Genomic DNA, 111,965 nt, shown 5'->3' on the forward strand with positions numbered 1-111,965 from the left:
CTCGTCCACAGCAAGTGACATCACCTTCATTCTGTCCCAAAAAACTCCATAACACGAACTTTGATTCTCCTTGCAGTTGATGTGTCTGACATTGGTGGCGGTGCTTGGCTAAAATCACTAGGGATGCCAGAAAAAGATGCCGTATTACAAACTATGGGTTGTGATAATTGCGTTGTTTGCTCTATAACCTGTTAATTCTCATGTGTCTTGAGACCGTGATACAGTATATAAGACTAAGTCCGAGACAATAAGAAAGTACTGTTGCAGAATACATTCAACCACACCTTTGTTTCATCACAAAACCGGAGAGAAACCTCTGTCCTGTGAAGTCCACGTATCACATTGCATGTAACAAACAGTTACATGATCTACAGTATGGTCAAGGAAGTTAATGTTTCCAACATTTTTGGACCACTAACCAACTATTGATTTAGAACCACAGAGAATTACCACAAGTCGCAAAGAAAACAGGAGCTGCCTCCATTATTCCAGCACCATTTAAACTTCAAAATTTAAACACCATCAAATCACCTATGCTGAGTCTATTACAGTGACAACTAAAAGTTACCAAAAACTATTTAGTCCAATCAACCTAAGCTAAATATGATATGGCTGTCCATGGTTCTGATTTGTGTGTGTAAGTAGAAAAACACGTTGACTCATACTTGTAGAGTAACGGCAATGCCATCCTCTCTCTCATGTTGACGAAACGGTCCATAACTCTGTCATACAGTACACGCTTTTATTTGTTGTTGTCCTAGGCCACCTGGCTAAAATGCTTGCTCGTTAGCCTAACTTCCTTTCGTGGGCAACATTAGCTAGTTAATATTGACTTTCTACATCTAGCTAGATATTTAACTTCCATCCTCTCAGGCCAGGGTGTCACGAATTACTAAGGTGGGTGGAATCAGGCACAGAGAGCAGGTTTAAATTATTAGACAGTTTATTCTCTGGCGCACAAAACAACGGTCAACCCAACACACAGGGTGAATAATCCAAAGCAGGACCAAAATAGTCCTGAGAATAAAACTCATGAACACCACCAAATAACAGGAATACAAAAACAATCCCGCACAAAACAAGGGCGGGACAACCTACTAAATATAAGGACGCTAATTAAACTAAAATACACACAGGTGAAACTAATAAGACAAAACCAACAGACAAACGAAAAAGGGATCGGTAGTGGCTAGTAGGACGGTGACGACGACCGCCGAGCACCGCCCGAACAGGCAGGGGAGCCAACTTCGGCAGACAGGGACACAATGTATGAATTAATGGTTGGCTCAGAATTGCTGTTATAATCATTGATCAGTTCATAGAATTAATTAAAACCACAAGTCAAATTCCCTATCTTCATCCATGGCTAATTTAGGAAGCTTCCCACCATTAGCTCTGACAAATTGAAAACCCTAGTCATTGGCGACTCCATTACCCGCAGTATTAGACTTAAAACGAATCATCCAGCGATCATACACTGTTTACCAGGGGACAGGGCTACCAACGTTAAGGCTAATCTGAAGATGGTGCTGGCTAAAGCTAAAACTGGCTAGTGTATCGAGTATAGAGATATTGTTATCCACGTCGGCACCAACGATGTTAGGATGAAACAGTCAGAGGTCACGAAGCGCAACTTAGCTTCAACGTGTAAATCAGCTAGAAAGATGTGTCGGCATCGAGTAATTGTCTCTGGCCCCCTCCCAGTTAGGGGGAGTGAGGAGCTCTACAGCAGAGTCTCACGACTCAATCGCTGGTTGAAAACTGTTTTCTGCTGTAGGTAATTGGCAATCTTTCTGGGACTCACCCACAAACAGGACCAAGCCTGGCCTGCTGTGGAGTGACGGACTCCATCCTAGCTGGAGGGGTCCTCTCATTTTATCTACCAACATAGACAGGGCTCTAACTCCTCTAGCGCCACAAAGAAATAGGGTGCAGGCCAGGCAGCAGGCTGTTAGCCAGCCTGTCAGTTTAGTGGAGTCTGCCACTAGCACAGTCAGTGTAGTCAGCTCAGCTATCCCCATTGATACCGTGTCTGTGCCTCGACCTAGGTTGGGCAAAACTAAACATGGCGGTGTTCGCCTTAGCAATCTCACTAGGATAAAGACCTCCTCCATTCCTGCCATTATTGAAAGAGATTGTGATACCTCACACCTCAAGATAGGGCTACTTAATATTAGATCCCTCACTTCAAAGGCAGCTATAGTCAATGAACTAATCACTGATCATGTGATTTGCCTGACTGAAACATGGCTTAAGCCTGATGATTTTACTGTGTTAAATGAGGCCTCACCTCCTGGTTACACTAGTAACCATATCCCCCGTGCATCCCGCAAAAGCGGAGGTGTTCCTAACATTTACGCTAGCAAATTTCAATTTACAAAAAAAAAAATGACGTTTTCGTCTTTTGAGCTTCTAGTCATGAAATCAATGCAGCCTACTCAATCACTTTTTATAGCTACTGTTTACAGGCCTCCTTGGCCATATACAGCGCTCCTCACTGAGTTCCCTGAATTCCTATCGGACCTTGTAGTCATAGCAGATAATATTATAATTTTTGGTGATTTTAATATTCACATGGAAAAGTCCACAGACCCACTCCAAAAGGCTTTCGGAGCCATCATCGACCCAGTGGGTTTTGTCCAACATGTCTCTGGACCTACTCATTGTCACAGTCATACTCTGGACCTAGTTTTGTCCCATGGAATGAATGTTGTGGATCTTAATGTTTTTCCTCATAATCCTGGACTATCGAACCACCATTTTTTTACGTTTGCAATCGCAACAAATAATCTGCTCAGACCCCAACCAAGGAGCATCAAAAGTTGTGCTATAAATTCTCAGACAACACAAAGATTCCTTGATGCCCTTCCAGACTCTCTCTGCCTACCCAAGGATGTCAGAGGACAAAAATCAGTTAACCACCTAACTGAGGAACTCAATTTAACCTTGCGCAATACCCTAGATGCAGTTGCACCCCTAAAAACTAAAAACATTTGTCATAAGATACTAGCTCCCTGGTATACAGAAAATACCTGAGCTCTGAAGCAAGCTTCCAGAAAATTGGAACGGAAATGGCGACACACCAAACTGGAAGTCTTCCGACTAGCTTGGAAAGACAGTACCGTGCAGTATCGAAGAGCCCTCACTGCTGCTCGATCATCCTATTTTTCCAACTTAATTGAGGAAAATAAGAACAATCCGAAATGTATTTTTGATACTGTCGCAAAGCTAACTAAAAAGCAGCAGTCCCCAAGTGAGGATGGCTTTCACTTCAGCAGTAATAAATTCATGAACTTCTTTGAGGAAAAGATCATGATCATTAGAAAGCATATTACGGACGGACTCCTCTTTAAATCAGCGTATTCCTCCAAAGCTCAGTTGTCCTGAGTGCACAACTCTGTCAATACCTAGGATCAAGAGAGACATTCAAGTGTTGTAATACTATATCTCTTGACACAAAATAATCATGGCCTCTAAACCTTCAAGCTGCATACTGGACCCTATTCCAACTAAACTACTGAAAGAGCTGCTTCCTGTGCTTGGCCCTCCTATGTTGAACATAATAAACAGCTCTCTATCCACCGGATGTGTACCAAACTCACTAAAAGTTGCAGTAATAAAGCCTCTCTTGAAAAAGCCAAACCTTGACCCAGAAAATATAAAAAACTATTGGACTATATTGAATCTTCCATTCCTCTCAAAGATTTTAGAAAAAGCTGTTGCGCAGCAACTCACTGCCTTCCTGAAGACAAACAATGTTTACGAAATGCTTCAGTCTGGTTTTAGACCCCATCATAGCACTGATACTGCACTTGTGAAGGTGGTAAATGACCTTTTAATGGCGTCAGAACAAGGCTCTGCATCTGTCCTCGTGCTCCTAGACCTTAGTGCTGCGTTTGATACCATCGATCACCACATTCTTTTGGAGAGATTGGAAACCCAAATTGGTCTACATGGACAAGTTCTGGCCTGGTTTAGATCTTATCTGTCGGAAAGATATTAGTTTGTCTCTGTGAATGGTTTGTCCTCTGACAAATCAACTGTACATTTTGGTGTTCCTCAAGGTTCTGTTTTAGGACCACTATTGTTTTCACTATATATTTTACATCTTGGGGATGTCATTCGAAAACATAATGTTAACTTTCACTGCTATGCGGATGACACAGAGCTGTACATTTCAATGAAACATGGTGAAGGCCCACATTGCACTCGCTAGAAGCCTGTGTTTCAGACATAAGGAAGTGGATGGCTGCAAACTTTCTACTTATAAACTCGGACAAAACAGAGATTCTTGTTCTAGGTCCCAAGAAGCAAAGATATCTTCTGTTGAATCTGACAATTAATCTTGATTGTTGTACAATCGTCTCAAATAAAACTGTGAAGGACCTCTGCGTTACTCTGGACCCTGATCTCTCTTTTGAAGAACATATCAAGACTGTTTCAAGGATAGCTTTCTTCCATCTACGTAACATTGCAAAAATCAGAAACTTTCTGTCCAAAAATGATGCAGAAAAATTAATCCATGCTTTTGTCACTTCTAGGTTAGACTACTGCAATGGTCTAAATAAACTTCAGTTAGTGCTAAATACGGCTGCTAGAATCCTGACTAGAACCAAAAAATTTGATCATATTACTCCAGTGCTAGCCTCCCTACACTGGCTTCCTTTCAAGGCAAGGGCTGATTTCAAGGTTTTACTGCTAACCTACAAAGCATTACATGGGCTTGCTCCTACCTATCTCTCTGATTTGGTCCTGCCGTACATACCTACACGTACGCTACGGTCACAAGACGCAGGCCTCCTAATTGTCCCTAGAATTTCTAAGCAAACAGCTGGAGGCAGGGCTTTCTCCTATAGAGCTCCATTTTTATGGAATGGTCTGCCTACCCATGTGAGAGACGCAAACTCGGTCTCAACCTTTAAGTCTTTACTGAAGACTCATCTCTTCAGTGGGTCATATGATTGAGTGTAGTCAGTTTGTTATATCTGGAGTACTTCTCCTGTCCTATCCGGTGTCCTGTGTGAATTTAAGTATGCTCTCTCTAATTCTCTCTCTTTATTTCTCTCTCTCGGAGGACCTGAGCCGTAGGACCATGCCTCAGGACTACCGGGTATGATGACTCCTTGCTGTCCCCAGTCCACCTGGCTGTGCTGCTGCTCCAGTTTCAACTGGTCTGCCTGTGATTATTTTTATTTGACCATGCTGGTCATTTATGAACATTTGAACATCTTGGCCATGTTCTGTTACAATCTCCACCCGGCACAGCCAGAAGAGGACTGGCCACCCCACATAGCCTGGTTCCTCTCTAGGTTTCTTCCTAGGTTTTGGCCTTTCTATGGAGTTTTTCCTAGCCACCGTGCTTCTACGCCTGCATTGCTTGCTGTTTGGGGTTTTAGGCTGGGTTTCTGTACAGCACTTTGAGATATCAGCTGATGTACGAAGGGCTATATAAATACATTTGATTTGATTTGATTTGAGAAGGACTAAGGTACGAGACCTTAAACAAATAATCTGGAATAACCATTTCTGTAACGAGGGCAATAAATCCAAGTCACAGATTCAAATAGTTTAGAAAAATGTATGCCATTTACAGTGCCTTGCGAAAGTATTCGGCCCCCTTGAACTTTGCGACCTTTTGCAACATTTCAGGCTTCAATCATAAAGATATAAAACTGTATTTTTTTGTGAAGAATCAACAACAAGTGGGACACAATCATGAAGTGGAACAACATTTATTGGATATTTCAAACTTTTTTAACAAATCAAAAACTGAAAAATTGGGCGTGCAAAATTATTCAGCCCCCTTAAGTTAATACTTTGTAGCGCCACCTTTTGCTGCGATTACAGCTGTAAGTCGCTTGGGGTATGTCTCTATCAGTTTTGCACATCGAGAGACTGACATTTTTTCCCATTCCTCCTTGCAAAACAGCTCGAGCTCAGTGAGGTTGGATGGAGAGCATTTGTGAACAGCAGTTTTCAGTTCTTTCCACAGATTCTCGATTGGATTCAGGTCTGGACTTTGACTTGGCCATTCTAACACCTGGATATGTTTATTTTTGAACCATTCCATTGTAGATTTTGCTTTATGTTTTGGATCATTGTCTTGTTGGAAGACAAATCTCCGTCCCAGTCTCAGGTCTTTTGCAGACTCCATCAGGTTTTCTTCCAGAATGGTCCTGTATTTGGCTCCATCCATCTTCCCATCAATTTTAACCATCTTCCCTGTCCCTGCTGAAGAAAAGCAGGCCCAAACCATGATGCTGCCACCACCATGTTTGACAGTGGGGATGGTGTGTTCAGCTGTGTTGCTTTTACGCCAAACATAACGTTTTGCATTGTTGCCAAAAAGTTCAATTTTGGTTTCATCTGACCAGAGCACCTTCTTCCACATGTTTGGTGTGTCTCCCAGGTGGCTTGTGGCAAACTTTAAACAACACTTTTTATGGATATCTTTAAGAAATGGCTTTCTTCTTGCCACTCTTCCAGAAAGGCCAGATTTGTGCAATATACGACTGATTGTTGTCCTATGGACAGAGTCTCCCACCTCAGCTGTAGATCTCTGCAGTTCATCCAGAGTGATCATGGGCCTCTTGGCTGCATCTCTGATCAGTCTTCTCCTTGTATGAGCTGAAAGTTTAGAGGGACGGCCAGGTCTTGGTAGATTTGCAGTGGTCTGATACTCCTTCCATTTCAATATTATCGCTTGCACAGTGCTCCTTGGGATGTTTAAAGCTTGGGAAATCTTTTTGTATCCAAATCTGGCTTTAAACTTCTTCACAACAGTATCTCGGACCTGCCTGGTGTGTTCCTTGTTCTTCATGATGCTCTCTGCGCTTTTAATGGACCTCTGAGACAGGTGCATTTATACGGAGACTTGATTACACACAGGTGGATTGTATTTATCATCATTAGTCATTTAGGTCAACATTGGATCATTCAGAGATCCTCACTGAACTTCTGGAGAGAGTTTGCTGCACTGAAAGTAAAGGGGCTGAATAATTTTGCACGCCCAATTTTTCAGTTTTTGATTTGTTAAAAAAGTTTGAAATATCCAATAAATGTCGTTCCACTTCATGATTGTGTCCCACTTGTTGTTGATTCGTCACAAAAAAATACAGTTTTATATCTTCATGTTTGAAGCCTGAAATGTGGCAAAAGGTCGCAAAGTTCAAGGGGGCCGAATACTTTCGCAAGGCACTGTATATATGCATTGCTTAAGATTAATTAATTGATTAATGTACCTGCGAAAACATAGATAGTGGAACAAACAATTCTAAAACTCAACATGTAATAGAGCATGCTGGGAAATATGATAATGATGGGCATGTTTTAGGTTGAACTTGTAACACAGGTTATTTTACACCACTGAATGTTAACTTAACTACAGTGTTAATTTAACTCTTGACTCAACACTAGAAATGTGACACTGAAAAATCAACACTAGTTAACGCTGGCCAATTTTCTGTGTGCTATGAAGGTGACACATCTGCAGGTTTTCATACATTGCAATAACATTTTAAAAATCTGAAGCACCATAGATGTCATGTCAAGAACCCCACACTTAACTCAAATGTTCTTTATCAGGAAAAGCTATCCAAGGAACCTTAAAACCTCTACAGGATCGGTGTACCCCCGCAGGATGGTTGAGCTAAAATGTGCTAACGTGACTAGCATGACGTTGTAAGTAACAAGAAAATTTCCCAGGGCATAGACAAATTTGATATGGGCAGAAAGCTGACATTCTTGTTAGTCTAACTGCACTGTCCAATTTACAGTAGCTATTACAGTGAAAGAATGCCATGCTATTGTTTGAGGAAAGTGCACAGTTATGTACTTGAAAATGTATCAATAAACCAATTAGGCATATTTGGGCAGACTTGATACAACATGTTGAACAGTAATGCAATGGTTCATTGGATCAGGATAAATCTTTACACATATACTGCTGACATATAGTGGCCAAACTCTAAATTGCATCTAAACTGGAATAATACATTGTGGCCTTGCTCTTGCATTTCAAAGCTGACAAAAAAAAAACGTTTTTTTCTTTGTGTTATCTTTAACCAGATATAATGTGTTATATTCTTCTACATTCATTTCACATTTCCACAAACGTCAAAGTGTTTCTTTTCAAATGGTATCAAGACTATGCATATCCTTGTTTCAGGTCCTGAGTTGCAGGCAGTTAGATTTGGGTAGGTCATTTTAGGCTGAAGAAGAACCATTTAACTACCTTTTTTTCAGTGCACAGAGAGCGCGTCATGTGGGCTCCGTCTGTTCCAATATAAATATTGAAGTGTTGTTGTATTGAAATAAGCTCACTGATCGGACGAACGCGGGCCAATCAGAAGCCCTCAGATCAGTACACCTTCTTTTCAGAAATCATTCATAATACCGATGCGTCAAACGTTTTTACGAGGACCCTGGTATAAATATGGCTGGAGTAGTTAGTCATTTTTTCAAAATGAAAGGATAGAGACTAAGGAACATAAACGAATCCTGGTTATGTGTCCTTTACCTAACCTTTTATAACTACTTTTATTCCTTGTTCTATATTTAGTCTACCAGACTCTCCGTTTACAATGAGTGGATTATTTCTGAAAAATGTATTGGTGGCAGCAGCGGTATGTTGCTCGGTGCTGGTCACTGCGGTACTGGGGTCTCTGTTGGGGTCCGCGGTGTTAGCTCAAGAGCCGATCCGATGCGCCCCGTGCGCGCCGGAGAAGCTGAGCGAGTGTCCAGTGGTGGCGCACGGCTGTATGGAGGTTCTGAGTGAGCCGGGTTGCGGATGCTGCCTTGTCTGCGCCCTGATGACGGGGGAACTGTGCGGAATCTACACGGCGCCATGCGGGTATGGACTGAGGTGCACCCCAATACCCGGCGACCTCCAGCCGCTGCACTCCCTTATTCGCAGCCAGGCGGTGTGTATGGCGAACCCCGAGCCCGAAAGGAGCCCAATTCCCCCAAACCCAGGTATTCAAACCCATATTGCAGAATGCTTATACATTGCATATATGTCATAAATCTGTAATAGACCTATGATAATAATAGCCAATGTGTTTTATCGTTTTAATAGTTGATTGATAATGATAGGCTAATAATAATTAGATTGCATATTATTCATAATTTACAAATGTATTTGTGCAGAAGTGCAATACTGTGATTTCTGCTTTTCCCCTTCTTGACACTCTCATTCCGTCTTTTCTCTGTCTGCCGCAGTGTCAATCGCCTGCTTCACGATCAGACATCCTGTCATCAGAAAGGCCTTCGATCCCCCGTCTGCCGCGGACGCGCAGGAGAGCATGAAAGCCAAAGTTAGCGCAATCAGGAAGGAACTGGCGGAGCAGGTGAGCGGTCATGGAACATTTATTAGCCGTTTTGCAACTATAATTCAACATGCTTAAAACTTTTGTAGTCAAAGCATGTTTGGCTGGTGGGTATTAAGCGTCATACCGCAAGGGGGCGTTCGAGTGCCTTTGAAGTTTGTGTGTGTGTGTGCACGCGCGTGCGTGCGTGCGTATGTGTGTTCTTCACCCTACCTATGACCTATCATGGAACTATTTGACTAAATAGGCTACCAGTGTTTTGCCACAACAGGCCTTGACTGTGTGGGTTGATAGGATAGAACAACAGCTCTAGATGACTAGTGAGATACTCTATCTAGTATGTCACCCATGTAGCCTGTTCAGAGTCACATTTAGAAGCGAATGAACATAGATAAAACACCTAAAATAAACAAAGTCCCCAAATATACAGAAAGTCCCCATCTCAAGTATGTGACCCTCCTTCTCTCTCCTCCCAGGCTCCCTGTCAAGTGGAGTTGCAGAGAGCTCTGGAGAAGATCGCTGAGTCACAGCAGAAGCTAGGAGACAATCTGACCAGGTTCTACCTGCCAAACTGTAACAAACACGGGCTCTACAAAGCCAAACAGGTAGATATACCTTATCTGTGTGTGTGTGTGCACTTGGCATTGGTGCGCAATTCATGATTCCTGTCAGTGTGAAATAATCTCACCTGGTTGTGTGTGTGTGTGTGTGTGTGTGTGTGTGTGTGTGTGTGTGTGTGTGTGTGTGTGTGTGTGTGTGTGTGTGTGTGTGTGTGTGTGTGTGTGTGTGTGTGTGTGTAGCCAATATTGTGCCAACTACAGCTCAGATTTGTATAGCAGTGTTTACACCTTTGAGCACATTCAGCTATATTCGCGTTGATGTCATTGCCTTGGCGCAGCGTGACTATACACGTGTGTCTCTCTGTGTGTGCTCCTGTACATTCGTGTCTTAGAGTTGGTGTGTGCTTACCTCGTACTGTAGGTTGAGGCTGCACACAGATGAGGGTCATAGCATATCTGAACAGGTGGTTAGGTGGAGGTGTGTTAAATTGTGAAAAAAATACCCAGGGATTCTAATCTCTTTCTCTCGCTCTTGCTCTCTCTCTCTTTCCTTTTCTCTCACCAGTGTGAGTCGTCTCTTGATGGACAGAGAGGCAGGTGTTGGTGTGTGTCCTCCTGGAATGGAAAGAAGATTCCAGGATCCACTGATCTGTCTGGAGATGCAGAATGTTCTGAAGAGATCAACCACTGATGCAGAACACACACACGCACGCACGCACACGCACACACACACACACACACACACACACACACACACACACACACACACACACACACACACACACACACACACACACACACACACACAGTAAACCACTGATTTTCTTTAGATACTTGTTATTTATTAATTGTCCATGGCGGTGTTTGATATTCAGGTACACACTATCACTGTGGAACTGATGTCCCCTGACCCTCAGCCCCGGACCCCTGACCCCCAATCCATGAATCCTGACCCCGTCCCTCCCCAACAAAGAGAAAATCATTTTTTTTTCGGAAAAGGAGATTTTTATATTTTAATACATTTTAACTCTACAGCCTTACTTATTTCACATTATGTACTGTATGTATTCATTTGTAATTGTATTTTAATATTTATATAATTTAGCCTTATTTTCATTATTATTTTTATCGTTATTATTATGTGTGCATTATTATCAGTGTATAAAGTGTATATATGTATCGACGCCCTGAGTTACTCCATGTTGCTCTGGGCCCGGTTTTCCAAAAGCATTTTAAGGCTAAGTTCATCTTCAAAACATTCATAGGAGCATCGTTACATTTCTGCACTGTTTCTCAAAACTATCATTACTAAAGTTGCACTTGAAAAAACACTCATTATTTACCGACTGCCTCAGACCACTCATAGAACATCGTTGGATGTGTTTTTCACTTTATACACAGAAGAGCTCTGCTAAACACAGAATCAAGATGCTTATCTGTCTCTCTGTGACCGTCGATAACTTCACAACGAAGTTGACTACAAATAGAAAGTTGCCAATGTCTTTGCCATTGTTACAAACAAGCAAGCGATTTAAAGATCCTTCAAATGAAAACCCGAGATGACTGCGTTAAAAGATAAATAGCCTTCCTACAGTATATTCTACATAGGCCTATATTTCAATGATATTGAAATCTATTGCATGTTCATTCAATTGAGTTTTGCTTTGCTATTTGGTACTTTTTTGCCTCAATATATCTCATGATATGTAGCCTAACATGTGATCTGCCAAATCTTGACAGTGCATTATTAAGGGAAAGGGGAATAGTGAGTCAGTTGTACAACTGAATGCCTTCAACTGAAATGTGTCTTCCACATTTAACCCAACCCCTCTGAATCAGAGGTGCGGGGGGGCTGCCTTAATCAACATCCACGGGAACAGTGGGTTAACTGCCTTGCTCAGGGGCAGAACCACAGATTTTTACCATGTCAGCTCGGGGATTCAATCCAGCAACCTTTCGGTTACTTTATAGGGTAAGAATTAGAATGAGCCACTAGGAGCTGATCCGTTGTCAGTATTGTGGAATAGTGATAATGACCTTGGTTGGTCATTGCAGGAAAGATGCATCCTTAAAACTCTCATAAGCCTAAATTCCATCGCTATCTGGAAACTGGGTCCAGGTCTTTTGAAGTTTGTCTGGTGGTTTACTTTTGAAACGAACCAAACATAAACAAAAGCACTGTGTGACCCAAATTCCTTTTTGAAGGATTTCTAAATATCATGTGACTTTTAATAGTTTTTTTATGTTCACTGACATGGTTTTGTTTGTTTTTATTTCTGATATGATTCATACATGATGACACTCGGCTACATCAGTGAATGCAGAAAATGACTAATTTGGACATTCTTACCTTTCAAGAAACTTAGTGTGGGTTTTGCAGAATTGCATGATGGGTAATGCTCCTGCATTGTCCCTTGTTCTGACGGGTGTCTACCTTGACCTACCTCTCTTTACTGACTGCCATCACTGTTCTTTATATAACATGAACGCATTATGAGAGAGCGAGAGAGCAATTATTCCAAAGTGACTGACTGCTCACTCATGTATATACACTTTTGTAATTGAGATGTGTAAAAAAAAAATGTATTTAATTAAAATGTTTAACCTCAAATATGTTATTTTGGTCATTGTGTTGCCAAACAAGACTACAATGAAAATAAGCCTTCTGGCTTTGTGTTTTTATCCTCAATCATTAATGTTGTCTTTGGCTGGAGCAGCCTACTATTTCTAATGATCAAAGACATTCAATCAATAAATCAATCAGTCTTTATGCTCCCTTACCAGAAGCCCTGTTTATACCTGCCGTTAACATGCGTCCTTTGTCCTGATTTTGTCCTGATCTTGACATGATCTTGTCTGTTTACACTTCTAAGATCTGATCACAATCAGATCACAATGCATCTTTTAATCATCTACTGACAAAAATGAGGACACAATCAGTGTGGACAAGATCCGTAAAAAAGGCTGCATGCTTGAACCAGGTATAAATAGGGCCAAAGAGTCATAGCTCAGCCCTGCCCGTCCGCGCTCTCTCTCTCTCCTCTCTCTCGGCCTTTTGACCCGCTCTCCGTTTGTCTTGGTTGAATGCAGGTTGAATGGTTGAATGCATTTTGTCTTGGTTGAATGCATTTCCCTCAACGTCCCCAACGTGCCCACTGCCAGCCTGCCTGGCACCACCACATTCATTTAAGTTTTTTACAAATTGACCTATCGCTTTGTCTATCGTTGTTGCCACATTCCAGGGATGAAGGAGAGAGAGAGAGAGAGAGAGAGAGAGAGAGAGAGAGAGAGAGAGAGAGAGACAGACAGAGAGAGAGAGAGAGAGAGAGAGAGAGAGAGAGAGAGAGAGAGAGAGAGAGAGAGAGAGAGAGAGAGAGGTCGAGAGAGAACGAGAGAGAGAGGGCGAGGGACAAGGATTTGATGAGAAAAACAGAACCTCTGAACCTTTTCATCAATATCAAAAAAAAATCCTCTGGTCATCTTTTTGGTTGCCAACTGTTTCCCCATCTGCTTGAACATGTGATGTACACACTTTATTTAATGTAGGCCTACATACTATAACTCTGAATTAGACCGTATTGAGTGCTGAATGTACTACTCAGCTCTCTGAGGTAATATAGCCTGACTCGTAAAAACGCCCTCAAGCCATTCAACAGTAAATACAAATTGTGTTAATTTTTTATTTAAAAAATACATTCAATATACATTATATTTGAACAAAATAATTTTCCATTCTCAAATGAAAGAATAGCTGTGTGATTTTCTAGTTTAGTAACATGAGAAGCTTCTATTCTTTAAAGAATCAAAACTCTTTAAATGATACAATTTGAATAAATAAATACATTTTTTAAAAAGTACAGTTACCCGTGAACAACAGAGATTCTTATGTGACCAGTGGACCCAGACTGAGACAGAATGGCATGGCGTGCACGTTGGCGTGCACAGAGAGAAGTAGTGGAGTTGTGACCTGAACTGACTGACAGAGGTCTACTGGATGACAGACCCATAGGAAAACACAACAGGATTGGGTTTAGCCACATTGTCAATTCAGGAAGTTAACATTTTGAAATGAACATTTTGCTCATTAAGAACTTTAGAATACTGTATTGAGTGCATTGAAACAATAATGACCCCAACTCTGTTATACACCTATTAGACAGACCAGTGACCTGAGTGACTGACTGATAGTTACCGTGGGCAACAGACCCGGAGATGTATGGAGTTTACAAAATAATGATACTGCTGAGAAACAGAAGAGATAGTGTTAATTAAAATATAAACATTAATTAGTAATTATACACTGAATCAACTTCCACTTTGTGGTAGGGGAGAGTGGGGTAAGTTGAGCCATTTTTTTTTACATTCAACATCACTTGAATGTAATCACACATTAAGTTAAATATATAGTATTATTTCTTACAAAGCTATCTACATATATTTCAGGATGAAATTCATTTGACTTGGTAAAAATCTGTTTTTTTGGACGTAACTTGCTCACCACTTTTTCCATGTGGTTTCTTCCTTCACAGACTCCATGATCACCTCTTCCTAAATATTTGTTCAAATTATTAATTTTGTGTATATTTTCCTAGAAACAAGGGTGGTTTCAACTTACCCTTTGGCTAGTCTTACCCCAATCTCCCCTACTATTCGAAAGTCACTGAATCCTTTATAAGAAAATAAAACGTAGTTTGGATCAGCATTGAATTATTTATTAGATAAATTACTTCTTTATTTACTTTATTTTATGTACAGTACATACAGTGCCTTCGGAAAGGATTCAGATCCTTTGACTGCTTTTACATTTTGTTAAGTTACAGCCTTATTCTAAAATTGATTAAATGCAACCATTTTTTCAGCAATCTACAGACAATACCCCACAATGGCAAAGCGAAAAAAGGTTTTTAGAATTTTAGCTAATTTATTTTTAATACATGTACATAAGTATTCAGACACTTTGCTATGAGACTCGAAATTGAGCTCAGATGCATCCTGTTTCCATTGATCATCCTTGAGATGTTTCTACAACTTGATTGGAGTCCACCTGTGGTTAATTACATTGATTGGACATGATTTGGAAAGGCACAAACCTATCTATGTAAGGTCCCACGGTTGACAGTGCATGTCAGAGCAAAACCCAAGCCATGAGGTCGATGGAATTGTCCGTAGCTCCGAGACAGGATTGTGTCGAGGCACAGATCTAGGGAAGGGTACCAAGAAATTTCTGCAGCATTGAAGGTCCCCAAGAACACAGTGGCCGCCATCATTCTTAAATAGAAGAAATGTGGAACCACCAAGACTCTTCCTAAAGCTGTCTGCCCGGCCAAACTGAGCAATCGAGGGATAAGGGCCTTGGTCAGGGTTGTGACCAAGAACCTGATGGTCACTCTGACAGAGGTCTAGAGTTCCTCTGTGGAGATGGGAGAACCTTCCAGAAGGACAACCAGCTCTGCAGCACTCCACCAATCAGGCCTTTCTGGTAGAGTGGCCAGACGGATGCCACTCTTCAGTAAAATGCACATGACAGCCTGCTTGGAGTTTGCCAAAAGGCACCTAAAGATTCTCAGACCATGAAGAACAACAATATTCTCTGGTCTGATGAATCCAAGATTCAACTCTTTGGCCAGAATGGCAAGCATCACATCTGGAGGAAACCTGGCACCATCCCTACGGTGAAGCACGGTGGTAGCAGCATTATGCTGTGGGGGTGATTTTCTGCGGCAACGACTGGGAGACTAGTCAAGATTGAGACAAAGATGAACGGAGCAAAGTACAGAGAGACCCTTGATGAAAACCTGCTCCAGAGCCCTCAGAACCTCAGACTAGGGTTAAGGTTCACCTTCCAACAGGACAACAACCCTAAGCACACAGCCAAGACAACGCAGGAGTGGCTTCGGGACAAGTCTCTGAATGTCCTTGAGTGGCCCAGCCTGAGCCCAAACTTGAACCCAATCGAACATCTCTGGAGACCTGAAAATAGCTGTGCAGCAACGCTCCCCAGCCAACCTGACAGAGCTTGAAAATGGAGACTGCAGAAAATGGGTGAAACTCACCAAATACAGGTGTGTCAAGCTTGTAGCGTCATACCCAAGAAGTCTCAATGCTGTAATTGCTGCCAAAGGTGCTTCAACAAAGTACAGAGTAAAGGGTCTGAATACTTATGTAAATGTGATATCTGTTTTTTTTGCAAAATGTTCTAAAAACCTGTTTTTGCTTCGTAATTATGGGGTATTGTGTGTAGATTGATGAGGGAAAAAAAGTATTTAATCAATTTTAGAATAACCTAACAAAATGTGGAAAAAGTTGAGGGGTTTGAATACTTTCTGAAGGCACTGTATGTCTATTCAGACACATAGCTTCCTCACCGTTAAATGAAGTGCTCTGACAAAATGTCATATAGTACCAGCGGGTAGGTTGGTTTGAAGTTGTTGTTGTTGTTTTTTTAACGTTACTTTGTAGCTGATTCAGTGCAACCAAGCTACTGGGCTAGCATTCTTTCTTATGCACTCTCCACTGTTAAAGTCTGCATCTGAAATGTCATCCAAATATGGTGCCATTTTGGACACAGGATATGTCAAAGCGCAATAGAGGAAGCAGGAAGCATCTCTAGGAGAACCACGCCCCTTTCCTCAGACCCCCTGTCTGCTTCTTGAGTGCATATTTGGTGCTGTGTCCATCTTGTGGAGTTGTTGGCATAAGATCATACAAGCATCTCCAAGAGCAATATAAATTAAAAGAAAACACCCTTTGAATTGAATGTAAATTCTGAGGAGTGCCGTTTGTTTATTAGGCTGAGTAAGATCACTGTCTGAAGTCCTGGTGTAGCATATATATATATTTTTTGTTGTTGTTGATTGTAGTTCTTGTTGTTTTGTTCTACAGTGCTATAAACCTTGTCAAATGTTGCCACTATGGAAAAGGTACTGCATTATTGCTATGCTATGGGAGGCAGCTAGTCTAGCGGTTAGAGCTTTGTGGTAGTTTGAAAGGCTGGTAGCTTGAATCCCCAAGCTGACAAGGTGAAAAATCTGTTGATGTAAACAAGGCACTTAACTAATTGATCCGGGGTTGCCATTGATAATGGAAGACCTGGCATTGACCTCACTCTCCGAGGGTGTCTCAGGTGGAGTAGGGATATGCAAAAAAACACATTTCTAATTTCACGTGTATAATACACACTTGTATAATAAACAGGACAAACATAAGCACCCACCTAATTATTTATAATTGGTCCAAATTGGTTGGTTGGATGCAGCTGAAGTGCTTTAAGTGATTGCGCTTGGGCTCGAAGAATGGGGACCTATTGAAGAGAGAGCAATCCAGTCTCATCGAGCATGCCCAGTCTAAAGGACCCTACAACCGGCCATACTCACCATAAACAGGAAGAGGACTGCAGATAGAGGGACCAAGTTGTTATGACAACAATGCTGGCCCTATTTCCTGACTGGAGGAGTGACGGTTTGGCAGCTAAGCTAGGCTCGGCTAGCCTACCAGCTAACTAACCAGACCAGACTCCAGGGCTGAATGGTGGTAAAACTACGTGAGCACCTATGAGGACTGCAGAAGGCAAAGGAAGGACTATGGGAAAGGGAGGGATAGGGGTTAGGGATGGGGGAGAGAGGGCGGAGAGGGTGAGGGGGGCAGTGTGGGGTTTTAAGGCACTGTTATTGGGCACTGTCTCCATTCGTTCCCCCCTAAACCTGTAAATGTGACGCAGCACATCGGGTTGGACAAGCTGGTTGCTTTGGAGACAGTGGGGAAGGCCAGTGTTGTCCAAGATGGCATGAAAGAGATCAGAGGCTGGCCAAACCATAAGCCTTCACTTCATAATGATGGACCCTGAGAAAGAGGAGGAGTTTCAGCATGACAGGATGGAAGGGGGCTGGATTTGGGTTTGGGTGTTCTAACATCTCTAAACTGATCTTAGTGAAAGACAGCATTTACACACGCATACACACACAAACACACATACACACATTTAGTTGGGTCACAGTCACTCACACTTTAAATACAGTGGAAAAGTCCCTCCATCTCTCTCTAAAAGAATAGTGGAGATGATTAGTTTCTCTCTCTCTTGTTTTCATTCAAGGTGAAGAGGTTCCCATAGCACAGAGCAGATAGCTATAGACGATGGACAGAAGGCTTGGCCTATAGGCTGTGCTCCACCAGTCTTCTCACTCCCTCCCCCCTCTGCCCCCCCCCCCCCCCCCCCCCCCCCCCCTTCCCTATCCGGCAGTCATGTGACCTGAGGTCAACAGTCTGACGCTCTTTTGACTGTGCTTTGTGAAGGGCCGGAGTGAAAACAAGTCTCTCTCCTATTCCTCTCTCCTCCTTGCTTCGTTCTTTCTCTCCATCCATCCACTCTCTCTCTGCTTCTCATTTGTTCTCCAGGTTGTTGCACTGGGATTCTCCTCTCTCCTTTCCATCGTAGCTGGGGAGAGGCTGACCGTACTTATCCACACACCAGCAGTAACCTCGCTTCCTCCCTTTGGATGGACGGCACTGCAGAGAGAGAGACAGAAATAGAGTGAGAAATAAAGAAAGATAGAGTTACATTTAATTCAATATAACAACCAACATTCTATCATATAAAACGACCTTTCAACTTTGACAGACTAGAAAGGGACTTTTTTCTGTCAGATGTGTGCAGCCTTCAGCAAGCTGTATCTCATAGGCAGGTAACACCCGTATGGGAAGGACTAACACACTAACACCATTCAACTAGCCCTGGCAGCCTAGAAACACTCCGAGGGTGAAAGAGGAGAGAGGGATAGAGAGATAGTAACCTCCTGCCAAATGTATGACCATATTAGAGACACATATTTCCCTCAGATTACACAAATCCACAAAGAATTGGAAAACAAACCCAACGTTGATAAACTCCCATATCTACTGGGTGAAATACCCCAGTGTGCCATCACAGCGGCAATATTTGTGACCTGTTGTCACAAGAAAAGGGCAACCAGTGAAGAACAAACACCATTGTAACACAACCCATATTTATGTTTATTTATTTTCCCTTTTGTACCTCAACCATTTGCACATCGCTACAACACTGTATAGACATAATATGACATTAGAAATGTCTTTATTCTTTTGGAACTTCTGTGAGTGTAATGTTTACTGTTCATTTTTATAGTTTATTTCACTTTTGTTTATTATCTATTTCACTTGCTTTGGCAATGTTAACATGTGTTTCCCATGCCAATAAATCCCTTGAATTGAGAGAGAGAGAACCTTTAGAGAGAGGGGGAGACCGGCAGACAGGGTAAAGGGTAGAAAGACACAGGGGATAGGGGGAGAGAGGGACGAAGTAAAGGGGGTGAGGACAGAGAGGGGAAAAAGGTCAGAGAGGGGTTGAAGTAAGAGGACAGAAAGGGGAAGGATGACAAAGAGGGGAAAGGACATCGATTTGAAACAGATTAGCGTTTTCACGGAAAGCACATCAATTGTTGATCCAACACAAGGTGTCAGAAAAAAAGGATGCGCCCCCCTCCTCAACGTAAAACATATTTTCACATGACCCTCATGGTAATGACTGGAGCGGAATCAGTAGAATGGTATCAAATACATCAAACACGCCGTTTCCATTCCATTTGCTCCGTTCCTGCCATTATTATGAACCGTTCTCCCCTCAGCAGCCGCCACTGACTACATGACCATGTGGACACCTGTTCGTGGAACATCTCATTACAAAATCCTGGGCATTAATATGGAGTTAATCAACACTTTGCTGCTATAACAGCCTCTGCTCTTCTGGGAAGCCTTTCCACTCGATGTTGGAACATTGCTGTGGGGACTTGCTTCCATTCAGCCACAAGAGCATTATTGTGGTTGGTCACTGATGTTGGGGGATTAGGCCCCCAACATCCCAAAGGTGTTGTTCGCAGGCCAATCAAGTTCTTCCACACCGATCTTGACAAACCATTTCTTTAATGATCTCGCTTTGTGCACGGGGGAATTGTCATGCTGAAACAGGAAAGGACCTTCCCCAAACTGTTGCCACAAGGTTGGAAGCACAGAATAGTCTACAAAGTCATTGTATGCTGTAGCATTAAGATTTCCCTTCACTGGAACTAAGGGGCCTAGGGTAAACCATGAAAAACAGCCCCAGACCATTATTCCTCCTCCACCAAATTTTGCAGTTGGCACTATGCATTCAGGCACTATGCATTTGGCCAGGTAACATTCCCCCAAACTCAGATTCGTCCGTCGGACTCCCAGATGGTGAAGCGTGATTCATCACTCTAGAGAACGCGTTTCCACCGCTCCAGAGTTAAATGGCAACAAGCTTTACACCACTCCAGCTGATGCTTGGCATTGAGCATGGTGATCTTAGGCTTCTGTGTGGCTGCTCGGCCATTGAAACCCATTTCATGAAGCTCCTGACTAACAGTTATTGTGCGGATGTTGCTTCCAGAGGCCGTTTGGACCTTGGTAGTGAGTGTTGCAACCGAGGACAGACAATCTTTACCCGCTACGCGCTTCAGCACTCGGCGGTCCTGTTCTATGAGCTTGTGTAGCCTACCACTTCACGGCTGAGCCTACTTATGAGCAGACCTACTTAATTGTCAAATGGCAGCCATGGATCGATCATCTTGTCACCAGACTAAGACCCTTGATATTTATTGAAAAGAGCATCAACCTCATGTGAAGTTCATCATAACTTAATCTGTAGCCTAATAAACTGCATGCTTTCCCATGATGTGGTGTGATACATTTTATCAGACATGTAGGCTACTTGACTCGCATGAAAAGGCTGGATGGAAACCTGGTAAATTTTTTGAGGATGCTGGAATTATATTTTGGAAGAACGTGTGCATGCCTACAGGAGACTTTTGAAGTAGCCTGATCAAAATAAAATATGTTTATGCCACACATAAAAGGTAATTTTAAAAAAAGTTTTAAAAAATGTAAAAGCTAAACATTTAGGCTATATTGTAGCGGTAGGTTCTAGGTGCATGAGAAACAGCTGCTTGGATTGTTCCGGATGACTGTGTGATAACGATATCGGTAGCCGATGTGAGCAAGATCTTTAAACAGGTCAACATTCCCAAAGCAGCGGCGCCAGACGGATTACCAAGATGTCTACTCAAAGCATACGCGGACCGACTGGCAAGTGTCTTCACTGACATTCTCAACCTCTCCCTGACCGAGTCTGTAATACCTACATGTTTCAAGCAGACCACCATAGTCCCTGTGCCCAAGGAAGCAAAGGTAACCTGCATAAATGATTACCGCCTGTAGCACTCACGTCGGTAGCCATGAAGTGCTTTGATCAACTCACATCATGGCTCACATCAACAGCATCATCCCGGATACCCTAGATCCACTCCAACAGATGACATAATCTCAATCGCTCTCCACACTGCCCTTTCCCACCTGGACAAAAGGAACACCTATGGGAGAATGCTGTTCATTGACTACAGCTCAGAGTTCAACACCATAGCGCCTACAAAGCTCATCACTAAGCTAAGGACCCTGGGACTAAACACCTCCCTCTGCAACTGGATCCTGGACTTCCAGATGGGCCAACCCCAGGTGGTAAGGGTAAGCAACAACACATCTGCCACGCTGATCCTCAACACTGTACTCCCTGTTCACCCATGACTGCGTGGCCAAGCGCGACTCCAACACGATCTGATCACCGACAACAACGAGACAGCCTATAAAGAGCAGGTCAGAGACCTGGCCATGTGGTGCCAGGACAACAACCTCTCCCTCAATGTGATCAAGACAAAGGAGATGATTGTGGACTACAGGAAAAAGAGGACCGAGCACGCCCCCATTTTCATCGACGGGGTTGCAGTTGGGCAGGTTGAGAGTTTCAAGTTCTTTGGTGTCCACATCACCAACAAAACTAACATGGTCCAAGCACACCAAGACAGTTGTGAATAGGGCACAACAAAGTTTACTCCCCCTCAGAAGACTGAAAATATTTGGCATGGGTCCTCAGATTCTCAAAAGGTTATACAGCTGCACCATCGAGAGCTGGTTGCATCACTGTCTGGTACGGCAACTGCTCAGCCTCCGACCACAAGGCACTACAGAGTGTAGTGCGAATGGCCCAGTACATCACTGGGGTCAAGCTTCCTGCCATCCAGTACCTCTATACCAGGCGGTGTCAGAGGAAGGCCCAAAAATTGTCAAAGACTCCAGCCACCCTAGTCATAGACTGTTCTCTCTGTTACCGCACGGAAAGCAGTAACGGAACGCCAAGTCTAGGTCCAAGAGGCATCTAAACAGCTTCTACCTCCAAGCCATAAGACTCCTGAACATCTAATCAAATGGCTACCTAGGGGTTAGGGTTATTTACACCGCTGCTACTCTCTGTTGTTATCATCTATGTATAGTCACTTTAATAACTCTACCTACATGTACATATTACCTCAACTGACCGGTGCCCCCGCACATTGACTCTGTACCGGTACTCCCTGTATATAGTCTCGCTATTGTTATTTTACTGCTGCAATTTAATTACTTGTGAGTTTTATTTCTTATTCTTATCCATATATTTTTTAACTGCATTGTTGGTTAGGGGCTCGCAATTTCACTGTAAGGTCTACATCTGTTGTATTCAGCGCATGCGACAAATAAAAATCTGATTTGATTTGATTATCGCATATTGAGCAACAGCTGTCCTGGTTTGGGACACCAATCCCGTAGAAGTTAACTCTGTCTTGAACTGCATTGTTTGTTAAGGGCTTGTAAGTAAGCATTTCACGGTAAGGTCGTATTCGGCCCATGTGACAAATACAGTTGATTTGATTTGATCTGAGAGCGTGTGTTAAGCTTCCTGAATAACTGGGCCCGCTGGGAGGATATGTGGCCACATTATTGTAGGACGACTTGGGAGAATGATGATTTGCAACATTCAGTATCAGAAGTTCAAATACAGCCAGACTGGCCCGCTATTGCGCCCATCTAGACCGTACGAACTGTAGAGAGTCGACCCACGGCTGATCCAAATCGACTGACACATTGAAATCAAAAAGCTTTTGCGTCGTTATTCAAATGGCACTTTCACTGCAGCCTAGAATGTTGTGCTCACATGTAAACAATAATGCAATCATGCGTTGCGTTTTGCTGTTGCAGGCTACTATAGTCCAGGTAGGAGAATTGTATAGTGCCTAAACAAGATCAATAGGGGAGATTTTTGAACTGTGTGTTTAATGTCTTCTCTGTACATTCATGCGCAAATACGCACCTGGCGTGTCCGCAGCCTATCAGCTATTCCTATTTGTTCCTGTTGATTCATATAAAAAAAAATGTAGGCAGCTTTGAATATTTGTATGTGTGGTATGACTGCTAGTTAGTCTACTGCAGATCTGGACCAACAATCCACCTACCACTATTGTCACTATGAGGGCAGGATAGACCACTGGCAGACTGTACTGACCTGTGGTACAGTAAAAGTTAGCACATTGAAAAGCGTAGTACATAAGGGAAGTACCAAACCACATTGATATAGGAGAGGAGCATGCAAGCTGATGAGGACATTTGGCTAGGATGGAAGAAATTAACCAGGGAAAAAATGCACAACCCTCCCCTGTGCCCAACGAAAAAAACACACAACCCTCCCCAAAGCAAAACAAAAAAGTTTGACAACCCTCCCTATTTTTGACCAACTCTCTCCCCCAGTAAATTGCGATCTGTCCCTAATGTAATAATAACACCTTTTCTCCACAGCCACCTGCCAGACTGTGTGTGTCCTATTGCTCCACTCCTTTCTTCCCCTGTTTGCTGACCTCAATTTATCTCTCTCCTCTCCACCCACCCTTATTTTCTCTCTCTCTCTCTTGCCTTTCTCAACTTGGATGTTATTCAGAATCGTGTGCAAGCCAGGCTTCAGCAGAACTCAAACATCACGTTCACGAACAAGAATGTGTGTGTACATGTGCGTGCGTGTGTGTCTCTATTTTTCTCTGAAAGGATCTGTGTATCAGGCTTGCAGGGTGCTACAGTAAGGGTTTTATTCAATCTGTAAAGCTGAAGAGTGGCAGATTCTGCGATACAAATGTAAAAGTAATTTTCAATTTAGCGGACATATAGAGCGAGGAGAGGATACGGCGTGAGCGACAGAGTGAAATAGTGTGATGGTAAACATGGAGTTGCTATAATATTTGTGAGAGTCAGTTGGAGGGCCGTGGGGAAAGGAGCACTGCTATTTTGGGCATCTGGCACAAGCTCAAAATCATCTGGAGCTGATTATGGCGCCCCCACACAAACACAAACACACCCACACAGGTACTTAGCCAGCCAGCCAGCCATTCAGCAAACCAGCCAGCCAGCCACCCAGTCAGTCAGTCAACTACCAGCCACCCACCATCCAATCATCCAGCCACCCACCCATTCGTCAAGCCCTCCAGTAAGCAAGCCAGCCAGTCAGACAGCGAATCAGACACCAGCCAGCCAGCCAGACAGCGAGTCAGACACCAGCCAGCCAGCCAGCCAGCTGAGCACTAGGATCAAAGACTGGAAAACAAATGAAAATACCTGCACCAACTACAGGACTCTGTCTGCTTCTGAAATTGCACCCTATGCCCTATATTGTGCACTACTTTAGACCAAGGCACTATAAAGGGAATAGTGTAACCCCATACTCTCAGTACTGTCATCTCGGCCCACAGAATGTCCTTCCTTCCCATCATTCCTTTCCCTCTTTTTCTCTTTCACCACAGCTCCTCCTCCCCTTCTTCCCTGCCTTGCTCCTCTCCTCTCCTCTGGGGCAGGTCCTATTTCTTCTCTGACCAGCGGACGAGACAGGAGAAGAGAGCTTAACATTGTGTTCCTGAGATGGTTAATGATGATGGAGTCCTGGGAATGTGTGTGTGCATGTGTGCGTGCGTGTGCATGCTTATGTGTGTGTAGTTGTGTATGTGTGTGAGTGCGTTTCTGTGTGTGCATGCATGCATGTATGTGTAGGGGGAGGATTGTGTCACCCCCTCCCCCCAAAAATATACTATAGTATACTATGATATAAATACTATAGTATTCACTTTTGTGGACTTTACTGTCTAGTCCAAAATACTACAATGAATGCTGTAGTATACTTCAGTATACTGTTTCACTTTAGTATTTACAGTTAAATATAGTATAAATACTTAATGTAGTGTTTTGGTGGATTGTAGTATACTGTAGTATTTACTGTAGTGTTTTGCAGACATTACTGTAGTATTTACCATAGTGTTTTTGTTTTATTATCTTTGACATAGAAGTGGAGGCTTTCTCCTTCAGTATAAATACTAAAAGAGTAAAATTTCGATAAACGATAAGTAGGTAGGATAGTACAAGCACTTCCGCTCTTTTTCATAACCTGTAGGGAATACAATATATGGTATATACTGTACTTGGCATGTAGATTTCTCACGTATGGGTGGCTCAAATTTCAATATGGGGAGGGGAATGGGTAGGGTACATGTAAATAATATACTGCAGTATTTACTATAGTAAAAGTGAGTGTAGTGTTTTTGCGGACTGTAGTGTTTTGCTGATATTGCTGTTGTATTTACTACAGTGTTTTTTTGTGTGGAAAATACTGTAGTATTTACTGTAGTATTTTACAGTATAGTAAAACATGATATAGCAAGTACTATACATGCTTAAGGGATAATACAGTGTGTAGTATAGTATTCTACAGTATACAACACTTTACCATAGAATTCTATGGTAAGTACTGTAGTATTCGTTCATGTGGCTCAGTATGTGGGAAAGAGAAAGAAGGAAAGAGAACGAGAGTAAGCGAGTGTGCACGTGTGCATTCCCTACTTGCTTGGCTACCTGTGAGTTTCCATTCAGTCTCTGTTTCATCTGTGAACTATTAGCAGTGTCATCTCCACTGACTAGCATGTAGACTTTCTCTCTTTCTTAGTATCTTCTACCTAAACCTCCCTAGCCCAGCTTGATCCCAAATGGAACCATATTCCCTATTAAGTGAACTACTTTTGACCAGGGCCAATAGGGATCTGATCAAAAGTAGTGTACTATATAGGGAATATGTTTCCATTAGGGACAAACTCCCTATATGAAACAGACTGAGGGCAGAGGAGGAACTTTAACAATGAAAAGGCCAAAAAAGGAATCACTTTATTTTCCCTTGGAGGAAAGATGCTGGCATGTTTCAGTTCTTCAGCCTAAAGACTAAACTTATTTATTGGCAATGTCTGTGAAAGAGCCTGCCTGACTCCCTCCTTTCCCCATAATGAGTCTGACCCTGAGTGGGGATTCATAGACACTAAACCCTAGCACCTAAGCCCTAAATGCTAAACTCTACTCCCCTGAGCCCTAGCCACTGAGACCTAGCCCCTGAGCCCTAACGGTGTACACATGGCCGATGCTAACAGAGCACACTTCATCCACCCCACACATTCATAATGCTGCATTTATAGGTGTGTGTGTGTGCATGCGTGTGTGCGTGGTCATAATGCTTCCTTTATGGGTGTGAGTGTGTTCTGTGCGTATATGAGTGTGTGCACTTATAATGCCCTTTTTGGGCTAATAGCAGCGCCACCGAGCGTCACGGACATTAAAAAGAGCCTGGCTGACCACAGGGTAAACACAGGCTCGTAAAACATGTGTGTGTGTATGTGTGGGTGTGTGTGTGTATATATATATATATATATATATATATATATATATAGATATATGTATATATATATATATATAGATAGATATATGTATATGCGTGTGTGATGTGTGTGTGCATGTGTGTGTGCATGTATGTGTGTGTGAGTAACTCCCTGGCCCGCAAATGGCTGCAGGATATTGCTTTTCTAAATAAAGCTGGGCTAATGAGAGCCTCAGTGCAGCTACTCTGAAATGAGCACAGAGCACAGGCGTACATTCACAAGTAAAGGACTCACTTGCCACAACCAAATCTGCCTTTCTCCAACACCATAAGGAATGAACAAGGAGACCCAAGAGTGCTCTTCTAAACCCCTCTCTCACAATCACCACCGACCTCTGTGACAGTTTTCTAGCCTTATTGGGGGACCAAAAAAAGCCGATACCGATTAATCAGACGATAAAAAATAAAAAATAAAGTATTTGTAATAATGACAATTACAACAATACTGAATTAACACTTATTTTAACTTAATATAATACATCAATAAAATTAATTTAGCCTCAAATAAAATTAAACGTTCAATTTGGTTTAAATAATGCAAAAACAAAGTGTTGGAGAAGAAAGTAAAAGTGCAATATGTGCCATGTAAAGAACGTTTAAGTTCCTTGCTCAGAACATGAGAACATATGAAAGCTGGTGGTTCCTTTTAGGAGTCTTCAATATTCTCAGGTAAGAAGTTTTAGGTTGTAGTTATTATAGGAATTATAAAAGGTATTTGTATTTCATATACCTTTGACTATTGGATGTTCTTATAGGCACTTTAGTATTGCCAGTGTAACAGTATAGCTTCCGTCCCTCTCCTCACCCCTACCTGGGCTCGAACCAGGAACACATCGACAACAGCCACCCTCGAAGCAGCGTTACCCATCGCTCCTCAAAAGCCACGGCCTTTGCAGAGCAAGGGGAACAACCACTCCAAGTCTCAGAGCGAGTGACGTTTGAACGCTATTAGCGTGCACCCCGCTAACTAGCTAGCCATTTCACATCGGTTACACCAGCCTAATCTCGGGAGTTGATAGGCTTGAAGTCATAAACAGCTCAATACTTGAAGCACAGCGACGAGCTGCTAGCAAAACGCACGAAAGTGCTGTTTGAATGAATGCTTACGAGCTTGCTGGTGCCTACCATCGCTCAGTCAGACTGCTCTATCAAATCATAGACTTAGTTATAACATAATAACACACAGAAATACGAGCCTTGGATCATTAATATGGTTGAATCCGGAAACTATCATCTCAAAAACAAGAAGTTTATCCTTTCAGGGAAATACGGAACCATTCCGTATTTTATCTAACGGGTGGCATCCATAAGACTAAATATTCCTGTTACATTGCACAACCTTCAATGTTATGTCATAATTACATAAAATTCTGGCAAATTAGGCGGCCCAAACTGTTGCATATACACTGACTCTGCGTGCAATGAACGCAAGAGAAGTGACACAATTTCACCTGGTTAATATTGCCTGCTAACCTGGACTTCTTTTAGCAAAATATGCAGGTTAACAAATATATACTTCTGTGTATTGATTTTAAGAAAGGCATTGATGTTTATGGTTAGGTACAGTCGTGCAACGATTGTGCTTTTTTCGCAAATGCGCTTTTGTTAAATCATCCCCCGTTTGGCAAAGTTGGCTGTCTTTGTTAGGAAGAAATAGTCTTCACAGAGTTCGCAACGAGCCAGGTTAGCAGGCAATATTAACTAAATATGCAGGTTTAAAAATACATACTTGTGTATTGATTTTAAGAAAAGCATTGATGTTTATGGTTAGGTACACATTGGAGCAAGAATACGCACCGCATCGATGATATGCAACGCAAGACACGCTAGATAAACTAGTGATATCATCAACCATGTGTAGTTAACTAGTGATTATGATTGATTGATTTTTTATAAGATACGTTTAATGCTAGCTAGCAACTTACCTTGGCTTCTTACTGCATTCGCGTAACAGGCAGTCTCCTCGTGGAGTGCAATGTAATCAGGTGGTTAGAGCGTTGGACTAGTTAACTGTAAGGTTGCAAGATTGAATCCCCGAGCTGACAAGGTAAAATTATGTCATTCTGCCTCTGAACAAGGCAGTTAACCCACCGTTCCTAGTTATGAAAACTTGGAATCGGCCCTAATTAATCGGCCATTCCGTTTAATCGGTCAACCTATACTATCTACCAACAGCTGCAACAGTCTGCCCCTTCATCTGCTCCCCCCGACAGGACTACCTGACCCACCACCTGTGAAAAGACTTAATGCATTCTCCATTGTCAATGAAACCACCGTTACTCTTTTCTAAATCCAAAACCACAACCTGCTCCCTTGACCCCATGCCCTCTGCCTTAGATAAGGCATGCCGCCCTGTTCTCTGCCCCCTGGTGGTCAAGATTGTGAATGCATCCCTCACATCTGGCATTGTTCCTACTCTGAAAACAGGCTATAACTCCCATTCTGAAAAAACAGGGCCTGGGCCCTGAGATCCTCACCAACTACCGGCACAACTCAAACCTCCCCTTTCTCGCCAAAGTGCTTTGAGAGAGTGGTAGCATCACAAATCCAACAACACATGGCCTCTCATAAACTTTTTTTTTAAATCCCTTGAGTCGGGTTTCAGGGCTATGCATGACACTGAAACTGCCTTGGTAAAGGCAGTGAACGACCTTCTCTATGCTGCTGATGCTAGGAACATCTCCATCCTCATCCTCCTGGACCTGTCTGCAGCATTTGACACCGTCATCAGATTTTAACTGACCGCATGGAGAGGCTTCTTGGAGTTTCCGGATCACCCATTTTCTGGTTCCACTCCTATCTGATAGAAATAAGTTTGTCTCCCTTGGCAACTGCAGGTCTGCCCCAGGTGTCACACACGGCTCAGTGTTAGGTCCATTACGGTTTAGTATTTACATGCTACCCCTTGGTCAGAGCCTCCATCAATTTGGACTCAAATTTCCCTGTTCTGCAGATGACACACAAATCTAGATCCACACAAAACCCAACTCCACTCTGCCATCCCCCTCTGTTGTTGACTGGCTCCGTGAAGTGAAAACTTGGATGAGCAATAACTTTTTCTTCCACCTCAAAAACATCTCACAACTCATACCCTATCTCACCTATCCCACATCACCCCTACCCGCATCAAACTCCACTGGCTCCCAGTTCAACACAGGATCATCTTCAAATTGTTCATGCTTACCTACAAAGCACTCAATGGACTGGTGTCCACATACTGTAAGTGCTGTTATTGTGAAGTGGAAATTTCTACGAGCAACAATGGCTCAGCCATGAAGTGGTAGGCCACACAAGCTCACAGAACGAGATTGCCGAGTGCTGTAGCTCGTAGCTCGTAAAAATAATCTATTTGCAACATCTGGTTGCAACACTCACTACCAAGTTCCAAACTCCCTCTGGAAGCAATGTCAGCACAAGAACTGTTTGTAGGGGGGTTGATGAAATGGGTTTCCATTGCCGAGCAACTGCACACAAACCTAAGATCACCATGCAAAATGCCAAGGATCAGCTGGAGTGGTGTAAAGCTCGCCGCCATTGGACTCTGGAGCAGTGAAAAAGCGTTCTCTAGAGTGATGAATCACACTTCACCATCTAGCAGTCCAGGAGAACGCTACCTTCCCCAATGCATAATGCCAACTGTAAAGTTTGGTGTGGGAGGAATGATGGTTTGGGGCTATTTTTCATGGTTCGGGCTAGGCCACTTAGTTCCAGTGAAAGATTTTGTGCAGAAATTCTTCAGAGTTTCAAAATCAAGTCAAACCAAATCAAATGTTATTTGTAACGAATACAACCGGTGTAGACCTTATAGTGAAATGCTTACTTACAAGCTCTTAACCAACCATGCAGTTTTGAGAAAAATAAGAGTTAAGAAAATATTTACAAAACAAACTAAAGTAAAAAAAATATAAAAAAGTAGCACAAAAAAAATAACAATAACAAGTGCCCCTTGACTTTTTCCACATTTTGGTAGGTTACAGCAGGATTCTAAAATTGATTCAATTGGATTTATTTCCTCATCAATCTACACACAATACCTCAAAAATAGTTTTTTAAAAATTAAATGTAAAAAAATATTACAAATAACAAAATTAAATATCACATTTACATAAGTATTCAGACCCTTTAATCAGTACTTTGTTGAAGCACCTTTGGCAGCGACTACAGCATTGAGTCTTCATGGGTATGAAGCTACAAGCTTGGCACACCTGTATTTGGGGAGTTTGCTTGGCCACGGAGTTGTGGGAGTACAGGATGAACAAGAGGGAACTAAGCACGTACCCCTGAAAGGCACCATGTTGAGGAACAGCTTGGCAGATTTGATGTTGCCTACCCTTACCTTCCCATCAGGAATTCCAGGATCCAGTTTCAGAGAGAGTGTGTCCTTAGCTAAGTGATGGACTTTGAGAGCACTATGGTGTTGAATGCTGAGCTGTAGTCAATGAACAGCATCTCACATACAGTGAGGGAAAAAAGTATTTGATCCCCTGCTGATTTTGTATGTTTTCCCACTGACAAAGAAATGATCAGTCTATAATTTTAATGGTAGTTTTATTTGAACAGTGAGAGACAGAATAACAACAAAATCCAGAAAAACACATGTCAAAAATGTTATAAATTGATTTGCATTTTAATGAGGGAAATAAGTATTTGACCCCCTCTCAATCAGAAAGTTTTCTGTCTCCCAGGTGTCTGTTATACAGGTAACGAGCTGAGATTAGGAGCACACTCTTAAAGGGAGTGCTCCTAAACTCTGTTTGTTACCTGCACCTCCTTCCCTCAGCCAGGGCATTGAAAATGGGTCATGGATGGGTATGCCAGCATGACAATGACCCAAAACACACGGCCAATGCAACAAAGGAGTGGCTCAAGAAGAAGCACATTAAGGTCCTGGAGTGGCCTAGCCAGTCTCCAGACCTTAATCCCATCTGTGGAGGGAGCTGAAGGTTCGAGTTGCCAAATGTCAACCTCGAAACCTTAATGACTTGGAGAAGATCTGCAAAGAGGAGTGGGACAAAATCCCTCCTGAGATGTGTGCAAACCTGGTGGCCAACTACAAGAAACGTCTGACCTCTGTGATTGCCAACAAGGGTTTTGCCACCAAGTACTAAGTCATGTTTTGCAGAGGGGTCAAATACCTATTTCCCTCATTAAAATGCAAATCAATTTCTAACATTTTTGAGATGCGTTTTTCTGGATTTTTTTGTTGTTATTCTGACACTCACTGTTCAAATAAACCTACCATTAAATGTATAGACTGATCAATTCTTTGTCAGTGGGCAAATGTACAAAATCAGCAGGGGATCAAATACTTTTTTCCCTCACTGTAGGTGTTCCTTTTGTACTGGTGGGAAAGGGCAGTGTGGAGATCAATAGCGATTGCATTATCTGTGGATCTGTTGGGGTGGAATGTACATTGAAGTGGGTCTAGAGTTTCTGGGATGAGGGTGTTGATGTTAGCCATGACCAGCCTTTCAAAGCACTTCATGGCTACATACGTAAGTGCTGTGGGACAGTAGTAATTTAGGCAGGTTACCTTGGTGTTCTTGGACACACGGACTATGTTGGTCTGCTTGAAACATGTATGTATTAAAGAAACGATCAGGGACAGGTTGAAAATGGCAGTGAAGACACTTGCCAGTTGGTCAGTGCATGTTCGGTGTACACTTCCTGGTAATCCGTCTGGCTCTGCGGCTTTGGGAATATTGACCTTTTTAAAGGTCTTATCAGCTACAGCGAGCATGATCACACAGTTGTCCTGATCACACAGTTGTCATGCATGCTTCAGTGTTGTTTGCCTCGAAGTGAGCATTGAAGTCATTTAGCTCATCTGGGCAGCTCGTGGCTGGGCTTCCCTTTGTAGTCCATAATAGTTTGCAAGCCCTGCCACATCTGACGAGTATCAGAGCCAGTGTAGTAGGATTATATTTTAGTCCACTTTGCCTGTTTGATGGTCCGTCTGAGGGCATAGCAGGATTTCTTATAAGCGTCCGGGTTAGAGTCCCGCTCCTTGAAAGCGGCAGCTCTACCCTTTAGCTCAGTGTGGATGTTGACTGCAATCCATGCCTTCTGGTTGGGGTATGTACGTACAGTCACTGTGGGGACGACGTCATCGATACACATATTGATGAAGCCGGTGAGTGATGTGGTGTACTCCTCAATGCCATCAGATAATTCCCTGAACATAATCCAGTCTGTGCTAGCAAAACAGTCCTGTAGCTTAACATCTGCAATAGCTGACCATTTATGTATTGGTACTTCTTGCTTTAGTTTTTGCTTGTAAGCAGGAATCAGGAGGATAGAATTATGGTCTGATTTGCCAAATTTGCTGGCAAGGGAGAGCTTTGTTTGCATCTCTGTGTGTGGAGTAAAGTTTTTTTCTCTGTATTTACATGTGACATGCTGGTTGAAATGAAGTAAAACTTTTGAAAGTTTTCCTATATTAATGTCCCCGGTCTTTTCATGTTTTCTTATGGCCTTATACAGCTGAGTGCAGTCTTAGTGCCAGCTGTCCGGGTGGCTGGTCTCAGACGATCCTGCAGGGGAAGAAGCCGGATGTAAAGGTCCTGGTTGTGCCTGGTTACGTGTAGTCTGCGGTTGTGAGGCCGGTTGGACATACTGCCAAATTCTCACATTTTGTTGAAGACATTTTATGGTACATAAATAAATATTAAATTTGCTGGCAACTGCTGTGGTGGACATTCTTGATATGCCACACCTGTCATTTGGATGAATTACCTTGGCAAAGGAGAAATGCTCACTAACAGGGATGTAAACAAATTTGTGCCCAAAATTTGAGAGAAATATGCTTTTTGTGTATATGGAAAACTTCAGAGATCTTTTATTTCAGGTCATGAAACATGGGACCAACATGTTACCTGTTGTGTTTATATTTTTGTTCAGTATACTTTTCAGATTCAAATGTTGTAGGGTCGTCCCAAGGATCCCGGTTAGCATGGAGCTTTACATTTTGGCTACACTGGGAGAGAATATGCGATGTGAGACGTCTCTGAAATGTCACTTCCTGGTGACCTCTAGGGTCAACAAAAATCGTCAAAAAATGAATTAAACATTTAGTTAACCTTTTTGTTCACTATTTCATGACTGACATTGTACATTTGCACATGTAAAATAACACAAATAGCTATTAAGAAGCCAGAAGAGCACTTGGCTGTCACCCAGAAGTGATGTCAGACTAACCTCTCACCCCTTCTCTGCAGTCAAAATGAAAGCAACTGGTTTCTGTCTGTTAATTTGTTGTGTTTTAAAAGGTCTCTAATGTGCCAATGTAAATACAATGTACTGTAGATCACATGGCAAACTGCACAGTTAATTACCATAAAGTACTTAGCTATAAATGCTTTCTAAATATATTAGACTTTACTTTGACTGCATACAATTCATACATAGACTCTTCATGTGTGCGTTATAGACCAGTATGACCAATTTACCCCTAATTGGTATGTGGAGGAGGGCTGTTGATGATTTCCTAAATAATTAGGATATGACCCTCAACTACACGATTTGATTTGGGGCTAGTATGCTACAGTGCATTCGGAAAGTATTCAGACCCCTTATCATTTTAAACATTTTGTTACGTTACAGCCTTATTCTAAAATGTATTACATAAAAACATTTTGTCATCAATCTACACACAATACCCCACAATGACAAAGAAAAAACTGGTTTTTAGAAAACAGAAATACCTTATTTACATAAGTATTCAGACCTTTTGCTATGAGACACGAAATTGAGCTCAGGTGCATACTGTTTCCATTGATCATCCTTGAGATGTTTCTACAACTTGATGGAGTCCACACAGGGGCGAAGGTTCACCTTCCAACAGGACAATAACCCTAAGCACACAGCCAAGACAACATAAGAGTGGCTTCGGGACAAGTTTCTGAATGTCCTTGAGTGGCCCAGGCAGAGCCCGGACTTGAATTCGATCAAACATCTCTGGAGAGACCAGACAATAGCTGTGCAGCAACGCTCCAGATCCAACATGACAAACCTTGAGAGGATCTGCAGAGAATAATGGGATAAACTGCCCAAATACAGATGTGTCAAGCTTGTAGCATCATACCCAAGAAGACTCAAGGCTTTAATTGCTGCCAAAGGTGCTTCAACAAAGTACTGAGTAAAGGGTCTGAATACTTATGTAAATTATATGATTTCTGATTTTTTTTTTTTTTATATAAATTTGCCAACATTTCTAAAAAACAGTTTTTCCTTTGTCATTATGGGGTATTGTGTGTAGATTTATGAAGAAACCCCCCCCAATTTAATACATTTTAGAATAAGGCTATAACGTAAAAACATTTACAAAATGTCAAGGGGTCTGAATACTTTTCCGAATGCACTGTATACCAGTATCATTTTGTAAACGTGTTTTGGCCTTTTGCCATATTCACTAACACTGATATGACAGAAGCAGACTTTTGAGAATAGTCATAATGATGACACCACTGTCATTGTATTGATGCATCCATTAAGATACCTAAATATGAGCACTTGTATAGCATGACATTAATGTGCTATAGATGTGCTATGGATATATTTGGTTCATCTTTAATAATGCAGTTGGGACCTGTTATAACACATTCGTGAAATTCTTACAGATGTGTAATAAATATGTTATCGATATGCTGTCAAATGAAATCGTTACCTGTTTCTCTCACATATTTTGCAATCTGTCGATGTCCTTTTGCTATGTATCTCTCTCTATCACAAGTGCTTTTTTCTCCTGGTCCTTTCCTACCCCACCTGTTGAATGATTCCCTGTGCCTCAGAATGCATGGCCAAGGGGTGGCAGCTCTCTCTCTCTCTCTCTCTCTCTCTCTCTCTCTGTTAATTGTAATAATAATAATAGATTTTATTTAAGCGCTTTTCATGTCACTTTACATACAGAAGAAAATCAGTAGGATGAAAAGCAATACAATCACACATTAAAATAAGTAACTATATAAAAATACACTAAACATAAGCACAGACTAACCAAGGAGACCACTACACATGATGACAGGCTAACCATGGAGACCACTACACATGATGACAGACTAACCATGGAGACCACAAAACACGACGACAGGCTAACCATGGAGACCACTAAACATGATGTCAGACTAACCAAGTAGACCACTACACATGATGACAGGCTAACCATGGAGACCATTAAACATGTTAACAGACTAACCATGGAAAAGAACTACACAGAGAATAAGCTAAGACAACAGTGAATCTGGGTAGGCCTGCGTGAAGAGGTGTATCTTTAGTGTGGACTTGAATATGTGTATGGATTATGAGGTTCTAACATGGAGAGGCAGGGAGATCCAGGTCAATAATGTACTGTACAGTTGACCGGGGCAGCTCTAGCAGGGCATAAATTTTACAAACTGACTTGTTGGAAAGGTGGCATCCTACAACAGGTGCCACTTTGAAAGTCATTGACATCGTCAGTAAGGACATTCTACTGACATTGTTTGTCTATGGAGATTGCATGGCTGTGTGCTCGATTTAATACACCTGTCACCAAATGGTGTGACTGAAATAGCCAAAACCACTCATTTGAAGGGGTGTCCAAATACTTTTGTATATATAGTGTATCATTCTTGTGCAATTTATATCTATAGACTACCTTGAGGTATTTTAGGCTTCCTGGCATTAGTGTGTAAGCTTAAGGGCCTAACTGTACACGCACCAAATAGCCTACACACCAATCGCCAAATGCTTTTGTGAACAGGCAGAAAACGTTAGCGTCATCCACGTAGGCAAAAAAGATAACGTCAGAGTATAATTCAAGAAGAGAAAAGCTGCGAAACGGAGAGTTGAAAATAAAGCGAAGGGAGAAAAGTAATTCCAGAAAAGTAATGTTCAGGAAAGATTTGGTGAAGTGGTAAAAGAGGATGATGGCAGTGTCGGCTGTGTTATGTGTGATGAATGTGAGGCGCTATACAAATTCGACAGTCACAAGACTTGGACTTCAAATAGGGACGTTCAAGGGAACTGTAGCCTTCTGTTCAGATGGGTTAAATGGAAACTGAAATCTGACTGTAGGTCTATAACCTCTCACATAGACTTAACATTAACTCCTACAGAATTAAGCATTTCTTGCAGTAAAATGATACGCCAAATGATAGCAAAATGTTGACTGGAGAACAGAAGTGGAAAGATATGATTTCTTTCTTTCAGCATCTTGAGAGAATGCGAACGCTCAGTTAGATACCGTCTGTAGAGGTGCAATCTTATCAGCATCATAAACGCTGATTGTATTTCAACCACTTAAAATAAGCCTCCAAGCCAAACTGCAATCTTAATCAGAAACATGTTGGGTCGTTTTCACAGCTTTCTATTTCCTTACAACTAGTGGACATTTTTCAGAGACAATCTTTGACTTTTTTTTTTATGTTATTGCATTTTCTCCCCAGCCCCAAACATCTGCTCTGCGAAAGACGATAACAGATCAACTTTACTGATGTCAACTACATTGAAACATTCATTCTATTCATCTGGTGAGCAAGGGTTTATTTAGTCTTCTAGGGCAACATATAATGACAGAAGAGAAGCGGCACATATCTAATTATAGACAAGTTGACTAACAAATAGCCTACAAAAATGTTGAAAATTAAAAGCAACAACTAAATCGGGCAAAATAAATCCTGCACCCCCTGTCAAAAAATTGTTCCGCAGTCTTTGACTGTACCCTACTGCACATTTTCTATATTAGCGGGTTTGGGTTGGGTGCGGGCCTCAGATTTTCACTTCATCACATACTGTGCATTTGGAAAGAAAGCAGACAACTAGACTTTTCCACATGTTGTTATGTTACAGCCGTATTCTAAAATTGATTAAATTGTGTTTATTTCCTCATCGATTTACACACAATACCCCATAATGACAAAGAAAAAACAGTTTTATTGCAAGTTTATTACAAAAAAAAAACTGAAATATCACATTTACATAAGTATTCAGACCCTTTATTCAGTACTTTGTTGAAGCACCTTTGGCAGCGATTACAGACTTGAGCGTTCTTGACGCTACAAGCTTGGCACACCTGTATTTGGGGAATTTCACCCATTCCTCTCAAGTGCTGTCAGGTTGGATGGGGAGCATCGCTGCACAGCTATTTTCAGGTCTCTCCAGAGATGTTAGATCAGGTTCAAGTTCGGGGTCCGGCTGTGCCACTCAAGGACATTCATAGACTTGTCCCAAAGACAGTTTTGCGTTGTCTTGGCTGTGTGCTTAGGGTCGTTTTCCTGTTGGGAGGTGAATCTTCATCTTCAGTCTGAGGTCCTGAGGTACTGGAGCAGGTTTTCATCAAGGATCTCTCTGTACATTGCGCCACATATCTTTCCCCCGATCCTGCCTAGTCTCCCAGTCCATGAAAAAGATCCCCACAGCATGACTTCATGCTTCACCGTAGGGATGGTGCCAGGTTTCCTCCAGATGTGATGCTTGGCATTCAGGCCAAAGTGTTCAATCTAAAGTTTCATTAGACCAGAGAATCTTGTTTCTCGTGGTCTGAGAGTCTTTAGGTGCCTTTTGGCAAACTCCAAGCAGGCTGTCATGTGCCTTTTACTGAGGAGTGGCATCCGTCTGGCCATTCTACCATAAAGGCCTGGTTGGTGGAGTGCTGCAGAGCTGGTTGTCCTTCTGGAAGGTTCTCCCATCTCCACAGAGGAACTCTGGAGGTCTTTCAAGAGTGACCATCAGGTTCTTTGTAACATAACCAAGGCCCTTCCTCACAATATCTCAGTTTGGTCGGGTGATCAGCTCTAGGAAGAGTCTAGGAAGAGTCTGGTTCCAAACTTCTTCCTTTTAAGAATGATGGAGGCCAATGTGTTCTTGGGGATCTTTAATGATGCAGAAATGTTTTGGTAGCCTTCCCCAGATCCCTACCTCGATACAATCTTGTCTCTGACCTCTACATACAGTTCCTTCGACCTAATGGATTTTTGCTCTGACATGCATTGTCAACTGTGAGACCTTAATACTACTTTTAAAAATCCATCTTTCCAGAAACAAGTCTCTCACTGTTGCCGCTTGCTATATGCCACCCTCTGCCCCCAGCTGTGCCCTGGACACCATATGTGAATTGATTGCCCCCCCATCTATCCTCAGAGCTCGTGCTGCTAGGTGACTGCTAGGTAAAGAGTGACATGCTTCACACCCCGGCCATCCTACAATCTAAGCTTGATGACCTCAATCTCACACAAATGATCAATGAACCCACCAGGTAAAACGCCAAATCCGTAAATACGGGCACCCTCATAGATATCATCCCGACCAACTTGCCCTCTAAATACACCTCTGCTGTTTTCAACCAAGATCTCAACGATCCCTGCCTCATTGCCTGCATCCGTAATGGGTCTGCAGTCAAACGACCACCCCTCATCACTGTCAAACGCTTCCTAAAACACTTCAACGAGCAGGCCTTTCTAATCGACCTGGCCTGGCATGCTCTTCAACCGATCGCTTCCCGCACCTGCCCGCCCGTCCAGCATCACTACTCTGGATGGTTCTGACTTAGAATATGTGGACAACTACAAATACCAAGGTGTCTGGTTAGACTGTAAACTCTCCTTCCAGTTTCACATTAAACATCTCCAATCCAAAGTAAATCTAGAATCGGCTTCCTATTTCACAACAAAGCATCCTTCACTCATGCTGCCAAACATACCTTCGTAAAACTGACCATCCTACCGATCCTCGACGATATAATTTACAAAATAGCCTCCAACACTCTACTCAACAAATTGGATGCAGTCTACCACAGTGCCATCCGTTTTGTCACCAAAGTCCCTTATACTACCCACCACTGCGACCTATACGCTCTCGTTGGCTGGCCATCGCTTCATACTCGTCGCCAAACCCACTGGCTCCAGGTCGTCTACAAGTCTCTGCTAGGTAAAGCCCCGCCTTATCTCAGCTCACTGGTCACCAGAGCACCACCCACCCATAGCACGCGGTCCGGTATATCTCACTGGTCACACCCAAAGCCAATTCTTCCTTCGGCCACCTTTCCGGTTTGAGAAACAGTCGCCTCACAAGTCCTCAACTGGCAGCTTCATTAAATATTACCCGCAAAACACCAGTCTCAACGTCAACAGTGAAGAGGCGACTCCGGGATGCTGTCCTTCTAGGCAGAGTTGCAAAGAAAAAGCCATATCTCATACTGGCCAATAAAAATAAAAGATTAAGATGGGCAAAAGAACACACATGGGACAGAGGAAGTCTGCCTAGAATGCCAGCATCCTGGAGTCGCCTCTTCACTGTTGACGTTGAGACGGATGTTTTGCGGGTACTATTTAATGAAGCTGCCAGTTGAGGACTTGTGAGGCGACTGTTTCTCAAACTAGACACTCTAATGTGCGTGTCCTCTTGCTCAGTTGTGCACCGGGGCCTCCCACTCCTCTTTCAATTCTGGTTAGAGACAGTTTGAGCTGTTCTGTGAATGGAGTAGTACACAGCGTTGCACCAGATCTTCAGTTTCTTGGCAATTTCTCACATGGAATAGCCTAAATTTCTCAGAACAAGAATAGACTGACGAGTTTCAGAAGAAAGGTCTTTGTTTCTGGACATTTTGAGCCTGCAATCGAACCCACAAATGCTGATGCTCCAGATACTCAACTAGTCTAAAGAAGGCCAGTTTTATTACTTTTTTAATCAGTACAACCGTTTTCAGCTGTGCTAACATAATTGCAAAAGGGTTTTCTAATGATCAATTAGCCTTTTAAAATGATAAACTTGGATCAGCTAATACAACGTGCCATTGGAACACAATAGTGATGGTTGCTGTTAATGGGCCTTTGTATGCCTATTTAGATATTCCATTAGAAATCAGCCGTTTCCAAAACATTTATTTAATCAATATTAAAATAAGGCTGTAACGTAACAAAATGTGGAAAAAGTCAAGGTGTCTGAATACTTTCCGAATGTACTGTATAGTCAGGTGGTTGCAGATGGGTTATTAGCAATTGCGGTCGGGTGCTGGTGAACAAACAGCTGACCCTCTCACACACACACACACACACACACACACACACACACACACACACACACACACACACACACACACACACACACACACACACACACACACACACACACACACACACTTCCATGACTCTACTCCCTCCCTCCTTCCTTCTTTCCATTCCTCTCTTCCCATTATTTCTAAACCCCCCCTCCTTTCTCCTTCTCTCAGTATTGTCACTCCAGTCTAGACTGTTCACACGGTCTCCTCTTCACTGTATTTTCCGGTCTTAAATGTCTGGAACACACCATGACCGCACATTCCCCTCGATTGGTATACCACAACACCCCTGCCGGCTCGCCCGTGCCTCTAGCACTACCCCCTAATCCCTACTCCCCTCTATCTATCCACACTGAGGGGGGCAGGAGCTGGAGCTTGACTTAACATTTACAGATTCATATAAACTCCCACCCAGTCATCTGAGGGACACATGTTTCTAAGAGAACATCTTAGTAGGACAAAGGTTAACAGACAGAGAGGCCAGGCTATAGAAGCTACAGAGAGACCATGGGAGACAGAGAGAGGCCAGGCCACATAGTACTCTTAGCAGGGCTCTACAGTAAGACTATTTTACACGCTTATGCACCTAAAATAGACCTGTTTGAACTGAGAAAGTAAAGTTTGAGCACATGTGCGAGTTGTGATTTATAGCAAAAACAATTGCTATTAGATATTTTCAAAGTATTTCTGCCATTTTGCTTCATAGGTGTTAGCTAATCACACAAAGAACTACGATTCCAATATAGCTATCCCACCTCGAGCAGCAACAGTTCCTGGGGGGCTTTGAGTGAAGTACTGAAAGATTTATTTTTAGAAGCGCACAGGCATGGAAGTTGGTCAAATTTACACGAAAGTCTACTCAAGTGTGAATTTGTCCTCTTGACTATGTACATTGTTTTGTTAACACGCCAGGTGGTTTTTCAATGTTAGTTTGAGCTTGCTCAACTGCTAACGGAGAGAGACATTGGAGAATCTCATCTCTCACAGTCAGTAGTGATGTGAAGTTCGCGAACGATTTGATCTTTTCAATTACTATTTTTACTGACTAGAGTGTCATGATTCGTTTTTCTAAGTGACTCGTTTATTTTAGTTGTACCGCAGGATTGATACATGCTCCTCTGGCTCAGCAGCTCCAGAGACGTGCTCCGACTGTCTGTCATATATGCCCGCAGGAAAACAGATCACGCTGCAGGCAGCATAGAGAAGAAAAATACATGTTTAGAACTGATAATTGATCTCATGGTGCAAGAATGAATGCAATTCATTGATTATTGAATGTTAAGATGGACACAGTTTTGTACAACCAAAACATAAACAGCCTCTGCTCAATAAACTCGAACTTAAGAATGAATCATTTGGGGGGTTGAAGTTAGTGAACTATATTTTGCTTATCACCCTCATGGCAGTCAAGCAATGCATTCCTCCAACAGTCGTTCACAATATAGTCCAGTTGCGGCCACAACTAGACCTCCTTTCAAATATATCAAGAAATAATTGTATTTGTATGCCTAGCAATCAACAAATGTGGCCTACATTGTTTAAAACACACTTTTACACTTGTCTCAGTCACAAATGACAGCTCTAATAAGCTCCTTATAATGAACAACGTGAACGAGAGGCTTGTAGAATCATGACTCTATAGAGTTTTCAGATCATCATTCGCTGATAGGGGGGTCCTGCGTGCTCTGGGCATTACTAACTCAAATGAACGAAATGAGTCGAAAGGTTTGTTCTATTGACTAAACGAGTCGAAAACTGAACGAGTTAGTAAAAAGAGTCAAACTTCACATCACTAACAGACAGACATGCGAGTCCCACCGTTACCATGGTAATGGCCCGCCCATTAAAGGGGCAGCTAAACATTTTTGTCTTACGTAAGTGACTCAAATATTTAGTATATTGAGCAGTCTTCCTCAAATACTTTCAATGTGCTCCTAAATTTCTGTATGTGCTCCTTACTTTTTCAATTTAGGAACGCAAGCTCCTTGTAAAAAAAATCATCAAGGAGCCCTGACTAGTAGGTTACTGCCATAGTGGCTACAGCCCCAATCTAACCACACTCTCTCCAACCAAACCAGATATATACTGAGCATCAAAATCAATTCACATTACCAACTGTTATACATGTCACTGCATGTACAGTGTGTGTGTGTGTGTGTGTGTGTGTGTGTGTGTGTGTGTGTGTGTGTGTGTGTGTGTGTGTGTGTGTGTGTGTGTGTGTGTGTGTGTGTGTGTGTGTGTGTGTGTGTGTGTGTATGCCCTTGTACATGTATATATGTGCGCGCATGTGTACAGTCGTAGCCAAAAGTTTTGAGAATGACATTTTAATTTTCACAGTCTGCTGCCTCAGTTTGTATGATGGCAATTTGCATATACTCCAGAATCTTATGAAGAGTGATCAGATGAATTGCAATTAATTGCAAAGTCCCTCTTTGCCAAGCAAATGAACTGAATCCCCCAAAAACATTTCCACTGCATTTCAGCCCTGCCACAAAAGGACCAGCTGACATCATGTCAGTGATTCTCTCGTAAACACAGGTGTGAGTATTGACGAGGACAAGGCTGGAGATCACTCTGTCATGCTGATTGAGTTCGAATAACAGACTGTAAGCTTTAAAAGGAGGGTGGTGCTTGGAATCATTGTTCTTCCTCTATCAACCATGGTTACCTGCAAGGAAACACGTGCCGTCATCATTGCTTTGCACAAAAAAGGCTTCACAGGCAAGGATATTGCTGCCAGTAAGATTGCACCTAAATCAACCATTCATTGGACCATCAAGAACTTCAATGGGAGGGGTTCAATTGTTGTGAAGAAGGCTTCAGGGCTCCCAAGAAAGTCCAGCAAGCGCCAGGACATCTCCTAAAGTTGATTCAGCTGCGGGATCAGGGCACCACCAGAACAGAGCTTGCTCAGGAATGGCAGCAGGCAGGTGTGAGTGCATCTGCACGCACAGTGAGGCAAAAACTTTTGGAGGATGGCCTGGTGTCAAGAAGGGTGGCAAAGAAGCCACTTCTCTCCAGGAAAAACATCAGGGACAGACTGATATTCTGCAAAAGGTACAGGGATTGCTGAGGACTGGGGTAAAGTCATTTTCTCTGATGAATCCCCTTTCCGATTGTTTGGGGCATCCGGAAAAAAGCTTGTCCGGAGAAGACAAGGTGAGCGCTACCATCAGTCCAGTGTCATGCCAACAGTAAAGCATCCTGAGACCATTCATGTGTGGGGTTGCTTCTCAGCCAAGGGAGTGGGCTCACTCATAATTTTGCCTAAGAACACAGCCAAGAATAAAGAATGGTACCAACACATCCTCTGAGAGCAACTTCTCCCAACCATCCAGGAACAGTTTGGTGACGAACAATGCCTTTTCCAGCATGATGGAGCACCTTGCCATAAGGCAAAAGTGATAACTAAGTGGCTCGAGGAACAAAACATTGATATTTTGGGTCTATGGCCAGGAAACCCCCCAGACCTTAATCCCATTAAAAACCAGCAAATTCTGACAAACTCCAAGCATTCATTATGCAAGAATGGGCTGCCATCAGTCAGGATGTGGCCCAGAAGTTAATTGACAGCATGTCAGGGCGGATTGCAGAGGTCTTGAAAAAGAAGGGTCAACACTACAAATATTGACTCTTTGCATCAACTTCATGTAATTGTCAATAAAAGCCTTTGACACTCATGAAATGCTTGCAATTATACTTCATAATTCCATAGTAACATCTGACAAAAATATCTAAAGACACTGAGGCAGCAGACTTTGTGAAAATTATATTTGTGTCATTCTCAAAACTTTTGGCCACAACTGTATGTGTGTGTGTGGTGCGTTCCAATGGTCTCTGAGCCACGGTGATGTTAAAGGGGGTTATAATATGACTCATTCCATTTCTCAGAATCGTCAGAGACCATTTGTCAGACCTTCTGCCCCTGGGAAGTGGGATGATAGGGGTATTTACTGGGTTGGATGGTGTGTGTGTGTGTGTGTGTGTGTGTGTGTGTGTGGATCACCCCCCTCCCTCCGTCCAGTAGGCTGTTGCATCCTATCCTCTCCGTATGGATAATACATTATGTAATAATATGTATTGTCATTAAATGTAATGTATTTACAATTGATATGAAGCATATTGTATGCCCAACACAGACCCAGCATTCTGCAAATATCGGATGTATTTCTACTCCCTCTATTCTCCGTCGGTGTATAGACCATGGGTGGCCGACGTCTGTCCCGCCACAGACATTAAGAACAACACCAGTGGTAGTCTCTGTGTTTTCTCTAGTGAGACCTCCCATCGCCCTCACCAAAATACTTGCTTTCTTTGCTCTCCACCAGATGCATGCCAGCCACACTCCTACTCCACCACATCTAGTGTCACACACAGGCTCAGACCACACTCACATCCTCTCTCTCAAACACACACTCACTTAAAGGGACATTTCTAGAATATTCTACCTAATATTCATCATCTCAGCACCACCCCAACATCAACATACTGTATGTGAGAAATGGTTTCTATGTTTTGTAGTAAAAAAAGATGGAGGAAAATAAGTGTTCCCAATGACATCATCAAACAATTGGTAGACAATTAGTAGGCAACGCCTACTCATAATGAATTAAAATCACGATGCATACCAATGATGTCATTGGAAACACATCTTCTTGTATCTTTTTACTACAAAACATAGAATAGTGCCATTTTCACATATTATGTTGATGTTGATGTTGGGGTGGTGCTGAAAACGATAGATATCAAGTTGACATTTTTGAAAATGTTCTTTAACAAATTAATTTGCTGTTCCTACACTCTAAAAAATGCTGGGTTGTTTGGTTGACCCAACTGCTGGGTTGCAGGCGTTGGGTCATTAGCTGCTGGTGTAACGATTCTCTTGTTGTGAAGTTGAGGCGGACCAAAGCGCAGCGTGGTGGTTGTTCATTGTATTTTATTCACGACACTATACATGAACAAACTAACGAAAAAACAAGAAACGTGAGAACTCAAAACCTAATACAGCCTATCTGGTGAATACTACACAAAGACAGGAACAATCACCCACAAACACACAGTGAAACCCAGGCTACCTAAGTATGATTCTCAATCAGAGACAACTAATGACACCTGCCTCTGATTGAGAACCATACTAGGCCGAAAACATAGAACTGCCCCAAAACATAGAAAAACAAACATAGACTGCCCACCCAACTCACGCCCTGACCATACTAAATAAATACAAAAACAAAGGAAATAGAGGTCAGAACGTGACAGTACCCCCCCCCAAAGGTGCGGACTCCGGCCGCAAAACCTTGACCTATAGGGGAGGGTCTGGGTGGGCGTCTGTCCGCGGTGGCGGCTCTGGCGCGGGACGCGGACCCCACTTCGCCATTGTCTCAGTCCGCCTTATTGTCCGCCTCCGTGGCTTACTCACCATGCCCACCCCTCTCAATGACCCCACTGGACAGAGGGGCTGCTTGGGACAGAGGGGCAGCTTCTCGGGACAGAGGGACAGCTGCTCGGGACAGAGGGACAGCTGCTCGGGACAGAGGGACAGCTGCTCGGGACAGAGGGACAGCTGCTCGGGACAGAGGGACAGCTGCTCCGGGCGGAGGGGCTCTAGCGGCCCCTGGCTGACTGGCGGCACTGGCGGCCCCTGGCTGACTGGCGGCCCCTGGCTGACTGGCGGCACTGGCGGCCCCTGGTTGACTGGTGGCGCTGGCGCTGGGCTGACTGGCGGCACTGGTGGCCCCTGGTTGACTGGCGGCACTGGCGGCCCCTGGCTGACTGGCGGCACTGGCGGCCCCTGGCTGACTGGCGGCACTGGCGGCCCCTGGCTGACGGGCGGCACTGGCGGCTCCTGGCTGACGGGCGGCATTGGCGGCTCCTGGCAGACGGGCGGCACTGGCGGCGCTGGGCAGACGGGCGGCACTGGCGGCGCTGGGCAGACGGGCGGCACTGGCGGCGCTGGGCAGACGGGCGGCGCTGGCGGCGTTGGGCAGACGGGAAGCTCCGGCAGAGGCGCCGGACAGGCGGGAGGCTCCGGCAGAGGCGCCGGACAGGCGGGAGGCTCCGGCAGAGGCGCCGGACAGGCGGGAGGCTCCGGCAGAGGCGCCGGACAGGCGGGAGGCTCCGGCAGAGGCGCCGGACAGGCGGGAGGCTCCGGCAGAGGCGCCGGACAGGCGGGAGGCTCCGGCAGAGGCGCCGGACAGGCGGGAGACTCCGGCAGCGCTGGAGAGGAGGAAGGCTCTGGTAGCGCCGGAGAGGCGGGAGACTCCTGCAGCGCTGGAGAGGAGGAAGGCTCTGGACGGATGGGCCGGAGAGACAGCCTGGTACGGGGAGCTGCCACCGGAGGGCTGGGGTGTGGAGGTGGTGACGGATAGACCGGGCCGTGCAGGCGCACTGGAGCTCTTGAGCACCGAGCCTGCCCAACCTTACCCGGTTGAATGGTCCCGGTCGCCCTGCCAGTGCGGCGAGGTGGAATAGCCCGCACTGGGCTATGCAGGCGAACCGGGGACACCGTGCGCAAGGCTGGTGCCATGTAAGCCGGCCCAAGGAGACGCACTGGAGACCAGATGCGTAGAGCCGGCTTCATGGCACTTGGCTCGATGCCCACTCTAGCCCGGCCGATACGCGGAGCTGGAATGTACCGCACCGGGCTGTGCACCCGCACTGGGGACACCGTGCGCTCCACAGCATAACACGGTGCCTGCCCGGTCTCTCTAGCCCCCCGGTAACCACAGGAAGTTGGCTCAGGTCTCCTACCTGGCGTAGCCATACTCCCTGTTAGCCCCCCCCCAAGAAATTTTTGGGGCTGACTCCCGGGCTTCCATCCACGACGCCGCGCTGCCTCCTCATACCAGCGCCTCTCCGCTTTCGCCGCCTCCAGTTCTTCTTTGGGACGCCGATATTCTCCTGGCTGAGCCCAGGGTCCTCTTCCGTCTAATTCGTCCTCCCATGTCCATACCTCCTCGCGCTGCTCCTGCTGCTGCTTTTTCCTTTGCCCATTACCACACCGCTTGGTCCTGTTGTGGTGGGTGATTCTGTAACGATTCTCTTGTTGTGAAGTTGAGGCGGACCAAAGCGCAGCGTGGTGGTTGTTCATTGTATTTTATTCACGACACTATACATGAACAAACTAACGAAAAAACAAGAAACGTGAGAACTCAAAACCTAATACAGCCTATCTGGTGAATACTACACAAAGACAGGAACAATCACCCACAAACACACAGTGAAACCCAGGCTACCTAAGTATGATTCTCAATCAGAGACAACTAATGACACCTGCCTCTGATTGAGAACCATACTAGGCCGAAAACATAGAACTGCCCCAAAACATAGAAAAACAAACATAGACTGCCCACCCAACTCACGCCCTGACCATACTAAATAAATACAAAAACAAAGGAAATAGAGGTCAGAACGTGACAGCTGGGTTGTTTTCTTGAAAAACTTTTGGGTTATTGATGCTGGGTTATTGAGATATGATCCAATGGGTCAGATCAAAAGACTGGAGGCGTAGTTTAGTTGGGGCGTGGCCTTTAGATAGCCACCCATGAGCGTAAATGTCATTCCTGTTAAGCTGTTCTGCTGTATAGTCATCACATATTAAGATCAAATGTGTATAACCCCGCTGCTAAGGCAACCCAACATAACAGTACAAAAAACAAAAAAACAACAACTGATGGTTGAATCACCCATGTTTGGGTAATCACAATTTGTTGGGTTATTCACTCAACCCAACTGGCTGGGTCAAAATAACTAAGCGTGTGTTCTGGCCAATATATACTCAGTCCTAGGTTAACCAAATAATAAGATGTTTTTAAACCCAGAATTGGTAAGAGTGTAGTGAGTCAGCAGTGTGCAGGTGTCGCTGTAATACCTGGTTATTATTTATGTTGATAATGCTATTGATGTTTCTGTTTCTGTCAAGGTACTGTCAAAGAGGTTTCTTTTTGAAGCCTGTATAGCGAATGTGTGTGTGTGTGTGTGTGTGTGTGTGTGTGTGTGTGTGTGTGTGTGTGTGTGTGTGTGTGTGTGTGTGTGTGTGTGTGTGTGTGTGTGTGTATATAATACTTAAAGCAGAGCGAGACTCACTTGTTTTTTCTTGTAGAAACCTTTTTTGTCACAGTTGGGGATGCGGACGCCTCTGGGGATGAGCACATTGGAGATTTTAAGACTGTTCAGAATGCTCTCCATCTCTCTCCTGCATGGGCCCTGCATACACAGCACACAACACCTCAATAGAACTGTACTAACACCATACTAACACTGTACTAACACTGTAGCAACACAGTACTAGCACAGCACTAACCCAGTACTAACACAGTACTAAAATGAGTGTGTGTCAGTAAAGTATGGGTGTGTGTCAGTAAACAGATGAGGGGAGGGGGTGGGTCTGTGTGTGTCAGTAAACAGGTGGGTCTCTGTATGGTATGTGAGAAATAGGGGTGGTAGGTATTAGTTAAATATCTATATCCATGCTGCTAGATGGAGTCATTACTTACATATTCGGTCTCCCTCTTGTCCTCCAGAGAAAACCTGGGAATGTTGGCTTTGACTCCCCCAGATCCTGACTCCATCTTGTAGCTCTGGCTCTTCTTATTCTGCTCCTTCTTGATCACATCCAGCTTGGGTTGCAGCGGCGGTTTGGCCTCTATCGCCACTCGGTGTTTGCCGCCTCCGCCTCCGCCTTCAACAACAACCACACCCACCGCCATGGTAGTCATCACGGTGACATTGGTACGCCACTCTTCCCCCGCCACCACCTGCTCCCTGCCTGTGTTCTCTGTCAAAACAACAGGAAATGATGTCATAGTTTTGAAATGAAGTCCAAAAAGCTTGATGGATAATTTGTGTTGTTAGATTGTCATAGAATATGACCGTTGTACTGGTAAGGAGATGGAACACCATTATATTAGCCTTGAGGAAAAGTTTTACTGAGATTATGGTGCTTTCGGATGCTATCAGAGTTTTCACATATACAATTGAAGTTGGAAGTTTCCATACACTTTCATTAAAACTAGTTTTTCAACCACTCCACACATTTCTTGTTAATTAACAAAGTATAGTTTTAGAATGTCGGTTATTTCATTAATTTTGATTTATTTAACTTTTATTTAACCAGGTAGGCTAGTTGAGAACAGGTTCTGATTTGCAACTGCGACCTGGCCAAGATAAAGCAAAGCAGTTCGACACATACAACAACACAGAGTTGAACTAACATACAATCAATAATACAGTAGAAAAATATATATACAGCATGTACAAATAAGGTAGGATATGAGAGGTAAGGCAATAAATAGGCCATGGTGGTGAAGTAATTACAATATAGCTGTCACGCCCTGACCTTAGAGAGCCTATTTATTTCTCTATTTGGTTAGGTCAGGGTGTGATTTGGGTGGGCATTCTAGTTTGTCTATTTCTTTGTTGGCCGGGTATGGTTCCCAATGGTTCCCAGAGGCACCTGTCATTCGTTGTCTCTGATTGGGGATCATACTTAGGCATCCCTTTTTCCCACCTAAAGTTGTGGAATCTTGTTTGTGTGTCGTTGCGTTCTGCACTGCATATAGCTTTACGTTCGTTTTCTTATTTAGTTATTTTTCGGTGTCATTTTAAATAAATAAAAAATGTAAGCTTACCACGCTGCACCTTGGTCTCATTCTAATGACGGACGTAACAATAGCAAATAACTTGTTATGGCTGGGGGCAGTATTGAGTAGAGTGGATGAATAAGGTGCCCAGAGTAAACTGCCTGCTACTCAGGCCCAGTTGCTAATATATGCATATTATTAGTAGATTTGGATAGAAAACACACTGAAGTTTCTAAAACTGTTTGAATGATGTCTGTGAGTATAACAGAACTCATATGGCAGGCAAAAACCTGAGAATAAATCCAACCAGGAAGTGGGAAATCTGAGGTTTGTAGTTTTTCAACTATTTGCCTATCGAATATACAGTGTCTATGGGGTCAATTGCACTTCCTAAGGCTTCCACTAGATGTCAACAGTCTTTAGAACCTTGTTTGATGCTTCTACTGTGAAGGAGGGGGGAATGGGAGCTGGATGAGTCAGTGGTCTAGCAGAGTGCCACGTGCTGGTCACGCACATTCACGTGAGAGTTAGCTTGAGTTCCATTGTATTTCTGAAGACAAAGGAATTCTCCGGTTGGAACATTATTGAAGATTTATGATAAAATCATCATAAAGATTGATTCTATACATTGTTTGACATGTTTCTATGAACTGTAATATAACTTTTTTGACTTTTCGTCTGAACTAAGCGATCGCGCATTGAGCATTTGGATTACTGGGCCAAACGAGCAAACAAAAAGGAGGTATTTGGACATAAATGATGGACTTTATCGAACAAATCAAACATTTATTGTAGAACTGGGATTCCTGGGAGTGCATTCTGATGAAGATGATCAAAGGTAAGTGTTTCTAATGTTATTTCTGACTTCTGTTGACTCCACAACATGGCGGATATCTGTACGGCTTGATTTATTGTCTGAGCGCTGTACTCAGATTATTGCATGGTGTGCTTTTTCGGTAAAGCTTTTTTGAAATCTGACACAGCGGTTGCATTAAGGAGAAGTGTATCTATAATTCCATGCATAATAGTTGAATCTTTTATCAATGTTTATTATGAGTATTTCTGTAAATTGATGTGGCTCTCTGCAAAATCACCGGATGTTTTGGATCTACTAAACATAATGCGCCAATGTAAACTCAGATTTTTGTATATAAATATGAACTTTATCGAACAAAACATACATGTATTGTGTAACATGAAGTCTTATGAGTGTCATCTGAGCAAGATCATCAAAGGTTAGTGATTCATTTTATCTCTATTTCTGCTTTTTGTGACTACTCTCTTTGGCTGGAAAAATGGCTGTGGTTTTCTGTGACTAGGTGCAGACCTAACATAATCGTTTGGTGTGCTTTCGACGTAAATACTTTTTGAAATCGGACACTGTGGTAGGATTAACAACAAGTTTATCTTTAAAATAGTGTAAAACACTTCTACGTTTGAGGAATTTTAATTAGGAGATTTATGTTGTTTTGAATTTGGCGCCCTGCACTTTCACTGGCTGTTGTCATATCGATCCCGTTAGCGGGATTCAAGCCATAAGACACTGGAATGGTAGGGTGTGCAGAAGATGAATGCGCAAGTAGAGATACTGGGGTGCAAAGGAGCAAGATAAATAAATAAATACAGTATGGGGATGAGGTAGATTGGATGGGCTATTTACAGATGAGCTGTGTACAGGTGCAGTGATCTGGTTAGGACATCTACTTTGTGCATGACACAAATACTTTTTCCAACTATTGCTTACAGACAGATTATTTCACTTATAATTCACTGTATCACAATTACAGTGGGTCAGAAGATTACATACACTAAGTTGACTGTGCCTTTAAACAGCTTGGGAAATTCCAGAAAATTATGTCATGGCTTTAGAAGCTTCTGATAGGCTAATTGACATTATTTGAGTGCCTCTTTGCTGACATCATGGGAAAATCAAAATAAATCAGCCAATACCTCCAATTGTAGACCTCCACAAGTCTGGTTCACCCTTGGGAGCAATTTCCAATATCCTGAAGGTACCACGTTCATCTGCACAAACAATAGTACGCAAGTATAAACACCATGGGACCACACAGCCGGGGTGGCAGGTAGCCTAGTGGTTAGAGCATTGGACTAGTAACCGAAAGGTTGCAAGATCAAATCCCTGAGCTGGCAAGGTAAAAATCTGTTGTTCTACTCCTAAAAAAAAGCAGTTAACCCACTGTTCCTAGGCCATCACTGAAAATAAGAATTTGTTCTTAACTGACTTGCCTAGTTAAATTAAGGTAAAAATAAAATATTGCTCAGGAGCTAGACATGTTCTGTCTCTTAGAGATTAATGTACTTCGGTGCGAAAAGCGCAAATCAATCCCAGTAACAACAGCAAAGACCTTGTGAAGATGCTGGAGGAAATAGGTACAGAAGTATCTAAATCCACAGTAAAATGAGCCCTATATTGACATAACCTGAAAGGCCGCTCAGCAAGGAAGAAGCCACTGCTCCAAAACCGCCAAAATGGGGAGGCCAAAGAACACCATCCCAACCGTGAAGGACGGGGTTGGCAGCATCATGTTGTTGGGGTGCTTTGGTGTAGGAAGGACTGGTGCACTTCACAAAATAGATGGCATCACGAGGAGGAAAATTATGTGGATATATTGAAGCAACATCTCAAGACATCAGTCAGTGAGTTAAAGCCTGGTCGCAAATGGGTCTTCAAAATGGACAATGACCCCAAGCATACTTCCAAAGTTGTGGCAAAATGGCCTAAGGACAAAAAAGTTACGTTTTGGAGTGGCCATCAAAAAGCCCTGACCTCAATCCTATAGAAAATTTGTGGGCAGAACTGAAAAAGTATGTGCGAGCAAGGAGGCCTAAAAACCTGACTCAGACCAGCTCTGTCAGGAGGAATGGGCCAAAGTTCACTCAACTTATTCTGGAAAGCTTGTGGAAGGCTACCCGAAACGTTCGACCAAAGTTAAGCAATTTAAAGGCAATGCTACCAAATACTATTTGAGTGTTTGCAAACTTCTGACCCACTGGGAATGTGATGAAAGAAATAAAAGCTGAAATAAATCATTTTCTCTACTATTATTCTGGCATTTCACATTCTTAAAATAAAGTGGTGATCCTAACTGACCTAAGACAGGGAGTTTTTACTAGGATTAGGAATTGTGAAAAACTGAGTTTAAATGTATTTGGCTAAGGTGTATGTTCTCTTCCGACTTCAACTGTACATCTACAATCATCTATAGAACATAGCAGAATCACAGCAAGAGAGAAATAGAGAGACACAGAGAGAGAGAGAGAGAGAGAGAGAGAGAGAGAGAGAGAGAGAGAGAAACTGAAACAGAAAGTGAGAGAGAGTTAGGGAGAGGTAGAGTGACGTCAAGGGGCAGAGAGAGTGAGAGAGCAAGACAGAAGGGGAAGCAGAGTGAGAGGTAGAGGTTGAGCGAGAGGAAGAGAGGAACTCAGTCGCTTATATTTATAGACCATGTCTCTGGCAAAGATTCCTGACAAATCGTTAAAGACAGAGCAGAGGAGAGCCCAGACCACCTGTCTTGACCAGAAGGGGAGAGAGTAGGGGTAGAGGAGGTGGGAGGGGGGTATAAACACCGGTCTCTAATCCACCACATGACCAGGGTCAGCCATCAACCACAGGACTTCACAGTCGCAGGACCTCACTAATCAACCGTTGAGTTCTATATTTCTCACTAAATTTCTGCGTATGCCATTTCTTAATCTGCGTATGTACAAAAAAATTGAGATTTATAAACTTGGATCACGCCATACATGTGCATGTTTCCAGTTATAAATCAGACTGTCACGTTCTGACCTGTATTTCCTTTGTTTTGTATTTATTTAGTATGGTCAGGGCGTGAGTTGGGTGGGCAGTCTATGTTTGTTTTTCTATGTTTTGGGTTATTTCTATGTTTCGGCCTAGTATGGTTCTCAATCAGAGGCAGGTGTCATTAGTTGTCTCTGATTGAGAATCATACTTAGGTAGCCTGGGTTTCACTGTGTGTTTGTGGGTGATTGTTCCTGTCTCTGTGTTTGCACCAGATAGGGCTGTTTAGGTTTTCGCAAATTTATTTTTTTGTTAGTTATTTCATGTATAGTGTCTTTATAAATTAAAGAACATGAATAACCACCACGCTGCATTTTGGTCCGCTTCTCCTTCACAACAGGAAAACTGTTACACAGACCTGTTGTAAAACTGTGCACGTGTGAACCAGAATTAAAACTTTGGAAAACACCCTCCATTCACCTTTTATGGTGACAATAATGGCCTTTATTTGATGTATAGGGCTAATTTGGAACTATTGGGTTTCTATGTCCTGCCTTGATATAGGTTCTGAGATTTAATAATCAATGATGACACGCTCCTATCGCAGAGCAATACTGTGTCTACCCATACTATCAAATATTTAACATAATATTTGACATATTTTGTTATCATTTATTCCTCTTAAGGGGGTATTTTACTGTCTTAATGTTTGAATCTTTAGCAGTAAATTATGCTGGATCTGAAATGGGGACTGTCAGTTTCTGAAAGAGAAAACAAATTGTTGTGGACTTGTCAGCAGAACATTTTAAATTCAACAATGTTTTGCGTCGACTTTTCCCTCAACCTAAATATGATGGACTGCAAATTCTGAAATATCTTATAGGGCAGGCTACATTTTTTTTATTACTGTCACGCCCTGACCTTAGTTATCTTTTTTTTCTTTATTATTTGGTTAGGTCAGGATGTGACAAGGGTGGTTTGTTTAGTTTTGTGTTGTCTAGGGGTTTTTGTATGTCTAGGGGTTTTCTAGTCTGGGTGTATATGTCTATGGTTGCCTAGATTGGTTCTCAATCAGAGGCAGCTGTTTATCATTGTCTCTGATTGGGAACCATATTTAGGTAGCCATATTCCTTGGTTATTTTGTGGGTTGTTATTCTATGTTTAGTTGCCTGTCTGCACTAGCCATATTGCTTCACGGTTCGGTTTTGTTTAGTTCTGTTCAGTGTTCTCTCTTTAATTAAAGAGTTATGTTCGCTTACCACGCTGCGCCTTGGTCTCCTCTTTATGACGACTGTTACAGAACAACCCACCAAAAAAGGACCAAGCAGTGTGCTAAAGAGGAGTGGACATCTTGGACCTGGGAGAGAGAGGAGTGGGGGACATCATGGACCTGGGTGGAGGTAATGGCAGGGGACAAGACCCTGCCACGGAAGCAGGTGGAGATAGCACAGGAGGATCGGCGACGATATGAGGGTACACGGCTAGCACGGAAGCCCGAGAGGCAGCCCCAAGATTTTTGGGGACAGACGAGGAGATTGCATGAGTCAGGTCGGAGACCTGAGCCAACTCCTCGTGCTTACTGTGGGGAGCGTGTTACTGGTCAGGCACCATGTTATGCGGTGGAGTGCACGCTGTTTCCAGTGCGCTATTCTAGCCCGGTGCACTCTATTCCAGCTCCTCACATTGGCCGGGCTAGAATGGGCATCCAGCCAGGAAGGAGGGTTCCGGCTCAGCGCTCCTGGTCTCCAGTGTACCTCCTTGGACCAGGATATCCTGCGCCGGCTTTGCGTACTGTGTCGCCGGTGAGTCTGCACAGCCCAGTGTGTCCTGTGCCAGCGCCCTGCATTTACAGGGCGAAAATAAACATCCAGCCAGGACGGGTTGTGTCAGCTCTACACTCCAGACCTCCAGTATGCCTCTACATTTACAGGGCGGCGGCGTCCAGAACCAGAGCCGCCACCAAGGTTAGATGCCCACCCAGACCCTCCCATATAGGTTTAGGTTTACGGTCGGGAGTCCGCAACTTTGTGGGGGGGGGGAGGGGTACTGTCACGCCCTGACCTTAGTTATCTTTGTTGTGCTTCACGGTTTGTTTTGTTTAGTTCTGTTCAGTGTTCTCTCCTTAATTAGAGTTATGTTCGCTTACCACGCTGTGCCTTGGTCTCCTCTTTATGACGATCGTGACAATTACAGTACTTACAGTAGCATACATATGCCAACTTCAACATGAAAGTTGTCGACATTTCAGCTGTTCGACTGTATAACAGTTTTCAATTATATGGCAAAACTTTAAATGCATAAATATAGCCTATTTACTACCCTACTAGGCCCAATTAAATGAGAGATGGACATGGAAATGTGTTGTCTGGCCCCTTTGGAAATGTGAACCTATCACGGACAGAAAAGGTGAGAAATTTATTCTGCAACGGTTATTAAAATAAATAAGAAAATATTCCTATGTCTAATTATTTTTAGATTAAACAAATAAAAGGCAGAGATTTTCCCCATCTGTACAAACAACTTAGGTCTACTTGCCAGCTTGCAGTACAATATTTCAACCACTAGCAGATGTGCTTGCGAATGGTCTAAAGTTTGCGGGGAGGTTAGCGCATTCTCATGTGAAGTACATTTTATATAAACGCCAATTTTCGTTTGAAAACTGGCACACACACATTTTGGGGTAGATTTTGTACGTATTCAGTTTATAAATGAGGCACGGGACCTGGCGACACATACTGTATACACGCGAGCACACACACAAACTCTCCCTCTGCACATCTAGTCTAGAGCCCCTTGCCTGTGCAGTAATCAACACAACAGAAAATAATCACGTGACAAAATTGGATAAATTAATACATTTACATAAATGTATGTTATGCATTAAAATAGATTTTAAAATGCATAAAAAAATAAATTTTATACATCTCAAACGATTCTCTATTGCCTAGGGCATTACTTTTGAGCAGAGCCCTATGAGCCTGTTTGCTAGGCTGGACAGTATGGTTCCGTCCAAAATGGCATCCTATTCCCTATATAGTGCACTACTCTTTACCAGGGCCCATAGGGCATAGGGTGCCATTAGCACACAGGCCCTGTGCAGATAACCATCTGATGGCACAGAGGGAAATAATGACAACATTGGATCTGAACCTGGCATCCAAGGTCAACCCTGAAGCTAGCAGTGGACTGAACACATTCAACTGGTTTTGGCAAAGATATATACATACACACACACACACACACCCATGTGCATGTGCACACACAACCATACGCAGGGTTGGGGAGATGCATGTAATCTGATACCACAAACAATGTAACTGTCAGTTACATTACCAGCAAAGGTAACACTTTACAATAAGATTCTATTTGTAAAGGGTTTGTAATTACGTTAACGGTTATTTAATCATGTGTAAATGCATTATAGACCATTAAATGGGTAATAACAAATTGTTCAAATAGTGTGCCACTATTTCCCTCTAGCTATTAACCATTTATAAATGCACCTATAAATACATTTAATGTTGAACCCTTATATATTAGCATGCAACCTTATTTTCAATGCTTGCACAGATAAACAATAGTTATTTTCTCACATTTGGGTGTGATGCATTGTTGCTCTGTCCCAGGAACAGAAATGGTTGGCTTTCAGACCAATGGACAACTCCCATGATGTGTCTTGCCCCAAGTTTGAAACCCTGATGATGTATTGGGACACTTATTTATTCCAGGAATGAAGGCTTCATCTCAAGATCTCAATACATATTATTGGTGTGGTTCGCTGGTTTCTGAAAAAAATCCCCTGACTTTGTGAGATCTGCCCATCTGTGAAACGTGCTTGAAATAAAGGCGACCTGGAATGTGCCCAGAATGCGTTGACACTGACATCATGTGACATGTGACAGTGAGCAAAGACCAGACAGAAAAGATTACGCAAAATAAACATGGTTCACAATGTAAAAATGTTGACAGAGGAAAGATACATCTCTATGCAATTTGTTTCACTTTTGAATACATAAATTCTGCTGGATGATTTAGCATTCTGCTCAGCTAGCTAAGTAGCTGTTTCAGTATGATATGTTGGATAAAGGAATAAAGACAGACACCAAGGTCAGGTTCAATAGCCTTGTTTGTGCATTGTACAAATCCCTACACATGGAGTCCGGGGAACAGTCCGGCTACTCGAATACCTATCAACTAGACTCCGTAACAGTAGCTATCTAGCTAGATAACGTTTTCCAGCACATCTGTCCTACCTAGCTCGCTAGGAAACGTTTGCTAGTGAGCTAGCTAGCATTAGGTAAAATCTAAAACGTATTTCTGGATATAGACATTCTGCTAGATGATTTAACACAAGATAATCATTGGCATGATATAGCTAACTAGATCACATATACTTGCTAGCTCTGCTAGCTAGCAAACGTAGCTGCCAGTTAGCTAGCTAACATCGACATGACAGAGATTCCATGCAATTTGTTTAGCTAGCTGTTTTGGATTAGCACGCTAGCTAGCAAGTTATCTTACTTTGAACTCCGGTACAGTCTCTATCCTTTGTCAGCACACTAACATGAGTGGTTCCAATTTTAAGACTAACTTACTAGCTATAGCTATCTAATTAGCAAAAATGTTAACTAGCTAACCCCTTCCATCTGTGGTAGCTAGCTATTAACGTTATTGTTACCAAGTGCTATTGTCACGTCCTGATCTGTTTCACCTGTCCTTGTGCTTGTCTCCACACCCTCCAGGGGTCGCCCATCTTCCCCACTTATCTTCTGGGTATTTATACCTGTGTTTTCTGTCTGTCTGTGCCAGTTCGTCTTGTTTGTTCAAGCCTACCAGCATTTTTGGTCTCAGCTCCAGCTTTTCCCAGTCTCTCTTTTCTCTCCCCCCTGGTTTCAACCCCTGTCTGTCCCGACTCTGAGCCCTCCTGCCTGACTACTCTGCATGCACTTGACCCTGGGCCTGCTTGCCGTTTTGAACCTTGGCCCCACCACTCTGGATTATCGACCCCTGCCTGCTTTGACCTGTCATTTGCCTGCAACTGTTGTTCCAATAAACATTGTTACTTCTACACAGTCTGCACTTGAGTCTTACCTGAAACCTGATAGTTATAATTATTACTATTATTATACGCTAGCAGTGGATAACATAACTAGTTAATCCTAAATGGTAGAAATCATGATAATGATGATAGTAGAATAGCTAGTGTCTATGCTAAATTGTCATAAAAATCCTCTTCTCTCCCACACATTTCCATAAGGTCTCGGACTCCAGGATGGAAAAATTCTTAACAAGAAAGAAACAGATGAAGACACAGAAGGGGACCATGAAACCCGATGTTGTATTTGAAATAGTGAATCTGTTATCAATTTCTATTCTGATTTGTAATGTTAAAAAGGGGAGAAAAAGACACCCCTTGTTTGTTTATCTGAATTAGCTAGGCTACTCACTATACCAATGATAGGCTATCGATTTGAGTCACTGCAATTACAATTGTTACAATGTATCCTTCAATTAAATTAAATATTTTTCAATATATCTTTATACTATTATAAATGTTTGTAACTTAACAAATATAAATGGCCAGCATTTTTCCACTTTCTTTTTAAAGTTAATTTGTTGAATTTATTTCCTTAATGCGTTTGAGCCAGTCAGTTGTGTTGTGACAAGGTAGGGGTGGTATACAGAAGATAACCCTATTTGGTAAAAGATCAAGTCCATATTATGACAAGAACAGCTCAAAAAAGCAAAGAGAAATGACAGTCGATCATTAATTTAAGACATGAAGGTCAGGCAATCTAGAAAATTTCAAGAACCTTTCAAAAGTTTCTTCAAGTGCAGTCGCAAAAAACATCAAGCTCTATGATAAAACTGGCTCTCATGAGGACTGCCACCGGAAAGGAAGACCCAGAGTTACCTCTGATGCAGAGGATGGAGCCTCAGAAATTGCAGCCTAAATAAATTCTTCACAGAGTTCAAGTAACAGACAACATGAACTGTTTAGAGGAGACAATGTGAATCAGGCCTTCCTGGTCGAATTGCTGCAAAGAAACCACTACTAAAGGACACCAATAAGAATAATAGACTTGCTTGGTCAAGAATAGACATTAGACTGGTGGAAATCTGTCCTCTGGTCTGATGAGTCTAAATTTGAGATTTTTGATTCCAACCACCGTGTCTTTGTGAGACACAGAGTAGATGAACAGATGACCTCTGCATGTGTGGTTCCCACTGGGAAACATGGAGGAGGAGGTGTGATAGTGTGGGGGTGCTTTGCTGGTGACACTTTCTGTGATTTATTTTGAACTCAAGGCACAGTTGACCAGCATGGCTACCACAGCATTCTGCAGTGATATGCCATCCCATCTGGTTTGCGCTTACTGGGACTATCATTTGTTTTTCAACAGGACAATGACCCAACACACCTCCAGGCTGCGTAAGGGCTATTTGACAAAGAAGGAGAGTGATGGAGTGCTGCATCAGATGACCTGGCCTCCATAATTATCTGACCCCAACCCAATTGATGGTTTGGGATGAGTTGGACCGCAGAGTGAAGGAAAAGCAGTCAACAAGTGCTCAGCATATGTGGGAACTCCTTCAAGACTGTTGGAAAAGCAATCCAGGTGAAGCTGGTTGAGAGAATGCCAAGAGCGTTTAACGCTGTCACCAAGGCAAAGGGTGGCTACTTTGAAGAATATCAAATATCAAATATATTTTGATTTGTTTAACACTATTGGTTACTAGATGATTCCATATGTGCTATTTCTACATTCTACAATGTAGAAAATAGTAATAATAAAGAAAAACCCTTGAATGAGTAGGTGTGTCCAAACTTTTTACTAGTACTGTACAGTAGAAGATTCAACACTGTGTTAACTTAAGGTCAATGTCTGCGTCCCCGTGGAAATCTAATTAACAGAATAAAAAAATCCCCATAAAAATCTGTCAGGTTAAGCAACAGATATCTGTTTTACATTGAATGCATCTCAATCCACCACATCCGCCTATGTCACACTTCGGGACCAGTTGCACTATGTCGCACTCCGGGATCAGTTGCACTATGTCGCACTCCGGGACCAGTTGAATAAATGAATGGAAGTACTGTACATATAGAAACTGTTTAATGCTAACATTGTGGGCTTAATAATTCCTGATCTTTCTTATATCGCTCAGATATATGACAGACACTTTAGAACAAACTTCCTTTAGATTTTTTTGGGGGACTATCTGTTGTTCCATGTAATGAATCTGTTTTTCAATGCATTTGTATGGGCTAATGGCAGTAAGGCCCCAATTGTTTTTTCACCAAAGTTATATTTTTTATACATCAAGGGGTCTTAAAATTCCAAATCAAATAGCGAAATGATCCTTCGTAGGATCTTCTTAAAACAATTCCATATAGCTTAGTAGAATCTCCCCCCCAAACATCACAATAAGAATATGCACTGAATAAACGCCTTCTGAAAATATTATTGATATATATTGATTACATCAAAAAAAGACCCAACTTTTAGTCCATAGATTTTCCGGTTCACGTGGCATGCATTAAATGTGTGGCTTTATTGTGGCTTTCTTTTACAAACTTACTATGAATTAACAGACTCAACAACAACAAAAAACACCATATTAAGGTATGAGATGTTCATTGTATGACAAGAAAAAACTAACAGGTCTATTTCACCCCAGCATAGTCTGGCCATCCATAATTCACTAGCGGGAACATGGCGGCTCTCAACACCAGACAGCAGAAAGAGCTTGAAGTTACTATCCAAGAGATTGTTTGTGAGGAGATTACCTCTGCCCTCGACTTGCAATTAAAACCGTTAAATGAATCCCTCGCATTGCTCACTTCTAAAAGAGGAGACCTAAACTGAAGTGGAAATGTCTCTCGCTGTATAATTGGACGAATCCACAGATTTGAAGTCAAACTGTGAATTGTTTGCCTTGCTGACCCTGGGTCAGAGCCAGTGGGGAAAAAATGGCTTGTTATTTATTGTCATATAATGAACACCTTAATGTTTTTAAAAAAAAATGTAATCTGTTAATTCGTAGTAATGACAGAGAGAATGGCGCTGGAGGAGATTGCTGCCGTTTTACGGGCTCCTAACCAATTGTGCTATTGTGTGTGTTTTTTCGCGTTGTTTGTAACTTATTTTGTACATAATGTTTCTGCCACTGCCTCTTAAGGCCGAAAAGAGCTTCTGGATATCAGGACAGTGATTACTCACCTTGTACTGGACAAAGATGTTTTCTTTAACGAGTCAGACGTGAAGGATTTACTTCAGACACCCGACAAGGTCCAAAATCCCTGTAACTTGCATGAAGAAGAGATGGAGATATTGGGGACGTAGGTCGGGGTGCCTTGTAGGGATCGGACGGCGAGTGAGTAATCCGCCTCTACCATCAGTCATATTAGCCAACGTGCAATCATTGGATAATAAAATGTATGAGTTCCGATCAAGACTATCCTACCAATGGGACATTAAAAACTGTAATATCTTATGTTTCACAGAGCCGTGGCTGAATGACAACATGGAAAAAAACAGCTGGCTGGGTTTTCGGTCCATCAGCAAGATAGAACAGCTGCCTGCCTCTATTTGTAAATAACAACCGGTGCACATATTAATATTAAGAAGTCTGGAGGTTTTGGTCAGTATAACAGAGTATACTGAGTATAACACAATAAGCTGTAGACCACACTATTTACCAAGAGAGTTTTCATCTATATTTTTTCAAGCTGTCTATTTACCACCACAAACCAATGATGGCACTAAGACGGCACTCAATGAGCTGTATAAGGCCATAAGCAAACAAGAAAATGTTGGTCTAGAGGAGGCGCTCCTAGTGGCCAGGGACTTAAAATTAAATCAGTTTTACTTCATTTCTACCAGCATGTTACATGTGCAACCAGAGGAAGAAAAAATCAAGACCACCTTTACTCCACACACAGAGACACGTACAAAGCTGTCTCTCGCCCTCCATTTGGTAAATCTGACCATAACTCTATTCTCCTGATTCCTGATTACAAGTAAAAACTAAAGCAGGTAGTACCAGTGACTCACACAATAAGGAAGTGGTCAGATGACGCAAATGATAAGATACAGGACTGTTTTGCTAGCACAGACTGGAATATATTCCAGGATTCTTCCGGTGGCATTGAGGAGTACACCACATCGGACACTGGCTTCATCAATATGTGCATCGATGAGGTCATCCTCACAGTGACCGTACATACATACCCCAACCAGAAGCCATGGATAACAGGCAACATCTGCACTGAGCTAAAGGGTAGAGCTACCGCTTTCAAGTAGCGGGACTCTAACCAGGACACTTAGAAGGAATTCTGCTTTGCCCTCTGACGAACCATCAAACAGGCAAAGTGTCAATACAGGACTAAGATTGAATCGTACTACACCGGCTCCAATGCTCATCAGATGTGGCTGGGCTTGCAAACTATTACGGACTACTTATTTTTATTTTATTTTACCATTATTTTACCAGGTAAGTTGACTGAGAAAACATTCTCATTTACAGCAACAACCAGGGGAATAATTACAGGGGAGAGGAGGGGGATGAATGAGCCAATTGTAAGCTATAAAGGGAAGCATAGCTGCGAGCTGCCCAGTGACATGAGCCTATAAGACGAGCTAAATCACTTCTATGCTCACTTCGAGGCAAGCAACACTGAAGCATGCATGGGAGCATCAGCTGTTCCAGACGACTGTGTGATCAGGCTCTCTGTAGCCGATGGATTACCAGGTAATCCGGCCAGACGGATTACCTGGACGTGTTCTCCGAGCATGCGCTGACCAACTGGCAAGTGTCTTCACTGACATTTTCAACCTGTCAACTGACATTTTCAACCATTTTCCATGAGCGAGTCTGTTATAACAACATGTTTCAAGCAGACCACCATGGTCCCTGTGCCCAAGAACACCAACGTTACCTGCTTAATTGACTACCAACCTGAAGCTCTCACGTCTGCAGCCATGAAGTGCTTTTAAAGGCTGGTCATTGCTCACATCAACACCTTTATCCCAGGAACCCTAGACCCACGTCAATTTACATACCGCCCCAACAGAGCCACAAATGATGCAATGTCTATTGCACTCCACACTGCGCTTTCCCATTTTCTTGGGGTCATTGTCTATTTGGAAGACCCATTTGCGACCAAGCTTTAACTTCCTGACTGATGTCATGAGATTGCTTGAGGTTGCTTCAATATGTCCATGTCATTTTCCTTCCCTCATGATGCCATCTATTTTGTAAAGTGCACCACTTCCTCCTGCAGCAAAGCACCTCCACAACATGATGCTGCCACCCCTGTGCTTCACGGTTGGGATGGTGTTCTTCGGCTTGCAATCCTCCCCCTTTTTCCTCCAAACATAACAATGGTAATTATGGCCAAACAGTTCTATCTTTGTTTCATCAGACCAAAAGTACGATCTTTGTCCCCATGTGCAGCTGCAAATAGTAGCCTGGCTTTTCTATGGTGATTTTGGAGCAGTGGCTTCTTCCTTGATGAGCAGCCTTTCAGGTTATGTCGATATAGGACTCGTTTTACTGTGGATATAGATATTTTTGTACCTGTTTCCTCCAGCATCTTCATAAGGTCCTTCACTGTTATTCTGGGATTGATTTGCACTTTTCCCACCAAAGTACATTCATCTCTAGGAGACGGAACGCGTCTCCTTCTTGAGCGGTATGACGGCTGCGTGGTCCCATGGTGTTTATACTTGCGTACTATTGTTTGTACAGATGAACGTGATACCTTCAGGCATTTGGAAATTGCTCCCAAGGATGAACCAGACTTGTGGAGCTCTACAAAATTATTTCTGAGGTCTTGGCTGATTTCTTTAGATTTTTCCATGAAAAGAGGCACTGCGTTTGAAGGTAGAAAAACAATAAACTTGTGGAGTGATTGACAAACAAGTTTTAATGACTCCAACCTAAGTGAATGTAAACTTCCGACTTCAACTGTACAGATGATATGAGTAATATAAGATATGTAAACATTATTAAAGTGACATTTATTTAAATTGGCATTCTATAAAGTGACTGTGATCCATTTTTTAGTGGCCAGTGATTGGGTCTCTATGTGGGCAGCATCATCTCTGAGTTAGTGATTGCTGTTTAGCAGTCTGATGGCTTTGAGATAGAAGCTGTTTTTCAGTCTCTCCGTCCCAGCTTTGATGCACCTGTACTGACCTCGCCATCTGGATGATAGCGGTGTGAACAGGCACTGGCTCGGGTGGTTGTTGTCCTTGATGATCTTTTTGGCTTTCCTGTTACATCAGGTGCTGTAGGTGTTATGGAGGGCAGGTAGCTTGCCCCCAGTGATGTGTTGTGCAGACCGCACCACCTTCTGGAAAGCTTTGCGGTTGAGGCCGGTGCAGTTGCCTTACCAGGCTGTGATACAGCCCGACAGGATGCTTTCGATTGTGCACATGTAAAAGTTTGTCAGGGTTTTGAGTGAATCTGCAAATTTCTTCAGCCTCCTGAGGTTGAAGAGACTCTGTTGCGCCTTCTTCACCACACTCTGTGTGGTTGGACCATTGCAGCTTGTCTGTGAAGTGTACGCCAAGGAACATAACACTTTCCACCTTCTCCACTGCTGTCCTTTCGATGTAAATGTAGGGAAAATGGCACGCATGGCTTACAGAAACAGTCGCTTTCAAACTAGGGATTTTGTGGCTAATTGAGGTAAAACAGTAATTCTTCTCATGTGCATGTATGAACTACACATTGACACATCCAGACCAAAAAGGTAGGTTTAAAAAAGACTTACTAGTCTCCAAAGTACCAGAGAATGTCTTTAAAAGAAACATAGGCTACATGGGTCTATATAGGCTATTTCAATCATATTGAAATTAATTTCATGTTCAATCCATTGAGTTATATTTTGCGACTAGGCTTCTATCTGTCATTTTTGCCTTATTGTGGTTCATGATGTGTGACAACATGTGTGCAATGATGTGCCCAATCTTTGATTTAGTGCATTATTATTGGGTAAACATAATAAGCCGACCCAATAGCCTATTTGCAGCCATAGGTAGTAATATTTCTCTCGGAGCTGATCTGTCGTCAGTATTGTGGAAAAATTCTAATGTTAAGGTAAGATTTGAATGGAGAAAGCTGATCTGAGAGCAGCACTGCTTTTCTTTCAACCCTATCCATATCGACATATGGTCAAATTACTCGCCACCTTTTGCTGCGATTACAGCTGTAAGTCGCTTGGGGTATGTCTCTATCAGTTTTGCACATCGAGAGACTGACGTTTTTTCCCATTCCTCCTTGCAAAACAGCTCGAGCTCAGTGAGGTTGGATGGAGAGCATTTGTGAACAGCAGTTTTCAGTTCTTTCCACAGGTTCTCGATTGGATTCAGGTCTGGACTTTGACTTGGCCATTCTAACACCTGGATATGTTTATTTTTGAACCATTCCATTGTAGATTTTGCTTTATGTTTTGGATCATTGTCTTGTTGGAAGACAAATCTCCGTCCCAGTCTCAGGTCTTTTGCAGACTCCATCAGGTTTTCTTCCAGAATGGTCCTGTATTTGGCTCCATCCATCTTCCCATCAATTTTAACCATCTTCCCTGTCCCTGCTGAAGAAAAGCAGGCCCAAACCATGATGCTGCCACCACCATGTTTGACAGTGGAGATGGTGTGTTCAGGGTGATGAGCTGTGTTGCTTTTACGCCAAACATAACGTTTTGCATTGTTGCCAAAAAGTTCAATTTTGGTTTCATCTGACCAGAGCACCTTCTTCCACATGTTTGCTGTGTCTCCCAGGTGGCTTGTGGCAAACTTTAAACAACACTTTTTATGGATATCTTTAAGAAATGGCTTTCTTCTTGCCACTCTTCCATAAAGGCCAGATTTGTGCAATATACGACTGATTGTTGTCCTATGGACAGAGTCTCCCACCTCAGCTGTAGATCTCTGCAGTTCATCCAGAGTGATCATGGGCCTCTTGGCTGCATCTCTGATCAGTCTTCTCCTTGTATGAGCTGAAAGTTTAGAGGGACGGCCAGGTCTTGGTAGATTTGCAGTGGTCTGATACTCCTTCCATTTCAATATTATCGCTTGCACAGTGCTCCTTCGGATGTTTAAAGCTTGAGAAATCTTTTTGTATCCAAATCCGGCTTTAAACTTCTTCACAACAGTATCTCGGACCTGCCTGGTGTGTGCCTTGTTCTTCATGATGCTCTCTGCGCTTTTAACGGACCTCTGAGACTATCACAGTGCAGGTGCATTTATACGGAGACTTGATTACACACAGGTGGATTGTATTTATCATCATTAGTCATTTAGGTCAACATTGGATCATTCAGAGATCCTCACTGAACTTCTGGAGAGAGTTTGCTGCACTGAAAGTAAAGGGGCTGAATAATTTAGCACGCCCAATTTTTCAGTTTTTGATTTGTTAAAAAAGTTTGAAATATCCAATAAATGTCGTTCCACTTCATGATTGTGTCCCACTTGTTGTTGATTCTTCACAAAAAAATACAGTTTTATATCTTTATGTTTGAAGCCTGAAATGTGGCAAAAGGTCGCAAAGTTCAAGGGGGCCGAATACTTTCGCAAGGCACTGTAGTCAGCCACCAATTGTGCAAGTTCTCCCACTTAAAAAGATGAGAGAAGCCTGTAATTTTCATCATAGGTACACTTCAACTATGACAGACAAAATTAGAAAAAAAATCCAGAAAATCACATTGTAGGATTTTTTATGAATTTGCAAATTATGATGGAAAATAAGTATTTGGTAACCTACAAACAAGCAAGATTTCTGTCTCTCACAGACCTGTAACTTCTTCTTTAAGAGGCTCCTCTGTCCTCCACTTGTTACCTGTATTAATGGCACCTGTTTGAACTTGTTATCAGTATAAAAGACACCTGTCCACAACCTCAAACAGTCACACTCCAAACTCCACTATGGCGAAGACCAAAGAGCTATCAAAGGACACCAGAAACAAAATTGTAGACCTGCACCAGGCTGGGAAGACTGAATCTGCAATAGGTAAGCAGCTTGGTTTGAATAAATCAACTGTGGGAGCAATTATTTGGAAATGGAAGACATACAAGACCACTGATGATCTCCCTTGATCTGGGGCTCCACGCAAGATCTCACCCCGTGGGGTCAAAATGATCACAAGAACGGTGAGCAAAATCCCAGAACCACACGGGGGGACCTAGTGAATGACGTGCAGAGAGCTGGGACCAAAGTAACAAAGCCTACCATCAGTAACACACTATGCCGCCAGGGACTCAAATCCTGCAGTGCCAGACGTGTCCCCCTGCTTAAGCCAGTACATGTCCAGGCCTGTCTGAAGTTTGCTAGAGAGCATTTGGACGATCCAGAAGAAGATTGGGAGAATGTCATATGGTCAGATGAAACCAAAATATAACTTTTTGGTAAAAACTCAACTCGTCGTGTTTGGAGGACAAAGAATGCTGAGTTGCATCCAAAGAACACCATACCTACTGTGAAGCATGGGGGTGGAAACATCATGCTTTTGGGGCTGTTTTTCTGCAAAGGGACCAGGACGACTGATCCGTGTAAAGGAAAGAATAAATGGAGCCATGTATCATGAGCTTTTGAGTGAAAACCTCCTTCCATCAGCAAGGGCATTGAAGATGAAACGTGGCTGGGTCTTTCAGCATGACAATGATCCCAAACACACCGCCCGGGCAACAAAGGAGTGGCTTCGTAAGAAGCATTTCAAGGTCCTGGAGTGGCCTAGCCAGTCTCCAGATCTCAACCCCATAGAAAATCTTTGGAGGGAGTTGAAAGTCCGTGTTGCCCAGCAACAGCCCCAAAACATCACTGCTCTAGAGGAGATCTGCATGGAGGAATGGGCCAAAATACCAGCAACAGTGTGTGAAAACCTTGTGAAGACTTACAGAAAACGTTTGACCTCTGTCATTGCCAACAAAGGGTATATAACAAAGTATTGAGATAAACTTTTGTTATTGACCAAATACATATTTTCCACCATAATTTGCAAATAAATTCATAAAAAATCCTACAATGTCATTTTCTGGAAAAAAAATGCTCATTTTGTCTGTCATAGTTGAAGTGTACCTATGATGAAAATTACAGGCCTCTCTCATCTTTTTAAGTGGGAGAACTTGCACAATTGGTGGCTGACTAAATACTTTTTGCCCCACTGTACAGTATATGTTTTTTCCAGGGTCTGCGTCTCAATCCACCACATTCACTGATATCGGCCTTCCGCAACTATCGGTGTCTGTCAGTCCATTAAGCATCCCAAAAATCAGTCTTCTCAAAAGAAATGTCTATAGCATCCATATGGTTTGATCTATGAACTGTTATAACCCAATAATGGAACACGTACAGTACCAGTCAAAAGTATGGACACAGGTACTCATTCAAGGGTTTTTCTTTATTTTTTATATTTTCTGCATTGTAGAATAATACTGGAGACATCAAAACTATGAAATCGCACATATGAAATCATGTAGTAACCAAAAAACTTTTTAACAAATCAAAATATAGTTAATATTTGAGATCCCTCAAAGTAGCCACCCTTGGCCATGATGACAGCTTTGCACACTCTTGGCATTTTCTCAACCCGCTTCACCTGAAATGCTTTTCCAAAAGTATTATAGTCCTTACACAGCCTGGAGGTGTGTTGGGTCGTTGTCCTGTTGAAAAACAAATGATAGTGCCAGTAAGCGCAAACCAGATGGGATGATGTGGTAGCCATGCTGGTTAAGTGTGCCTTGAATTCTAAATAAATCACAGACAGTGTCACCAACAATGCACCCCCACACCATCACACCTCCTCCTCCATGCTTCATGGTGGGAACCACACATACGGAGATCATCCGTTCACCTACTCTGCGTCTCACAAAGACACAGCGGCTGGAACCGAAAATCTCAAATTTAGACTCATCAGACCAAAGGATAGATATCCACCGGTTTAATGTCCATTGCTTGTGTTTCATGGCCCAAGCAAGTCTCTTCTTATTATTGGTGTCCTTTAGTAGTGGTTTCTTTGCAGCAATTCACACAGTCTCCTCTGAACAGTTGACGTTGAGATGTGTCTGTTACTTGAACTCTGTGAAGCATTTATTTGGGCTGCAATTTCTGAGGCTGGTAACTCTAATGAGCTTATCCTCTGCTGCAGAGGTAATTCTGAGTCTTTCTTTAGTGTGGCAGTCCTCATGAGAGCCAGTTTCATCATAGTGCTTGATGGCTTTTGCGACTGTTCTTGAAATTTTCCACATTGACTGACCTTCATGTCTTAAAGTAATGATGGACTGTTGTTTCTCTTTGCTTATTTGAGCTGTTCTTGCCAAATTGGTCTATCTTTTGTATACCACCTCTACCTTGTCACAACAGAACTGATTGTTTCAAAGCAAATTAATTTTTAACAAGGCACGCCTCTTAATTGAAATGCATTCCAGGTAACTACCTCATGAAGCTGGTTGAGAGAAAGCCAAGTGTGCAAAACTGTCATCAAGGCAAAGGGTGGCTACTTTGAAGAACTTCAAATATAACATGTTTTTATTTGTTTAACACTTTTTTGATTACTACATGATTCCATATGTGTTATTTCATAGTTTTGATGTCTTTGTTATTATTCTACAATGTAGAAAATAGTACAAATAAAGAAAAACCTTTGAATGAGTAGGTGTGTCCAAATGTTTGACTGGTACTGTATATGTCAGAAGTTTTTCTCTACGACCCCGACAAGCGTCAAGGGACTCATCTGAATTCAGTAACGCTGATCGGCCAACTTCCATCTGTAGTGTTCAAACGGTTTGGGCTACACATATGATCCCTCTATGGAAAGACTCTAGAGCAGGGGTAGTCGACTCTTACCATATAAAATCTGGAGCCCGCTGGTTTTCTGTTCTACCTGATAATTAATTGCACCCATCTAGTGACCCAGATTTAAATCAGTTCCTCATTAGAAGGGAACACTGAAAATATGCAGTGGAACTGAGGTCCAGACTATATTTGTAGCTTTAATGAGACAACTGTAGTTCCTTATGAGCCTATGCAAATCCCAAATTTGGGATGCTTACCACATTACTACAATACGTAAATACTAATGTTACTAATATTATATTAAAACATGTAATGTGCAAACCTATTTATTGCACATTTATATTTGCATTGTAGCAACTTATCAGCAAAAAATGAACTATCTGAAAGTTACACTCGCAATAAGCCACATCTCCTGAAAATAACCCACATTAAAAAAGACACAGCTGTTGGTTCAACCCAGCATGAACGTGAATATAACCTAATTGATGGTTAAATTACAACACAACATGTTCGGTTATTCACCCAACCCAACTGGCTTGGTCAAAATAACCCAGTGCGTTTTCAGTCCAATATTTACCCAGTGCTGGGTTACCAAATAACCCAAAAGTGTAGTAACTGTTACAGCTTACATTTACAAATTCACTTACCCAACCTTGCACATACTACGTGCACACACATACAGTACGCATGCATGCAACAACACAAACAAACAAACAAACACACATACAAGCAGTCATGTATTCAAATACACACACGACCACAAAAGGGCACACACACACACACACACACACACACACACACACACACACACACACACACACACACACACACACACACACACACACACACAAACACACACACACACACACACACACACACAAGCAGTTACGTATACAAATTCACACACATGCACACACAAACAAGTTGTAAGGATTAAGTAGAACCAGATTTTGTATTGCAGAGCCGTGAACAGGGATGGGCGGGTGGCACCCCACCCTTTCCTGACAACATGATCAATTAGTAACCATGGTAACCCGGCAGCACACGCTCCCACATGGGTCAAATTGTTTCCCACATCAACGTAACTGTTAATAGCGCCATGGCGACAACAACATAAAAATAGAATAGATATAGATGCTCTGTCCGTCACCTTCACCCAGAAATAAGGCAAATCGCTTTGACTAACTCCTTAAAAAAAACTGAAAAAAGTGTAAAGAATCCAAGGGGAGAGACCAGTCTATTTTTGGATTTATGAAGAACATCACAATTTATTTGCAATGCAATTTTTTTCTGTATAATATCTTACGCAATTTGTTTTTCCAATGGCAGTGGGATAAACAGCAGAGAGAGAGAGAGAGAGAGCGAGAGAGAGAGAGAGAGAGAGAGAGAGAGAGTCATAATCCCTGTCCCAAATGACATTCTATTGTATTTCAGTTCTGTGTGCTCTGGTCAAAGTAGTGTACTGTATATGGAATAGGGTGCCATTTGGGATTCTAGCATACAGTATGGGTATATACCTCTATTCAACAGGCATTTAATCTATATTGCCTGTCAGCAAAAACACCTGAACACTACCCCTCAGAGGAAGAGATCCCAATCATGGCTGCCTTTACATTATCATTTTGGCTATAGAATGATCTGAAACTGTAACCTTCACATGCAGTAACACATAATGGCTCGTACTTACTCCTCTTTCACCCCAGCTGCCAAATGAACCCTGATTCAGATGACCATCCTGCCTATGCTAGATTATCGAGACGTAATTTATAGATCGGCAGGTCAGGGTGCTCTCGAGCGGCAAGATGTTCTTTACCATTCGGCTATCAGATTTGCCACCAATGCTCCTTATAGGACACATCACTGCACTCTATACTCTTTGTATACCTGTCACAAGAGCCACTGGTTGATGCTTATTTATAAAACCCTCTTAGGCCTCACTCCCCCCATAAGATATTTCCACTGCAGCTGCAGCTAGCGACTGGAATGAGCTGCAACAAACACTCAAACTGGACAGTTTTATCTTAATCTTTTCATTCAAAGACACTCATACTGACAGTTGTAGCTGCACTGAATGATGTTTTGTTGTCTCTACCTTCTTGCCCTTTGTGCTGTTGTCTGTGCCCAATAATGTTTGTACCCTGTTTTGTGCTGCTACCATGTTGTGCTGCTGCCATGTTATGTTGCTACCATGTTGTTGTCATGTGTTGCTGCCATGCTATGTTGTTGTCTTAGGTCTCTCTTTATGTAGTGTTGTGTTGTCTCTCTTGTCGTGATGTGTGTACTATATTTTTATTGAATTTATTTGTATATTTAATCCCAGCCCCCGTCCCTGCAGGAGGTTCTTTTGCCTTTTGGTAGGCCATCATTGTAAATAACAATTTGTTCTTAACTGACTTGCCTAGTTATATAAAGGTACAATATATATATAATATATACACTGCTCAAAAAAATAAAGGGAGCACTTAAACAACACAATGTAACTCCAAGTCAATCACACTTCTGTGAAATCAAACTGTCCACTTAGGAAGCAACACTGATTGACAATCAATTTCACATGCTGTTGTGCAAATGGAATAGACAACAGGTGGAAATTATAGGCAATTAGCAAGACACCCCCAATAAAGGAGTGGTTCTGCAGGTGGTGACCACAGACCACTTCTCAGTTCCTATGCTTCCTGGCTGATGTTTTGGTCACTTTTGAATGCTGGCAGTGCTTTCACTCTAGTGGTAGCATGAGACGGAGTCTACAACCCACACAAGTGTCTCAGGTAGTGCAGCTCATCCAGGATGGCACATCAATGCGAGCTGTGGCAAGAAGGTTTGCTGTGTCTGTCAGCGTTGTGTCCAGAGCATGGAGGCGCTACCAGGAGACAGGCCAGTACATCAGGAGACGTGAAGGAGGCCGTAGGAGGGCAACAACCCAGCAGCAGGACCGCTACCGCCGCCTTTGTGCAAGGAGGAGCAGGAGGAGCACTGCCAGAGCCCTGCAAAATGACCTCCAGCAGGCCACAAATGTGCATGTGTCTGCTCAAACGGTCAGAAACAGACTCTATGAGGGTGGTATGAGGGCCCGACGTCCACAGGTGGGACACAACACCGTGCAGGACGTTTGGCATTTGCCAGAGAACACCAAGATTGGCAAATTCGCCACTGGCGCCCTGTGCTCTTCACAGATGAAAGCAGGTTCACACTGAGCACATGTGACAGACGTGACAGAGTCTGGAGACGCCGTGGAGAACGTTCTTCTGCCTGCAACATCCTCCAGCATGACCGGTTTGGCGGTGGGTCAGTCATGGTGTGGGTTGGCATTTCTTTGGGGGGCCGCACAGCCCTCCATGTGCTCGCCAGAGGTAGCCTGATTGCCATTAGGTCCCGAGATGAGATCCTCAGACCCCTTGTGAGACCATATGCTGGTGCGGTTGGCCCTGGGTTCCTCCTAATGCAAGACAATGCTAGACCTCATGTGGCTGGAGTGTGTCAGCAGTTCCTGCAAGAGGAAGGCATTGATGCTATGGACTGGCCTGACCGTTCCCCAGACCTGAATCCAATTGAGCACATCTGGGACATCATGTCTCGCTCCATCCACCAACGCCACATTGCACCACAGACTGTCCAGGAGTTGGCGGATGCTTTAGTCCAGGTCTGGGAGGAGATCCCTCAGGAGACCATCCGCCATCTCATCAGGAGCATGCCCAGGCGTTGTAGGGAGGTCATACAGGCACGTGGAGGCCACACACACTACTGAGCCTCATTTTGACTTGTTTTAAGGACATTACATCAAAGTTGGATCAGCCTGTAGTGTGGTTTTCCACTTTAATTCTGAGTGTGACTCCAAATCCAGACCTCCGTGGGTTGATACATTTGATTTCCATTGATAATTTTTGTGTGATTTTGTTGTCAGCACATTAAACTATGGAAAGAAAAAAGTATTTAATGAGAATATTTCATTCATTCAGATCTAGGATGTGTTATTTTAGTGTTCCCTTTATTTTTTTGAGCAGTGTATATATATATATAAAAGACAGGCTGCCCAATTCTGATCTTATTCTCACTTATTGGTCTTTTGGCCAATGACATCAGATCTTTTCACATCAGATCTTTTTCAGAGCTGATCTGATTGGTCAAAAGTATCAGAATTGGGCTGCCTGTTTAAATGCAGCCAATGCTTCCCTGATGGTATCCTATTTCCCAAATAGTGTACTACTTTTGACCAGAGTAAAGCACTTTATATGGAATAAGGGACCCATTTGGGACCCATTTCCAGTCACACCTTAACACTTTACCCATCTCAACCATGATAAACATAGAGCACAACAGGAAGATAGAGACAGGTATGGTGGCCTAGAGGCTGTTCTAGGGTCAGTTTGGGCCATAATTGTTATGGTCATGGACAATGGGCTATAGCTAGCAGTCAACAGACAAACCCACTGTCTCCCTGCTCTGAGTTTGTTACATTATGACTAATGTTATGACTAATTTGTATTCCAAATGACACCCTATTCCCTAGATAGTGCAGTACTTTTGACCAAGGTGCACTGTATAGGGAATAGGGTGCCATTTGGGATCCATCCTTGTATTTTATTTCACCTTTTTTTAACTAGGCAAATATACCCTTTTCCTCATGATAATGCAAGGTGGAGAAAGTATTGGTTCACATGGATGTGATATGTGTGCCAAGTCTATATTAGTATGTGTGCGTCAGCTACTATAAGGCCCCTAAGCCTTCTGCATGGGTTCCCACCCTCCCTGGTTCCTACCGCCTTGTTCTGCTGCTAATAACCGTGCGCACCCGTCGTCCCTCCCCGGTTCACACCGCATCATTAAGAATAACTTTTTATGCCACAATAACTACCGCCCTGTAGCACTCACATCTGTGAAGTGCTTTGAAAGGCTGGTTATGGCACACATCAACTCCATCATTCTAGACACCCTAGACGAGGGGTCTCCAACCTTTTCTTACATGACAGCTACTTTTAAAAATGAAACATGTCACAAGCTACTAATCTTTTCCTAGCTATCGAATAGGCACATTCTTCTCTTCTCCGTTCACCTGCAACTCTTCTCCAGGTACAAGATAATGTAGTGCACTGTGTCTTCTGTCAATATACCTGTTAAAATAATGGTTCATAAAAACTCTAAGGGGGCCCTATAAAATCTGGGATTTTTCTCCCCAGATTATGTTTTATATTTACCTAAATTACGAATCAAATCACATTTTATTGGTCACATACACGTGTTTAGCAGATGTTATTTTGTGTGTAGCGAAATGCTTGTGTTTCTAGCTCCGATAGCGCAGTAATATCTAACAAGTAATATCTAATAACATATACCCAATACACACAACCATGAGTAAAGGAATGGAGTTAAGAATATCTAAATATATGGACGAGCAATGTCAGAGCGGCATAGACTAAGATACAGTAGAATATAGTAGAATACAGTATATACATATGAGATGAGTAATGCAAAATATGTAAACATTATTAAAGTGGCCAGTGATTTTAAGTCTATGCATATAGGCAGCAGCCTCTAATGTGCTAGTGATCAACTGCTAGTGATGGGCATTCCGAGTCTTTTCTGTGAGTGGGGTCTTCATTCAGTAATGCTTAGAAATTGAACTAAAATCTAATTTATAGCCTAAGTCAAATGTGAGTTCAAATACATTTTAACCTGACCAAAATATTAGATGGCCTGCAAAAAGAATAATGACAAAATGTAACACACTGAAAAAATGTTGCATGGACCAGAATGAGGCTCTCTCCTCACTATATTGTTCCTGCAGTGAGAAATTACCATCTTCAGAGAATGTTTTTATAAATTATCTGCAGATAATTTATGTCTGGAGCTAAAAAAGCAGTAGTAACAATATAAAAATGTTCAACCACTCCACACATTTCTTGTTGTGTGGAGTATGTGAACTACAGTTTTGATAAGTCGGTTAGGACATCTACTTTGTGCATGACACAAGTCATTTTTCCAACAATCATTTACAGACAGAATATTTCACTTATAATTCACTGTATCACAATTCCAGTGGATCAGAAGTTTACATACACTAAGTTGAATGTGCCATTAAACAGCTTGGAAAATGCCAGATAATGATGTCATGGCTTTAGAAGCTTCTGATTTACATACTTTACATACAGTGCCTTGCGAAAGTATTCGGCCCCCTTGAACTTCGTGACCTTTTGCCACATTTCAGGCTTCAAACATAAAGATATAAAACTGTATTTTTTTGTGAAGAATCAACAACAAGTGGGACACAATCATGAAGTGGAACGACATTTATTGGATATTTCAAACTTTTTTAACAAATCAAAAACTGAATAATTGGGCGTGCAAAATTATTCAGCCCCCTTAAGTTAATACTTTGTAGCGCCACCTTTTGCTGCGATTACAGCTGTAAGTCGCTTGGGGTATGTCTCTATCAGTTTTGCACATCGAGAGACTGAAATGTTTTCCCATTCCTCCTTGCAAAACAGCTCGAGCTCAGTGAGGTTGGATGGAGAGCATTTGTGAACAGCAGTTTTCAGTTCTTTCCACAGATTCTCGATTGGATTCAGGTCTGGACTTTAACTTGGCCATTCTAACACCTGGATATGTTTATTTTTGAACCATTCCATTGTAGATTTTGCTTTATGTTTTGGATCATTGTCTTGTTGGAAGACAAATCTCCGTCCCAGTCTCAGGTCTTTTGCAGACTCCATCAGGTTTTCTTCCAGAATGGTCCTGTATTTGGCTCCATCCATCTTCCCATCAATTTTAACCATCTTCCCTGTCCCTGCTGAAGAAAAGCAGGCCCAAACCATGATGCTGCCACCACCATGTTTGACAGTGGGGATGGTGTGTTCAGGGTGATGAGCTGTGTTGCTTTTACGCCAAACATAACGTTTTGCATTGTTGCCAAAAAGTTACATTTTGGTTTCACCTGACCAGAGCACCTTCTTCCACATGTTTGGTGTGTCTCCCAGGTGGCTTGTGGCAAACTTTAAACAACACTTTTTATGGATATCTTTAAGAAATGTCTTTCTTCTTGTCACTCTCCCATAAAGGCCAGATTTGTGCAATATACGACTGATTGTTGTCCTATGGACAGAGTCTCCCACCTCAGCTGTAGATCTCTGCAGTTAATCCAGAGTGATCATGGGCCTCTTGGCTGCATCTCTGATCAGTCTTCTCCTTGTATGAGCTGAAAGTTTAGAGGGACGGCCAGGTCTTGGTAGATTTGCAGTGGTCTGATACTCCTTCCATTTCAATATTATCGCTTGCACAGTGCTCCTTGGGATGTTTAAAGCTTGGGAAATCTTTTTGTATCCAAATCCGGCTTTAAACTTCTTCACAACAGTATCTCGGACCTGCCTGGTGTGTTCCTTGTTCTTCATGATGCTCTCTGCGCTTTTAACGGACCTCTGAGACTATCACAGTGCAGGTGCATTTATACGGAGACTTGATTACACACAGGTGGATTGTATTTATCATCATTAGTCATTTAGGTCAACATTGGATCATTCAGAGATCCTCACTGAACTTCTGGAGAGAGTTTGCTGCACTGAAAGTAAAGGGGCTGAATCATTTTGCATGCCCAATTTTTCAGTTTTTGATTTGTTAAAAAAGTTTGAAATATCCAATAAATGTCGTTCCACTTCACGATTGTGTCCCACTTGTTGTTGATTCTTCACAAAAAAATACAGTTTTATATCTTTATGTTTGAAGCCTGAAATGTGGCAAAAGGTCGCAAAGTTCAAGGGGGCCGAATACTTTCGCAAGGCACTGTACTTTACATACTATGAGTCAATTGGATGGATTTCAAGGCCTACCTTCAAGCTCAGCGCGTCTTTGCTTGACATCATGGGAAAATCAAAAGAAATCAGCCAAGACCTCAGAAAAACAATTGTAGACCTCCACAAGTCTGGTTCATCTTTGGGAGCAATTTCCGAATCTTGAAGGTACCACGTTCATCTGTGCAAACAATAGTACGCAAGTATAAACACCATGGGACCACGCAGCCGTCATACTGCTCAGGAAGGATACGCGTTCTCTCTCCTAGAGATAAACGTAATTTCTTGCGAAAAGTGCAAATCAATCCCAGAACAATAGAAAAGGACCTTATGAAGATGCTGGAGGAAACAGGTACAACAATATCTATATCCACAGTAAAACAAGTCCTATATCGACATAACCTGAAAGGCAACTCAGCAAGGAAGAAGCCACTGCTCCAAAACCGCCATAGAAAAGCCAGACTACGGGTTGCAACTGCACATGTGGACAAAGATCGTATTTTTTGGAAAAATGACCTCTGGTCTGATGAAACAAAAATATACATTTTTGGCCATAATGACCATCGTTATGTTTGGAGGAAAAATGGGGAGGCTTGCAAGCCGAAGAACACCATCCCAACCGTGAGGCATGGGGGTGGCAGCATCATGTTGTGGGGGTGCTTTGCTGCAGGAGGGACTGGTGCACTTCACAAAATAGATGGCATTGAAGGAAGGAAAATTATGTGGATTTATTGAAGCAACATCTCAAGACATCAATCAGGAAGTTAAAGCTTGGTCACAAATGGGTCTTCCAAATGGACAATGACCCCAAGGATACTTCCAAAGTTGTGCAAAATGGCTTAAGGACAACAAAGTCAATGTATTGGAGTGGCCATCACAAAGCCCTGACCTCAATCCCATAGAATGTGTGGGCAGAACTGAAAAAGCATGAGCAAGCAAGGAGGCCTATAAACCTGACCCAGTTACACCAGCCTTGTCAGGAGAAATGGGGCAAAATTCACCCAACTTATTGTGTGAAGCTTGTGGAAGGCTACCCAACGTGTTTGACCCAAGTTAAACAATTTAAAGGCAATGCTAACAAATACCAATTGAGTGTATGTAAACTTCTGACCCACTGGGAATGTGATGAAAGAAATAAAAGCTGAAATAAATAATTCTCTCTACTATTATTCTGACATTTCATATTATATTATTTCTTTACATTTCATATAAAATAAAGTAGTGATCCTAACTGACCTAAGACAGGGAATATTTATTAGGATTAAATGTCAGGACTTGTGAAGAACTGAGTTTAAATGTATTTGGCTAAGGTATATGTAAACTTCCGACTTCAACTGTAGTAGCTGGGAGCTTGCGATGTGTTATACTTGTGAGCTTTGTTTATGACAGTTTGTGGTGGAACACATGAAAATTGCATGTGGGCCTACTTTCATAATTGTTTGGCGAGCTACTCATAGGTGGTCTGCGAGCTACCAGTAGCTCGCAATCGACCTGCTGGAGACCCTACCCAAGACCCACTCCAATCTGCATACCGCCCAAACAGATCCGAGGGCGACGCAATCTCAACTGCACTCTACACTGCCCTCACTCAGATAGATAAAAGGAATACCTATGTGAGAATGCTATTCATTGACTACAGATCAGCGTTCAACACCATTGTCCCCTCCAAGTTCCTCACCAAGCTTTGGATCCTGGGACTGAACAACTCCCTTTGCAACTGGATCCTGGACTTCCTTAAGGGCCGACCCCAGGTGGTGAGGGTAGGAAATATTACCTCCGTCACGCTGACCCTTAACACGGGGGCCCCACATGGGTTGTGCTAAGTCCCATCCTCTACTCCCCCGACACGACAGTGATCATGACGATGATAAGTATTCAGACCCTTTAGGCAGTACTTTGTTGAAGCACCTTTGGCAGCGATGACAGGATTGAGTCTTATTGACGCTACAAGCTTGGCACACCTGTATTTGGGGACTTCCTCCCATTCTTTGCAGATCCTCTCAAGCTCTGTCAGGTTGGATAGGGAGCGTTGCTGCACAGCTATTTTCAGGTCTCTCCAGAGATGTTAGATCGGGTTCAAGTCTGGGCTCTGGCTGGGCCTCTCATGGACATTCAGAGACTTGTCCCAAAGCCACTCTTGCATTGTCCTGGCTGTTGCTACTCTCTTTTTATCATATATGCATAGTCACTTTAACTATACATTAATGTACATACTACCTCAATTAGCCCGACTAACCGGTGCCCCCGCACATTGGCTACCCGGACTATCTGCATTGTGTCCCACCACCCAACCCCTCTTTACGCTACTGCTACTCTCTGTTGATCATATACGCGTAGTCACTTTAACCATATCTACATGTACTACCTCAATCAGCCCGACACAGTCTTTTTTAATGTTGTTTTTATTTCTTTACTTATCTATTGTTCACCTAATACCTTTTTTTACTTAAAAATTGCACTGTTGGTTAGAGCCTGTAAGTAAGTATTTCACTGTAAGGTTGTATTCTGTAAGGTTGTACCTGTTGTATTCGTTGGACGTGACAAATAAACTTTGATTTGATGGTGCCCGGTTTCCTCCGGATGTGACGCTTGACATTCAGGCCAAAGAGTTGAATCTTGGTTTCATCAGACCAGAGAATCTTGTTTCTCATGGTCTGAGAGGTCTTTAGATGCCTTTTGGGCAACTCCAAGTGGGCTGTCATGTGCCTTTTACTGAGGAGTGGCTTCCGTTTTTCCACTCTACCATAAAGTCCTGATTGGTGGAGAGCTGCAGAGATGGTTGTCCTTCTGGAAGCTTCTCCCATCTCCACAGAGGAACTCTAGAATTCTGTCAGAGTGAACATAGGGTTATTGGTCAACTCCCTGACCAAGGCCCTTCTCCCCCGATTCCTCAGTTTGGCCGGGCGGCCTGCTCTAGGAAGAGTCTTGGGGGTTCCAAACTTAATCTATTTAAGAATGATGGAGGCCACTGTGTTCTTGGGGACCTTCAATGCTGCAGACAGTTGTTTGTACCTTTCCCCAGATCTGTGCCTCGACACAATCCTGTCTCGGAGCCCTACAGACAATTCCTTCAACCTCATGGCTTTGTTTCTGATCTGTCAACTGTGGGGACCTTATATAGACAGGTGTGAGCCGTTCCAAATCATGTCCAATCAATTGAATTTACCACAGGCAGACTCCAATCAAGTTGTAGAAACATCTCAAGGATGATCAATGGAAACAGGATGCACCCGAGCTCAATTTTGAGGCTGTAATGTAAGAAAATGTGGAAAAAGTAAAGGAGTCTGAATACTTTCCGACGGCACTATATACAAATACCTAGCAGCCAACCTGCTTGCACTAATCCCATCTAATTAAACAAACATACTGTAACACACCAGCACGCTGTCAGCAACATTTACCTCCACACAAAACATACAGCTAAAGTGAAAGTATTGTTCTGTGTCATTGCACTGCATTTTCCAGTAACCTCAAAGAAGCTGGCAGCAAGTCACCATCAACATTACAGTGACATACTTTACACTAACTAACTCATTACATAATTACATTCAAAAGGTATTTTACTATTAACAAGAGGTATTATGAAGACCAATGTATGGTTAACTACAACATCATTCCCTGTAACGGTTACAGATACTTAGACAGCTACTACTTGCTATGACTGTGTTTTTTAAATCAACCACAGCTGAATGCACTGACTATGCTCTGGACAAGAGCATCTGCTAAATTATTAAAATGTAAATGTCTAAGGAAAACTTGCAAAGCACACTGCTGGGTATTATTCCAGTGAGCTCCGCCCTCAAACTGTTTGTATTCTGATCAAATGTGCCCTTGTTTGGGGACTAAGGTCATTAGAATAATAACCAGCAGTGTGTTTTACAAGTGTTCATTTTTACATTTACATTTTGATCATTTAGCAGACACTTGTATCCAGAGCGACTTACAGTCAATGTATTAAACTAAGGAAAACAATAATATACCACAGTCATAGCAAGTAAAAAGAGGATGTTACCATTACCGATAATGTTGTAGTTAAGCGGTCTACTTACAAATTTAGACTAAGTAAACAGACTATTAATAACACCTTCTTGGTATTGAATTAATTGAACCATGCGTTGCAATTTGCAACAGTCACCCGAACCTGACAGAGGGGTGTGCAGGGCTACTGCACAGCACTCATGGAAAGCGGGTCACAAGGCAGTCACAGTCCGCTGAGTACCTAGATACTACCGATTGCCATGAGTTAATAGGTCATGTAACTTAAGTGCGCTAATGTTACGCACCAACACCAAACTGCAGGCTATAGTCCTACAGGGATACAGTAAGGGTTCTCTAATAGAAACACACCTACCCGGGCACCCAGCTCAGTCCCTTCACAGAAAGAGAGACACATAGAACGCACCGTTCTTACTTACCTTGTTTCTCTGTGGGGAGCAGAATGGGGCTGAGTGTTTTGGACGCGACGCTGGAGCACGCTCCCCGTCCCTCTAGCAGGGCTTGCAGTGGTCGGGTCTCCCCGGGTTGGTGCTGACAAGTCAGCCCGGAGCCACAGCGCCCGGTGTACACTCCACACGCCTGACCCACCGCAAGGGCGCACGTCAGACAACACCCACAGCCAGGCTCCCTTACCCTGTCGGCGCAGTCTTTTGCCAGAGGCTTGCACTGCATGAGAGCCACGGTGTCACACGGCTCGCATCGGACCACCGTCCCCACGGTCTCCGCGAACCGTGTGAATGCAGCGAGCACGGCAGTGAGACAAAACAAGCATAGACCGGGCATTCTGCCGAAAAGCTGGTCACAAAGGGACAGTAGGCGAGTTGTCAACTAGGCTTACGGGGACTCTCCGTGTCAAAGAGTGCCGGATAGCCTTCTCCATCTATTTTATTTTACGTGAACTTGTTGTTTTATACAGGCTGAAAAAAACAGCCAACAAGTCACACCCTTCGTGTGAATAATGTAAACGGAGAGCCCGGATCTCGAGGTACCACGGACATCGACACACAGGCTCATGTAACCTATAACTCCTAAGTGTTTATTTATGTGTTTATTTACACATTGTCTGTCCTGCTTAGAGTGCATTTAGTCATTAGAAATTGATGTGACTTTCCATGCCTTTTATTCAGATCAGTGTTAGGAATGTCTGTCACCTTACCTACATTTCAGCACAAGTGAAGGACATTTGAGTCAATAAACATTTTCCATCATGGTGTTGTTGTTACTTGACTGTGTTGAGTTAATTTCCGCTATGTCTTTCAAAGTTAAAAAGATGGGGAGGTGCACCGTTATATTTCCCAATATGCTTTTTTTGCAGGTAGAATTATTAGAATAGCTTGATTTAATTGATTGATTAATTGATCTTATACTATACAAAGGATAAATAACTTATCAGTAAATAACTTACTGATTATAAATTACTGATTATCCAATCAGTAAGGGGTTGGATTTATTACACCCATTACTGAGGTGTTAGTCCAGTTTACATGGCATAGGTAGTCTTATTAGTTAAAAATATTGAACAGTAATTAAGATTTCCTTGTAAAATTGCTTGTTAAATTACTCTAATATCACTCATATGGGTTTGGGGATATAGAAATGCTCAGATTTTGAGTGAACATACTTTTTCTTGTGGCCAACTACCAGGAAGTTTGCAAAGACGGATTGATCAGTGCTGCCATGTTCGTGGTTTTCCTGCAAAAAAAATGGGCTACTTTGAAAATGATGTCGAGGGGGAAAATGTATTGGTCACGGGTTGTGGGCTTTCGGGCTATTTCTAAGTTGCACGGTGGGCCGCCAATGCATTACTCTTAAACATAAATATATTTCCATGTGACCTGCTCCTGAGTGAGACAGGCTGTTGCTGAGTGAGTGAGTGAGTAGTAGTAGTAGTAGGAGGAGGAGTAGAGAGAGAGAGAGAGAGAGAGAGAGAGAGAGAGAGAGAGAGAGAGAGAGAGAGAGAGAGAGAGAGAGAGAGAGAGAGAGAGAGAGAGAGAGAGAGAGAGAGAGAGAGAGTTGAGAGGCCGCAGTAGGCAGACATGGCTCTCAAGAGAAGACAGGTTATGTGCACACTGCCCACAAAATGAGGTGGAAACTGAGCTGCACTTCCTAACCTCCTGCCCAATGTATGACCATATTAGAGACGCATATTTTCCCCAGATTACACACAAAGAATTCGAAAACAAACCCAAACTCCCATATCTACTGGGTGAAATACCACAGTGTGCCATCACAGCAGCAAGATTTGTGACCTGTTGCCACAAGAAAAGGGCAACCAGTGAAGAACAAACACTATTGTAAATACAACCCACATTTATGCTTATTTATTTTCCCTTGTGTACTTTAACCATTTGTCCATTGTTACAACACTGTATATATATATAATATGACATTTGTAATGTCTTTATTGTTTTGAAACTTCTGTATGTGTAATGTTTACTGTTCATTTTTATTGTTTATTTCACTTTGGTATATTATCTACCTCACTTGCTTTGGCAATGTTAACACATGTTTCCCATGCCAATAAAGCCCCTTGAATTGAAATTGAATTGAATTGAAAGAGAGAGCACTACAGTTATTGGCTGAGTCAGTGAGCGAGATGAGAGAGAGCAGCACGTTCGCACGTTGTGTCAACTTTTTACCAGTTGGAGGAAGGCTATTTAGATCGTCCTTATGGAGACACCTATTTCCAAACCTTTTTCCATGAAACATATTAATACTATATAACTGATGCACATCAAGAAATAATGGAGACAAAGCACTGGAAAACTACTTTGGGCACACTAGAGCGCAACGCACTGGAAAACGACTTTGGGCACACTAGAGCGCAAAGCACTGGAAAACGACTTTGGGCACACTAGAGCGCAAAGCACTGGAAAACGACTTTGGGCACACTAGAGCGCATTACATAATCGGAGGTGGTTTAAGCTGCATTCTAATGTTGAATGCTTAAAGAAATCGGTATCAAGCGAAGTGTTTTATGTGTGCTCATTTCTTGGGTCTTGGGGGCTGCTGGAGTGGAAATTTGAAATGGAAGTTTTGGAACTCCCTTACGTGGTTATTTTTGTATGGGGAAAAGTCCTCAATAAACGGACAGGCTAAATATGGAGAATAATACATTTGCCTCTGTTGTCCATCAAGTAGCCTATTAAGGTAAATGCCATTGTATGCTACCATTTGATACAATACATATGTTGAAATTACGATATCATTAGAGTTGCAAATCAATTTGTGCCACTTCTGCAGCCTACCTGGAGCTGGCAAACCAATTTAATACATAGCCTATAACTTCAGTTTATTGTTGTTGTAGCCTTGTGTTATTATGAACGCATTCGATTGATGGTAACAGTAGTCTGCTTTTAAGCTACACGTAAAACACATTTAAAAAAATAAACACTGGCTGTTGTTTAAGCATATTCAGTTCATATACATATTATTAATATTTGATTCAGTGATTGAAATTATGACCCCATCCTCAGTAGCCTATTCCAGCAGGCTATTGGGGAAACAAGCACTTCTTACTGCGAAATGGCCTCGCTATTCATGTTGAATAAATTAGTATGTTCATTTGAACTAAGCAAGCTGCTAAATCGTTCAGTTTACATCTTGCCTACATCTTGTCTAGGCTACTGTAGACTATTTGAAATGAGATATAGGCCTATCAGGGGCTGTGGGCTACTTGCCTTTATCTAAACAAACTATAGCAACATTTTCTAAGAATTATAAACCCAGATTTTAGACTGTAGCCTATGCCTATTGAATTGACTAGTCAATCTCGCAAATGGGCTATTTTTAACGGTTTGTAGTCTTCACATCTGACACATAATGACAGCACAATTGCCAGCAAATAGCCTAACATTCGTTTTTTTTTAATGTTAATCCAAATGTTTCTTGCTCAGAGATTTCGAGATCCTCCGTCCAACTTCCATCACTCTCCTGTATGATTTAGCTATAGTCAAGCACTTGCTCAAAGGGGATGTATTTACAACTATAAACCTGGTTCGAGCCCTGAATGCTGATTGTCTCAAAGCCGTGGTATATCAGACCATATACCACAGGTATGACAAACCATTACTTTTTACTGTTGTAATTGCATTGGTAACCAGTTTATAATAGCATAAGGCACCCTGAGGGTTTGTGGTATATGGCTAATATACCACGGCTAATGGCTGTATCCAGGCATTCCTCATTGCATCACGCTTAAGAACAGCCCTTAGCTGTGGTATATTGGGCATTTACCATACCCCCTTGTGCCTCATTGTTTAACCATCCATTGATGGGAAATGATCTGGCAGGTTTAATAAGACAAATTATCTTTGCTCTTGTCACATATTCAAATTAATTTATTACATCATGTCATTGCTTCAATATTTATTATTTTGAGGAAACCCGAACACTGCTTCTAACATCGTTAAATGGTTTATTGAATACAGTGCATTCGGAAAGTATTCAGACCCCTTGACTCTTTCCACATTTTGTTACGTTACAGCCTTATTCCAAAGTTGATTAAATAAAAAAATGCACTAATAAAAACAGAAAAACCCTTTACTATGAGACTCGAAATTGAGCTCAGGTGCATCCTGCTTCCATTGATCATCTTTGAGATGTTTTTACAACTTGATTGGAGTCCACCTGTGGTAAATTTATTTGATTGGACATGATTTGGAAAGGCACACATTTGTCTATATAAGGTCCCACCGTTGACAGGGTACATCAGAGCAAAAGGTCCGCAAGAACAAAGGTCCAACCTCCATCATTCTTAAATGGAAGAAGTTCGGAACCACCAAGACTCTTCCTAGAGCTGGCCGCCTGGCCAAACTGAGCAATAGGGGGGAAGGGCCTTGGTCAGGGAGGTGATCAAGAACCCAGTGGTCACTCTGACAGAGCTCTAGAGTTCCTCTGTGGAGATGGGAGAACATTCCAGAAGGACAACCATTTCTGCAGCACTCCACCAATCAGGCCTTTATGGTAGAAGAGAGCGCACTTGGAGTTTGTCAGAAGGAACCTAAAGGACTCTCAGACCATGAGAAACATGATTCTCTAGTCTGATGAAACCAAGATTGAACTCTTTGGCTTGAATGCCAAGCATCACGTATGGAGGAGACCTGGCACCATCAGCGGCAGGGACTGGGAGACTAGTCAGGATCAAAGGAAAGATGAACAGAGCAAAGTAGCGAGAGATCCTTGATGAAAACCTGCTCCTCATGTCCTCAGACTGGGGCAAAGGTTCACCTTTTAACAGGATAAGCACATAGCCAAGACAATGCGTTAATGGCTTCTGAACGAGTTTCAGATTTTTTACATTTATTTTATTTCACCTTTATTTAACCAGGTAGGCCAGGGGGCAGTTGTTGTTGGGAGTGGGGAATCAGGGACAGTAAAGGGCAGGGAGGAGCGATCAGAGGGAGTAATGGACGGGTGGAGTGTATGGTGAGGGGTCTGGGAGAGAGATGGATTCTCTCAGGGGATAGGGGATTTAGAAGGTCTTGTTTCCAAAAATGAAATAAAATCTAAATAAAATGTTATGTCACATGTGCCGAATACAACAGGTATAACAGGTAAACCTTACAGTGAAATGCTTACTTAACCAATAATGCAGTTTAAGAAAAACAAGAGTTAAGAATATATTTACAAAATTTAAGTAGAAAAAGTAACACAATAAAATAACAATAACGAGGCTATATATACACAAGGGGTACTGGTACCGAGTCAACGTGCGGTGGTAGAGGATAGTTGAGGTAATTTGTACATGTAAGTAGGGGTAAAGTGGCTATGCATAGATGATAAACAGCGAGTAGCAGCAGTGTAAAAAAGGGGGGAGGGGCTCAATGAAAATAGTCCAGGAAGCCATTTGATTAGCTGTTCAGCAGTATTATGGCTTGGGGGTAGCAGCTGATAAGGAGCCTTTTGGACGTAGACCTGGCGCTCCGTTACCACTTGCCGTGCGGTAGCAGAGAGAACAGTCAATAACTAGGGTGGTTGGAGTCGTTGGCATTTTTTAGGACCTTCCGCCTGGTATAGAGGTCCTGGATGGCAGGAATCTTGGCCCCAGTGAATTACTGGGCCACACCTACTACCCTCTGTAGCTCCTTAAGGTTGGATGCTGAGAAGTTGCTATATCAGGTGGTGATGCAACCAGTGCTCTCGAAGGTGCAGCTGTAGAACTTTTAGGATCTAAGGTCTAAGGATCTTGAGCTTCAAGATCTTCGACCTGCTCCACTACAACCCCGTCGATGAGAATGGGGGCGTGCTCAGCCCTCCTTTTTGTGTAGTCCACGATCATCACCTTTGTCTTGATCACGTTGCGGGAGAGGCTGTTGCCCTGGTACTCTGACCTCCCTATAGTCTGTCTCATCATTGTCGGTGATCATGCCTACCACCATTGTGTAGTCGGCAAAGTTAACTTCTTGGTGACAGGGGGCAGTATTTTCCCGTCCGGATGAAATGCATGCCCAAATTCAACTGCCTGCTACTCATCCCCAGAAGATAAGATATGCATTTTATTGGATAGAAAAAACTCTGACGTTTCTAATACAGTTTGAATGATGTCTGTGAGTATAACAGAACTCGTATGCCAGGCAAAAACCTGAGAAATAATCCAACCAGGAAGTGGGAAATCTGAGGTTTGTAGGTTTTCAAGTCTTTGCCTATCCAATATACAATGTAAAATTTGGTGTGATTGCACTTCCTAAGGCTTTCACTAGATGCCAACAGTCTTTAGAACCTTGTTACATGCTTCTACTGTGAAGGGGGAGCGAATAAGAGCTGTTTGAGTCAGGTGTCTGGCAGAATGCCATGAACTAAAGACAAAGACAAAGGAATTGTCCGGTTGGAATATTATTGAAGATTTATGATTAAAACACCCTAAAGACTGATTCCATACATCGTTTGACATGTTTCTATGAACTGTAATAGAACTGTCGTCTGAACTAAGTGCCTGCGCCTTGTGAATTTGGATTTGTGAACTAAACGAGCAAACAAAAAGGAGGTAGTTGGACATAAATTATGGACTTTATGGAACAAAACAAACATTTATTGTGGAACTGGGATTGCTGGGAGTGCATTCCGATGAAGATCATCAAAGGTAAGTGAATATTTATAATGCTATTTCTGACTTCTGTTGACTCCACAACATGGCGGGTATCTGTATGGCTTGTTTTGGTGTCTGAGCACTGTACTAAGATTATTGCATGGTGTGCTTTTTCCGTAAAGCTTTTTTGAAATCTGACAGCGGTTGCATTATTAAGGAGAAGTATATCTTTAATTCCATGTATAACACTTGTATTTTCATTAACATTTATGATGAGTATTTCTGTAAATTGATGTGGCTCTCTGCAAAATAACCGGATGTTTTGGAAGCAAAACATACCTGAACATAACGCGCCAATGTAAACTCAGATTTTTGAATATAAATATGAACTTTATCGAACAAAACATACACGTCTTGTGTAACATGAAGTCCTATGAGTGTCATCTGATGAAGATCATCAAAGGTTACTGATTAATTTTATCTCTATTTCTGCTTTTTGTGACTCCTCTCTTTGGCTGGAAAAATGGATGTGTTTTTCTGTGACTTGGCGCTGACCTAACATAATCGCATGGTATGCTTTTGTCGTAAAGCCTTTTTGAAATCGGACACTGTGGTGGGATTAACAACAAGTTTATCTTGAAAATGGTGTAAAATACTTGTATGTTTGAGGAATTTTAATTATGAGATTTCTGTTTGGCGCCCTAAACTTTCACTGGCTGTTGTCAAATCGATCCCGTTAACCGGATTTCAGATGTAAGAAGTTAAAAGTCTTACTCACATCTCTCATGCATGCTTCAGTGTTGCTTGCCTCGAAGCACGCTTAGAAGTCATTTAGCTTGTCTGGTAGGCTCGTTTCACTGGGCAACTCACGGCTGGGCTTCCCTTTGTAGTCTGTAATAGTTTGCAAGCACTGCCACATCCAACCAGCATCAGAGCCGGTGTAGTAGGATTCCATCTTAGTCCTGTGTTGACGCTTTGCCTGTATGATGATTCATCGGAGGGCATAGCGTGATTTCTTCTAAGCGTCCGGGTTAGAGTCCCTCTCCTTGAAAGCGGCAGCTCTACTGTTTAGCTAAGTACGGATGTTGCCTGTAATCCATGGCTTCTGTTTGGGGTATGTACGTACGGTCACTGTGGGATGACGTTATCGATGCACTTATTGATGAAGCCGGTGACTGAAGTGGTTCACCCCTCAATGCCATCGGATGAATCCTAAAACATATTCTAGTCTGTGCTAGAAAAACAGTCCTTTAACTTAGCATCTGCGTCCTCTGACCACTTCTGTATTGAGAGAGTCACTTCCTGCTTTAATTTTAGCTTGTAAGCAGGAATCAGGAGGATAGAATTATGGTCAGATTTGCAATTGGAGGGCGAGGGAGAGCTTTGTACACGTCTCTGTGTGTGAAGTAAAGGTGGTCTAAATGACGTGCTTGTAGAAATTAGGTGAAACAGATTAAAATTACGAATAATATAGGTGAAAACTGTCTTGGTAGATATTGTAGTCTTCAGCTTATCATGAGGTACTCTACCTCAGGCGAGCAATACCTCGAGACTTCTTTAGTACTAGACATCACGCACCATCTTTTACTGACCAATAGACACACACCTCCACCCCTTGTCTTACCAGATGTAGCTGCTCAGTCCTGTAGATGCACCAAAAACCCTGCCAGCTCTATATTATCCATGTCGCCGTTCAGCCACAACTCTGTGTAACATAAGATATTACAGTTTTTAATGTCCCGTTGGTAGGATACTCTCGAATGGAGCTCATCTAGTTCATTTTCCAATGATTGCACTTTGGCCAATAGAACGGATGGTACAGTGCCTTGCGAAAGTATTCGGCCCCCTTGAACTTTGCGACCTTTAGCCACATTTCAGGCTTCAAACATAAAGATATAAAACTGTATTTTTTTGTGAAGAATTAACAACAAGTGGGACACAATCATGAAGTGGAACGACATTTATTGGATATTTCAAACTTTTTTATTAACAAATCAAAAACTGAAAAATTGGGCGTGCAAAATTATTCAGCCCCTTTACTTTCAGTGCAGCAAACTCTCTCCAGAAGTTCAGTGAGGATCCCTGAATGATCCAATGTTGACCTAAATGACTAATGATGATAAATACAATCCACCTGTGTGTAATCAAGTCTCCGTATAAATGCACCTGCACTGTGATAGTCTCAGAGGTCCGTTAAAAGCGCAGAGAGCATCATGAAGAACAAGGAACACACCAGGCAGGTCCGAGATACTGTTGTGAAGAAGTTTAAAGCCGGATTTGGATACAAAAAGATTTCCCAAGCTTTAAACATCCCAAGGAGCACTGTGCAAGCGATAATATTGAAATGGAAGGAGTATCAGACCACTGCAAATCTACCAAGACCTGGCCGTCCCTCTAAACTTTCAGCTCATACAAGGAGAAGACTGATCAGAGATGCAGCCAAGAGGCCCATGATCACTCTGGATGAACTGCAGAGATCTACAGCTGAGGTGGGAGACTCTGTCCATAGGACAACAATCAGTCGTATATTGCACAAATCTGGCCTTTATGGAAGAGTGGCAAGAAGAAAGCCATTTCTTAAAGATATCCATAAAAAGTGTCGTTTAAAGTTTGCCACAAGCCATCTGGGAGACACACCAAACACGTGAAAGAAGGTGCTCTGGTCAGATGAAACCAGAATTGAACTTTTTGGCAACAATGCAAAATGTTATGTTTGGCGTAAAAGCAACACAGCTCATCACCCTGAACACACCATCCCCACTGTCAAACATGGTGGTGCCAGCATCATGGTTTGGGCCTGCTTTTCTTCAGCAGGGACAGGGAAGATGGTTAAAATTGATGGGAAGATGGATGGAGCCAAATACAGGACCATTCTGGAAGAAAACCTGATGGAGTCTGCAAAAGACCTGAGACTGGGACGGAGATTTGTCTTCCAACAAGACAATGATCCAAAACATAAAGCAAAATCTACAATGGAATGGTTCAAAAATAAACATATCCAGGTGTTAGAATGGCCAAGTCAAAGTCCAGACCTGAATCCAATCGAGAATCTGTGGAAAGAACTGAAAACTGCTGTTCACAAATGCTCTCCATCCAATCTCACTGAGCTCGAGCTGTTTTGCAAGGAGGAATGGGAAAAAATGTCAGTCTCTCGATGTGCAAAACTGATAGAGACATACCACAAGCGACTTACAGCTGTAATCGCAGCAAAAGGTGGCGCTACAAAGTATTAACTTAAGGGGGCTGAATAATTTTGCACGCCCAATTTTTCAGTTTTTGATTTGTTAAAAAAGTTTGAAATATCCAATAAATGTCGTTCCACTTCATGATTGTGTCCCACTTGTTGTTGATTCTTCACAAAAAAATACAGTTTTATATCTTTATGTTTGAAGCCTGAAATGTGGCAAAAGGTCGCAAAGTTCAAGGGGGCCGAATACTTTCGCAAGCCAGTGTAGAGGCAGTTTCTCCACTCACCAACAAATTCTCACAAGACATCCTGACCTCCATCTTTTCTTCATGCAAATGACAGGGATTTGGGCAGTATATCCTTCGCATCATACTCATTCAAGAAATTGCCAAGAAATAATGTGCAACAATACAATCCCACAGGTTCAAAATAGTACCCGGGAAAAAAATGCATGACGCGTCACAAAATAACGTAATGAACAATTTCACACACAGACATGGGGGGGAACAGAGGGTTAAATACCCGGCAAGTAATGAGGGAACTGTAAACCAGGTGTGTGGGAAAACAAGACAAAACAAATGGAAAATGAAAGGTGGAAAGGTGGCTGAAAGACCGGTGACGCCGAAAGCCGCCCGAACAAGGAGAGGAACCGACTTCAGCAGAAGTCGTGACACACACATTATTGTATTTTTCTTGTCCATATTGAATACATAATTTTAACAATCACAGTGTAGGTTGGAAAGAGTATGTGAACCACTAGGCTAATGACTTTTCCTTAGAGTCAGGAGTCAGCTAACCTAGAGTCAAATCAATGAGATGAGATTGGAGATGTTGGTTAGAGCTGCCCTGCCCTATAAAAAACACTCACAGAGTTTGCTATTCACAAGAAGCATTGCCTGATGTGAACCAAGCCTCGAACAAAAGAGATCTCAGAAGACCTAAGATTAAGAATTGTTGCCCTGCATAAAGTTGGAAAGAATTACAGAAGTATCTCTAAAAGTCAGTCCACTGTAAGACTAATTGTCTATAAATGGAGAAATTTCAGCACTGCTGCTACGCTCCCTGGGAGTGGCTGTCCTGCAAAGATGAATGCAAGAGCACAGCGCAGAATGCTCAACGAGGTTAAGAATAACCCTAGAGTGTCAGCTAAAGCCTTACAGAAATATCTGGAAGATGCTTACATCTTTGTTGACTAGTCTACACTATGTAAATCACTAAACAAGAATTGTGTTCATGGAAGGACACCATGGAAGATGCCAGTGCTGTCAAAATAAACATTGCTGCACATCTGTAGTTTGCAAAAGAGCACCTGGATGTTCCACAGCGCTACTGCCAACATATTCTGTGGACAGATGAATCTAAAGTTGTGTTGTTTGGAAGGAACACACAACACTATGTGTGGAGAAAACATCTCACAGCACACCAACATCAAAACCTCATCCCAACTGTAAACTATAGTGGAGGGAGCGTCATGGTTTGGGGCTGCTTTGCTGCCTCAGGCCCGGGACAGCTTGCTATCATCGCCGAAAAAATGAATTCCCAAGTTTATCAAGACATTTTGCAGGAGAATGTAAGGCTCTCTGTCCGCCAATTGAAGCTCAACAGAAGTTAGGTGATGCAACAGGACAACAACCCAAAAGACAGAAGTAAATCAACAACAGAATGACTTGAATTTTCTGCTAATCATCTACAGGTTATGTTTTAGATGATCCATTTCTAATTATTTTCGAACAAGTTTTATTTTCTAGCAACAGTTTGAATTGAGGTGTGTGCCGCCTCCTCATTCATTCACATAGAAGTAGTCCATTTCACTGTTGTGGACAATTTATGTTTGAGGGTTTACAGAGCCGAGAGCCCAAGGACTTCCCCTGTGTTTCCCAGGATCAAGTATGCAGACGTGTACAAACTATTTTTCCCCTGGCACATTTCCTGGCTGACGCTAGCATTGTCTTCAATGTTATTTTCCTTACTAATAATAACTTTGGGCATGTGTGCGTTCTTATCAAAGTAAGTGCCTTATTTTCTGTATATCATGTTGTCGTTTAAACTGTAGCATACCGTATGTAAGTATGTATGTCTGTATGCACAGTGTGTAACAATATTTCGTATTTCGAGTTTTATTCACATTTTCAAGTACCGGTGACAAATCATGCATTCTGATTATTGCAAAGATTTTAGTGGACACATATGTTGTGTGTAAAATACTTTTTTGAAGGTTGTACTATGATTAGCTAATGCTAAGCTATTTGCCAGCTATGTGTGGCCCCATGTTTGTTGACATGATACAATGGGAGTCATGCAAACGTCTGTCAGACCAAAGATGTTATAACAAAATGAGGTGAAGGGATGGTTCACACATCTTTCAAGTAAACTTCCCGGAAGTGAATGAAGAGAAGTAAATGATGGTAGACGACACACCCCTTCAACATGCATACTGCGAACAGACCAAACTCATCTTGTCTCCTCTTCTTATCTTTGTTGGTGGTGCGCACAAACAACAAATCGTCGGATTACTTTTGATTTTTAAAAAGTGTTTTACTCAATTATTACGATCAATGGTGAGCTCACACCTTGACGTGATGAATTGTAAATTGTAAATGCTATTAGCTAATTTGTATTATGGTTTCTGTCAGCCGAGAGTTAGCGAAATATGACCGCTGTGTTATGTCAATCTTTCCCCAGTTAGCACTAGGACTAATGTAGCCTACATTTTCCAGTTTGTGTTATGCTGTCGCTACTTCCGTGAATGTCTCAACAGTGCATGCAAAAATAAACTGGGACAAAACATTGCATGTAAAAATTATCTAGGACAAAACATTGTAAAGACTGTGTTTGTGCAAAATGTTTCTGTGACAAAACAGTGTGGCCAGCTGAAATGCCGACTGTTGTGTTAATCGAAACTGGACGTTTTAAATATTCATTCTAATCACACTGGTTTCGGCGTACGCTGCATGGACCACTGTAGAATGATCACACCCATGTGTTGGTACGTCTCAAAGGGTTAAATGGCCTATTAATGTATAATAAAGATAACCTTTCATATTAAACAGCTACAGTGCTGTTCTTTATTTAAACCCATTTAGCATTGTTCACACCCTCTAAAGTCTTAGACCCACCCATCTCTTAAAGAATTCACAATGGAACGTGTTCTCTGGAGTGATGAATCACACTTAACCATCTGGCAGTCCGATGGACAAATCTGAGTTTGGCGGATGTCAGGAGAATGCTACCTGCCCCAATGCATAGTGCCAACTGTAAAGTTTGGTGGAGGAGGAATAATGGACTGAGGGTGTTTTTGATGGTTCTGGCTAGGACCCTTAGTTCCAGTGAGGGAAATCTTAATGCTACAGCATACAAAAACATTCTAGACAATTCCGTGCTTCCAACTTTGTGGAAACAGTTTGGGGAAGGCCCTGTTTCAGATTGACAATGCCCCTGTGAACAAAGCAAGGTCTATACAGAAATTATTTGTCTAGATTGGTCTGGAAGAACTTGACTGGCCTGCACTGAGCCCTGACTTCAACCCAATCAAACACCTTTGGGATGATTTGGAACACCGACTGAGAGACAGGCCTAATTGCCCAACATCAGTGCCTGACCAAGTTTTGTATGGATTATGTGTATGGATTCTGATGATTCACGGCAGACTGAAACACTTTCAAAATAATCCTTCCCACTCAGCTTCAACCAGTCCAGACCGCTTAAGCTACGGAAGGCAGAGCTGTGTCAATTACAGCAGTTGTATTCAGAACAACACTGGTATTGAAAGCTTTAGCTACACTTTGCATACATTCCATTATGAAAATATAAGTAAATCTAATAGGTCTTTTAAACATCCGTGGTGGCAAAGAGCCATTTTAGAGAGAAGCCTTGAGTGACAGAATGGACAATTTTCCTTGTGAATGTCCCAGCCAACTCATTACTCAACCAATCATGCTGAGGCAAGATTCTGTATATCCTTTACGAGTTTTTTATTAAGGCATATGAAAGTTCACATCCTCTAGAAGGCATTTCTGCAAAAAAAATACATTTTGATGATTTTTTTTTTTTACATTCAAATTCCTCTCCTGTGAAGTAGTAATGTGCGACATACAGTGCCTTGCGAAAGTATTCGGCCCCCTTGAACTTTGCGACCTTTTGCCACATTTCAGGCTTCAAACATAAAGATATAAAACTGTATTTTTTTGTGAAGAATCAACAACAAGTGGGACACAATCATGAAGTGGAACGACATTTATTGGATATTTCAAACTTTTTTAACAAATCAAAAACTGAAAAATTGGGCGTGCAAAATTATTCAGCCTCCTTAAGTTAATACTTTGTAGCGTCACCTTTTGCTGCGATTACAGCTGTAAGTTCCTTGGGGTATGTCTCTATCAGTTTTGCACATCGAGAGACTGAATTTTTTTCCCATTCCTCCTTGCAAAACAGCTCGAGCTCAGTGAGGTTGGATGGAGAGCATTTGTGAACAGCAGTTTTCAGTTCTTTCCACAGATTCTCGATTGGATGCAGGTCTGGACTTTGACTTGGCCATTCTAACACCTGGATATGTTTATTTTTGAACCATTCCATTGTAGATTTTGCTTTATGTTTTGGATCATTGTCTTGTTGGAAGACAAATCTCCGTCCCAGTCTCAGGTCTTTTGCAGACTCCATCAGGTTTTCTTCCAGAATGGTCCTGTATTTGGCTCCATCCATCTTCCCATCAATTTTAACCATCTTCCCTGTCCCTGCTGAAGAAAAGCAGGCCCAAACCATGATGCTGCCACCACCATGTTTGACAGTGGGCATGGTGTGTTCAGGGTGATGAGCTGTGTTGCTTTTACGCCAAACATAACGTTTTGCATTGTTGCCAAAAAGTTCAATTTTGGTTTCATCTGACCAGAGCACCTTCTTCCACGTTTGGTGTGTCTCCCAGGTGGCTTGTGGCAAACTTTAAACGACACTTTTTATGGATATCTTTAAGAAATGGCTTTTTTCTTGCCACTCTTCCATAAAGGCCAGATTTGTGCAATATACGACTGATTGTTGTCCTATGGACAGAGTCTCCCACCTCAGCTGTAGATCTCTGCAGTTCATCCAGAGTGATCATGGGCCTCTTGGCTGCATCTCTGATCAGTCTTCTCCTTGTATGAGCTGAAAGTTTAGAGGGACGGCCAGGTCTTGGTAGATTTGCAGTGGTCTGATACTCCTTCCATTTCAATATTATCGCTTGCACAGTGCTCCTTGGGATGTTTAAAGCTTGGGAAATCTTTTTGTATCCAAATCCGGCTTTAAACTTCTTCACAACAGTATCTCGGACCTGCCTGGTGTGTTCCTTGTTCTTCATGATGTTCTCTGCGCTTTTAACGGACCTCTGAAACTATCACAGTGCAGGTGCATTCATACGGAGACTTGATTACACACAGGTGGATTGTATTTATCATCATTAGTCATTTAGGTCAACATTGGATCATTCAGAGATCCTCACGGAACTTCTGGAGAGAGTTTGCTGCACTGAAAGTAAAGGGGCTGAATAATTTTGCACGCCCAATTTTTCAGTTGTTGATTTGTTAAAAAAGTTTGAAATATCCAATAAATGTTGTTCCACTTCATGATTGTGTCCCACTTGTTGTTGATTCTTCATAAAAAAATACAGTTTTATATCTTTATGTTTGAAGCCTGAAATGTGGCAAAAGGTCGCAAAGTTCAAGGGGGCCGAATACTTTCGCAAGGCACTGTATGCCCACCTTTCTGTAACGGGGTCACATTTGTTGCACCCGTTAGTGAGAGACCAGTTCCAATTTAAGTGATGGATGGTAGTAGTTCTCTAACAGTTAAATGTACAGTTCAAGTTAGAAGTTTACATACACCTTAGCCAAATACATTTAAACTTAGCCAAGACCTCAGAAAAAAGAATTGTAGACCTCCACAAGTCTGGTTCAATCTTGGGAGCAATTTCCTGAAGGTACCACGTTCATCAAGTATAAACACCATAGTACCACACAGCCGTCATACCGCTCAGGAAGGAGACGCGTTTTGTCTTCGAGAGATGAACGTACTTTGGTGCGAAAAGTGCAAATCAATCCCAGAACAACAGCAAAGGACCTTGTGAAGATGCTGGAGGTGTCACAGCCGTCGAAAGAACGGGACCAAAGTACAGCGTTGTGAGCGTACATTTTTCCTTTATTTAAAATGAGTCCAACAAAACAATAACCATAAAAAAACGACCCTGAAGCTTAAGGACTATAGTGCCACAAACAAAGACAACTTCCCACACAGAAAGGAGGGAAAAGGGCTACCTAAGTATGGTTCCCAATCAGAGACAATGATCGACAGCTGTCCCTGATTGAGAACCATACCCGGCCAAAACAAAGAAATACAAAAAACATAGAAAATAGAACATAAAATGCCCAACCAAATCAAACCCTGACCAAACCAAAAATAGAGACATAAAAAGCTCTAAGGTCAGGGCGTGACAGGAGGAAACGGGTACAAAAGTATCTATATTGTCACGAAAGTGAGGAGAGACGGACCAAGGCGCAGCGGATGTTGAGTTCCACATATTTATTATAAAGTGAAACTTAGCAAGAACAAAACAATAAATCAATAAACTAACAACGAAACGTGACTAGGTGATGCACAAAACAAAAAATAATATCCCACCAATGCAGGTGGGGAAACAACCTACCTAAATATGATCCCCAATCAGAGGCAACGATAAACAGCTGCCTCTAATTGGGAACCATATTAGCACCCACATAGAAATAGCTATACTAGATCCCCCCTAGTCACGCCCTGACCTACTACACCATAGAGAACTAAGGGCTCTCTATGGTCAGGACATGGCAAATTTGCTGCTTGACATTTGCTAGCTTGACTGAATGTTAGCTTGCTCTACCTACAGCAGCTATCCTCTTCCTCCATTTCTGAATTAATGTATTGCTTTGTCTTTCTAGCTGGCAAAATAAGTGAGCCATATGTCGATAACTTAACTACTACGTTTGTCACTAGTATGGGCTAGTAAATATCCTACACTTAGCCAGTTAGACAGTGATAGCCGCAAGGTAAAACCGGGGAGAGGGACAGGTACAATAAGAGACTTTCAGTTTAATCTGCTGCTGGCTTGCTAATGTTCACTCAAATATGTTTTTCCACATGTAATTAATTAAATATTTTGTTTATTCTATAAAGAATGTAATTGTGTCAATATGTTGTGAAAATTGTGGGAAAATCATCCCTGCATATAGCTAGCTACCATGTAAAATATGTCTACTAGACAACAGCTAGACAGGATGGCATATTTTGTGTTCCACTAACACTGTCCCTGATCATCTGATGGCATATCCATCTTGCATGGGGATGAACCTATCTAGACACAAACAAGTGTTTTTACTTGCCATCGTGCTTCTACACCTGCATTGCTTGCTGTTTGGGGTTTTAGGCTGGTTTTCTGTACAGCACTTTGTGACATCGGCTGATGTAAGAAGGGCTTTATGAATACATTTGATTGATTTTTTGTAAGTCAGATAATGTCTTTCTAGTTAGCCTACAGCCCTTAATTGACTCAAAATGTTTTTATAGTATGTGTTGTGGATTTATGAATCAATAAATACTCTATCTCTCTTTATCAATTCAATTTCAATTAACCCTTTAGAACCCATATTGGCCGTCAACAGCCTTTCTTTAATTTACTATAGCGGCCATGAACGTCCTTGTTTTTCTAACAGTAATATCGCAAAATGTACTTGCTAACAGCCTGTTGGCGTGTTCGTGTCGCTGTTGTCATCAACCAGAAACTGGAAACAGAGTATGCTGTCATTTGACTTTTCAATGTTTTTTAAACTTTATTACTCAAAATGACACTGAAAATGTTTAATATGAAAGAGGCCGTATCTATGCTGGTTGGTGATACAGATTCGGACACATCCTTGCAGTTTGAAAAGCAATGATGTTAAAGTGAGTGAAATAAGTAAACAGCAGATATATGTTTGGTGTTTCCGATGTTTGAAACCCAGGGAATAGCTCTGTGAAACTCGGGGAATAGCTCTCAGATTAGCAAATCATGTCAGGATAATTTGGTTGGTACAGGCTCATGGACATAGTTGCAGTGTTTAGATGTATATAGTCAGCTTACTAGTTGGTTGTTTTGTCTTGATTTACCGATGTAATTAATATGGAAAATTCCCAAGCTGCTTGCTATAGCTAGCTAGCTAACTAGTTAGTCTGTCAAGCAAGAACACTTGTACCAGGATGTCGGGGAGGTTTTCAGCAAGGCTCATGCCATCTCACTTCCTCCACATCGGCCCTATAACTATGCCATCAACTACGCACTATACCGCCTTGGGGGTAGCTTTATTCCCTTGGTCCGGAGACCAAGGCGATGGAGACGTACATTGAGATGGATATACGTCTTTCTGCCTCCCCCGCCAGCACAGAGTTTTTCTTTGTGGAGAATTAGGAGAAAACCCTGCGCCCGTGTATATCGAATACCGGGGCCTGAATGACATCACGGTTAAAATACGTTACCCGCTTCCACTCATCGCCTTGGCTTTAGAGCCTCTCCAGGGGGCTACCATCTTCTCCAAGTTGGACCTCCAGAACGCCTACCATCTGGTATGGATACGAGAAGGGGACAAGTGGAAGACCGCCTTTAACATGGCTAGCGGGCACTACGCATACCTGGTGATGCCATTCGGACAGACCCAACACTCCTGCTGTGATCCAGGCTCTGGTTAACAATGTTCTCAGTGACATGTTGAACCAGTTTGTGTTCATCTACCTCAATGACATCCTCATGTTTTCCTGCTCGGCTCAAGAACATGTCCTCCATGTCCGATAAGTCCTTGAGCGTCTTCTGGAGAACCAGCTGTTCGTCAAAGCAGAGAAATGCGAATTACATTGCTCCACCATCTCTTTCCTTGGATACACCAGAGCTGCAGGCATCATACAGATCAATCCTGGAAAGGTGAGAGTGGTTGTGGATTGGCCGCATTCCACCTCCAGAGTGCAGCTGCAATGCTTCCCGGGGTTTGCCAATTTCTACCGCCGGTTCACCTGGGGTTAAAACACTCTGGCGTCCCCCCTTTCAACACTTACCTCTCCCAATGTCCCGTTCACGTGGTCTCCAGCTGCAGACCGGGCATTCTTGGACCTCACGCACCAATTAATTAACCCCCCCTCCTAACCCATCCGATCCGTCCCGGCAGTTGGTGGTGGAGCTCAATGCCTCGGTCTGTCCTGTCCCAGTGTTTGGCCGAAGACCAAAATCTTCATCCCTGCACTTTCCTCTCTCATTATCTCAACACCACAGAAAGGAATTACGACGTGGGTAACCAAGAACTACTCACATTGAAGATGGCGTTGTAGGGGTTTAGGCACTGGTTAGATAGGGCAGAACACCCATTCATAGTATGGGAAGATCACTTGGAATATCTTCACACCACCAAGCGCCTCAACTTCACCATCTCCTACCACCCGAGGTCCAAAAATGTGAAGCCGGATGTGCTTTCATGCCTCTATAGCCCCACTGCTACACCATCAGACCCCGAGACCATCGTAACTACCTCTTGTCTCGCCAGCTCCATGAAACGCACAGCGTTCCCAGCCGGACAACGGGGGTTAGCCTGGCTAACTGGATGTTTATCGTGGACTCTGCCCGCTCCCCGGTTCTGTAATGGGCTCATTACTCTCGACTGGCCTGCCATCCTCGCTCTCGTTAGACCCTGGCCTTTGTACGACAACCTTTTTGAACCTTTTTGTTCCCGACTTCTCCACGTTTCTTCGCCGCCTGCACCGTGTGTGCCCAGAATAAAACTCTGCGGAAAGCTTGGGCTGGCCTCCTTCAACCTCTTCCCATTCTTCAGCGGTCCTGATCCCATATATCCCTGGACTTCGTCACGGGTTTCCCTCCATCAGATGGCAACACCACTATCCTCACTACGGTGGATAGGTTTTTCAAAACCGCACATTTAATTTCCCTTCCCAAGTTACCCTCAGCCTTACCCTCAACCTGGAGCCAGCAACTCGTGTGGGTGGACTATGCCCGCGACACCATACCTGCTCGGCCACTGGTCTCTCGCCGTTCGAGTGTTCAATGGGTTATCACCCTCCACTCTTCCCTGAGCATACCCCTGCTCCCTGCTCTCACCTGTTGGGGCTAGGTGGCACAAGGAGTTCCCTAAAGGCAACACCCCCTCCCATTCAGCTGAAAAAAAATATTCTTTAGAAATATCAAACTTTCACACATTAACAAGTCCAATACAGCAAATGAAAGATAAGCATCTTGTTAATCTACCCATCGTGTCCGATTTTTAAAATGTTTTACAGTGAAAACACAAAATATATTTATGTTAGATGACCACCAAATTCAAAAACACACGATTTTTCACAGTCACAAAAGCATAAATATAGATTAAATGAATCCCTAAACTTTGATTATCTCCATCAGATGACACTCATAGGACATCATGTTATACATGTATTGTGTGTTTTGTTCGATAATGTGCACATATATATGTTACGCACGCCTCTATGAAGAGGGAACGCAACACCCTGCTACAACTAAACTCCCTGTGAAGCGAAAAAGGTATGGACTGTAGGTGCGAGTAAGGATGACAACAGACAGAATGTGGTACCGTTTTACAAGGACTTTATTCCTGTACACGGTAATATGGGGAAAAGGGGCTGGACGGAACCAAAGCAAAGAAAGTAAATCTCAAAGCCCCCTCTCCTATCTTACCTGCCTACCCACAACTTACCTAATTTAGCACCACCTGGTGCCCTAACCAAAATACAGGGGGTGGTCCGCCCAGGTCTTACCTAGTGTACCCAGACAATGATTATACTACGGGTATATGTATGCCCGCGGGCCTCTTGCCTAAGCACTCCCAAGGTGCCTTCCCCTTTCCCCCCTGGGAACAAATGAAACAGAATATTAAACAATTTCACAAACAAACTAAAAAACAAAGGACATCAAATAAGCTCCATCTGTGCAACAAACTCATAGAACATACCACTTCCCAGCAATGAACTCCCAGCACAATCAACCTCCAGCAAAAAATCTCTCTATCACAAACAATCGCTCAGCAATGAGCTCAGCAAAATCTCTCTAGCAAAATCTCTCTCAGCAATCCCTACCTCCAAAATCTCTCTAGCAAAATCTCTCAGCAATCCCTACCTCCAAAATCTCTCTAGCAAAATCTCTCAGCAATCCCTACCTCCAAAATCTCTCTAGCAAAATCTCTCTCAGCAATCCCTACCTCCAAAATCTCTCTCTCCTGAACAGAACATTGGCTTTTATGTAGCTTCAGAATGAATGTGTAATTGGAGACAGCTGTGTCTTGACGAGGGGGCGGGGTCAGCTCTCCAATTAGCCCTGGAGTCGACCAATCAGCTGCTTGAGGGATTTCAGGAAGCCATTTCCTGAAATAAACACATGCACAAACAAACTACAACACATAAACTGGGGAACGTAACAATATATATATATATATATATATAGTTTGGCGCGTTACAGAGGTTGAAGGAGGCCAGCCCAAGCTTTCCCCAGAGTTTTACAGTTTACATTGGCGCGTTACGTGCAGTAATGTTTTGATTCCAAAACATCTGGTGATTTTGCAGAAAAGATGATAAAAGATGCAAGTGTTATTCACAGAATTAAAGATAAACGTATCCTCTATGCAACCGCTGTGTCAGATTTCAAAAAAACTTTACAGAAAAAGAATAATCTGAGAACGGTGCTCAGAACCCAAAGAAATAGCCGCCATTTTGGCGTCAACAGAAGCTACAAAAAACACTATAAATATTCACTAACCTTTGAATATCTTCATCAGAAGGCAGTGCAAGGAGTCCTAGTTCCACAATAAATCGTTGTTTTGTTCCATAATGTCCATTACTAGTGTCCAATTAGCTGCATTTGCTACCACTTTCAGCTCACGTGCCCAAAAGCTGACGCTGGTCCAGGCGAACTCGGACGAAAACTTCAAAAATATTTAGTCCAGGTCGAATAAACTCGTCAACCTAAGTAGAGAATCAATCTTCAGGATGTTATTTTCATATATATCCAATAACGTTCCAACCGGAGCATACGTTTTCATCTGCAGCCAAATGGAACGATGGTGATATCAACAGACAAATGCGCAACAGGGAAATTGCATTCTGCCAGGACAGTGACACATTCCCCTCCCATTCGGTCAAAGTTCACACCAGAGGCTCCATTCCACATTCTACTGAATGAGGACATCTAGTGGAAGGCGTAGGAAGTGCTAACAGATCCATATCTTGTTTGGAAGTGAAGAGGCGATGACTTAAATTTAGACCCGCATTCAGAATTTCACTTCCTGTTTGGAAGATTGCCTGCCCAATGAGTTGTTATACTCACAGACATAATTCAAACAGTTTTAGAAACTTCAGAGTGTTTTCTATCCAATAGTAAAAATACTATGCATATATTAGCAATCTAGGACAGAGTAGGATGCAGTTCACTATGGGCACGCAATTCATCCAAAGTGAAAATACTGCCCCCTATCCCCAACAAGATAACTGTCCACTCGGGGTCTGCCCCTCTGGGTGGAGTCCCGCAAACTTTCCTCCTGTTTTATTGGCCCTTTCTCCATCTCTAAGGTCCTTAGCCCCCCTGCTGTTCACCTTCTGTTGCCCCGCACTCTCTGCATATAGAATCTCTGCATCACACTTTCCATGCATCTAGAAAAAAACCCTGTCTCACAGCCCTTTGTCTCACTATATTTAACCATTCTGCCTGCCCTGACCCTGCCTGCCGTGTTGTACCTTCTGACACTGCCCTGGATTAATGATCTCTGCCTGTCCTGACCCTGTGTCACGCCCTGACCTTAGAGATACTTTATTTTCAATTTTGGTTAGGTCGGGGTGTGACTAGGTTGGGCATTCTTGACTATTGTGGGATCTTGTCTATTTATAGTTGCCTGCGAGCACTACATTAGTTTGACGTTTCGTTTTGCGCTTTATTGTTTTCTGTGTGTTTCACTTCTAATAAAACATGTGGAACTCTACTCACGCTGCTCCTTGGTCTGATTCTTACAACAACTTTCGTGACACCCTGAGCCTGTCTGCCGTTCTGTACCTTACTGACACTGCCCTGGATTACTGACCTCTGCCTGCCTTGACCTGTCATTTGTTTGTAAACATCTGTGATTCGAACGGTCTGTATCTGGGGCTTATCCTGAGTCTTGATATGCTCAACATTTCCATCATAAATGCATACATTGTGTGGGGGACCCTGCACAGGACCCTTCCCAGAAACCACAGATGCTGGTCTCTGAAGGCATTGAAATTGCGGCTTGTGCATTCACTTTGTGATATGGCTACAATGGCAGGAAGAGGGGAGCCAAGACTTTGGCACCAGGGCATGTGGACCGAGTTTTAACTCATTTGAAATTAGGTGAAGTTTGAAGGGTGCAAGAGAGAGTGTGTGGTGTCCATCCAGAGTTGACGCAGGGCAAAGAGTGGGATATGTCTAGAAACCTCCTTTAGGTGCTCTACGTGTGCTGTGGAACTTTGCAGGATGGGGCTGTGCTCCAAGAAATTCCATATGTTGTAGGCTAAATGCAAACACTAAAGTGACAGTGTGAAATATGAATTTGTCGTACAAATATTTGATTGTCTCTGAACAGTTGTGTTCTGTATCTTCTCTCTTTATCTGTCTCAATCTAATACTTGTTGCATTCACTGAATTGTTGTCAAAGTAGGCTACTATTTCTACATTTTGTGTCAGGCCTGGTCTGTACTAAATGCTATTGAGAGAAGTTATCTACATTTTGAAAGTCTCTGAAAAGTTTTTTTGTTGCATTTTACATGCATTACCAGTCAAAAATTTGGACACACCTACTCATTCAAGGGTTTTTCTTTATTTTTTTTTTTACATTTCTACAAAGTACAATAATAGTGAGGACATCAAAACTATGAAATAGTAACCAAACAAGTTTAAAACAAATCAAAATATATTTTAAATTTGAGATTCTTCAAATTAGCCACACTTTGCCTTGATGACAGCTTTGGACATTCTTGGTATTCTCTCAACCAGCTTCATGAGGTAGTCACCTGGAATGCATTTCAATTAACAGATGTGCCTTGTTAAAAGTTCATTTGTGGTACTTATTTCCTTCTTAATGCGTTGGAGCCAATCAGTTGTGTTGTGACAAGGTAGGGTGGTTTACAGGAGATAGCCCTATTTGGTAAAAGACCAAGTCCATACTTTGGCAAGAACAGCTCAAATAAGCAAAGTGAAACAACAGTACATCATTAATTTAAGACATGAAGGTCAGGCAATCCAGAAAGTTTCAAGAACTTTGAACATTTCTTCAAGTGCAGTGGCAAAAATCATCAAGCGCTATTATGAAACTAGCTCTCGTGAGGACCACCACAGGAAAGGAAGAACCAGAGTTACCTCTGCTGCAGAGGATAAGTTCATTAGATTTACCAGCCTCAGAAATGGCAGCCCAAATAAATGCTTCACAGAGTTCAAGTAACAGACACATCTCAAAATCATCTGTTCAGAGGAGAGTGCGTGAATCAGGCTTTCATGGTCTAATTTCTGCAAAGAAACCACCACTAAAGGACACCAATAATAAGATGAGACTTGCCTGGGCCAAGAAACACGAGCAATGGATATTAGACCGGTGGAAATCTGTCCTTTGGTCTGAGTCCAAATTTGAGATTTTTGGTTCCAACCGTGTGTCTTAGTGTGTCTTAGTGAGACGCAGAGTAGGTGAACGGATGATCTCCGCATGCGTGGTTCCCACTGTGAAGCATCCACCGTGAAGCATGGAGGAGGAAGAGGTGGGATGGTGTGGGAGTGCTTTGCTGGTGACACTGTGACACTGTCAGCAATGTATTTAGAATTCAAGGAACACTTAACCAGCATGGCTACAGCAGCGATACGCAATCCCATCTGGTTTGCGCTTAGTGGGACTATTGTTTGTTTTTCAACAGAACAATGACCCAACACACCTCCAGGCTGTGTAAGGGCTATTTGACCAAGAAGGAGAGTGATGGAGTGCTGTATCAGATGATCTGGCCTCCACAATCACCCAACCTCAACCAAGTTGAGATGGTTTGGGATGAGTTGAATTGCAGAGTGAAGGAAAAGCAGCCAAAAAGCCTCATCATTGGTAGGAATTCCTTCAAGACTGTTGCAAAAGCATTCTAGGAATTCTAGGAGGTTGTGAAGCTGGTTGAGAGAATGCCAAGAGTGTGCAAAGCTGTTTTGGTTTACATGATTCCATATGTGTTATTTCATAGAATTGTAGAAAACAGTAATAATAAAGAAAAACCCTTGAATGTGTCCAAACTTTTGACTGGTACTGTAAGCCTCCTTTGTGTGGGGTTTGAAATACTTTCTGAATTTCTTTCCTCTGGTAACATTTGATAATTGTATTTATATGTAAATAATATTCATAAATATCCTTTGGTACAATTTGAGTGAGTAATTTAGTCAAATCTACTACAATTTAAATACTCTAGGGTGTGATAGTCCGTGTTTTTGGACAATGGAAGACAAAATGAGTGTTATTCCTATTGACCTGAATGTGGTGTCTTATTCAATGGCGGTTGTGCTCTTTAAAAGTAATCTAACTTGCAATTGTAATTTGGTCTTTGGTTATGAGCTATGTCTGTTTGTTTAAAATGTGTGAGAAAATGAGCTTTATCTTGAAAATTCTCAGTTATCTACGTACAGCAGCATTCTAGAATTCTATTGGGGTCTAAAGGCTTAAATTCAAAGGGCTTTAATGGAATGGGAAACATATGTTTATACTGCCGAAGCAAATTGAATAGACAATAAATAAATACATAAATAAACAACGGAATAAATAAATAAATAAACAAACAACGGAAATAAACAACCAGTAAACATTACACTCACAATAAAGAATATAGGCATTTCAAATGTTATGTTGTTGGCTATGTACAGTGTTGTAACAATGTGCAAATAGTTGAAGTATGACAGGGAAAATAAATAAACAGATAAATATAGGTTCTATTTACAATGTTGTTTGTGCTCCACAGGCAACAGGCCACAAATCTTGCTGCTGTGATTGCACACTGTGTTATTTCACCTAATAGATAAGGAAGTTTATCAATGTTTGATTTGTTTTCAAATTCTTTGTGGGTCTGTGTGATCAGGGGGAAATATGTCTCTCCAATGTGGTCATACATTACGCAAGAGGTTAGGATGTGTACCTCAGCTTCCCCATCATTGAGTCTCAATTGGGTGTTTGTCCCATTTAGTGAATGCTTGGTTGGTGAGGGGACCCCAGACATCACAATGATAGAGGGCAATGAGTTTGATAACTGATTGAAGTTTGTAGCCAGATCCTAATCAGGATGTTGAGTTTTATGTTCCTTTTGATGGAATAGAAGGCCCTTCTTGCCTTGTCTCTTAGTTTACAAAGGGCAACAGTGTCGAGATAGAATTTGTATTTGTTGTTTTGGCTACTGGACCATTTTTGGAACACCAATATTTTTTGTCTTACTGAGATTCACTGTCAGGGCCCAAGTCTGACAGAATCTGTGCAGAAGATCTACAGTAGGTGCTGCTGCAGGCCCTCTTTGGTTGGGAACGGAAGCGCCAGATCATCAGTGAACAGTAGACATTTGACTTCAGAGTCCAGTAGGATGAGGCTGGTTGCAGCAGACTGTTGTAGTGTCCTTGACAATTCATAGATATACAGTATACGTTAAAGAGGGCGATGCTCAAGTCTTTATCTCGTTTTCTCTCTGACTGTAGGAGAGTGTGGTGGACTGTCGGCTCTCAGACCTTCATGTGGTCGCTGTCCCCACGGTGCAGATGCTGTCCCCAAGGTGACAAGGACAGGCAGGGACTGGAAAGACTGGACAACATGCTCCCGAGGCTGCAGAAAGGGCCGAGTGACAAATACACCATCACAGGACACACCCTCACCGCCCAGGTGAGCCCAATATGATAAGGCAGGGTAACAGGACACACCCTCACCGCCCAGGTGAGCACAATATGATAAGGCAGGGTAACAGGACACACCCTCACTGCCCAGGTGAGCACAATATGATAAGGCAGGGTAACAGGACACACACTAACCGATACACATGACCGGCAGGTGAACATTGGCTGGCAGAGAATCAACATTTGGCTAGCCTGGTGCCAGATCCGATTATGCTGTCTTGTCAACTCCCATTGTATGAGTGTTTTCATGCCATGTTACCTTAGAAGTTGGCTATTCATAGGAGTTGGTCACATGGCGCAATCTGATAGAAGACCACGCTAACATTTTTCAGAACAGAAAGAGTGAAACTTTAAGGTACTGGAGGACTACTCTAGAAATCGTAAGCGTTGTTTTTCAGGAAAGATGGAAAGGAGAATAGTAAGTGGTTTGTTTGTGTAGCACCTGAATGCGAGGGCAAGGGGACTGAAATCCCCTACATCGTAGGGGACCGAAATAGATTTAGGTTGTGGCAGTCTAGTTAGTGTGAATTATTGCGGACATAGGCACCAGTAACTATCAAAGATGTCTACACTGACACCCCGTCTAAGGAATAGGGTTCCATTTGGAACGCAACCCAAACATTGAAAGATTATCAACTATTGTTCCTCCTGTGCAGTTCGAACCTGGAGTTGGCCTACACTGAGCTGACAGAGGAGCTGGGTCATGTGAGAGGTCTGGCTATAAAGACAGACTGTTTTTCCGGATGATTGTGTGATCTCGCTCTCCGTTGCATATGTGAGCAAAACGATGAAACAGGTTAACAATCATAAGGCTGCCAGGCCAGATGGAATACCAGGACACTTTCTCAAAGCATTCACAGACCAGCTGGCATGGGTCTTCAAATACATTTTCAATCTATCCTTGTCCCAGTGTAATCCTAAAAATGTTCAACCTGATCACCATTGTTTCTGTACCCAAGAGCTCCAAGGTAACCTAAGTATTCAGTAATTTGTTGTTCACTTTTGGCAGTGATTACAGTCTAGAGTCTACTTGGGTATGACGCTACAAGCTTTTGGGGAGATTCTCTCATTCTTCTCTTGAATGGAGAGGTTTGCTGCACAGCTATTTTCAAGTCTCTCCAGAGATGTTTAATTGGGTTCAAGTCCGGGATCTGGCTGGGCCCCTCAAGGACATTGAGACCTATCCCGAAGCCACTCCTGCGTTGTCTTGGCTGTGTGCTTAGGGTTATTGTCCTGTTGGAAGGTGAACCTTCGCCTGAAATACACCCCAACAGCAATGTGCTACACCACCATGCTTCACCATAGGGATGGTGCCAGGTTTCCTCCAGACGTGGCACTTGGCATTCAGGCCAAAGTGTTCAATCTTCATCAGACCAGAGAATCTTGTTCTCATGGTCTGAGAGTCTTTAGAAGTCTTTAGAAGTCTTTTGGCAAACTCCAAGCGGGCTGTAATGTGCCTTTTACTGAGGAGTGAATTCCGTCTAGCCACTCTACCATAAAGGCCTGATTGGTGGAGTGATGCAGAGACGGTTGTCCTTCTGGTAGCTTCTCCCATCTCCACAATGGAACTCTAGAGCTCTGTCAGAGTGACCATCGGGTTCTTGGTCCCCTCCCTGACCAAGGCCCTTCTCCCCTGATTGCTCAGTTTGGCCGGGCGGCCAGCTCTAGGAAGAGTCTTGGTGGTTCCAATCATCTTCCGTTTAAGAATGATGGTGGTCACTGTGTTCTTGAGGACCTTCAGCACTGCGGACATTTTTTGGTACCCTTCCCCAGATCTGTGCCTTGACACAATCCTGTCTCGTAGCTCTACGGACAATTCCTTTGACCTCATGGCTTAGTTTTTGCTCTGACATGTACTGTCAACTGTGGGACCTTATATAGACAGGTGTGTGCCTTTCCAAATCATGTTCAATCAATGGAATTTCCCACGGGTGGACTCCAATCAAGTTGTAGAAACATCTCAAGGATGATTTAATGGAGCTCAACTTTGATTCTCATAGCAAAGGGTCTGAATACTTATGTAAATAAGGTTTTTCAATTTTTTATTTTTAATACATTCACAAAACAAAATCTAAAAACCTGTTTTCACTTTTCATTATGGGCTATTTTTATTTATTCCATTTTAGAATAAGGCTGTAACGTACATTTTTTTCAAAAAAGTCAATGGGTCTGAATACTTTCCAAATGCAATGTATCTCACAAGGCCTTATTGTGAGGCCTAATTTTACCCTAATGCAGTATGCCACAGAGACTTTGAATACCGTATGTTAAAATGTAAATGTGACTAACTTTCCAGTTTTGGAAAGTTGGAAACAGGATGCACCTGAACTAAATTGTTCGTGTCTCAGAGCAAAG

General features: G+C 42.6%; 2 protein-coding genes across 5 annotated transcripts; one reads left to right on the forward strand and one right to left on the reverse strand.

Annotated features, from left to right (window-relative positions):
* Nucleotides 1-8,296: 8,296 nt before the first annotated feature.
* On the forward strand, nt 8,297-12,497 carry LOC110521770 (insulin-like growth factor-binding protein 1). The gene is made up of 4 exons (XM_036969076.2): nt 8,297-8,973; nt 9,220-9,347; nt 9,803-9,931; nt 10,452-12,497. The coding sequence occupies exons 1-4, from the start codon at nt 8,583-8,585 to the stop codon at nt 10,575-10,577; spliced, it is 774 nt and encodes a 257-aa protein (XP_036824971.1). The 5' UTR covers nt 8,297-8,582; the 3' UTR covers nt 10,578-12,497.
* A 1,042-nt stretch (nt 12,498-13,539) lies between these two features.
* Nucleotides 13,540-104,792, reverse strand: LOC110521771 (insulin-like growth factor-binding protein 3). 4 transcript variants are annotated; one of them, XM_090231938.1, is made up of 4 exons: nt 104,469-104,792; nt 49,041-49,321; nt 48,631-48,750; nt 13,540-18,388 (listed from the first exon to the last, which is right to left on the reverse strand). In XM_090231938.1, exons 1-4 carry the CDS (start codon nt 104,482-104,484, stop codon nt 18,263-18,265), a joined length of 543 nt encoding a protein of 180 aa, XP_090088064.1. In that variant the 5' UTR covers nt 104,485-104,792; the 3' UTR covers nt 13,540-18,262. The 4 variants fall into 4 exon arrangements, with proteins under 4 accessions (XP_090088064.1, XP_021455293.3, XP_090088065.1 ...); XM_021599618.3 differs by lacking the exon at nt 104,469-104,792 and adding an exon at nt 82,880-83,351; XM_090231939.1 differs by lacking the exon at nt 104,469-104,792 and adding an exon at nt 58,408-58,628.
* Nucleotides 104,793-111,965: the final 7,173 nt, after the last annotated feature.

The sequence above is a fragment of the Oncorhynchus mykiss genome, chromosome 4 (assembly GCF_057628025.1).
Source record: "Oncorhynchus mykiss isolate SJ-2025 chromosome 4, ASM5762802v1, whole genome shotgun sequence".
In the NCBI taxonomy this organism is placed as follows: Eukaryota; Metazoa; Chordata; class Actinopteri; order Salmoniformes; family Salmonidae; genus Oncorhynchus; species Oncorhynchus mykiss.

What these genes read in the sequence shown, in the direction of transcription:
- LOC110521770 (XM_036969076.2), top strand. Translation starts at nt 8,583, where the DNA reads ATGAGTGGATTATTTCTGAAAAATGTATTGGTGGCAGCAGCGGTATGT. An exon ending in GGAAGGAACTGGCGGAGCAG is followed by an intron (nt 9,348 to 9,802) that starts GTGAGCGGTCAT and finishes CTCTCCTCCCAG; the next exon opens with GCTCCCTGTCAAGTGGAGTT. An exon ending in GGCTCTACAAAGCCAAACAG is followed by an intron (nt 9,932 to 10,451) that starts GTAGATATACCT and finishes TTCTCTCACCAG; the next exon opens with TGTGAGTCGTCTCTTGATGG.
- LOC110521771 (XM_021599618.3), bottom strand. Translation starts at nt 83,243, where the DNA reads ATGCCCGGTCTATGCTTGTTTTGTCTCACTGCCGTGCTCGCTGCATTC. An exon ending in GCTCCCCACAGAGAAACAAG is followed by an intron (nt 49,322 to 82,879) that starts GTAAGTAAGAAC and finishes TTGTTTTGACAG; the next exon opens with AGAACACAGGCAGGGAGCAG. An exon ending in ACAAGAGGGAGACCGAATAT is followed by an intron (nt 48,751 to 49,040) that starts GTAAGTAATGAC and finishes CTGTGTATGCAG; the next exon opens with GGCCCATGCAGGAGAGAGAT.